The 144179-nt window shown below is 41.7% G+C and overlaps 1 protein-coding gene across 1 annotated transcript; it reads right to left on the bottom strand.

The window, feature by feature from the left end:
* Positions 1 to 44865: 44865 nt before the first annotated feature.
* Positions 44866 to 116896, bottom strand: USP31 (ubiquitin specific peptidase 31). Its single transcript, XM_041749153.1, has 16 exons — positions 116116 to 116896; positions 87108 to 87245; positions 85728 to 85816; positions 85544 to 85636; positions 84763 to 84898; positions 82106 to 82250; positions 74910 to 75087; positions 72005 to 72116; positions 71329 to 71423; positions 69650 to 69727; positions 68789 to 68918; positions 64632 to 64751; positions 62110 to 62335; positions 56770 to 56928; positions 55140 to 55292; positions 44866 to 53045 (listed from the first exon to the last, which is right to left on the bottom strand). Exons 1-16 carry the CDS (start codon positions 116767 to 116769, stop codon positions 51475 to 51477), a joined length of 4077 nt encoding a protein of 1358 aa, XP_041605087.1. The 5' UTR covers positions 116770 to 116896; the 3' UTR covers positions 44866 to 51474.
* Positions 116897 to 144179: the final 27283 nt, after the last annotated feature.

Below are 144179 nucleotides of genomic sequence, written 5' to 3'. Positions count from 1 at the left end.
ATTAAGTATAGCCCATACTCAAGAGAGAAGAGGTAACCAAGCTGCATATCCTGGCCAATGGTAGCTTTGAGCCCCCGGATTTCCCTATACCTGAAGCCATACACCCCTGGCCTTCTCAGTTATGTGAGTCAATATATTCTGGTATTGCTGGAACCAATCAGGGCTGATTTTCTGTCATCTGCAAGTGAATGACTTCTAACAGATGCCCCATATCCCTTCTTACCTTCTTCCAATCCACACAGAAGCCAGCTTGATTTTTTTTTTTTTAAGTGAACATATGATAAGTTCCCAGAACTACTACTAGGTCACAGCCTATTTGTACAGCCTGCATGATGAACATCCCTTGAGCTCCCGAACTGATGTAGCCCAGAGGCTTCAACCCCATCTGCCTCTGAGGGATAATATATTCCGTTGACCCAACCCTGTCAGGAAAGCAGTCTATTTAGACTTGCTGTTTTACCACATTTGGATAGCTCAAACATCCAGAAGTATTTATAGACATGATCTCTATCAAGGTGGGGGGAAGAGGGTGCTTTGTCAATCTCAGTGACCCAGATAGGAGGTTAATGATCTTGCTGGGGCTTTTAGTTCAGTCTTGGGAGTCTGTGCATTTCACAATAATGAGGGGAGCCCTGAAATACTGGAACATCCAGTTCTTTGACTCATTCTTTCATTCACTCAGTGAATATTCATTGAGTTTGTTATGTGTTGGGTACTGTGCCAGGCTCAGAAATACAATGGTGAACAAGACAACATCCTTACCATCATGGAGCTTATTTCTAGTGGGTAAACAGATGATAAAGAAGTAAATGAGGAAATGAACCAGGTAGTTTCAGATAACGAGTGCCTTGAGGGAAATAACAAACCTGGTAAGAAACTAACTGATAGGAGAGGAGAGAGAAGACTTTACATGGGGTTTTAAGGGAAGATATCTCTAAAAAAGCAAAAGGAGAAAAGGAACCAATCATGAGAAACACTAGGGGAAGATCTTTCCTGGCAGAGGGAACAGCAATGCAAAAAGCCAGAAGGCAAGAAAGAGCTTGGTGTGTTCCAAAAATGAGAGGAGAAGTCAGTATGACGACAGTGTGGGGAGTGGGCTGGAGAGCAACAAAAGATTACACTGAAGACGCAAGGGCCATCATGGAGGACCTTGGTAGCCATGGAAACGAGGACTTTAAGAAAGGGAGCAACATGCTCTGATTTATTTATGTTTTTTAAAGACTGCTTTGGCTGCTGAGTAGAAAATGGATTGCAAGGTGGCAGAATGGAAACAAGGATGACCAGTTAGCTATTACTGAAGTCTGAGCAGGGGTGGTGACTGATATCCAAGATGGTGGCTCTAGACTCCCAAGAGAAGGGGAGAGATTTTAGGTTCTTTTTGGATGACAGGATGTCCTGGTAAATTAGAAATGAGAGGGGATTAAATCCAACTCCTAGGTTTTGGGCTTGATGATGGCCCCATCACCTGAATTAAACAGGCTAGGAAGTATAGGGTTCCATCCAGACATGTTACACTTATGATGTCTGGTAGTGAATAATGAAGCAGGGCATCTGCTGAGAGGGAAAGGTGAGGGGAAGAAAAGAGGCTTGAGAAAAGGTGGAAACATTTGAAATGGTAGTCTCAGAGGCTGATTAAGCAAATTCAATGAGAATCATGTGATGAAGTTTCTGAGGCGTGCTGTGTGCTGATCTGAAATTTGTGGTCATGAAGCTAAGGTGAAACAAGGCAGCAGGCAACCCAGATGTGTGATTTTCCCCTGTGGTATTCAATTGCCTGGGTATAGACCGATGGTTTGGTCCAACCAATAATGAGGGTTTTTTTCTAGATGAATAGACAGACTAAGGCACATTATTTGAAATAGTGTGATGATAGTAATGTGACATGTAACTTACATAAGACATTCAAGAGGCTGGGTAAAAATTTAATTATGGCAGTGGACTAGAACTACTGCTTTATCTAACATGGTAGCCACTAGCCACATGTGGCTATTGAGCGCTTGAAATGTAGCTGAACTGAGATGCACTGTAAGTATAATGTACACACAGATTTCAAAAATTGTATGACCAACAGAGGATGTAAAGTCTCACTAAAAATGTTATATTGGCTACAATGGTAACATGATAATGCTTTGGATCTCTTGGGTTAAATTTAAAATGTTAAAATTAATCTTAACTGTTTCTTTTATACTTCTCAATGTGGCCAGTAGAAAAACATAAATAGCATATGTGACTTGCACTATGTTTCTGTTGAACAAGGCTGAACTGAGTTGGGAGAATGTGTGGGGTGGTGGTATTGGAATAAAAGAAGAAATACTGGTCAGAGACTGAGAGACTTGAAATTCAGTCTGAGGTTGTACAGTTACCATCAATGACAAGGCTACAGAAAAGCGTGAGGAGAGATGGAGAAACAGATGATGGGCATATAGGAAGACCAAGGAATGGAGAAGTCAAAGGGTTGGACGAGTTAGCTATGTAAATGTTGAAATGTGGAAATCACCAAGAATGATGAGGAGAATAGGATGGAAATGAAGAGTGACTAAGTGGGCACTGGAGTCTTTAATGAGTGAGGAGATGCTAAATGACCACGCTGAAGAGGAGCAACTGCTACCATAATCTGAGGATTCCACTTGAAAGATTCAGTGATTTTTTTTTTTTGAAAGAGGAAACGTTTTGGAAGTGGCAAATGGGTACGCTGAGGTACATAAGGTGACAGAAACAAGCAACCTCACTCAGGAAGGCTGCCTTGGAGGCTGGGGTACCTCTGAGTGTAAGCTTAGACAAGAAATGAAAGACAATGTCAGAGAAGAGGTTGAGAATATAGGAATGTCTTCTGGTTACAAATGGGAATTCCAGAGGGCACAGAGCGAATGTCTGTGGAGGGAAGAGGGGGATAAGGGAAACTGGTCCAATCAGGATGTAGAAAATACAATGGACTTTAGATTCTGGGTGACAACAGATGCCCTACAAGGCCTGGACTTCTGGGGCTGAGTGATGTCCCAGAAGCAAGTGATGATCAGCAGAAGCCACCGTCCTAAATACTTAGCTTAATGGTTTAGAAGCAAGGTGACTATCTTCAGGCATCTGACATCCTCACTGGTTCTGAGAGATGTTTTAAAGTCACAGTAATTAGTAATGATTAAAAAAAAGAATAATTAGTATAATGAGAGGTACCAGGAATAATTAGAACTTGCAGTGATGTTGGCTGTTGTGAAGACGAGTTAGAAAAGGCTTTTGATTAAACTAGATCAATGAGGAAAGATATTGGAAACAATGAGTGAGAATGTCAGCAAGTGTGTCAGTGGAGATGTAGTTGAAAAATGCTGCTGATGGAGAATTTAAGAATGCTTACCCAGGAAAATCTGCTCGCATGGAGCTTTATTTCTTTTTTAGTGTTTTAATGATACATGCAGATTAGTTTATGTACTGAAAGGAATGAGGAAGAATCTATACCAACTAGTAACTGAGGCCACTCATAGGAATTGAGTTTACATTATATATTTGTCTTGAGTCTTCATTACGTATTTGTGCAAAGTTCACATGTTTATAATGAGCATATATCATACAGAGAAATATACACAGATACTACATTTTGGAGCAGAAAGAATACCTATATATGTAAAATTTTAAATTCTAAATTGAAATCTGTTCAAAAGGATTTGAGGTCTCTGATATAAAGCAGGGATTGGCAAACTTTACCGATAGTATCTTCCCCTTTGTGGGCCACATGATCTATCACAACTATTCAACTTTGCCATGGTAACATTGAAATGGCCATAGACAATACATAAATTAAGAAGATGATTATATTCCAATAAAAGTTTATTTACAAAAAGAGGCAACAGTCCCTGATTTGGCCCAAAGACCAAAGTTTGCCAACATCTGAAATAATAAACACATAGAATAGTAGTGCACTTGAAGAAAGGCAAAAAGACATAAATATTATCTCATGTTTGCCAGGTAAGAATAATTTCAGAGGATCAAGGAGGGAATCAGGAAGGGGCAGAGTCAGAGACAAAAAGAATCCCAAGCAGACTCTGCACTGAGCATGAAACCCGACCCAGGGCTCAATCTCACAACCCTGAGATCATGACCTGAGCTGAAACCAAGAGTTAGACGCTTAACAGACTGAGCCACCCACGTGCCCCTGGGTAAGAATAATTTAATGTAATTCTGGGTGCAACTTGCACCATATGTTAAAAATTTTTAAAGAGAAAAAAGACAATATAAACCAAGGCAGAGGCAATGAGACATTTCACATGAACTGGACTGACAGATGCTACTGACTTACAACCGAGAAGTTACCTTGAGGCTTCTCAGAGGTCAAAGCAAAGAGTGAAACATGCAAGCTTCAAAACCTCCCATCAACAGACAAAATGAAACATCTCAGATTAGCAGGAGGAATGGGCTTTTTCAACTTTTTTGAGCTTTGAGAGAATCTTATTTTCCTTTGGGTCTTTAAGGGCAGAAGACCAACTCGTTCCAGTTTTCCTGGATTAAAAGTACTGCATCCCAAGAATTCTCTCAGTCTTGGGAAAATGAGGATGGTTGGTCACCTTAATTAATTAAGGGACATTGAGAGATGAGTTCTCAACAGCAGTTACACAAATTTCAGAGGGAAATTTGCACATGCCCATTTCTGGTATCAACCAAAAATAATGGTCAACATATCACTGGTCCAACACTCAAGTCATTGGTCCAACACTCAAGTATTTATTGAGTGCCTACCACGTGCCACACACTGCAGATACAGAGCTAAATAAAACACTTCCCTGCCAAAAGGCAGATAGTAAGTACTAAGAAATGGAACAGAAGCCTTTACAGCTGCTTAGCTGAGACTTTAAGGAGAAAGAGAAGACAAAATACTGGGTTCTGGAGATGGGATAAATAGAATTGAACACTGAGCACCTAACGCACATGGCAGAAAGGGCAACATGATCGTTCTCAAGGTCACGATTGAAGAGAAGAAAGCAAAGGGAATCCTGAGAAGGATATCTCAAAGGCATTTCTCACACGGAACTTCAGGCTGGGAACTCTGAGATGCAGAGGCCACATGCCTCCTCAGAACTGTTTCTCAGTTAAAGCTGATGACAGAGCATCCAAATTTGACTCAGTGAGGGCAACTTACTGAAAGTCACAAACAGAAGCCTGCAGGCTGGCCCTGGGCCACAAACACCCACACATGTGTCACCTCTCTGAAGATCCTTACATTTAAAAAAATACTTAAATTTTAAATTAGTTAAATTTTAAAATATTTTGGAATATTTTGCAAAATCATTTGAATTTAGTTAAAAATCAGAAGACCAGACGATCTGTCCCTGATGGTACAATCAGCTGGATTCCTCCCCCCCCCCCCCCCCCCGCCCAGATAGGTGTATCCATGCTCCACTGTGCAGAGATATCACTGCTCCCTGTTACCCCCTGACACTGAGGCCACAGGCCAGCCCCCCATTTGCCTTCATTCTTGCCTTATTCCTTATTTTACACTCAGGCTGCTTTGCTGATTTAGTCATTTCTACTCAAGTTGGTGACCCCCAAGCTAAGCTAATAAGCTAAGTCATAGAGTTTCTTGGTGAACCAGCAGAACCAAGGAGATCCCAGGATTCTCAGAAGACAGTGCTTTTAGTGTTTGAGCTCTAGCCTCACCAAGAAGATGGTGGCCTTCCCATTCCTCACATAAATTGTAAAATGTAACTTCAAACCTGTGTCAATCCCTGCTTTCTTCACTTTTAACTGCATGCTAGCCCCAGTTTCCCTTCCACTGACCCCTACAGTTCTCCTTGGGGAGCCCTCATCATCCTTAATACCTGCTATACCATTAGACCATCACTCCAGGAGGGGAGGGTTGCCCCATTCCATTGACTGCCAGATCAAGAGCACTAGAGCTAGAGGTTCTCAACAAATGTGGCTAGATGAGCAAATAAAATGGCTGCCTTTCATCCAAGATTAATTGTGCTTCTGGCTCTTAATCTCACTCCCTTCAAGAACCCTTGGACACGTTGACATAGTAGGGCTCTTTCCCTAAATCCAACACTAAGAAATCACCTTCCCTCCCCCTGAGGAAGGCCGAAGGTTAAACATTCTAAAATCTGAGGGACAGCACACATGGTGGGCAGAATTCTAAGATAGCTCCAAGGTTTCCTGCTGTAATGACCATGACTGTGAATATGACGCACAATCATGCCTGTGATCACACTACCTTACATGGCAAATGGGACTTTTGCAGATATAATCAAGGTTACTTATCAGTTGACTTTGAGTTTCATCAAAAAGGAGGCTATCTGGTGAGCCCCATAAAACATGGGAGCCCTTTAAAGCCTGAGAGTTTCCCAAGCTGATAGCAGACAAGTAAAGTCAGAGAGACTTTTGAAGGATGGGAAAGATTTAACATGCCATTGCTGGCTTTGGACGTAAAGGGGACCATGTGTAAGAACCAGATAATGGGACAGTCCCAGCAGGAATTGAATTCTTCCGACACTCTGAATGACCCTGAAAGTGGTTTTTTCCACCAGGGCCTCAAGATGACAGCCTAGCCCAGCTGACATCTTGGTTTCATCCTTGGAGAACCTGAAACTGAGAACCCAGCTGAGCCCACCCCAAGTCCTGACCCACAGAACTGTGAGGTAATAAATGGCTGTTATCTTAAGCTGCCAAGGTTATGGTAATTAGTTACACACCAATAGAAAACTAATACCACAAGTCACCACTACCTGTTCAATAGATAAGAAGGTACAGGATGACCAAAAGGTGGAATACTGCCCTCACCTGGACATAAAGATGAGAAGACACAAGCTAAGGCATGTTTGCTCTAGAATTACTACCTACCTGTTTACTGTACCGCCCAGTTCCCCAGTGCTGCCTGAGTATCCCTTTTAAAACCCTCTCCTCACAAGAAAGCCCAAGCCCAATGTACAGCCAAGCCTGGGAAGAGTGTGTTTGGAAGAAAGAACATGGAAACAGACAGCATTACAGGGAGGAGGACACGAGCTGAGAAGGGGGCCTCTGAGGTCTGTGACGAGTCAGAGAGGAGCCTGGGTCTCACTTGACTCCAGGTGTTCTGTAGTGCTCAGCACACCACACAGGAGAGTTATGCAACCTGAATGCCCCCAGGCCTCATCAGCCTTGGGGCACAAATGATTTATACTTGTAATTTGCTTGTTCAGATCCCTTCATTAGGGCACAGGATAAGTTGCTGGAGCAGAAAGACTTAAATACATAGTAGTTCAGGCAAAATAGAAGTTTATTTCTCCCCCATGAAACATCCCAGAGGTGGATAGTAGTCCTGGACAGGGAGTGACTGCTCTACAATGTCACTCAGGGTCCCAGTTTCCTTCTATCTTGTTCTCATCTAAGTCAAAACTCATCTACCACCAACAACAACATTCTAGCCCCCGCAAAGAAGAGAAGAGAAAGTAGAGGGCAAGCAATTTCCATTTCAGGAAGTGACACATCACTGCCTCTCACATTCCAATGGCAAGAACACGGCCATGCTGAGCTGCAAGGGAGGCTAAGAAATGTAGTTTCCACTGATCAGCCTACAGAGTCCTATAATTAAAAGAAGGGAAGAATACATTTTGGGGGACAATAAGGAGCCAACATGACGATACCACCTCAAGTTTTGCTGGGAGCCTTGGAAGACATTGCATGTGTGCTTGAACACCATCTAAGTCCCATCATTCCTGTATACTGGCCATGTCTGCTCTGTCAGTGCTCTGGGAATCAGCAGAGAAAACACTGTGCAGACCAGAGGGCAGTCCCCTTGAGCTCCCAGAACTGTGTGACTGTCTTAGTTTGGGATCCCTCAAAGCAGAGCCAGAGTCAAGGATTTGAGTGTCAACAGTTGATTTGGGAGGTGATCCCAAGAAGTATGAGAACAGAAGTAGGAAGAGTAATAGGGGAAAGAAGAAAAGTCAATAAATTGTGTGCTGTTCACCCGGTAACTGTTGCGGGTAAGACTCAGTCCTACCATGGAACCCTGAGGAATTGTCTCTCTGAAGGATAAGAGGCTGAGACATTTTATCCCTCCTCCCATATCCCATTGGTTGAGGTCTATCTCTGGGGGCATTATCTCCCCTGCCTCCCCAAGGGCTGAGCCAGCTCTCAGTGAGACAGAGAGGCAGAGAGAAGGTGGGCACTTGAGGTGGTATGCTATCTGCATGCAGGAGAACTGCCCACCACTGCTGCTGCTGCTGAAATCTGACAAGGGCCAAAAGGATGTGGTGTGGTCTGAGCTAAGTTGGGCTGAAGACATGCCATCTCTGAGCCTGGAAATGAATACTTACAATGTCCTCATCATAGTCCCCTTGCACTGATGTAACTCATCCATGTAAATAATGCCTGGGGTTCATAGGCTTCTGGTCCAGTCCCAGCTGAAGCACGGCCCTGAATACCACCCCCCAAAAGTTATCTGTTAACATACCTGTATTCTGGAGACTAAGGGAATTCATGAAAGTATTGCCTGACTTTCAATAAATATAGCTCCTATTATTATTACTATTAGCTTGCTGGTTTATGAACAATGCCTGGCTCCCATGAAGCAAGCTATATGTGATATAAATACTAACATTATTTTGGGCCAAGATCACACAGTTATTAAATGGTGGAGCCAAGATTCAATCCAGGCAGCCTGATTCCTGAGTCTTTGCTCCTAGCCACATTGTCCTGCCACCTCTCCAGGGGTAATCACTGGTGGCATTTATTATGTGATAATATCATTGTGACTCTAATGTATGGGCTACCTAGGAGAGCACTGAGAAGAATGCTCAGGGATGAGAAGGGGTGCCACAGGAATTCACAACCAAAGAGAGTGCTCCAGGGTAGCCTCATTCTGTTCCCACCCAAGCAGGGCCAGACACAAGGTACCAAAGAGACCAATCTCAGCGTTTATCACTGGGTCCTTCAACTGCTCCTAGCAGATGGGAAGGATGGGGAGGCAGTGATGAGGTTGGGACCTCAAGAACACTGGATAATGGTGCAGGAGTTTTGGAACCTTGGTATAAGCGATTTCAGCTTGGTTAGCTTTTTAGGACACTGCAAAGAAATTGGATGTGGAGGGGGCAGGTGCAGGGAGCAGCCACTGGGCTGGAAGGCTGCCATGCCACCTGCGATGGGAGAGAGCAGAGGAGGAAGCTCATTAACCGTCCCTGGATCATTAACTTTTGGTCCCCAGTGGCACAATCACTGACGCTGGATTTTTAGATGTGTCCATCTCTCTGCAGGGGTCTCTGGGGGCTCCAGCCTAGGCCAAGGCATTCAACTTGGAAAGAAAGTAGAATAAGCCACCATTCTGGACACAGGAATCTGATAACCATTGTTTGGACAGAATAACAAAGGTGACTATTTACTGAAAGCATCCTCTGCTCAGGTGGGGAAACTGAGGCTCAGAGAGGTTAATTAAGTTGCCCAGGATACACCATTTAAAAGGGGCAGAGCCAGAAGTCAAAGCAAGTCTATTTGGATCCCTATTTCATGTTTTTAATCATTACATTGCCCTGAGTCTTGCAGGATGGATGACAACAGTTCTCATGGCCAGTGAGGGCATCCAAGAATGTGCCACACCAGCTTGAACAGTAGGCAGAGGGGTGTGGGTAGGAAGAGAACTGGTCAGACATGTAGGTTGCTCAAGTACACACCAATTAATTATTCATCAGTCAATATTCATTGAGAGCCTCCTATTTGTCAGGCCCCAAGAATGGAGGAGTGAATAGAATAATCTGGGCCCCAGCTCTTGTAGAGAGACTGAGAGAGAGGAGACACCAGCACCCATCATCTCAGATGGTAGCAGTGATAGGAAGGAAATAAAGGATGAGACACAGAGTGACAGCACACAGGCTCACCCCTGGAAGTCCTCAGGAAAGAGAATGCAAGGGAAAGAAATAGCAAAAGCCCCACAGTGAATACAGACTTGGTAACTCTGAGACCTAGAAAGAAGCCTAGAGTCTGAGTGAGCGGGATGTGGGATAAGAGTAAGTCAAAGAGGTGGGCAGCCCCTGACCCCACCCCTATGCCCCTGCTCATTGCCTCACACTAAGATTCTAACTTTCTGTGTCAGGTTTGCTGACCAGTCTCTGACCTTCAGGTGCCTGGTACAAGTTTAGGCATGGAATCAGTGCTTAGCTGGGGTTCACTGAACAAATCAGACCTGACCCCACAAGGAGAAGGTGGTAATTGTCAGCAGAGGTTGGGTGACAGCTCCTGTGGCCACCAACACTGAGGAGCGGGTCCAATTCTGCTGTTATGAGAGGAGAGCAATAGTCTGGCATGGCTTCCCTCTGGATTAGGGGTCACTCAGGGCTTAGTACCTGAGGGTCAGAGTTCTGCATCTTGGCTGTTCCAGGATTAGGCGAAGCTCTGTTCCCTCTGCCCAGACTTGCCTTCTCCAGGACTCACTTGCTCACTTTGAGAAACCTTGCCTCTGGGAAGCCTTCCCTGATCACCTATCCTCCAACCTCCAGGACTTCTCTCTCTCTTTCCTGCCTTATTTTCCTCCTGAGCACTTATCACTCTTAACATGTCATATATTTTACATATTGACTATGTTTCAATATGTAAACATTGTAAACAATGTTTACAATATGTAAACAAGCAATATGTTTGCTTGTCTCACCAGCATTAGACTGTAAGCTCTGTAGAGGCAAAGATGTTTGCCTTTTGGTTAACTACTATACCAAGCTCAATACTCATCACATGAATGAATTAATGAATTAATGAATGTTACCAGAGCCAGATGATTCATGAGGCAGAACAAACATCACCATGGGACACCAGCCCCAAAATAAAACTGTTTCCATTTCAACAAATTAATTTAAACTTTTCCAATTAGCACATCTAGAAGGAAGCTATTTTAACACATACACTTTGTGTTTTGTGCTTTAGTATTGCCTTTATTCTAAATTAATGGTGGCAGACCTAGGGAACACCATAATATTTTCAATGCTTAAAGCTTTTAAACCCAGTCTTAAATTCTGCAGCCTTCTACCCTGCCAAAACTTATCTATAAAACAAAGCCACCTAGTGAGAAACTCAGCTTCTGTTACCTATATATATTTTTTAATCTTTCTCTAAAATTTGGAGTCCATATCAGTTAAATATCAGTCTTCTATTTGAGTTTTACCTGGCTAGAGTGTAGCTTAGTAAAATGCAGATTCTTGGGCCCAGTCAGGTAGAGCAGAACCTGGCCACAGACTCTGCCATAAGAAACATGGGTCTCACTGCTACAAGGGATTGATTTAATGTTGGCATCCATTGAGACACGAGGTTGGGGAAGGTAGACCCAAGCACGGCAGTGGTTAGAAGAAGCCTATATCCTCCAAATATTCTTAGTAGGTGTTAAAAAATCCTGAAGTGATGAAGAGTTTAGGATGAGAAGATGGGGACCTACCCAAGGCAGAGAAGAAAACTTTCCTCCTTTCTCCTAGAGGCACTTCTTCCCCCCAACCCCTGCATCCTGCCCAGCTACAAATGTGGCTGGTTATAATGCTGCACAGGAGAAGACTAAAAATTGGAAAATACTATTTATTCTTGCCCTAGGAGAAGATGTTTCCTATGGCCTATAAGTCTTGGGAAAAAATCATCCTCCCTGAGATAAACTTAGAGCAAGTAACTAGATACCTGAAAATAGTAAACTCTCTTAATTTACTGCCAGCCAGATGGGTCTTTGACATCTTTTCAACTTCCCCAGAAACCAAATGAGCCCAATATACTAAAAAATGAGGACCCAGCCAAGTCATTGGCCATGCATTTAAGCACTTTGCTTCTAAGACATTCACATCTCTTATTCACTGTCTCTTCCCCATAGGTGCCTTAGCTGGTGGTTCATCCAAAGTCAGCCAGCAGAGTGTGGAAGGAAGCTCCTCACAGCATCTGTGATCTAGCTCAGAGGAAGGGGACAGCCCCATCTCAGAGTGGGAGGACTTGTAGATGAAGGCAGACCCAGACTCACAGAGCAGGGGTCCCAATCTAGTGCCCACTGAGACCAGGTGGGGAACCTTGGAGTTTGAGGTGCGCTGAGCTGAAAACTACATCCCCCCTACTGGGGGCAGTACTACTCAGCTTTTTGCCATACGAGATCCTCTAGGTTTCTTAAGACAATCTGAAAGTCTAGATTGTGGAATGAATATCCTTATTTTTCAATGTTGTCAAAAGAATTTAATTTTGTAATAGTTGTGTGAGCCAAAGAAAACATACCTGTAGACCACCAGCTTGTAATTCCCTTTATGGAGGAGTTGGGAGTCTGTACAATACCTGTAGCAGGTACATGGGGGTGGGAAGCAGGCAAGAAGCCCAGAGGTAGAGAGGAGAGAGCTCAGGACTCCGGTCCGAGCCTTTCCATCAGATGGATGGAAAGATTCTAAAGACCAGCCTACCAGGCCCCTTTATCGATCACACCACTAAAGTCAGATGAAGAGAGGAAGGGGAAACTCCCAGAAGTAAAGGATATAACAGTTTCCTATCAGATGGGGAGACAGCACAGAAAGAAGACGGGAGCTTAAAGCTCTGGAGTCTAATTGCCTCATGTGTGAACTTGGGCAAGTGCCTTAACCTCTCCCCTCTGTGCTCTCTCTAGTTATTTCTCTCATTGACATTTTTTAAAGGTTTTATTTTAAGATACTGCAGATTCACATTCACTTTTAAGAAAAAGAAAGGACACAGGTCTTTTTACCCAATTTTCTCCATTGGTATCGCCTAGTATAAATATGATACAATATCACAGCCAGGAAGTTGACATTGATACAATCCACTGACCTTACTCATTTTCACCAGTTTTACATTCAGTTGTGTGTGTGTGTGTGTGTTTTTAGTTCCACGCAATTTGATCCCATATATAGATTTATGTGAACACCACCACTATCGAGATCCATGAGAGTCCCTTGTGCTGCCCTTTGATAGCCACAGCCACCTGCCTCCCTCCCGTCCTCTCTAATGCATGACAACCATTAATCTCCATTTCTAGAATTCCGCCATTCAAGAATATTATATAAATGAAATCTTATGGTTTATGATCACTTGGGAATGGCTTTTTTTCCCCCACTCAGCCGAATCCTCTAGAGACCCATCCAAGTTGTTGCATGTAACAGTAGCTTTGTTCCTTTTACTGCTGACTAGTAATTCATAGTATGGATGTTCCATGGCTTGCTTAAGTATTCACCTGTTGAAAGACATCTGGATTGTTTCCAATTATTAGCCATTATGAATGAAGCTGCTATGAACATTCATGCATGGGCTTTTGTGTGACCCTAGGTCTTCATGCTCTGGGACAAACACCCAAGAGTGCAATTGCTGAGTTGTACGGTAAGCACATGTTTAACTTCCTAAGAAACTGCCATACTCTTTTTGAGAGCACTTGCATCCCTTTACATCCCCACCAGCAATGAACAAGTGACCCAGATCCTCCACATCCTCACCAGCATTTGATGTTATCACTATTTTAAAAAACTGTAGCCATCCTATAGGTGATGAGGATTAATTAAGGAGGGCACTTGTGATGAGCACCAGGCACGGTACATAAGTGATGAGGCACTAAATTCTACACCTGAAATTAATATTACATCATATGCTAACAAATTGGAATTTAAATAAAATTTGAAATAGAAAAAAAGAGAAGTATTTGGGAAAAAAAATATTGTAACCATCCCAATCTCTATCGGGGCATCTCATTGTGATTTTAATTTGCATTTCCCTAACAGCTAATGATGTAGATGTCTTTTCACATGACACCCATTGACTTTTACAAGATCGGTCTTGACCTTGAGAAAGTTTACTTGCCTGATGAACAGAAATAATAATGGGAATAGTACTTACCACACAGAGATGCTGTGAAAGTTCTCACGAAGCACCTGAAGAGTGATTGGCATGGAAGTATTCAAAAAATGTTAGCTGTTAAAATTCCTGGAAGAGAAGAGTTAATAATATAAGCTTCAGAGTTAAACTGAATCTCTCTCTGATGTAGCTGACAATCCCATTCCTAAAACTCACCTTATTTCTCTATTAAATGGGAGGAATAACATCACTTCTTTATAGGGTTGCCACGAAACTCAAACAGATAATACACACAGGCACTTAGTATATTATCTAGCAAGTACTCAACTCTAGCTTTTCCCTCCAGCATTCAGTTTGAGGTCCCATGTAAGCCTTGTCTCCCTAATGGACTCTTCATGCCTCTTTCACCATTGTTTCCCCGGCCCTCCAGGGTCACTCTGCTGGGGCTGGGGTAGGGAGAATTCTAGATACAAACTCTCCCATTGAGATTATTACTACAGCAAGGCCCTCCACTGCTCCAGGAGAAGAAACAACAGATTTGGCTGGGGAGCTGGATGAGATCACATTTATCTAAGAAGCTTCCAAATGAAAACTAGCATTTGTACTTATTGCATTTCACCTCCAAATTTGATTACATTTCTCTCCCGCTGTAAATCTGCCTTTCCTTCTGCCAACTTATTATTAAAGCTAGGACTGAATTGGTGGAGTGATACGTAAAATTTCCATCTTGGCTTTGACATTCCAGGAAGTTACAAACCAATTACAGCTGCTGAGCCTCAGGCCCTCATGACTCACAGAGCACAGCAAGGGATGGAAGAGGCCGGAATGGGGACACGAGGGAGATAGTGAGTTGGAAATCAAAGGTCAATTAAAATAAAACAGTCAATTTTAATTTGAATGTCTTGCTTATATTCACATCCTTTTCCCATAAATGAGAAAGTAAATGAAGCTTGTTCATTTGTGTGGGTGTGGTGTGTATTTTTGAGGACAATGAGGGCTTTTGAAATGGTTTCAGAGTCTCAAAGATCTGAATTTTGAAATGTCCCAGGGAGAAAACATACAATCTGGTGACCTGCCCAAATGTCAGCAGCTCTTGGGTAGCTGCCTAACAAAGAGCCAGCGGCACTAGCCTTAGGGCACATGGGTCTAATGTCAGCAGTTCCAGCTTTGGGAATGGGCACCTCTGTGTCTGGGCCCTGACTCTACCACTTAATAGCTGCAGGAACTTGGTCAAAGTGTGAGCAACTTCTCTGGGCCTCTATTTTCCCATCAGTAAGATGAAGATAATAATTTCTATCCCTGCTGGGTATTTTAAAGATTAAGATAAATAATGTAGCCAAGGTGTCAAGCACAATGCCTGGCCATCTGTTCGTTATTTCCTTTCTCCTTGGTCAGTGGACCTGAAGCCCAACCAGACGACCTGAAATAATTACAGTTTAACTAGACCTTAATGTAGTGGTGTGCATCTTCCTGGTGAGGCTTAGTTAGGTTCCAGGACAGTTTTAATGTCCTTCATGTGGATTGTTTGATCTTTTTGTCTCCTAGAGGCACGTGCCTGGTGGGGTTCAGCACCATGGACAGCAGAGATGCCGCTAAAGGCCGTTACCAGGAAGCTCCGTTCACCTTTCACCACCCGCTGACCTTTAGCCCTTCCCTGTCTGCTTGCTGATGGCTCAAAGATGTGCTGCAAGCTGTACTGCTGATGCAGAGTTAGGCTGGATTCTTGTGGCTCTAGCCTTCATTTGCTTCCAAGTTCATATTTCTCTTCTCCTGTTCAGGGAAGGGATTCCCCTAGAAGAAATGCCCAGTCTTTTTCTTTTGAGGCTGTTCTGTCTACAGGCAGGGCGCTGGAACTGGAAGGATAAGAGAAAGGCAAGCAGGGGGAACTAAGAGTGGGATTCACCCCTGGTAACATAAGGCAGTGAAGCTTGGGTGGAGAACTAAAAGAATTTTTGAAAAGAGCCAAGTTGGTATGAATTGGAAGGATGAAGAACAGAGACAAGTGGGAGAATGTGTAACAAAATTCAATGGCCAGAAAAGTCAAGTCCAGAATGAAGTAATGTGTGATGAATGCATCAAAGAATAAGACCATGAGGGGATCCCTGGGTGGCTCAGCAGTTTAGTGCCTGCCTTCCACTCAGGGCATGATCCTGTAGTCCTGGGATCGAGTCCCACATCAGGCTCCCTGCATGGAGCCTGCTTCTCCCTCTATTGTGTCTCTGCACCTCTCTCTTTTTCTTTTTCTCTTTCTCTCTCTCTCTCTCTCACTCTCTTTCTCTCTCTCTCTCTCTCTCATAAATAAATAAAATCTTAAAAAAAAGAATAAGACAATGAATGGTAAGTCAGCACCAGAATGCCCTAAATGATGCACAGAACGTGCAGTAGAAGGAACAGCATTTTATTATTTTTTAAAATATTTTTATTTTTTATGAGAAAGAGAGAGAAAGAGTCCTAAGCAGATTCTTTAGTTTAGTGCAGAGCCTGACAGGGGGCTCAATTTCACCACCCTGAGATCATGACCTGAGCTGAAATCAAGAGTTGGATGCTTAACTGACTGAGCCACCCAAGTACCTCTGAAGGTATAGCATTTTAAAGGACCTGAACCAGTCTGGTGGAAACAAAAGATAGAACACAGAAAGAACAGAGACCAGCAATGGAGCAGAGCCCAGATGGGTGGGTGAGGAGCAGTGCAGTAGCAATGATTTATTTTCCTTTTCTCTCTTTCCATTGACCTTTCCTGGGACATTTGAGAAAAATTTTAGCAAGGGTTGTTGTGATGGGGATTGCAGGAGTATCCAAACAGGAGACAAGAAAGAGGGTGTTTCCCCACTCCTTCTCATTCTCTTCATCATGCCACAGTCATTGCCCTAGGCATGGAAGACAGTACAAAACTGTGTACCTAAGGAAAGCCCCAAATTAAGTCACAGTAAGCACATGGAGAGAGTTCAAGAGCATCCCTCTAGATGAGGGGATGAGGTGGTTGATGTCAGCCTGGAACTGAAAGAAGAAGGCAGAACAATATCCACACATAACACACCTCTGCCTGGCAGCAATCAGCACCTGTTAATTCATTTGCAAGGTTTGGTTCCAGAGAACACCTGCTCCTCTATTCCCTAAGCATCTGATGTTGTCCTTGAAACCAGAATGCCAGCTTCCCAGGGAGGAACAGAGACACCAACAAACACAGGTGGCAGAAGTCACCCAGCTGGCCCTCTCCTCCTCCCCACCCTGTACCTTTGCTAGCAAGGCCAACCCTCAATCTGCTCTTTTCCCTCTGCCCACAGCTGAGGAATCCCAGGCATTCTTGCTTCCTGTTTGCCAAGGATTTCACCAGGCTTATGCTCTGAGTGATCAGATGAGAACTTCGGGCCAGGGGAGGGGAAATCAGAGGGTACATCCCATCTCCCTCCTGGACCCCTGCCCATGCCGCCCTGTTTCTGATTGTGCTCCTCCCAGATTTAGACAAGGCCACACTTGAAACAGGTTTTCTCTTTTCTCTCTTTATCACTGGTTCTCAAAGTGTGGTCCTGGGACCAGGAGCATCACTTGGGAGCTTATCTGAAATTCACATTTTAGACTACTAAAACAACAACTCTGGGAATGAGTCTCAACAACCTGCTTAAACAAGACCTCCAGAAAATTCCGATGCACACTGACATTTGGAAACCCTAGTCTGTAGGAATCACAGGAAGAGGCTGTCTAAAATTCCACCATGTTCACTTTTTCTATTGTTCACCCCAGTTGGTGGAATCCTGCATTAGTTCCAAATTTCCCTTATAACAAGAAAAAAGTCCATATTGAACGTTATTTCATATACATCTTCATGGATTCATGCAAGTATTTCTGTAGGACCCATTCTTAAAAATGTATTTGCTAGGACAAAGGATGTACACCTTCAGATGCTGATAGATATGCCAAATGGACCTCCTAAAAGGTTGCACCAATTTGCATTCCCACCATGAAAAATGGAAGGACATGCATCCTCCACAGTCTCTCCAGCTTAAACTATGTGTTCTCAATGCTTTCATTTTTTTTTTTCCAAACTGAGAGGTGAGGGCAGTCTCGGTGGCGCACCGGTTTAGCGCCGCCTGCAGCCCATGGCGTGATCCTGGAGACCCTGGATCAAGTCCCACATTGGGCTCTCCACATGGAGCCTGCTTCTCCCTCTGCCTGTGTCTCTGCCTCTCATTCTCTCTCTGTGTCTCTATGAATAAATAAATAAAATCTTTTTTAAAAAAAACTGAGAGGTGAAAGTGATATCTTGTTTTGATTTGCATTTCTTTAAGAGTGAAAGTGAGCGTCTTTTCTTATGTTTATTAACCATTTTAGCATAGTACTTTTTTATTATCTCCATTTTCAGCCATCAACATGCATGACTTCTATAAGAAAAAACAAAAGAAAATGTTCCTCTTCTGCAAAGGGCTTTGAGATCTGCCTCCTGAAGGAGTCAGATGGTAGTTTTAGGGTTGAGTGTATGGTAATCAACTGCAGTGGTTGGTGGAGAGGTGTGAGATATTCCCAGGGTATAGGACTTTCAGTGCCAAAACCAGGAAAGCCCCCAGCAAAACAGACTGAATGAGGTGGTCATCTTGCTGAATGATTTGTTCAGGGCATCAATAGCAAATCACCAGCCAACCTGAGGCAAGGCTCCCAGACCCCTGACCTCCAGTTCAGGACTCCTCCTTCTCCCCTAAGTACCTCACATGGAGACACCAGAAATAGACACAAGGTAGTTGGCTGACAGGACTTGTCAGTCGCTCCTGACAGAAAGCTCCTTTTGCTCATTTACTTTGTAAATCCAGCATTAATCACAGAGCCTGGCAAATAGTTGGTAGCTAGAGTTACACTAACGCATTATCACAGGATTGAGAAGACCTCAACACTGCAGTATCCTGATCACACAAAATTTTAATCCATCCAATGATCTTTAAAGGAAATGTGGTTGAAAAACCATGGGCTTTACAGTGCACAGCCCTGGGTTCTAATCATCCCAATCCAATCACTTGCAAGCTTCATAGCCTTGGAAAAATCTCTCTGATCCTCAGTTTCCTCATCTCTAAAATGGGACCAATTGTACCCATATCATAACAGAATGGTTGAGACATGAGGAAGACATGAGAAAGAGAAGGCAAAAAGGATAGATTGTTCTTTTTCTTATTAAAAAACAAAGTTGAACTGAGTAGATTTTAAAGACCATATTTACTTTATTCCACAATTCATGAAGTGGACAACATCCAATCTAGCCGATAGAAAGGAGTTCTGAAGAGCTACACAAGGCAAGAGATTTTATAGGCAGGGGGGAGCAAAAAGAAGGAAGCAAAAAAAAAAAAAAAAGAGCCAAAACTCTAATTAAGGGAAGCCTTGGTTTGGTGAGGTGGGGCTTAGCATAAGTGACTCCATTTTGGTCCTGTTATCTCGTTTTTAATACTCTCAAGGTGGGAAGAACCAGCACCATGAGAGGCTCACCAGTTGCCACAAGAGAATGAGTGGCATCTACTTCAGGACTCTGCATTAAAGCACCTGGCTAAGAGGTTAAGTGGGGCCTGAAATAGTCCACACTCTCCTTACCAAAGCACACTCTCTGGCACAGGGCTGAATATGCCAGGGGAAAGAGGTACATTTTCTTCCTAGAAGGAGCCCTCCCTTTGCCAAGCTCTGTGGCCAGGGGGCTGTGTCTACCCAGAGAAGGTGCATCTTGCAAATTCACACAAAGGCATTGTATAAGCTAGCAGCAAGCCTGCACTGCATCACCCCTGCACTACCATGGCCCCTTGGATCTCTCTTACCTCTCAAAATATGGAGGTTAGATTCCTATGGACCCCAGCCCCGAGTTAGGCTGACCCTGACAGGTAATCTGAAGAGCAATCTTTTGCTCATTATGAATCACAGATCATCTGCAAAACAGGAAGCTGCCTAAATGCTGGCATGAAGTCTCTGTGAATTACCATATGAGGCAGATGGTTGCCAATTAAGGGAGGACTCGGCCATCATGGATTCAGTAGGGCTTCAAACAGGCATTCACATGCCGAGGTTCCAGCTCTAAATGCTGGAGCACCTTTGCCCTGGCCTGCCCTTGTTGTTTACAGAGCTGAGAGAAGCCCAGCTGTGGATATTCAGGGACATCTTTGAGCAGAATACCAAACCTCTCAGCAGTCAATCCCTGTTCAATTAAGAGAAGAAAAGATGACTTCCATCCTTATGAATATCCTACACAAGGGAGTGGATAATCTAATATATTCTGAGATTATTTAAACTCATTAAAATGAATGAATGAATGAATGAATTAAACAGGAATTTATTAATTCTGTGGCAAAGAGCTGTAGCAGGAACAGAGGTTTGATGACTCCACAGAACAAGCCAGAGATGTGGCTCAGAAAAGACAGGAAACCCACTCAGGTTATTTAAAGTACAACTACTCAACCAGCTAGCTAACCAACTAGTCAGGCAAACCAGAATCAGAGGATCAGTCCCAAACATCCTGCAAAACTAGGATGGATGTTTCTTAGTTCTGTTCTCGATGTTAAATCCAAATGAATTATCCTAGAGGAGGGAGAACTGTTATCAACTAAACAAATCATATGCTGATAAAAGAGCTGTGTGATGATGACAATTCATTCATTCATTCAGATGCTGCACACACGCTTCACACTCTCTGTTCAAGGCACAGGCTCCTCATCTGTCACAGCCACACAGACACGATGTGTGAACTCCCTCTGATGTCAGCAGACAGATACAAAGCTCCTCTCCCTGGGCACACACACCACTTACCGGGATACCACCTGAGGAAAGTGCCTTCACACACAGATCCCATGCATATATTCATCCATTCGCCTGCTTCAGAGTAACACGTACCAGTGGCCAACCTCCCCAACATCTACTAAGATGATGGGATATTCTGCAGCTCTAGGGGGTGAAGAGTCACTCTCCTCCTCAGGAAGGGGCTACCCCTTGTGGCCTTGTATGGCCCCTAGCTCAGGTCATGGTGCCACAAACATGTAAGGATCTTGCCAACCTGAGGCTCCAGGTTGGCCATCCACAAGTCAATACCTGTGATCTATCCTAGACTGCAAGGACCCAGGAAAGACCCACACCCACTTCTGTCCTCTGGGGAGTCCCGCTGCTCTGTGCTCTAAAATGGAGGTAATAAAAAAAATTAAAAATAAAAATAAAATAAATAAATAAAATGGAGGTTATAAATGCAGAAGGAACCAAGAGCCAGACTGAGGATATAAACAAGGGCAGCTGGCTGGGTGGATCCTAGTGAGTGGCAACCTAGGCCCCGCTTAAAGAAGGCAAATGCTGGGGGACTTGGGTGGTTCAGTGGTTGAGCATCTGCCTTTGGCTTAGGTTGTGATCCCAGATTCTTGGGATTGAGTCCTGCATCAGGCTTTCTGCATGGAGCCTGCTTCTCCCTCTGCCTGTGTCTCTGCCTCTGTGTGTCTCTCATGAATAAATAACCAAAATATTTTTTAAAAAATTAAGAAAGAAAGCAGATTCTACTCAAGCCCTAGATTTTCAAATGAATCCTCCTCATTTTAAAAATGCTATGAAATGCTTTAAAGCTCCCCTCTTCTGGGCAGCGCGGGTGGCTCAGCGGTTTAGCGCCACCTTCAGCCCAGGGCCTGATCTGTAGACATGGGATAGAGTCCCACGTCAGGCTCCCTGCATGGAGCCGACTTCTTCCTCTGCCTCTCTCTCTCTTATGATTAAATAAATAAAATCTTTAAAAAAGAAAGGGGGGGAAGCTCCCCTCTTCCAAGATAAAAACAAATCTATTTGCAACTTGGTCTGTTCTTTCCAATATCTGGTGAGTTACAGCTTTTGCCTGTACTCAAGGACACTACTTGGTTAATTTTCATCACCAACAGTCCCTCTGGTTATTACACAAATTCATAGCTACAATGATGTTTCTGAGGGGTGTTTTCCACACATAACAACTGTCTTGGATCTAAGCACAGAAATAAGATCCAGGTTAACCTGTACTCCTTCCAGATTTTTCTTTTCCTCTACCCCCATTAGATCTACTTGTACCATGGATTCATACAATGGCTTCAGCCTTCCTGTTGCTTGTAGACACAGATACCCTGAAGGGACTCTTTGCTACTTCAAAGCAGAATTTAAGACTAGTTGTCTGAATAACACTGATCCATATAGAAAAACTGCTCTTTGGGACGTCTGGGTGGCTCAGCAGTTGAGCATCTGCCTTCAGCTCCGATCATGATCCTGAGATCCGGGATCAAGTCCCACATTGGGCTACCCACAGGGAGCCTGCTTCTCCCTCTGTCTGTGTCTCTGCCCCTCTCTCTCTCTCTCTCTCTCTCTGTGTGTGTGTGTGTGTGTGTGTGTGTGTGTCTCATGAATAAATAAAATTGAAAGAAAAGAAAAAGATAGAAAGACAGCTCCTCTGGCCATATAAGCATAAAATTCTGTACTCCCAAAAGAGATGATATCCAAGCAGGGAAAAGAGCCAAAGCTTTGTGACAGCCCCACCTGGTTTTGAATCCTGGTTCAGCTATTTACCACCCATGCAACCTTGGGCAAGTTAATGTCTCTGAATCTTGAGACATTGAATTTTAGCCTCATTGGCTAAAATCAGGGTATTTCCGTTGATCTCATTGAATTACTGTGGGATAATTTATCCACTCTTTCCACAAATATTATTGAGGTCCTACTATGAGCCAGGCACTTTTCCAGAAACTGAGAATATAATGGCAAACTGCTATAAAGTTCTTACATTCTTGGGACTTATTGGCCAGTGGATTGGATAATATGTAAAGCACTGGTATAGTGCCTGGAATATAGCAAACATCCCATGGTTTTCTCTCCTGTTTCCTGATCACTCTCTCTCTCTTCCCCAGTTAAGACCTTGCACTGGGGCCGGAGCTATCCATCTCCTTAACCAGGCTTTGACCACCATTCCTTAACCGTCAGGTCACAGCTCCTTTGCTATATCCCTTTAAACATTTGTCTAGAGCCTGCAGTTTCTGCTGATCCTTTCTCACTGCATACATGAAGAATAAAAGACCTGAGTTAATTAGGATATCAATGCAGCTGTTTATAGGAGAGACATCCAAAATAATAGTGGCTTTAAAAGTTATAAATTAATTTCTCTGTCATTAAAAAGTCTAGGTAGCAGGCAGTCAGCGTTTGGTATGGTGTCTGCACAATCACCTAGATACGAGGATCCTTCTAACTTGTTTCTCTGCCTCCCTCATTGCATGGCTTCCATCTTATGGCCCAAGATGACTACTCTAATCATTACATCCATATCCCAGATAGTAGAAAAGGAAAAAGTGGGGGAGGTGTGCCCCTTTTTCTGTAAAAGCATAACTAAGAAGATACACCTATGGTTTATCCCCACATCCCACTGACTAGAACTTCAATCCATGGCCATGCTCAGCCAGCTGCAAGGAAGGCAGGGAAGTGCAGTCTTTGCCTGAAACCCACACGTCTTTCCGACCCACTGCAGGGGGTTTTGAATGCTGCTTATGGTTGCTAATCTTGGCATTGACCTCATGGTAAAATAGGTATTGGTGAATGATAGGGCCTTTTACATCATATAAGATTTGATGGCTGTTTTTCATCCAAACAACCTTCTCAAATATTTGTAACGTAGAAGGTCCAAAGAAGAGCTTACAAGTTAGGGGAGTTTCTAAGGAAGGTGGCCTTCTTGAGTTCCAAAAAAGCCTTAAAGGGTGGCATTTGCTTTGGTGGTCAGTCCAGTTCTGTTTTTAAGGCTGAAATGTTGTCCAGACTTTGCTAGTGGACCCATTTCTCCAAAGTGGACTTACCTGAAACAGAAGTTGGTACGTAAGGTGTAATTTCAAAATATTCATTTACAATGAGAAATATGGTTGTCCGGGGATCCCTGGGTGGTGCAGCGGTTTAGGGACTGCCTTTGGCCCAGGGCGCGATCCTGGAGTCCCGGGATCGAGTCCCACGTCGGGCTTCAGGCATAGAGCCTGCTTCTCCCTCCTCCTGTATCTCTGCCTCTCTGCCTCTCTCTCTCTCTCTCTCTCATAAATAAAAAAAATAAAATTAAAAAAAAAGAAATATGATTGTCCACTCAAGACCAATGGCCATCACAGTCTCTACTATAGAGAACGTCACATAGGAAGCCAAACTATCATCAAATGTTTGCCAGTGGGGGAAAAAAAACTGAGTTTGATTAATCACTCTCAAATGTGGTGGCCACGATGAGTTTGGCCAGAAGCCAGGGCCTTGGCTTCTTATTGCACTGATAAATGTCACCACAGGTTCTCAAGAGAAGGAATGCTATAGGCAAAATCACGCTTTGTACAAAAAGGCTTTTGTCCCAAAACTAAACTTTTTGGCCCGTTCTAAAGGTAGATCAAAGTCCTACTTTGGTGCAAGCGAGTCTTTCTCCCTGACCTCTTTCCCCACCTTTACTTCTTGATCTGGGGGCTTGTAGAAGACCCAGAGATACATCACTCAAGTCTCCCTTTGAGAGAAGCAAGCTGCCCAGTGGCAAGGACTATGAATAATTGACAGCCTCCATCTGGTAGCTCCTTCAGGGTCCTTACCTTTGAATCAAGGTAACACTCTTTGTGGGTTGGCCCCTGGCCAATGACTGAGCAAGGTGGTAGTACTAGGGCCTCATCATTTTTGCCCATGTGGGACTCCTCTGATAGGCAGCCTGGGCTCTAGCGCTCCCCCTGGATTGGGAGAAACCTTATGAGGTCTGCAATGTAGTCTCAGGGCTTCCCTGACCCCATCTTGCCTTCTCCCTTCTCTCCTTGCCTTTTCTTTTACAGTGCAAAAAACCTTTGCATTCTGTCTTCACTGTGGTGTTCCAAGGAGCCCAACCTGCAACAGTGCTCTGAATCAGAGGCCAGCAAATTATGGTCCATGACCTAATACTGGTCTGTGGCCTGCTTTTGTAAATAAAGTTTTATTGGCACACAGCCAAGCCTACTGCTTACTCTGTCTATGGCTGCTTTTGCACTACAGTGGCAGTGTTGAGTAGCTGCCACAGAGACCTGCAAAACCTAAGATATTTAATATCCAGGGGGCCTTTACAGAAAGTTTGCCAACCTCTGCTCTAGATATTACAGTTGATGACAACCCAAGTCATGCAATGAAAAAAGAGGGTCTTTTCTCAAGGCCTGGATCCATGAGCCTGAGACATTACTCTGTACCTCATTTTATGTGTGTTCTTCCCTGGCTCATGTCTTGAACAATATCCTAAAGTAGATAAATGAACTTCAAGTCAGAGTTTGGAGCGTGAAAGATATTGGAAGATCAAGGGAAGGGTCTCTGTCATCTCATGGGGTCCAAACTGTCTCCTCTTCCCAGCTGCTGCCTTTGTGATGAAGCTACAACAGCAATCCTACTATGCCCAATGTATCTAAGCTTAAATAGACTTACAAGTTTTTGTCATGACTGTGAAAAGCAGGAGGCAAGGATGTCGGGTAATCTCTTACTGCACCTAACCAACATCTACTTTTGGAAACTGTACGCTGATTTTCCTCTGGGAAGCTACCCTTCTCCCATTTATAATCATGTGATTAATGTAGGGGCTAATCCCCCCTCTGGATCCAGGGATGGGCATATGACCCTAGTCTGGTCAATCTGAGCGTTTCACTCTTCTGAGTACCATAATCAGATTGCAGATGGGCACATAATCAAAACTGGTTTTGACTAGAGGTATTAGAAGTCATTTCTCTACTGCCAAATTGCTGAAAAGACTGATATATAAACCTGGCGTTTCCAGAAGCTGTCTTGCTGTCACCCAGGGAATGCTTGTCTGTGAATGATGCCAACACCAAGGAAAGCAGAGTAAAGACTGAGGTGGATGCATTCCTGTGGGCTTCATTTCCACACCTGGATCCAGTCATGCCCAAGGCTAGATCCAGCCCCCAGAATTTTCAGTTATACAAGCCAACAGGTTCTCCATTGTGCCTAAACAAATTTGAGTGGGATATTCCATCACTTGCAATCCCGAAGACGTGACTCATCTTAGGACTACATGCACACCAGACCCTATGACACACTGGATATTCCAGAGAAGAGACGGGAACTCCTTGAGAGGAAAAAGACATTGAAAGGATACAAGGAAGAGGTGACCCAGACTTGCCTCTCTACATTCCCAGGAGGATGTGCAGGTGTCCTGGCTGCAGAGACTCAGACCGCAGTGATGGATGATATCTTTATTCCAAAGCCCTCTGCTGTGATTATGGTGCCCTGAGCAGATGGTTTTCCCAATGCAGTGAAGCAATCCCTTCAAGAAACAGTCTTAAGGTTATTTCCAAATCCTCAAAGGTGGGTAACCAGGGGGATTTTATTAGACGTATTTATTCTATAATCCAGCGTCTCACAAGACATCTAGAAGCTTCTTTTAAGCTGCCTCTCCTGCCTCCCAGCCATAATTCTCATGTTGCTTCTCAGACATTAAAAATAAAATGAAAAAGCCCCTGTTGTGCAGGATGAAACAGGCTTAGCTGAAAGGCTCTCACTTCCTCCCCCGCCAGCTGGTGGACATCCCTGCCTTCTACCTCCTTCCTGTCTGTGCTAAGTCTCCTTGTGTCTGGGAGCCTTCACCTGCCATGGTCAAACCGACTTTAGATCTGCAAGGCTGAGGCAATGGTTGAAATGCAACACAAAACTACCCTATTTATATTTTCATTTCTATTAGACCTTTATAATGATTCCTTATTGAACTGAAGCTTAAATGGCTAAAGACTGATCGTAATAGAACATTTAATTGTTTGCTTGTCTAACTCTCTCAGCCCTAATTAAATATTGTTTTTCATTGAGCAGCTTACACGGCGATGTTTTTTTCCTGTCACTGAAGAGAGCAAGGGGGCTGAGGCAGAATTCAGATGAGCCCATGCTCACTCAGTGTTCTCATCCTATTCGGTTTTCATCCAACAGTGGGGAACAGAGCCCTCTGGAGGGAGAATCAGAGTTCTAGGGAACAGCTTTCCAAGATGACCTCATGCAGGCCCTCAGAGGGGAAGGAGTTAAAAGATGAGGGATGAGAGCTCATGCTACCTTGCAGGGATTCCTACAGGAGGTGCAAGATCTGGGTGTGAAAAGCTGGCATTGGAGCTGTTGCTGTCACCTTTCTTCACACTCCCCTTCTCACCCACCTCCAGGCCGTCACCCTGACCCACACCACCATCACCTCTCACCAGATTATTACAGAAGCTTCTTGATTGGCCTCCTATGTTTATCCCAGCTTCACTACAGTATGTTTCCAGCACAGCAGCCAGAGTCCTTTCACGTCACTCCCCCTCCGAGGGTCCCCCAGTGGCTCCCAGCTGACTCAGAAGAAAGCCAGGGTTCTGACAATGGCCTCCACCCTGTTGTTCCCTCTGGCCTTGCCTCCTAGTACTCATCCCTTTGCTCATTCAGCTCCAGCACCACTGACCTCCCTGCTGTCTCCTCGGATCCTCTTCATAAGCTTCCTCTTTAGGGCTTTTCACTTGCCATTCCCTCTGCCTGGAATATGTCTCTCCTGGAAAGCTTCAGGGTTCACTCCCTCACACCTTTATCCAAATGTCACTTCTCAGTGGGGCCTCTACGCCTTACATACTCCCTATCCTCCACCTCCGTTTTATTTTCCTCCATAGATTTTACTACTGACATACACTTTAGTTCACCTACTTATTTTGTTTACTGTTTATCTGGCCTACTAGATGTTAGCTTTAGGAGGGCAAAGATTTTCCTCTGTTGGTTTCACTGCTGACTCTGGCACTGAATAGTTATGCAAATAAATATTGTTTTTGACTGACTGAAGTGAATGAATAAATGCAAACATGCATAAATGAATGAATTCATTTCTGGCCATGAATCCCAGTGGCCAGGGACTGACTACTCTAGGCCAGGAGCCTGGATGTATCTGCACTTTGCATTCCAGAATTCTGGGCATTAAAGAAATCTTCCCATGGGTGATGAAGGTGCTAAGGGCAGAGTAAAGTCCAGAGCTCAGGATGAGCCCCAGCCTTCTAACTATAAATGCTGATTAAAGCCTAGGGCAATACTGTGAAAGAGGAGGGGGACGTGAACGTGAGTTCGAAAAGGCCTTGGTTCATAGCATGAGAAGGGGCAAGTTGACTCAAGGAGATTCTCTGAAGGCATCAGGCAAGGACAGCTCTGTGAGTGAAGCCATTACTGTGAACACCCATGGAGACTGGGGAAGCTCTGGGAGCCTGGGGATGGTTTGTCTGTCAATTCAGAAAAAAATTTCCAGAAGGGAAGAAGGAAGTAAGATATCTAGGATCACCCCCTTTGTACAGGACTAATTCACAAGATCACGGGGCTAAGGACATATGGCCCGTCTCCAGGACCAAAATGATTGAGACACATCTTTCTCCAAAGGCTAATGGAGAAGGGGGTTACAGTTTATCCCTGTTCATCAAGTCTGGGCTTCCAAACGTCTTACAGAAAGGTAGTATTTTCCTATGAGACTTCAACATTTCAGAACCTCATTCAGTTCAACCCAACATTTATTCATTCATCAAGTTTTCAAGGTATGCACATTTTACATTTTGACAGTTGTGTCAATCCACCCACGAGAAATATTGTAGCAATTTATATTGTTCTTTTCTCATGCCTTACATTGAGTATCTATCTATATTTCTACCTGCTTTGAGGGAAATCACACTTCCCAGAAATTTGTCTATTTGATTTATCCTTTCAAAGTTCTGGTCCTTGATTTGATTAATCAATTCCACTGACTTTTTTGCTTTTGATTAATGTAGGCTCTTATCTTTATTAATTTCTTCCTCTCACTTTTATTTTGCTGTTCATTTTCTAGCTCCTTATTTTGAATTCTTAATCCAATTATTCTCATCTTCAGTGTTCAAGCATATTTATTTTAGTAATAACAGCTTTAGATTATGGATTTTACTAAGAATAACTTTAGTCACACCCCCGTATGTATTTTTATAGAGTGTCCTCATCATCTTAAATGTCTGTTTTTTCAGTATCGATTTACACTTTGACAGAAGGGCTATTTTTTATTTTGTCTCATTTCCAGATGGCTACCACTTATCTTAATTTAGGCATAGTCTTGCTATTAATGGGATCGGGAAATATAGTTTGTAAAATTTTAATTTGGGGATTTGTTGTACATTGCTTTGCCTGGGTACATACATTGTATCAGTCAGGATGGGTTAAGGTTAAGCTGCAGTAACAATCAAAAATTCTCAGTGACTTAAATAACATGGGTAAACTGGGTATTCTTCTCATCATGCTCACTCAGGGACATGAGCTGACAGAGGCTCCATTTTGACACATGCTTCCATGATCACAGGGGCAGAGAAAAGAGAGTCTGGCTCTTAAAGCCACTTCTGTGTCCATTTCATTGGCCAAAGAAAGTTTGGAGGCCTGAGTTCAACATAGCATGGCTGTCTTATCCTCTCAATGGAGGAGGGCTGAATATTTGTGAATAAATATTTTACCATATGCATTCAACAGATATTTATAAAGGATGATGCAGATACCTCCCACTATACATCAAAAACTGTTAGAGACATTGGGATCCTGGCAGATATTGTTGGTTGGTGTCCTGCCTCCTATTCTCATCCCTGACCCTCCTTTTCCCATCCACTTTCCAGCCAGAGGTGGCTATGTGACCCAGATGTAAGTGGAAGTTGGTGGGACTCCTGGGAAAGCTTTTTCTTCTTTTTTTTTAAACTTTTGCTTTTCTGATGTTAGTGCTGCCTTGTCTTCTTCCTCCTTCTTCCTGTCTTGACTGTTAATGTAGAGGCACACCAAGAGAATACCAGAAATATTTGCTTTGACATTGTTGAGCATCTATACCAATATCAGCAGCTGCCTACTTTCAGATTTCTCATATGAAGAAAAAAGTAGCCTCATGTTCGTATAAGCCACTGTGGTTGGGTTTCTTGTTACTTGCATCTGAAAGCATTTCTGAGTCATAAAAGAATTCAGCATGTAAAACAAAATAGACAATTCCCATCTTCAGTGAATAATAATTCTTTAAAAGTACTGTTATGAAATAATAGAAAAGAGATACATTGGTTTCTGCCCCTAGTTCCTGCACAGAACTCCTAAAACCCTTGTAATTTCCTAAGTGACCAGAGCACTGAAAACTTATTTTGTTCTAATATTTGACCCCAGTTCCTGACACAGAGTTCCTAAATGCCTTGGAATTTCCTAGGTGATAGTAGTGTCTTTTGGTCTAATGAAAGAACTCCGGGTGGGCTCCTGGGTGGCCCTTGGATGGAGGCTGGTCACCAGAAAGACCAAGATATGATTAGAAGCTTGGAATTTTCAGTCCCACCAACTCTCTCCTCCTCATTCCCCACAGAAGGAAAACGGGTGGAAATGGAGTCAATAACTGATCATGCTGACATGATGAAGCCTCCATAAAAATCTCAAAGTATGGGGTTTGCAGAACTTCCATGTGGGTGAACATATCCACATACCAGGAAGGTGATGTACCCCAATTCCACAGGGACAGAAGCTCCTGTGCTTGGGACCCTCCCAGACCTTGCTCTTTGTATCTCTTTATCTTTTCATATGTTGTCCCAGTAAGTGTAAAAAGTGTTTCTCTTAGTTCTATGAGCTGCTCTAGCAAATACTTGAATTCAAAGTAGGGAGGTGAAGGTAATCATGAAACCTCTGATTTGTAGCCAAGTCAACAGAAGTTGTGGATAACCTGTGACCTACCACTTGTGAATTGCATCTGAAGTGGGTGGGGGGGGGGGCAGTCTTGTGGGACTGGGCCCTTAACCTATGGGTTCTGTGCTACTCAAGTTAGTGTCAGAATTGAATTGACTATCCAGTAGGATACCCAGCTAGTATCATGGAGAATTGCTTTGTGTGGGAAAAACACCATACATCTGGTGTCCAAAGTGTTGTGAGTGTGGTAGTTGTGTGACAGTAAAGGAGAAAGACACAAGAGGAATGAGTTTTTCCTAGTCATCTGTGGACAGCTGAAAAGAATGCTAAATATGTATTCTAAATATGTAAAAGTTTATATAGTCCCAGATTATCATTGATCTTTAAAAATATGCTATGAGATGAAGTAAGACTGTCAAAATGTTGATAATTGTGGTACAAAGAATCTTCTTTTTCCCAATAAAATGTTTTTCTCAATTTTAATAGGCTTAACCACCACACTGTTACTTGGCCAACTCTAATTTTCACTGATATCAGTGATTCACCACTGTTAATTTTATAACAGCTTTATTGAAACTATAATTCACATACCATATAATTCACCAATTTTAAATGCACATGGTTTTCAGTATATTCAGAGTTGTGCAACCATCACCACAGTCTACTTTAAAATATTTTCATCACTCCAACAAGAAACTCCGTATCCCTTAGAAGTACTCCCTATTTCACCCAAACTCCCCCCACCCCCTCCACCCTTCCTCCATTCCACTTCCGCCCACAGCCTTAAGTAACTCTCATCTATTTTATGCTTCCATGGATTTGCCTATTCTCAACATTTCATATAAATGGATTCATATAAATGGAATGATACATTACGTGGTCTTTTAACATCAGCTTCTTCCACTTAGCATGTTTTCACAGTTCATCCATGTTGGCAGGTTATCAGTACTTTATTTCTTTTTGTTCCTGATTATTCCATTGTATGAGTATACCACATTTTTTCATCCATTCATTAATAGACATTTCAATTGTTTTCCTTTTTTAATATTGTGGATAATGTTGCTATAAATATTCATGTACAAGTTTTTGTTTGGACATCTTGTTTTTGATTCTTTGGGGTATATACCTGTGAGTGGAATTACTGAATTAACTTTTTGAGGAACTTCCTAGCTGTTTTCCAAAGTGGTTGTACCAGTTTACATTCCCACCAACAGTGGATGAGGGTTCCAATTTTTCCTCTCCTCTCCAACTCTTATCACATCTTTTGTATTTTAGCCATTCTTGTAAGTGGGAAATGCTATCTTATTGTAGGTTTGATTTGCATTTCCCTGATAACTAATAATGTTGACATCTTTTCACATGTTTACTGGTCATGTGTATATATATATACATATATATTTTTAAGATTTTATTTATTTATTCATGAGAGACACAGAGAGGTAGAGACATAGGCAGAGGGAGAAGCAGGCTCCCTGCAGGGAGCCTGATGCCAGACTCAGACTCGATCCAGATCACAACCTGAGCAAAGGCAGATGCTCAACCACTGAGCTACCCAGGCATCCCAATCATGTGTATATCTTCTTTAGGGAACTGTCTATTTTTTTTTTTTTTTGCCCATTCTTAAAAGGAGTTGTCTTTGCATTTTTTAGTTGTAAGAGCTCCTTATCTATATTAGTACAAGTTCCTTATCAGAAATATGATTTGCAAAATTTATCTCCCATTCTATGGGCTGTCTTTTCACTTTTCATTTATGTCCTGAGCATAAAAACTTTTAATTTTGATGATGTCAATTACTTTTTTCCTTCTGTTTGTGTTTTTGGTGTCAAGGTCACAAAGATTTATATCTGTTTTCTTCAAAGAATGTAAGAGTTTTAGTACTTAATATCTCAGTCTTCAAACCATTTTGAGTTAATTTTTCTGCATGGTGTGAGGTAGACATTCAACTTCATTCTTTTGCATGTGAGATCCAGTTATCCCTGCATTTGTTAAAAAGACTACTTTCGGGCAGCCCCAGTGGCGCAGCGGTTTAGCGCCACCTGCAGCCCAGGGCCTGATCCGTGATCCTGGAGACCCAGGATCCAGTCCCAGGTCAGGCTTCCTGCACAGAGCCTGCTTCTCCCTCTGCCTGTGTCTCTGCCTCTCTGTGTCTCTATGAATGAATGAATGAATGAATGAATGAATGAATGAATGAATAAATAAATAAATAAATAAACTTAAAAAAAAAAAGACTGTACTTTCTCCCACTGGGTTGTCTTGATGCCTTTTTTGAAAATCAATTGGCTGTAAATATGAGGATCTCTATCTAGATTTTCAATTCTATTCCATTGATCAACACATCTATCCTTATGGCAATACCACACTGTCTTGATCACTGTAGCTTTCTAGTAAGTTTTGCAATCAGGAAGTGTGAGTCCTTCAACTTTGTCCTTCTCTTTCAAGATCTGTTTTTATCTATTCTGGTTTCCATAAATTTCCATATGAATCTTAGCATAAGCCTGTTGATTTCTTCAAGAAGTCAGCTGTGATTTGGACAAAGATTTCATTGAATCTATAGATTAATTTAGGGAGTATTGCTATCTTAACAATACTGTCTTCCAATATAGAGCCTGTTTATTTAAATCTTGCTTAATATCTTTCAATGTTTTATAGTTGTAATGTAGAAGTTCTAAATCTCTTTTGTTAAGTGTATTATTATTTTTTGTGTTTTTTATTTTATTTTTTGATGCTGTTGGAAATGGTATTATTTTCTTCTTTTCATTTCCAATTTGTTCATTACTAGTATAGAAATACAATTGATGTTTGTATATTGACCTTATATACTGCAGCCTCACTGAATTCATTTATTAGTCCTAATCATTTTTAGTGGATTTTTTATGATTTCTACATACAAGACCATGTCATCTGCAATTAGAGATAATTTGACCTCTTTGTCCAATCTGGATGCCTTTTATTCCCTTTTATAGCTAATTGTCCTGGCTACAACCTCCAATACAATGTTGAATAGAAGTGGTGAGAGCAGACATCCTTCTTATTCCTGATCTTAGGGAGAAAGCATTCAGCTTTTCACAAGTATGATGGCAGCAAGTCACCTCAATAATATGAACTCAGATGTGGTTAAAGGGGCTTCATATGAATAACAAAAGACACTCCTTTCATATTTATCACTCTTCTCAGGAAATTCCAAAGGTTTTAGGAGCTCTGTGCCAGGAACCAGGATGAAGACCAAATATGCATTTCTTATTATCAATCACAATATTATAAATGTCCTCTTTTTCATTCTCAATTTTAATAATTTGAGGGTTTTTCTTAATCAGTCTAGCTAAAGATTTTCCAATTTTGTTGGCTCATTCAAAATATCAACTTTTGGCTTCGTTGATTTTTCTCTATTATTTTTCTAGTCTCTATTTTACAAATTTCCACTGTAATCTTTATGATCTCCTTCTCCTTGCTTTGGGTTTAGTTTGCTCTTCTCTTCCCCTAGCTAATTTTAGTATCTTCTTTTTATATTTAGAATTTATAAAAATCCACAAAACATCTCCAAGTGCAGAGCTTTTTTTTCAACTAATCCTAAGCATAAATCAGGAAACCTTTTGACACAAAAATTTAAGTATTCAGGTCAACCAAATTTCTTCTTTCCTTTGATTATTTCTTCCCCTCCATCTACTTCATTATGTATTTCTGGAACTCCTTTTTACATAAGTATTGAATAATTTGATCTAGTTTCATATCTTGTCTTTTATGATTTTTGTCTTTTTAAACCAAATTCTAGAGGAGTTCCTTGATAAAGCCTTTTAATTTATTCAGTTGATTATGCTATCCCATTTTTGAAATTATGCTTTGTATCTCCAAAATTTCTTTCGCTCCTCTGATGATACATTTCATAGGACCCTGCTTGTGCTTCTGTCATTACCACTGTAATCTTTATGTACTCCCCTATATCTCCTGGCAACAGTATGGCTTTCGCTTCACAGTGTATACCTTGTCCTGAGCCTTCTGGGTACTTTCCCCTCCTTCACTTTGATGAATTCTTTCATGTGTCCAGAGGTTTTTCTCAGAAATAGGTGAAGATAGTTCAGTGCCAGTAGCAGAGAGTGAGCTTCATTAATGACTCCTCTTGTGGATGGATCATGAGACCAGAAGAAGGAAATTCTGCTTTGTTTGATCATTAGGTTGTTTGTCTAACTGACCTCAATTGCAGAAAGTTGAGGTAAATATACTCTTTGGTTTATGGCATACTATCATATTCAGTCTGTGAAAAGCCTTCTTTTCATAAAAAATTGAAAGTTCTTGCTCTTATTTATGCATATATTTAGCTATTCCCCTCACCCCCCAATAACCCCCTCCCCAAGGGGCTAATCACACACAGTACAGGATAGGTACTAATCACACACTACAGGATAACCCCTACCCCTATAGGTTGTGAATGCCCGCTCCAAGATTGTACTGTAGAACCCCTACTCCCTAGAGCTCAGGACTTGTCCCTTGGATTGTCCTGTACTCAATGGTCCTTTTCTCTGTTGGGCTGGCTGAGAGACAGGGGCACCCAAAAGGGAGGACATCTCAATTTGGGTCAAAATGGCTGATCTTCCCACCAAGGCAACTGTGACCACCACATCATCTCCAGTAAATCAAAACCTAGTTGGGAAACTGAAACTTTCCATCTGGGACTTTCCAGCCAGGGTCCGCCCCCCCATCGTCTGTACTATCCCCACCCCCAGCCAACCACCTAGGGACACGGTGTTCCCTTGCCTAACTTGGCAAGGGACCCACCCGGATCCAGACCTGGAACCAATAAGGCTTAAAAACCCCCACACTCCCCAACCAGTGCGCAACTTCCCTGACTCGGGCCACCTCTACGAGTCACAGAACCTCACCTGGGAGCGCTCCCCATTAAAGCATTCTCGAACCTACTGCCTGGCTCTGTCGTTTTTTTTATTTCTCCACCATTCATTTAGAAAAGAACCTAACATTCTCTATCCTTTCACTGATTCCACAGATGCTATGGGAAATGTGCTGTAGAATGAACATGGAGGGAGCCATAAAAACATCCTGCTATCCCACCTTCACCTTAGACCAATCAGAATCTTTAGGTGAGGGTTCTAGACATCAGGGATTTTTTTTTTTAAATCCCTCCAGGGATTCTAATATGCGATGAGGGAAGAGATCCAGTACCTGAAGATTACTACTAAATTTCCAGAGGGCAGGAAAGCTATGCTCCTTTCTCTGTCATAAGAAGACAGTGCCTTGCTCAGCCCTGGTTTGGGTCAGAGTAGTTCACCTCATAAACCTAGAATCACATTTGTACTCATGCTTGGTGGGGAGGGGAGGCAAAAGGGACTTTTTTTTAAGTGAGTCAACCAGAGAAAAGAGTATGTATATTTTCCCAAGGCCATTCCGGAGGTGAGCAGGCTCCTAACTCTTGCTACACAGCTCTGACTGCAAGAACCTTTTTGATGTGCCTCAAGGCTAGATCACTGAGTTCCATGGCCTTCCTTGTCCACTCACTTTGGATGAAGGTCAGGGAAATAATAATCACTAACCCGAATAATGCCAAGCCAGACATTTTTCTAAATACATATGTGACACTGAGGCACAAAAATGCTAAAAAAATTTTACCCAAGGCCACGAAGCTAGGAAGCGGTAAAGCTGGGACTTGAACCCAGGCAGTCTGGTTCCAGAATCCATGATTTCAGAACTGCTCCATTAGGCCATCCCTGCTACAGGAAGTGCGTGGCTTTTCCTACCGCTAGCACCACAGGTCAGAAAGAAGCCAGCATGAGATTCTGACTGAGCAAATATTTGTGGAACATCTACATGTGCAGGAACAAATCCACATAGTCTCACGGAGGTTCTGAGGCATCAGACACTCAAACCCTCCTCCCTGTCCTTGTGCACACCTGTTCCCCTGGAGCTTCTCTGGCACATCTTTGCCCTACCTTGCTCTCTGAGAAACCTCTGGGTGGCTGCCTTCCTTCTGCTCCTCTGAGCTCAGGATGGCTCAGCAAAGACTGGGAAACTGGTCACCCAGCTCTGACCACTGCCACTTTTACCCTGGGAATAGCACATGTCAGACATGGGGCCAGAGCAACTGCACAGAGAAAGACTTTCTGTCCTGAGCTCCTACGGAGGGCCTGGCTGCTAAAGCCCCATTAGCCCAACCCACAGGCTTGGGGAGAAGGCATTCAGGGAACACGAGATTGGTTGTTAAGTAGAAAGTGCCACGCATGTTGCCCCTTTGTTATCCTCTTTCTGCACTGTCACTCTGACAAGCTCTGCCTGACACAGGGGCATTAATTTTTCATGCCACTCTGCTGCAGACACACAGATTTGTTTGGAGTGATGATAAATGAAATGCAAATGTGGCTGGGAGCCCAGTGCTGAGATGCTGAGACTACAGGTCACATCATGCTTCTGCCTCATCCTCCTGTCCCCATGACACCTCCAGCCGCTGCTTTACATCTGCTACATCCTGTGGCTCTGCAGAGCAAAAGGTGACTGCTGAGGAGAGGGAATACAATATTCTCGGCGGGTAGCAGCAAAGTTGATTAAGAAAAATTCACTCCCTCAATATGGTTTCTGATCTCATGTTTATCTTCATTTGAACCATCCTGGGTAGATGTGTTTTAATTGCAAGCAACAACCATTCCTTTTCCGGAAGCAGGCAGGGCATAAATTATAAAATAAATAAATGATTAAGAAACATCTAATTATTGTTATTAGTTTCTTACTTGAAGGTACTTCCAAGCCGCTTCTTATTAAAGTCATTCATCAAGGAGCCACCGTGCCCTTTCTGGAGGCGCTGCTCCCAGGACCAGTGCAGGACTCACTGTCTCATGCAGCACGCAGTGCTTAATAAACACGGGGAATATTGATGGCCGTGAATTCCTCCCTCAGCCTAAACTCCAGCATGATGGATTGATGCTTCCTAAACATGGCGAATATTCCTCTGGCCATTCATCAGCCCTACCACAAATACAGGTGTCAGCTGGAGCAGACGTCAGCCTCTAACTGCCTTCTCCAGAGCACACATACAGAGAAAAGCCCGCATTTCCCACACAGGGACCTCATCAATTTTGCATGTGCTGCAGTCCCTTGACTTATTAAATATTTATAACAATGTCATTATTTACCAAACAAGCTACCAGGCTGTGCCCACGGCCCCCAGAGCCATAAGCCTGAGTTTATGGAGCAGGGACCTCCTTTCAGGACCTCCCTGCCTCTAGAGAGCCTTTTGAGTAGAGGCAATTGGGTCTAGCAGATAGGGTTCTCTGCCTTCCTTCAAAAATGCATGTGAAGGTCTCTCCATGTTTTGGAGAAGGAACAACAGGGCCAGAGGTGCATCATCCTGGTGGAGATCAAAGCACAGTGAAGTTTAAGGGTGTCCAGAGCTGGGAGCTCTCCCACTGGGGACCCACATTTGCCATTCTGCCATCCTTGCCAAGATGTCCTCACTGTTCCCCTGATCCACTCTCTAAGTCACTCTCTTCTCTGATTCCACAATCCAGAGCTCTAATGCTTCCATGTAATGGCCAGTTATGTCTCTAGGCAAGAGACAAAGAACCTCATTCACTCCACAAAGATTTATTGAGATTTACAAAGATTGAATTGCAAGGCACTGCCTCAGGTGCTGGGCTGTCTCCCCAAACTCACTCCCCCAGGCTTCTTCTCTGCCAGAGCCCACCCTTCTACCCTCCCAAACACTGGTAGGAAATGCCAGACACTTCCTTCAATTTTCTTGCAACTTGGTCATAAGTAGATAACCAAGATCCTGGTCAACAAGAGGGAAGTATTTTTAGAGGAGGCTGGGGATGGTCTCTGGGAAATAGGCTCTTACTGGTCAAGAGACCTAGGCCATTATGTTTACACAACTGTGGCAGCCACAGAAGACCAAGTTTGGGGACAAAGGCTACCATTCTAAGAATGGCAGACAGAAGAACTATGGTTCTCAATGACACTGATGAGGTACTGATCCAACCCCTGCACCTGCTCTGCTTCTAGACTTCTTACAAAACTAGGTTCTTAAAATGTCTTTCTTTTGCTATAGTAATAAAAAATCTCGCAGGCAAGATCCACTGATGGATTCTAAAATTTGAGGAGTTGGCCAAAGTCTGAGATCTTTACATGCTAATAATATCTCTCCCAAGACATTTATTAAGTACAAAGGGGGAAATTAGTAATTTTACAGTAGAGAAACCCAAAAACATTACCTTAACCAAGTGACCAAGATTCTTATATCACCAGTAATATGACATAGCAATATCATATAGTGAGAAGGGGATATTGCTTCTGTGATATTCTTGCCAAGAAACACAAAACCCCAATCTAATTGTGACACTGCATGAGACAGACCCAAAGGGACATTCTACCCAACTGGCTGTGTTCTTCAAAATTGTCAAGGACATAAAAGACTACGAGTTGTCACAGATTGGAGGAACTGAGACAATTAAATGCATTGTGGGACCCAAGACTGGACAGGTGTGGAAAAACTTGTGAAATCCAGGTGCCTGAGTGGCTCAGTGGTTGAATATCTGCCTTTGGCTTAGGCCATTGTCCCAGGGTCCTAGGATCAAGTCCCACACTGGGTTCCCCACAGGGAGCCTGCTTCTCCCACTGCCTATGTCTCTGCCTCTCTCTGTGTGTCTCTTATGAATAAATAAAATCTTAAAAAAAAAAAAACACCAAAAAACTCCTGAAATCTGAATAAAGTCTGTGGTTTAGTTGATGTTGTTGCACCAGTGATATCAGTGATTCTGTTGCACCAGAAATATCAGTTTCTGATATTAAACGTTGTACTAGAGTTACACAATACTCTAACATCTGGGGAAGCTGGGTGAAGAGTATATGGGAATTCTCCAAACTATTTTAGCAACTTTTCTGTGTCTAAAGTCATTACTTCTTGTTTCAAAAAAAAATTGAGCCAAGGAGGTTCTCCTAAATTCTGTTACCAAAAAACAGAAATTTCCTCACTTCTTGAATTTGCCATAATAAAAATCACTCAGAGATTACAAAGAAAAGGACTTTATGCAATCCGGATTCTCCTTCTAGTAACTGCATGGCCAAATACAGTTCTATAGGTTGATTATTTAATTCCCTTTTTTTAGCATCATATAGGGAATTGGATGTAATAATGTGAAAAAAAACCACAAGCATTGTAGAATTAGGCCTAATTCACATCCAACACCTACTACTCATTATCTGTGTGATCTTAGGTTATTAACTCTCTCCAAGCCTCAGTCTTTATATGCATAAAATTGAAATAATGGAGCCCATGAAATTTAAATGGGGTAATGAGATAAAGAATGAATGCAGAGTGCGAGGACAGCATTGGATACATGGGTCTAAAGAGGACTTCCTAGGTAGGGTGCCACTGAGAGGAGAAAGGACTTGTATGAATACCTGGGGGATGAGCATTCCTGAGAGGAAGCACCAGGTGCCAAGACCCGCTTCAAGATACTAAGAAGTAGCTTCTGTGCCTGAAAGTGAAGAAAGGAGGATATAAAATGGGTTGGAAAAGAGGGCAGATTTAGGACATAGCTGTGGGAGTAGATCTGGACAGGGCTTGTGAATGGATCTGATGTAAGGATGGGGGTTGAAGGATGGATCCCTGGTCTGGCCTGAGTAGCTGGGGTGGACAGTAATACCATATACTAGGTCCTAGAATGCGCTGGGAAGATGGATCAGAAGCAACATTTAAAGAGATAATGGCTAGGGATTCCTGGGTGGCTCAGCAGTTTAGCACTTGCCTTTGGCCCGGGGCATGATCCTGGAGTCTTGGGATCGAGTCTCACATTAGGCTCCCTGCATGGAGCCTGCTTCTCCCTCTGCCTGTGTCTCTGCCTTTCTCTCTCTGTCTCTCTGTCTCTCTCTCTCTCTCTCTCTCTGTGTGTGTGTGTGTCTCATGAATAAATAAAATCTTAAAAAAAAAAATAAAGAGATAATAATGGCTAAAAAGTTTCCAGGCCTGATTCATAAAGTACAGGATAAAAAGACACTTAAGTGAAACTAATGGAAAACAAAGAGAAGCATCTTCAAAGAATTTAGAAAAAAAAAAACTTGCAACACATTTTCAAAGGAAAACCATGAGATGAATAATCAACTCACTTATCAACAGAAATAACAGCAGAGACCATGGACTGAAAAGGAAAGAAAATAACTTGCAACCTAGAATTCTATTCCCAGTGAAAATACCCTCCAAAAGTAAAGGCAAAATAAAGACCTTTCTAATCAAACAGAAGCTAAGAGAGTGCATCGTGAGCACAGGCTGGGGAGAAAAAAAGAAAGAAAAAAAAAAAAACACTAAAAGGAATTCTTCAGGCAGAAGGAAAACGATTGCAGGAAACACACTGGAAAACAGGAAGAGGGGGATAAGCAATGGAAGGTGAACGTACTGGTTCATCTAAATGAATGCTGGCTTTCAACATTTGTAATAATGTTAGTTACGTGTATTATGTATCTGTGCTTGATAAATACACATGGAATTGTAATGCATGGCAACCAGTAACAAATGGCAAAAAGGGTAAAATGGAATCAAAGTGTTCTGAGATCCTAAAGGGGCAAGACTTACTAAGTTTTCTTAGATTCTTCTCAATCAGGGATGCTGATACCACAAGGACAGCCACTAAAAAAAAAAAAAGAGTTAAGAGGATGAATAATAAGCTAACAGAGGTGAAAAACTGGAATTTAAAAACTGCTTGATTGGGGATCCCTGGGTGGCGCAGCGGTTTGGCGCCTGCCTTTGGCCCAGGGCGCGATCCTGGAGACCCGGGATCGAATCCCACATCGGGCTCCTGGTGCATGGAGCCTGCTTCTTCCTCTGCCTGTGTCTCTGCCTCTCTCTCTCTCTGTGACTATCATAAATAAAAATTTAAAAAAAAAAAATAAGTAAAAAAAAAAAAAACTGCTTGATTGATCTAAAAGAAAGGCAAGAAAGAAGAGAAAAAGAAACATAAAACAGGGATCCCTGGGTGGCGCAGCGGTTTGGCGCCTGCCTTTGGCCCAGGGCGCGATCCTGGAGACCCGGGATCGAGTCCCACATCAGGCTCCCGGTGCATGGAGCCTGCTTCTCCCTCCGCCTGTGTCTCTGCCTCTCTCTCTCTCTGTGACTATCATAAATAAATAAATAAATAAAAATTAAAAAAAACAAAAAAAGAAACATAAAACAGGTGGGACAAATATCAAAGGAATGGTAAGACAGGAGATAAAATCAAATACACTTGTAATTAATGTAATGTATTAAATGTAAATAAACCAACGATCTCAATTAAGGCTTCCAGTGAGCATGCAGACACTAATGGCCACATTTTACAGGTGAAGAATTTGAGGCACAGAGAGGTTAAGTAATCTGCCAAAGGCTGTCCAGCTAGGAGGTCATGATACCAGAACTGGAACTAGCAGCTTGCCTCTGGGACCTGAGCATGTCACCCCTCCAGGAGCAGCTCGTGCCTCTCTGCCCACCCACTATTTTAGGTCAGCATTTCACAGACTGCACCCAGATTCCTGCAACAAGCTTCTAACCCGGGCTCACAGGTGCCACATTGTTGCCATGGTGACCATGCCAAGGCACAAAATGGATCTCATCTCTCTCCTAAATTAAAATTTCTTCCTGGATACTCATTTACTTCAGGACAAACCTAAGTCATAATAGGTCTTTCTAGATGAGGCCTCTGCTGGCCTCCCTTCTCCCTCCATCTACGCTTCCTGCTTTCCTGCCCTACTTTCCTGGAATGTAGGAAAGCTGGATTCCTGGGGTCCCCAGTCAGTCTCTGTGCCAATGGCTCCTCCTCTATGAAGCTCCCATGAGGGTCGGCCCCTCTTCCCATGCCTAGTGTTATGATTATGAATGGCAGTATTCCCTGAGCACTTTCTTTATGCCAGGTACTGTGCTGGATGCTTTATGAGCATCCTTCCTATTGTAACCCTCACACCCCATGAACCCGCACAGTTTTTCCTCATCTTCTAGATAGGAAGGGGGCTCAGTATGGTTAAGTGAATTACTCAAGCAAACCCACTGATTCAGGTAGTTGATTTTTACTAAGTACTAATATGCCTGGCACTCTCTGAGGTACTGGGAAAAGAACAGCAGGTAAACAAGCTCTAGAGATGAGCATACCTACTATATATGTTTACAGACTCTATGTTGTATATCACATATAGACTATATGTTGCATATAGACTATATACTGCATATGTATTGCTTATAGACTGATACAGCATATATACTACTGCACATAGACCAAATATTACATATATGGCATATATTCTACATTGCATATATACTGCAGATAGACTGATGTTGCATACAGACTGCATATACACTGTGGTAGTTAGTGACAAGTTACATGAAGCAAATAAAGTAGGGAAGAGGGAGAGAACATGAAGTAGGTTGCAATGTTTTAAAAGGGTAGTCAGGGGAGGCCTTGCTGACCACTGACCTCCACTGACTTTACTTGATGACATCTGAGTAAAGACATGAAGAACATGACGCCATGGGCCATGTGGGTACCTGGAAGAGAAGCCTTCTAGGCAGAATTCCAGGAAGTGGGCTGGAAGAGGGATGGGAATGTGGTGATGCCTTGAGGGAAAAGCAAGGAGTAAAGAGCATGGCGGTAAGCACTGAAATGTTTATTATCAACCAACTTGACCAGGACTAGACCCTGAGCTCTTCAGGACATGGTCATCCCCAGCACGTAGACATACAGGAAGCACTACTAAATGAAGGAACTTGCACTTCAGTCTTGAGTGCAACAGTAAAGGGGCACTTTCCCCACCAGAGCATTCATGGACTGGGAACCCTGACGCTGGCGCCGCCCATCCTCAGCCACACTGTGCCGCATCCACACATGCCTTCCCTACCCCTCTCTGAAGGGACAATGAATCTGAGATGGCCTAGTATACTGTGGGCTTCTACGGATTCTTCTGAAAGGCACAGGAGAGCCTGCAGTGGTGGAGTGGCCGGATTTCTGACTACAACCCTGGTTTCACTCACAATTTCCACTTAAAGAAAAATCAAGCTATTATAAATACAGAGAACATGTCAGACTAACATCATAGCCTTGAACTCTGGAAAAAATGAGGTGCAAAGCCATCAGGCTATATGGCATGAGGCAAAAACCTATCACTTTGGGAGAGAGCCCCTGTTGTTTCTCTATGTAGGGAATGAGAAACATGGCTAAGACCAGACCAAATCAAGATTGAATTCCAGAGGGTTCTAGGTGAAGTAGACGCAACCCACCTAGAGAGGAAAGTTCTGCTAGATGAGATGACCTGTGCAGAGATACCTGAGACCAGAAGAAGGCTGCAAAAAAGAAAACCAAAACCACTACTGGGGAGAACACAGGAGCACGCCTCAGAAAGAGAAAGGGGACACTGAGGGTGGGGAACAGGCCTAAGCCCCATCCTGCAGAGCTAGTGGCCTAGAATCACTCCCTGGGCACACAGGAACATGTGGTCCAGGGCCAGTGGCTTTATCATGCCTTTGCTTTCTCCAGGAAGACTGACAGAGGATGGAAAGTGTACAGGGGGAGATACTGTTCATTTAGATATTTGAAAATAATCTTCCAATTTCTATGGAGACAGACAAAATGACTCTTAAATATCTGTGTAACTATTAAATGTGTGTACTTTATGACATGTACTTTTAGGCATAATGAAGCCTCTTGAGTAATTGGTGTACTACATGATTAAACTCTTTATGGATTCTAAAGCAAAATTTCACTACTTAAAATGAGAAAGGTTTGTAAGTGCTCTACCTTGGTTTTAGGGCATGTGGCTCATATCTGCCCTTGGTTAGGAACTGTTTCCCTGCCCCAACCCTAAACCATCATGCTGTGCTTTAGAAAACAAGCTCTTCTCTATGACCTGCATTTAAGATTCCAGGAAAAATGATGGCTTGGTGGCACTTATCTAAACTGAAACCCTTGCTCACTGAAAATGCACTCAACTCATAACAAACAAGCATTTCAACAGAGGTGAAGAACACAATAAGACTTTTAAACTACATTTGATGGTGGCGATCTTTGGTGCCCCCAAGTGGTCATAAGTAATGTGACATCTTCAACAGGGAGTCCTGTCCTGAGGGGAAGTTAAAAGACTGCCAGAAAAATTTTATCAGAACATGGTGGTTAAAAAGAGGTTATCTGGGGGCAAGAGAGAGCCCAGAAAAGAATGGCTCCTTCGTTAGAACTGAGCCAGACTGTGAGTTCCTGCCCAGCCCCATGGCCTAGGACACATTACCGCTTGGAGAAAGTGGGAATAATAATCCCTGATTGTGAAAATTAAAGCATAGTTGTATTATGATATCTTTAAAGTTTTACATATAGAGTATCTGTCAATATTCTTCTGTAACTTGTTTTTTTTTCACTTAACACTATGGCTTTAAAGCATTTTGTAGAGATAAGTGTGGTACAAAGATAATTTCTGCTTAATTTCCAAGGCTAGTCAACACCAAAAAGATACAGGTTGGCAAGGGGAGAAAGAGGAATATGGCTTAAAGAGGGCATCATGTAATAAATTTATTATATTTTGTTACATTTTCCACTTTTCTCTTAATTCCAACTGTATACTATATAATCAACTGCTGTTCCAGAAATAAAACGTTTTAAACATAAAAATATAAATTTTGCTTCTTAAAAGTGCATACACCTTGAATAATAAAACATACAAATAAATAACAGAAATCAGTGACATATCTCATGCACTTGTTCTAAAATAATTTAAAATGTATGATACACTTTTCTTCCAGCCTCAAGGAAATATATCTGCGTTCCGTACTACTGTACAACTAAAGAAGAAAATTATACAGAAATCACTATGAATGGTGCATGAACAATATCAAAGCATTTTGTGTACAGTGACAGGACATGCAGCTTTTAAGACAACTACAGAAATTCCAGTGTAAAACTAAATAGTTTGCTAAAGAAACTATTTTTATAATGGGGCTTGAATTCGATTTTAACCAGTGGTGAGAGGCACAATTGGTGAGCAAACCAATACGGAACATAAATACATGTTTGAAAGGCCTACAAAGATAATGTGAGCTTCAGAAAACATAGGAACTGCCTTCCCATTTGGTACTATACCGTGCCACTTAGAATAGCACCTAGGCAACTTCACACCTCATTTTCACCACCACAACAGGCCACTCTGCTTCAAGGAGGATTTCCAACTTGGATTTTTACTTAGATTTCATTCCTTGAAATGTTGAAAATACCAGGTAAATTGTTTTTTTTTTTTTTTTTTTTTTTTTGTAGGCAGCATAATGCTCAACAGGATGAAACCACCTGAGAAGCACAGCAGACTACTTTGAAGATGTTTTAAGTGCACTCAGCTCACCACAGATTAAAACTAAATTTCATTTGCCTCCATAGGTAACATACACTGCCAAATGTTTGGATATTATTTTAATTACTTGAAAAAACACAGAGGGTTACCAAAACAAAGACTCCCAAATAAAATGCTTCACATTTGTTTTTAAACTAAAAGTCAACTCCTAAAACGACACTGTGGATAAGTAGAGAATGAGCTAACTAGGAAATTAGATGGCAGCCTCGAGTTTGCTATTGTAATTACTATGGAGACATTCTATCAAAATCAGGAACAGGTTTTCCAAGGCCATGAAGGTTTTACTTCAGCATTTTTTAACTCAGAGTGACTTCCCAACTCCCCTGTGGGTCTGGCCCTGTGGTGGTAGCCAGAGAAAAGGCTCTGGGAAGGATGCATACCCTACAGGGGACTCATGACTGCTCCAGCAAACTGAAGAGCACCAGATCCCACGAGACTGGCAAGTGCTCCAAGCACCCAAAGAGGGCCTCAAATCAGAAAGGCTCCCTTATTTCAAACAGAATATTAGTATCCGTAGTTCTCAATCTTTTACTTCCTCTCCAATGAAACAGGAGTCTGAGTCACTCCTGAGTGCTTCACATGGCAGTGATTCTCACCATAGGGACAGTGTAGCACAGTGGCTCTCAATTCTGACTGAAATTAGAAACCCCCAAGAGCTTTAAAATATACGGCAATTCCTGGGACTTGCCCCTACACTAATTAGATCAAAAGCTTGGGAGTGGGACCCAGGCATTTTTAAAAGTTCTCTAGATGATTCTAGTGAATGCTGAGTATCAGAATCTCAGACAAATCATTCAGAAGAGGCCTAACAGAATCCTGTGGAGAGTATGTGTATGAGACTTGGAAAAGCCTCCTAAGCCTGCAGTGGATCTCCTTTCCCTCCAAAATTGGGAAATACCAGTTTTAAATGCATGTGAAATAGATCTATAACCTAATCCACTGTAGAATGCTACCATAAATTCCATGAGCTTAGTCTTAATTGTGACCAGTGATTGGGAAGCTCCAAAGCTTTCCAAAACACCTTTAAGTCTCTACAAAAGCATTTTAAAATTGTTAGCACTATTAGAAGCCACATTCTCTTCTTGTGACCACGATAGAACCCTAGAAGATATAAAAAATTAAAATCTATAAAAAATGGCAGGTTGTTTTTAGAACAAAATACTTTAGGAAAGTCTTCAGGCTAAATACAGTATATAAACCCGTGTGTGTTCAACATATCCAATTCCACTCCTGCTTGCAAAATACTTATTTTACATACAATCTTGCCAACAATCAAAAAAAAAATCAGCAAAGAGAAACATGTGCAAAGCAAAACAAGAAAACACATTCATGCTTTTCGGTACTGATGATTAAGCCACATGTAAAAAATTACAAATTCAAAAATAGAGCTCCATAATCCAAGAATTGCCTTTTTAAAAATTTACATTTAGCGTATTCTTTATTAGTTGTTTGCATAGGTCGTAAGAACATGCTTTCTGGGTTAGACGGAGGCCATGCAAAATTGTTTTCATTACTTGGGGGAAAAAATGACTGGTCATGCTCAAATTGCGGCTGCAAAACAAACACTATGAAAGTTGATTAAAAGGCAGTGTGAAATACTAAGTGTTCATTTAAAGAAAGCATAGGATTTCCCTCCCAAAAATGTAGTGAAGTTTAACAATAATGTACCCTTTATGAAAGTAAAGATGACCAGTCTGCACAGTAACAGCTACTTTATGTTTATGATATAGGCACTGATTTGTCAGCAAATTTTGCTCTTCTTACTTCCAAATAATACAAGTTCAACACACCTCACAGAATATGTTTTATTGAAACTGTGCTTATGATTTCTGTAACTATCTCAAAAATCCAACCCAGAAACACTAATTATCTTGACACTCAATAATTCTGATAACCTATGTAGGAAACAACAACTTTAGCTGTTAGGTAATTTGTCAGAATGAAATGTAACATCATATGTCAATCTATTTTTAAAAACACATTTATTTGAAATAAATGAGCTCTGCTCACAGCTCTTCTCTGTTCCATTTTTCCTCAAGGCTGCCACTGCTGCTTCCTTTACATACTGTCCCTAGTTTTTTCCATGATAGTTTCTTTAGAGGGATGGCAATTTGTCCCCCGCGCCCCCATCCCCATATCTGTTTCATACAAACATGGATGACCAAATTCTAATGGAAAGTGACTTTGTAATGGATTTTCAACCCCTAAGTAGCAGAGACAGCTCAGTCTGAAAAAGTAGATGTAAGAGTAAAATGTCTCCAAAGATGAAGAAGGGCACTTTTGGTTTCCGGAACAGGAGAGACTTGTTCAAGAGGACCACAGGCCTTGGCCGATTCACCAGAATCCACTTGCTCTCTTTGTTCGGGGGTCGGGGACCGTCACTCCATTTGGGGTATCACAGGCATCCCTTGGCTCATCAGCTGCGCTCCCAGGGCTCCTCGGCTACAGCAAATTCCTGACGCTTTCTGCTCGCCTTTACGAACAAAGCAGGCCCTCAACGAACGTTTGCAGAATGAATGAATGAATGAATGAATGAATGAATGAGGAAAGAATGATTACAAGGGTTGAGGGCAGCCTCATATCAAATTACAATATTTTACCAGACCACAAATATTCCCACGCCCGTTTCTATTGGTCCAGCAAGGTATTCTTTTCAGTTAGGCTGCTTTTAGGATGGGAAACCATAAGGGCTGGGAGGTGATCTTGAGATGAAGTGAGCTTAACGGTTTCTTTGTGCTTCCACATTATATAAGGGATTACAGAGGCAAGGTGCAGGGCTGTCTAAAGGAATGACATAGTCTCAGTGCACTGGATGTTCACAGGAGAAGAAATCAAAAATAAAAAGTTTTTTAAAAGCAAAAAACATTACAGAACAACACTATTGTCAGGGATTATTCTGTGCCTACCAGGAAATGACTGCTCTACTCAGACCCACCTAGTTCACCTAGTTGTCAACCAGAAACCCAGGCCCACCATCCTTAGCAGATAATTTTTAACCTCAAAGCATAGATATGCTCAATGTGCCAAACATCACTGGGAAAATAATAAACAAAGCAAATACCAAGTCCCTACCAAACAACTAACTTGCCTACCAAACAACTGAATTGAACCAAGTAATAATTTTCCAATAAGATCTTCCATACCTCAAAGAGCATCTCCAAACTTTTGGGCAAATATCCTTTTCTGTGGCTTAAAGGTTGTACCTGTAGCTAGGGATATGATTTTCATTATTTACCAAGCCCAGAAATGAAACAGCTTAAAGATGCCTAGACAATGCCACACTTCCTGATTTTTTTTCATTTATATCCAAAAAAGGGGACTAAACTCCATAGACATATAGTTTACAGATGCTTAAATTGTTATTTCTAGATCCCATGGAAAATTAAAGACATTTGGAGAATTGTTTTTTGCTTAAAACACTAGATATAATGGAAAATCCATTCCTGGAGGACTCGAGAATAAAAATATTTGCCACTATGAAAATTAAACTACATTCTACTAATGCTTAACTGATAGTAACCCTAGAGAAAGGTGTTACTAAAATCCTTTTTGTAGTCAAACTCAATTCCAAGGCTATTGCAGAGCTTCAGATAGATTTCACAGGATATTCACTTATTTCAAAGAAAGACAAGAAGCTCCAATCATACAAACATTCGATTCCTGGTACTGACGATCCCATACTTGGTGTATCCTTTCCAGGAAATAAAAGTGACACTGAAAAACTAGCAGTGGCCAAACACTGATGGGGCTGTCAGTGTGCCCGCAGAGGCAGGAACAACACTGATGACAACCGGTCTTACACAGTCACACTACAGCAGAGGAGAGGAATGCTGCTTTGGGAAACGAGACGCCTGTGCAGTGAAACAGGGACACCTAGTGAAGGGGTGAGTATAGGACCAAGCGCATAGGGCAACAGGCTCACGTTCAATGAACTTCATGGAGCACTATGGTAGCTTTCACAAGGCTGAGGAGCTAAGTCTTAAATATTGCAAGGGTCTAAAATTCTAGCTATCCTCAACGTAAATGGCCTCCAGACTTGCAAGTAACCTGCTAATGCTCAAAATAGCAGCAAAATAAAGTTAGAAACCTATGGGAAATACTTCCCAAGAGGTACTGGCCGGGGGGGGGCGGGGCGGGGGGGAGGCAGTGGAGAATTCATAACTATTCATGTGCATGTGTTTTAACTACTTCACACACAGCAATACTGAAAAGGAAGGTTATAAATGGATCTGTGCACCAAGAGTTCAGGAAGAATTGGAAGGCTTTAATTTTTTTTAAAAAGTTAATATTTAAAAGCATATAAACTTAGCATGCTATACTTCATGGCAAAGTGACAAATGCAATTCAAAGAGAATCAGGACCATGACTCTCGACATTTTAAAAAAATATAAAAATGGGAAAAAAAGGCTATAAATAGCCAGGATCCCTCCAGAAAGCTTGAAAAACTACGTATCTTGCTTATCTGTGAGATTCTGTGAGGTTCCCTTGTTTTCTAAACAAGAAATGTAATTTGCACTGACAATGCCAGATGGAACATGCCCCACTCCTACTTTTGAGTTCTGGTTAAGAGATGAAATCTTAAGCACAAAGAAAAAAATGACTTTCTGAAAAGCAATCTACAACTTTGACTGACAGGCAGGCAGGATCAGAAGTGCACACGTAATACTGTGTCACACATTGCTTCAACACACCATCAACTAACTGACTTTTGGCATTAGGCAACTTCTTTCTTCTCCAAGTTACAAGAAACACAGGCATGTGCACGCAAGGCAGCATGGAGCTTTCAGCCTCTAACACAGAAAAAGGCAACACCAGAGAAGGAAAATGGTACAGATTCATGCATCCAGTTCAGAATCCATTTTTTTCCAGGAATCTTTCAAATGTGATAACTGCTCTACTGCATTTCAAAATCCCAAAGGCCTTAGCGTAGCAAATTTAGAAGAAAAACAAAATGAACTAGTGACTGGCTCTCTGGCTGTCCAAATGTGCCACCTCTTAGGACATATCCTAAGAATCAAGACAGCTTATGATACATACATCTGTGCAGACATGAAGGTATGAAAGACTTCTTTCCTACCTCTAGAAATTTCTATCTGTGGCAGTCAGAGAAATGAGTCACCCCACAGGCCACCTCCTTCATTAACCCTTTTACTGATGCGCATCCACTCTAGACTAGCTGAGTATATACCTGAGAAACATTAGTGTTAAAATATTGCCCTTTACAGAGACTGGTAGATGGGGCCAAAGTGCAGAAAGCAAAGTCTTCTCTCGGTTTGTTGGTTTCACTGTTAGTGTCACAGTTTTTAGAGCTCCTGGTGCCACACGACAATCAGCTGTGAGGACAAATCCTGCTCAGATGAAACCCAAGTCAAATAACCCAATCCTTCTACAGCACACACTAATGACAGCTTAACTGGTTCACAGATTTCCAAACCCTAGTGTCCAACAAAAGTCATTAGAGTTCTCTAGAAAGAAGTATGTACAATTGCTAAAGGGACCGCCCAGGGTCTCATCTACATTATTCCAGTTAGCTTGTATCAATGCTTTGCCTATGGCTGTTATTTGGTTCAATGGCAGAATAAGGCGACGCTTTTAACAATCTGCAGTTGAATTCTACACACACATACACTCGCGCACGCGCACACACGCACACCAGGCACGTGACCCAAAACATACAAAACAAAAGCATAGAGGGCTTTGGTGGGAGGGAAAGGGTTCTAAATAAATAAACATCTTTACAGATAAAACACTTGGATTGCAGAAACATCACTGAGGTTTTTGAGAAGGCCGTGCAGAGGTTTGCATGCTAGAAGATAACTTTTTTGAGGATTTCTCAGCAGACTGCCTGCCACCAGGAGACGAGGGCACTCCAGAATCTAGCTGGGAAGACTTGGATTTACGAGCAGACAGCAGGGAATGTTTAGCAGAAGCAGGGTCCTTAGAGACAAACTGCTCTTTTCCAACTGTACTTGCATTTGGCTGCTGGGCACCTGGAGACTGGTAGCCTTTCTCTGCCTTGTCGTCCATGCCACTCTTACCAGCCAGCTTGACAGAGCTCCCAGCAACCTTCTTGGACAGCAAGGTTGTTTTGCCAAGGTCAGTTGACCGCCGGGTTTCCTTCTGTCTCAAGGCTGACTTGAAGAAAGACAGCCCCTTGTCCTCCGACTTGCTGTCCCTCTTGAGACCAGCTTTCATGCTTGTGCTGGGGGAACGCAGGCTGGCCATGGAGGAGCTCCTGACATGCTTTCCATCCCCGCGGCCCTCCCCTGCCCTGGCCTGGCTCACCCGGGGGGAGTTGGGTTTAGAGCTGGAGGTAACGCTGGCTCTATCCGAAGCAAGGCTTTGCCTGGAGCCCTCTCTACTCAAGCTCCGGTCTGAAGTCCTGCTCTTCCCAGGAGGGAAGGGGCCCCTTGCAGGAGGGCCCGAAGCTTTTTTGGCAGATGTAGAGGAAGCGGTGTAGGTGAGGGAGGAAGAGGACTTTTGCCGCTGGGGCGAAGGAGATGACACGGAGTCCTGGGGATTGGGGGAGGACTCCTTTCTGGACTGGCCAGGGGCAGGGGAGGAATGCCGTCCACTGGCCCTGGAAGAAGAATCTGCTTTGCTTCGGGAGCGGGAGGGCTTTACAGAAACTTTTACAGGAACAGGAGAAGAAGGGGATGTACTTGAAAGAGATGATTCCTGGCTTGCCAAGACTGGTCTCCCCTTCCGCAAGCTTCTATCTGGTTCAGAAGCGCCTTTGGAACTGGGGGATCTCTTGGCTGTGCTGTCTGGTTTCTTTGTGAGGGAGCCCGGGTGGCTTGTGGGTTTCACCTCTTTGACTGGAGAGCTGTCTACAGAATCGCTCTGATCCACATAAGCAATCTGGTTATTGTTATCAAATGGATCGGAGATGGGGGGCACACGATCCCCTTGTGCTGAGTTTTTGCTCTGTGTGTCTACAACACTGGAGTTCAATTTGCGGGTGTCTGATTCATCTCTGAACACACCTTCCATGACAGCCAGAGGGGCCCGACCCACAGCCTTGTGCTCACGTCGGCTGTGACTATCACTTGGTTCCTGGTAACTGCTGGAAAGGTTCCGCAAGCTGCCAAAGCAGGAGATGGAGACTTTGTCATCCACTGCCTCCCCAATCTTCTCCAAGGTGGAAGCAGAGGTGTGGATCGGAGAGTCCCCTGAGAACCGGGAGGGAGAATTGGAGCGCATCTGCAGCTTAGCGGACAGGGACCAAGAAGGTCTAATGCAATTGTCATTAACGGCCAAGGGGCTAGTGACAGAAGATCTGGATGACAAGCTCTGACGCTGGACACTTCTCACGAATGGCCGAGTGGAGAAACCTCCTGAATGTAGCAGAGAAAATAGCATTAAGTTAAACTGAAAACATGTCCCAGCAACATCTTAAGATAACTGAAGAAGGGAGGAAGGCAAGCCTGGAATGACAGGAGCATGACCTTCAGAGCCAGCACATCTGGAGTCAAGGAGCAGCCACATGACTTCAACTTTTCTGAACCCAGTTCCCCTATCTATAAAATAGGGACATTCTAACTCAGGGATCGGCAAACGATCCCTTTACCTTCTTGCTGTACATCAGGGATCGGGAGACTTCAGGGCCCAGACAGTTAATACTCTAGGCTTCGTGGACCAACCACTCAACTCTGTCACTGCAGCATGAAGTGACACCACAGAAGACACATACACAAATGGGTGTATGTCGTTGTGTTCTAATAAAACCTTATTTACAAATAAAGGTGGGGGCCAAATTTGGCGCATAGGCTGTCATTTGCTGATCCTTGCTCTAATTTACAGGGCTGCTCTAAGAACTAAATAAAGTCCTAAAAGTCCTGTGCCCACCTGGCACTTCACAGACGCTCAGTAAATGTGAGCTACTGATCTGGCTTCTTCAACTAAGAACCAGCAGGGCCCATGGAAGTCAAGTCGTGGGCTCGAGATTACACAAAATCAGAGGCAGAGTTAATACCAGAACCACAAACTCTTGTCCTTGACTCAATGCCACATGCAGGTTGGCCTGTAATTACTGACTATAACAGCAGACTGGTGGAAAGAACCAGAGATGATACACTCTTATCCTGAGTGATTTCAAACTTCTGAAGAAAAAGTTCATAATTAGAACTACATACTTCTATTTTGAGTAGCTTAAAACTTCCTTCCAAAGAAAATATTCTAAATTCAATTCCATACATACTTGGCCCTGTAGCTGTGGTATTTATAAAACTGTCCAGATAAGATCCTCAGAGACAGACTCTATTCTGTGGGCACCACCCAGTACCACTGTGATGATGATGCTTAAGAGGATCCTGGTTTCACCAACTACTCTGTCTAAAAACAGACCGAGGACAAACCAGCTTACTGTTAACACAACAGTGAATTCTAAATTTAAAGGCTGCATTGAGAAAAAACCTCTACTTAAACAAGCAAAGATTCACTGGCCAGTTTTCCATAAAATGCCAGGAGCTTAGCAATTCCAGCTAAGTACTCTTGTTAACTTACAAATGCAGAGGCAACAAGCCAGAAGCGAGAGCAGGAGTGGAGCTGCAAGGACACAGACCTCCAGGGCCAGGTGGCCCCTTCCAGGCTCCTGCTGTTTCCCTCCACTTCGAGTTCTTACAATCAACCGTCACCAGACGCAAATTACAGCAACTGACATGTTAGCCACAGAAGGAGACTTGTTGGGAGATGAGTCACCGTTCTCATTAGAGAAGCTGAGCTCACTCTCACCTACTCCCTGCCTCACTGCCTGGACTGCCTGATCCTTCCAGCACCACCTGGGGTTCCTGTCAGAACCGTGGGTTCTGCTGCTATTACTCATGTGGTAAGGAAAGGTAAAAAACACAACAAAAACACAGTTCTATTTGTACCATATTTCCCAAGTTTTTGCCATGTGACAATCTTCAGAATTCTTAAAAACTATCTTTATGCAGAGGCAAGAGTTTTTTTTCTAGGTGCTTCTGTACTCAAAAGAACACGATACAAATTCCTCTAAAGGAAACCACGGTGGAAAGGAGAGACGAGTCAGGAAGCCCCAAAGGAGAGTGGAGCCAACACAGTGACTCCTCCTTGCCAGGTGGCCCTGAGCAAATCACCACCTTGCAGAGTCCCCTTACAGATTTTAGTGACTCTGAAAAGCACTTTCAAAGAAACGTATACACATTTTTGCACAGAGTTAAAGCCCCAGCCTCCACACTAGACCTTAGAAATGGAAAATAATGAAGTAGGAGAAAGTCTTCCTAGAGGTCACAGAGGAAAAGCGAATAACCCCGTTTATAGAAAATGGCACTTATGATTGTAATGCACAGCTACGCAGCTCTTTTACCTTCTCCCGCAGTCTTCTTGGGGCTTAGTTTCTAAGTACGAGGGACCCTGTGCCAGGTCTGTGAGACACCATTTTGGAAATGTGTTACAAAACCCATACCCACCATCATCTTCACTCCTCTCCCCGGCCATCTCCACCGACTCAGACAATGAGGCCAGGGAGGTGCGTCTGGAGGAAGCTGCGGAGGTCACACTGGCTTGCTTGCTCCCCGGGAGTCGGCTCACCCAATGTTCACACAAGGAGGAACTCGTGGAGCCTGTAGGAAAAGGAAGCGGGCACTGAGGTCAGGCCAGAATCCTGGGCCAGCTGCTTGGCACACACCCTCAGGAAAGTGCTGCTACCAAGCTGGGAGGTGGCCAATGTCAGTTTAACTCCTAGACCCCACGCTGTGCCTGCTTGAATATCCCATTCAGATGAAAAGTCTGCCCTCCGGCAGACTCTCACACATGTTTATAGTAACAAAATCCAAGTATAGGCATGGACACTTCATAATGCAAAGTGCAAGTCTTAAAGTGATGACAACAGAATCATTCATACTAGTTATACAAATATTTATTAAACACCTACTGCCGGGCACTGCTCTAAGCACACACAGGAAAAATTCTGACACAGAGCAAACAAAAGCAGCAGTGCTCCGTTATCTTCTTAGTCTCACTGCTTTGTGGAATCATTAAGTCATTTTCACAATATTAATATACAAAATACATGCACACACCCAGGCTATCTGCCAACCTGTAAGTCCATTCCAGGGATGCCCTGAAATATATTCTGGAGCAACAGAAAATGCTCTTGAAATGGAGAACACGACTCAAGTAGACCTCAAGAGGGTGTAGTTTCCAAGCATATCTCAGGCTCTCGAAAGCACTGGGGGAAAGCACAGAGCACTGGAGTGCCCACTCTCTTAACGGAGTGAGTGGCTATAGAAAGGCAGGTATACTGAGTGGGGCTTGACTCCAGTAGGGGGTCACACTGCTTCAGCAGTGCTTCCTTTTCAGTAGCTTCAAACCCACTCCTCACAAGCTTCTAGGGGATCCAAGGTAAATACTCTCTAATGTGATCCCACATTACCATATCCCTGTCCTCAGCCACAGTCTCTTAAATTCTGCATTAAGAAGCATGCATCGCCTTGTCTGGACTGTCTGTGGCTACATTGAGACTAGACCCCATCCAGCTACCCAGCCCATCTAATAGGACTATAGCCTTCAACCCTTGTAACAAAACAGTCCGACTTCACAGGGGGAAAAAAAAAACATTTCTAATGGTGCCATACCTTTTCTAAAAGGCTCTAACATACACTGACCTAATCTGATGCACAGAATGACCCCATAAGGCAGGTATTATTAGTACTCCAACATTATAGATGATTAAATATGTGGCTTGGATGGGCCGTGCTCCCAGATGATCCAACCAAAACATGGCAAAGCCAAGTTTCATTCCTTCTTGCTTTTAGAATAGCATGCTATACTGCTTTTTTTCATTCACTCATTCCACAAGCAAACACGGCAACCTCATTTTGAGACAGGCTCTACCGGCTTCCATGGGAACTCTGCTGGTTTGTGGATTCCACTCCTATTTCCTTGACTACAATCATTTTGGTTTCTAGATTAAATGCAAATATGAGTATTTATCTGATCAACCCAAAAGAGTAATGAGACCTTGTGGAGAAGTTCTCTGGACCATTAATTATAATCTTCTGTTCTAGAAAAAACTGCCAAAGAAGAAGTTGGCCTTACCTGCCACTGAGCTATTGGCTGACCATGACGGAATAGCTGTCCGCCTCTGGTAGAAAAGGATGTATGCTGTCTGTGTGCAAACCTCATCTTCTGATAGCTGTTGCACATCACTGTCATCGAAGCAGTACCAGAGGCCATCCACAGAGTTCTTACAGTACGCTGCCAAAAAAAGAGTCTGTCATGAGGACCAGGGACGGTGGACACCAGCCACTCCACTCTGTCCAAACCAGTGCTTTGGCTTATATAATTAATTCAAGAGCTTTTTAAGGTTGTACATAATAATGCACAAAGTGGTAAAAAAAAAAAAATCCAAATGGCCTATCATGCTCAGGCAAAATTTTCTGAGAAATTCTAAACTATTCCAAATGGACAAAATTCTATTTAATCTTAGAAAACACAATATACTCATTTATTTAAACCAGTGGGTCTCAACCTGGGACAATTTTGCCCCTCTAGGGACATCTAGCAATGAATGGAGACATTTTTGACTGTCACACTAGAGGGTAGGGTGCTACTGGCATTGAGCGGGTAATCAAGGATGCTGCTAAACATTCTACAATGTGCAGGACAGTCCCCATGGCAAGAATTATCCAGCCAAGCTGTCAAGAGTGCTGAGGCTGGGAAACCCTGATTTAAGAATGTTGTCACATTTTAGCATTTATTAGAGATAGAAAATTGAACTAGAAATGATGATACTAATACTAAAAGCAGCTACTATTTGTTTAGCATATATTATGTGCCAAACCTCTCAGTTAATCCTATGAGATTTGCTCTACTATTATTCCCATTTTACAGAGGCTCAAAAAGATTAACCAGTTTCCCCAAAGTCAAGCAGCTGGTGAAGGGCAGGGCCCAGCTCAATTCAGGTGTATCTGGCCTCTGAGCTAACACTTAAACTACCTCACCCTGCTTCCCTGAAGGGTAGCACAAAAAATGCATCCATGGAAGTTCCCTGGCAAACTAACATTTGAGCTCATAAATGCATGCATGTTTCTCTTCAGTTCAAATTCTAAGCCCTGAGAAAGAAAGACCACTCAAGTACCAGCAAAAGCAGACAAGAACTCAGTGTTCCTGGAAACCACATGATCTTGTAAGGGATCTTCAAAGGATGTGATAAGCTTGATCCAGAGGGATACAATTCTTATCACATTTTCTAAAAATACCCATTTATTGGAGTAAGAATAAATGAGTGCTAGAATATTTAGCTGAACACTCCAGGGACAGGGCATATAGGGTTCTGAGAGGCACCCAGGCAAGGAGGGCTACACCAGATAGGTCCCCAAAAAGAGCAGAATAAGAATCTTTTGATCATGGGGAGGGAAATCATGTACAGCTATGGACCCCTAAGACCAGAAGGGGAGAGAAGCAGCAATAGAGGCAGCTGATTAAACAGCAACTTGTCGTTGGTGTCAGGCCAGGTGTGAAATAGAAATGACCCGGCTGGTGAGGTGGCTGCTATTCTGGAGTGGGACATGCCTAAAAGAAGGAGACAGAGCAGCCCAGCACTAGCACCAATCTATTCCTCTTCAGGGTGGTCTATTCTCAGTCACATCATGGCAACTAAGGCAGCACAGTAAATCATTAATGGTTTAACAGTGTTTTTACAAAATAATTCTACTTGCTTTTCTTCCTGGCACTAGCTTCTCAAATGTTTTCTAGACAAGTGTTATTTAAATGGTGGTTTGCAGACTGGTCCTGGTCCACAGCAAGATAAGCACCCAAACTGAGATAAGCATTTAAAAACTTTTATAGCAATCTGACACTGTTATGATATTTTTACAAAGGTACTGATTCATTAAAAATTGGAAATTAAAAAAAAAAAAAAAGGCAGGCTCTTCATCATAGAAGTTTAAACTAGAATCCGTACACAAGTTAGCCATAGGGCAGCCCGGGTGGTGCAGTGGTTTAGCACTGCCTTAGGCCCAGGGTGTGATCCTGGAGACCTGGGATTGAGTCCCACATCAGGTTCCCAGCATGGAGCCTGCTTCTCCCTCTGCCTGTGCCTCTGCCTCTCTCTCTCTCTCTCTGTGCCTCTCATGAGTAAATAAATAAAATCCTAAAAAAGATTAAAAAAAAAAAAACCCACAAGTTAGACAACACGTAACCATGTGATTAACAGCCTGAACCAGTGCAAAATAAAATTCCAAATGAAAACTTAAAAACTCATCTTTAATTCAACAAGTGAAGGCATTTAAAATGTTGTCTAAACTAAAACCCTACACTTTTATATATCAGAAAAGCAGTGGTATGGCCTAGGCATCGAAAAGGGGAAATAATTCAGACAGTGCCTAAGCTCTTCCTAGGGAATAACAGGTCCTGAATGGCAGGCCCAAGCACTTCTAGATCACCAGTGTAGTCACCAAGTTCATATAAGGTCACCTGCTGTAGGTCACAGAGCATGGATGAGGTGTCTAGCTTCTAGCCCATGCTCCTATCTCCAAACTGTGCTATCTCCAAAGTACCTGTAGGTTTTCTGGCATTTTCTCAAGTCCATTCTATACAAAGAGTAACATGATAGGTTAGAATCCAGTACTGTCCTATTTTTCTCAATACTCTCTTGCTAGAAAGTGCATTATTTTCCCAAGAAACAATATCAAAGGAAGACACATTCTTTACCAAAGCTGAAGCTAGGTGAACACTACCCAGGCAAAGGTGCTACTATACCTGCTACTACCCAGTGAAATTAAATAATCTCTAAATCCTTTCCATCTGAAGAGTCTAAGAGTATATAATTCTATGACTCAGTATCCAAGAAAAGACATGACTGGTAATGCCACAAAGGCAAATACCCAATCAGATACATGACATTTATTATACAAGTGGGCCCCATAAAATATAAACACAAAATCTACAAGACATAAAGTCTTATCAGATTTTAAATTTGATTTAAACCAAAATACAAAGTAAACTGTATCTAAAAGTTTAATTAACATTTAACTTTTGTCTTCTATGGACTTCAACTTCTCTCATTTTTCTCCCTGAGTGTGTTTCCCAGGGCAGGCAGAGGCAAAACAAACCATTCCACTATGAGATAATACTTGGAATTGGTATAATTCCTCTCACAAATAACTGTTGCCTACAGCATCTAAGTACTGCAAGAACTAAAAGGTTTCAAGAATAAAAGATTACTGTATGCAGTCATTGGTGGAGGGGTTCAGGAGCCCAACAGGCTTCTTCAGCCTGCTGAGTGGGGGTTTTGGAGCTAGCTGCTAATGGAAGTGTCTCACAGAATTTGAAATACTAACTGGTGAAGCCCAACCTCCTCCTCCTCCCCTGACCTTTATGAGTCAATGGTACCCTGAATCTTGTTGCGTGAAGCACTGAGTTCAGGAAGAAAGGAAGTCCCTGGAAGTACCTATGTGAAATGCGTTGAGTCTGAAGGAAGCAAAAATCCAAGTCCTGGCCACTCACCCATACAGATTGCCAAATTAACAGCAGTGCTCTGTGGACTCCCCCACACACATAAATGTCCAAGGAAGAGTCCCCACACCTGCCTGCTCCCCTGAGGTTCACACATGTCCTTAAGCCAGTAATTCCAGCTCTGAGACTCAGTCTCAAGGAAATACAAAACTGGAATATAAACTAAAAGATATGCATCAGTGTTACAGTTAAACACCAGGGTAGCCCACGTGGCTCAGTGGTTTAGCGCCGCCTTCAGCCCAGGGCATGATCCCGGAGACCCGGGATAGAGTCCCACATCAAGCTCCCTGCATGAAGCCTGCTTCTCCCTCTGCCTGTGTCTCTGCCTCTCTCTCTCTTTCTCTCTCCCTCCCTTTCTCTCTCTCTTTCTGTCTCTCATGAATAAATAAATAAAATCTTAAAAAAAAAAAAAAAAGTTAAACACCAGAGACAATAGACATGTTCAACAATGGGGAACACCTATATAAAACTAGAGTTCCACCAACAGAATGTTCTGTGGTCATGAAAAACAGTGTTTATAAAAATTAAGCACCAACATCCAAATACTTCTGTTATAATGATAAGCATGAAGACTGGGATACAGGGAATGCATGGAGCACTTGCACTTCATTGCGCTTCTGATTCTGATACTTTTACTGTCTATCTCCCTGTCAGCCCATACAGTCCTGAAGTGCAAACAGCAGATTACCATCCCCATGGCTTCTCCTGTGCCTCCGATACACTCTGATCAGGCTCCCACAGGCCCTTGCTCTACTGCCCAAGCACATTTCCACCACAGAACGTATTACACATTACCGATCTTACATATTATCTGGTCCCCTACTTGAGTACACTCCTGGAAGACAGAGGTTGAGGCCTATTTGTTTCTGATGTGCTTCTGACAGCCCAGGGCAAGCTAAGTAGGACATGTTCCATGAATGTTCACCTAAACAGAACCTACCAGTACAATCATGACTGTGTAAATTAATGGCCAAAACTTCTAAAAAAACACCAGAAGAAATGTTACCTACATACAATGGTATATTATTCAGCCTTAAAAAAAAGGAATTCTGACACATGCTAGAACATGGGTGAATCTTACAGACATGCTATGTGAACTAAGCCAGACACAAAAGGACAGATACTATATGGTTCCACTTATAGAAGATTCCAGGTATAATCAGATTCGTAGAGACAGGAAGACTAGTGGTAACCAGGAGATTGGGGAGAAGAGGAGAAAAGGAAGTTGCTGTTTAATGTTTCAGTTTGGGAAGAAGAATAACATTCTGGAGAAGGATGGTGGTGAGGGCCTCAGAACAACATGAACGTACTTAATGCCACTGAACTGCACACTTCAAACCTGGTTCAAATGGTAAATTTTGGTATGTTTGTTAATCACAATTTTTTTTAAAAAGTTACCAATCATTATTTTTGAGTGATGAGCCTAAGGATGATGGTACTGTTCTCTCTCTTGTCTACAAATTTTAGATAATGAACATAATAACTTTTAAAAATGAAAAATAAATTTAGCCCTAAAACAAAGAGAAAACTCTTTGAAGTCACTTTCAAGACAGTATAAAACTAGTTCATATAATCACTCAAGGGAGAAGCTGGAATTTCAAGGAGGTAGAGTGAAACCTCAAGAGTGGAGTGCAGGGGAGGTAACCAAAGTGAGCCCTCAATGGCCCAGACAGTGCTGTCTGCATGCACCCCTCCTCAGTCAGTTCAGACAGCTACTGGATGATCCAACTCAAGAAAAGAAGGAAGAATTTTCATTTTTTGTTCGTGGACAGAGATCCTGAGGATGAGAACTGCTCTCAAAGTTGGCACAGTGCCTACTAGAAGAGAAAGGGAGATTCTAAAGCAAAAGTAACCCTGTCACAAGCAAAACATGTGTGAAGGAAGGGTCAGCATAGACACCCGGCCCCTCGCACTGCAGACCTGTGTAGTGCCCCCCTTGCATGGTGCCATGATGATTGCACACAGCATACAGGTCATAGACGTAGTCCTCAGGGTCCCTCCCGAGTCCATAGGGCCGTCTCCACGGAGACCAATGGGATGGCAAGCTCCAGCTGCTCTGACTTCTCTTAACCACATGAGGTGTCATGTCCAGGCCAGTCAAGGGGAACTTGACCATGTTCTGAAGTTTCATACGCCTGTCTCCTTCCTGTTGCAAGAAGAAAAACAAGTTCTGATGATATTTTCATGCAAGTGGATGGCAGATCAGTTGTGTGTGGAATGTGGACCCTATCAGCAAGAGTGGTTTTAGTTACCGATCTGAGGTTTCCCAAGATACATACAAAATAGGGAAACACATTAAAAGCTTTAACTCTCTGGAGGAACAGGTTGTAACAGCACTAAAAATAGAACAAGCAATGACCTACATGTAAGGGGTGATGAACTTCTTTGAGTCTCCTTATCTGATAGAGGAGTTTTAGGTTTTTGACATACGAAATCGTCAGTATCAGGCAGTTCATCCTAATACCTCTCTGTCACAGAGGCATGAAAAGTAATGGAGTAATCATGTATGTGAGAGATGAAGCACACTGCTGGCATAGAGTAGCCACTGGATAAGCACTGCACTCCTTTCCTCTCCATCTCTTCCAACAAGCATATTAATGCTTAAACTGACTTAATATATTTATTTAGCTGATAATCTTGGGTAATCTGTATTTTCCATTAAGGCCACCGGGAAATCCTCTGAAATCCGTCAGCTCAATAGCTGTCTTCTGAATGCTTCCTGTGTCTGCGGAAGCTTTAAGAAATTAACCAGGCATGGATAAACACCCACCTCAAGAGCTGTGAATCTATTAAAAGAAGGAAAATGTTTTTAAAAGAAAGGCAGGATGAGCCCTGGACTGTCATGAAGGTCAGACTAAAGAATCTGGACCTTACTTTGCAGTCAAGTGCTGAGGCTTGAGGGAGGGGACGTCATTAGGGCTGTGTAAGCAGTGTGCAGGGCATGACACTAAGGGAGGAGCAGCTTAGGTTAAGAAATCAAGTAGAAGACAATGCAACTGCAACCAGCTGGAAAGTATCACAAATCTGAAGTGGCAGACTGGCAGCAAGAATGGGGAGAAGGGGGCACACTCAGAAGGCACTGCAGAGGCACAACTGAACTGAAGAGGTAATTGGCTATAGGGGAGGGACAAGAGAGAAGTCAAAAGTGATGCTTCCTTCGAAAAAAACAGAAAGCAAAGGAAGTTAGTGTGCGTGTGTTGAAGGGGCCAGAGAAGGCTGAAGGCAGGGCTCTGAACCTCACCAGCTCTCTACCTGCAGATCCCAAGGGATGCATGCAGTTGGGATACTCTACCATTATAGAAGCCAGACCCCCAAACCTTTGAGTGAAAGCCCAGCCCTAGGGATCCTGGGCATGTCATCCCAGATACCTCCACTTCATCAGCAAGTCCTAAACATTGCTCAATCTATTCGGGTCTTATCTACTGCCACAGCTTCATACAAGCCATCAGCATCCTCCCCTGGATGGTTGCCATGGCTGCCTTCAGATCTCCCTAGCTTCATTTGTGCAGCCTCACATTTTCCATACAGCAGCCAGAATGGTCTCTTCAAATAAAAAATTTGGTCATGTTGCTTCTCTGCTTGTAATCCTTTATCAGAATCCCACTCTGCCCAAAAGGTTCTGCTTGGACAGCCAGTCCCTAAGCAGCCCTTCTACCTTAACTCACACCTTCCCCACCCTCCAGAAGTCTAGCCAAACTGGCCTGCTCAGTCTTTGGCACATGCTATCTCCTTGCACACATCGCTCCCTCTGCCACTGTGTACATGACCCTGCGTCCAACTCACCTGGGATATGCCCAATCCTAATCTTTCAGATACAAACCTAAAAGCCAGGCCTCAGACTTCTTAAACATTTACCTCCTATTTACCTCTCTTACAATGGGGCCTGCCCAGGACAATCCTAACTCTAGGGAATAGACAGCCTTTTTGGGAAAAACTGACTCAAGAGTAATACAACTCAAAGCAGATTTTCTTTGTATACATTTATGACTCATCTTCCCAACTACATGACAGCTCCTGGGGAGCAGGATGACACCCATTATTACTTTAGGTACAAAGAGAATTCTACCCACCCCCAGAAAGGAGCTCTACGTTTGTATGCTTGTTTTTTTAAATCCCAAAGTACACTTAGCAAAATTTAAAGCATAACATTTGTAAATCTAAAACACAACATTTATAAATCTAAAGCAAGTCCTCAAGAACACAGTAAAATATCTGCAGGATGAACTAAAATGTTTAGAATTTAAAAGGTCACAGAATGTTCACATTTTGCTCTGGGTAAGAACAAAACATGTCTCCAAACACTGAGACAGATGTGTCTGTAACAACATGAACAGGACCACCAGACCAAAGAGGGACAGCCAAAGAATCCCTATGCAGTCCACTGGTAGGGGCGTAAGAAACTTGGTCACAGCTTTTCTCGCCATGACAGAGGGTTTACCTACCTGTCGAAATCTCTTTAGATGTATAATAAGCACATCAGGCAGAGTCCAGAGGCTTAACGTAATGCTCCCCTGCTGCAGCTGCTTACAGTGTGGGCAACGCCAGGCATCATCTGGGGCAAGCTGAAAACAAGGAGCATGAAATGACTTCCGTTAAGCTCCACTTAAGGCAAGACTTTTTATAGGAGACCGCGGCACTCATTTCTTGCTCAGGGCATGGTACAACTCAGAATCTCTCTGGAAACCACATTTGATGGGGGAGTCAATGGAAAAACACAATCACAAGAGGCACTTAGCCAGAGCTGAATAAATTCTCCCTCAAAAAGGGATGACTAACAGGCCAATATTATACAGAGGATGTTCAATGTTACAGAAGAACCTCAAATTCCACAAACTCCTGAACTGAACCTGTTGCCTTTCCATCAATATACTTCCTCTTCCTCTTCTTCTTCTATGTCCTACATCTGCAACCACCTCTCCCACCCACTAAAAGCAGCACCAGCGGCAGGGGCAGAGGGCGGTTATTGCAAACCCTCAAACCCTTCCCTCTTCCTCCTGCCCCACATCTACCCAAAGTAATTGTCTCTGCCATGTCTCACACCTGTCTCCTCTACTCCATTCCCACTAACATGGCCTTCACTCAAAGTCCTCACCCAGGCTCTTACCTGGACTTCTGCGAGTCTCCTAACTGATCTCTCTCTCCCAAGCACTGAACGACTCCAATCAATCCTCCCTACTCCTGCTATCAATAAGGTCTTTCTGAACATTAACCTGAGGCTTCAGGTCCACATGTCATCTCTTCAGGATGGGGACATATTCAGTTAAAGGTGCCCATGAGGCATGTCTGGTGAGAGATTTAAATCTCCTCTGGAGTTTAGAAGAGGTATCAGATCTGGGACGATGAACATGATGAAGTAAGGAAACCATGGTATGGATGACAATCAATGCCCACTGAGATGGAACAGACAGAAGTCAAGAACAGAATCTTGAGGAATGCCTCTTTCTAAAAGAAACACTAAAGCTGAGAAACCACCAGAGTCTAAGGATGCATAGTCAGAAAAACAGGCAAACCAGAAGCATTCCCTTTTTTTTTTTTTTTAATTTTTATTCATTCACGATAGTCAGAGAGAGAGAGAGAGAGAGAGAGAGAGAGAGGCAGAGACACAGGCGGAGGGAGAAGCAGGCTCCATGCACTGGGAGCCCGACATGGGACTTGATCCCGGGTCTCCAGGATCGCGCCCTGAGCCAAAGGCAGGCGCCAAACCACTGCGCCACCCAGGGATCCCGGAAGCATTCCCTTTTATGCACACCAAGGAGAGACAATGGCAAGATCCTAGAGAGGTCAAATGGAGACGGAGCAAAGGCCACGGAAGCGAGCAAACCAGGGGCCACCAAGAATTTCAGAGAGTAGTGTCAGAAGTGCAAGTGAGATGGTGGGAAGGAAGGAGCTGAAACCCCTAAAGGGGAATGAGGCAGAAAGGAGGAGAAAGGCAGGCATGGCTCACTGGAAAGGGAAACAGAACTGAGGGGATTTTTTTTCATACAGGGAGATCCAATCATGTTTTAAGAAATATGGGGAGAAAAACAAGTTTGGGTGGGTGGAAATGACTCAGACACTTAGACTGGCAGGGACCTACACTGTTACCTACATTGTTACGCTGCACCTCTGGGTGACATATTTATAGTCTCCATATGTGGCCATGCAGCCCAGGGCTTGTGGTAAAGGGCCAGGTTGTTATTTGTTTTAATTTCCAATACAGATACTTTTATAAGATACAATGAGAATGTCCTGACAATGTCTAACAGCTACAGCAGTTTTTAAAACATCTCTCATTTCTGTATTATCACACTGTAAGGTGCTACAAAGAGCTCCTAGACCTGCAGACCATACTCGGAGCATCACTGGTCCAGCTAACTGCCTAGCAAATGAAAGGCGGCTGTCTCAGTAGACAGCTATTTCGTTTTCAGAAGGTTTGTCAGAGTTCTTCCTCATATTAAGACAAATTCATTCTCCCTGTAATTTTCAATCCTTAAGTTCTGCTTTTTAGATAGAATTAAGTCCAATCCCTCATCCACAGACAGTCCTTAAAGTGACTAAAAATAACTGTCAGATCTCCACTTAAGGCCTCCTCTGTCAATTCAGCATGTTATGGTTTCCAGATGCACCATCCCCTAGCCACTGTCTCATGCCCCAGTTTGTCAGTCTCTTAACCATGAACACTTAGGTAATGAAAAGAGCAGTGCTATCACCATCTGAATTCTGGACCTGTTTTAAAGCATCCTTAAGACAGCAGCTGATAGTGGCTGACACATGACACTGCAGATCAATACTGAGCTTGCAGATAACTAAACTCAAAGTTAACCATCTTATGGTCTGCGGCTAAATCCCTAACTCTCTAAATCCCTCCTCCATACCTCTACTACCCAAGTAATACTCATTAATTCATTCATTCTAATATGTACTTACTGAATGCTTTCTCTGTGCCAGGCACTGCTTATAGATGCTAGGGTTATTTTATGACCAGGACAGACTGTCACAACTCTCTCCCTTATCCCTGTGTTCCAGCCACATTGGCCTCACTCCTGTTTCTCAACCACAGTAGGTTCCTTCCTTGATTTACTTATTTATCCCCACTAGACTATAATCAGCCCAAAGGCAGAAACACTACCTGGCTTGGTCCCTGTTATATCTGCAGTACCATGGGTAGCACCTAGCGCATAGTATATACTCAATGAACATTTACTGAATGAATGAATCCCTACTAAAATATATCTTGCCAGCTTGAACTCATCCTTCTAAATCAGTGAGATGTTTTGTGGAATACAAATATTGTCATCTAGTAGATCTGCTCAGTTTTAAGCTTTGTAACATTCTCAAACATCCCCTCCTCAACCAAAAAAAAAAAAAAAAGCCCCAAATAGGACAAGGTACCACACAGAGTCTGCCATCAACCTGTTTTAAAGTCAACTATTTTATAATTAGGCCCCAAACTGGGGGAAAAAAAAAAAAAGATATTATGAAAAACTATTATTAAAGGAACTAGCTATGAACAGCTTGGGGGAAAAGGACTCTATTAAAATATTAAAAGTATTTCAAATATTTAAAGGGTAGACAAGTGGAAGACAATTAAAATTTTTGTCCTCAAAAAAAAAAGACTAGTCCTCAAGAATCCTTAACGAACTCAGGAGAGAACACCTGTTGGTTGTAGTAGCCTCGGGCATATTTCACGAAGGGCAGCTTCAGTGACCATTAGAGATATCCAGAGATGAAATGGTGTGTCTCGAATAGAGACTAATGCCTCATAACTAAGGTATTCAAACAGTGGCTGGACAATCACCTATTTGGAATCTGACAGAAGAACTCAACCATTAGAAAAAAGGAGTTTTAAAGTCCCCTCCAACCCTGAAATTGCAGGGTTCACTACATACAAGTGTGCACAGTAACAATTAGTGGTCAAAATTATGATCCTAAACATCAACTCAAGATTAACTGAACACCTAAGTGCTCTAGTCAAGGCTGCTCAAGGTGTATAAACTTGGAAAGTTTTAAAAACTACAGAGGCCTTGATCCCATCCACAAAGACTTATTCATCCGTGTATCTGTCCATTCTTCCATTCAAATACTTACGGAGTCCCTACTATCTGCAAAGCACTGTGCTAAGTGGTCCAAACCATGCTGTCTGATAGAATTTTCTATGTATACCTGCACTGAGTACTCCAAATGTGACTAAAGCAGCTAAGGAACTGAACTTTTAATTTTAATTAATTTAATTAATTTAAGTTTAAATTTAAATAGGTCCTGGTACTTATGTTCTTAGTACCAAAAAATTAAGAATCACTACTCTGGTTACTAAGGCAAATGATTTCAAATCTCCAAATCGAAACAACAACAAAAAAAGCGTTGTTAAAAAGAAAAGAAAAAATTAACTACAAAGGTTCACTTCTAGAGCATTTCAATCAAGGTTTTCTAATAATCTAAATGACTTTATGTTAAAGTCCTAAAAGGGACAGCACTTAGATGCCCATTATGTGTGCAGAACTTACAGGAGTGTAGTACGTCTGGGGACTTTTCTGGGGCATAATTTGCTTCTCTGGTATCATCCTACCACAGTTCCCTCCCTGCTACCCTCACCACCCAAAAAGTGCTGCCGGGCTCTTACCCGCTCCTCTTTGGTGTAGAGCTGGAAACACTGGGATAAAGTGCAAGTCTGAGGCTGATGATGACGCTCCCTCTGCAGACGGACACTTTCTGCATCAGGAATATACTCATCTTCAGTATTTACAAATAAGCTGCAATGGGGGGAAGGCAGGTATTCATCAGAGAATGTCTTGCAAAACTGACCCAAAAACTGCAGCTTTACAATGTGACTATAAATTTATAAACCAAAAAAACCCAATGTGTAATGACACCAACAGGTTATTCAGCTGGTCATGCAACTATTCTGTGTTCCAAAATATGCTTGAAAAGTTCTGTATCTGTAAAGTTATTTTCAAGAAATAACTTTATTATTTCTTTCATGGGCTTGGCCATGAACTGTTAATTCATAGATCCTTGTCCTTTGTATATAAGGGTATATGCATTTGGTGTAATTTACTAGAGTTAATAGGCCTACAATAAAAATCAAAGGGGTGCCTGGGTGGCTCAGTTGGTTAAGCATCCAACTCTTGATTTCAGTTTAGGTCATGATCTTGAGTCATGAGATCAAGCCCTCCACCCAGTGTGGAGCCTGCTTAAGATTCTCTCTCTCTCCCTCTCTCCCAGATCCCTCTCTAAAAAAAAGGTAATTGGCCCTGTACAGGGATAAATAAATAGCTCTGTCTGATAGCAGCAAACAAATGTTTTGAGGCTTTGAGATCCGGACAACAGAATGTATAGGAAAGAAATACCAGTTAAATAAAAGATTAGCAACTCATTTGGATACTTAAAGAGAGATTTGTTTCAGCTAATCTGAAAGATCAAAGGGATACTATTAAAATGATAATTAAAACAATGATTCTATAAGCACTAAATAAATACTCACAAGTCTTTTGTTTCCTTGTCCCATTCTACCACTAACTTCACATGTGCAGTGCCACCTGGTCCACAAGATTTTAATGCCCTAGAGGATGGAGAGGGAAGTGACATATTATGTTCTAAATAAATTTTACTTATGTGATTACCTGCAATTTGATATCATAACAGGATTACTGAAAATCTTCATCATCGTTCCTCATCAGGAAAGGTTTCTGGAGAGACCATAATGATCTCAAATTTAGAATAACTAGGTTACAATTGGACAAAAAAATCCTTAAATTAAAATGGCCGGTATAGAAATAAATAGATTAGAAGAAATCAGCCACATGTTATAAGGCTGTGCACAATCACTTTTAGATGTTCTTTATGACCTTTCCAACTTTTTGTCTCATTTCTCACCAACCCAAATAGAAACCGGATGATAGTTCCTCTGGGAACAAAGTCTGCTCCTGCATTTCTCCTCTCCTGTAAACCATGCCTGGCCCTTGGACTGTGCCCACGCCAATCTAAACTGACCTTCCTGTAAGGTACCTCTTAAGTTCCATCTCTGTCCTTTATAAAGCTCTCCCCCTAAGCTCCCTGTCTTATTGCCATCTTCTGAGAAACTCTTCAGCATTACTAGTCAATATTAATTACCCATCTAGGATTTGTTATGCTTTGCAGTATTCTGGATAACCTAATCTCTTAACTCTTGTGTCGGGTAGCCCTGGTAGCTCAGTGGTTTAGTGCCGTCTTCAGCCCAGGGCCTGATCCTGGAGACCCAGGATCGAGTCTCACATCAGGCTCCCTGCATGGAGCCTGCTTCTCCCTCTGCCTGTGTCTCTGCCTCTCCCTCTGTGTGTGTCTCTCATGAATAAATAAATAAAATCTTAAAACAAAAAACAAAAAACTCGTCTCTGAAACCAAACATAAACTGCTTTCAAACAGAACCAGGTTATATGTGTATGTACGTATATATATATTGGAATCCTAAAATGAAGAAACTATAATATTTGTTACAAATTATAATAAAAACAACGTGAGCTTTTGTATTTATGTATCCATATACGTATTGTGTATATATACACACACATTTGTATTGTTTTATTAATACAGTAGGGTGTCAGAAGCATGTAGAAAGCACAGAGGTAGCAGAGTGAAGTGACTATCTACTGAGGGACAGGAGGGACAGAATGATCAACAAATGACACCACATGTGCAAAGGCACACACAAAGCTATGCCACACATTCCAACAATCCTCATGCTCTGATGCTGCTGAAGGTTTAGAGAAGAAGAGCGGGACCTGACAAATGGGAAGCAAGCAGGGTTCAAACCGTGTAGAGCTTCATAGACCGTGAAGTCTGGGTTTTATCTTTTAGGCCACAGGTTACCATTTAAGATTTCCAGGAGGAAAGTTGCATGATGAGAACTCTACTTTGGAAAACTTCCATCTTGATTAAATATGGAAGTGTAATTTATCTGTAGTCCTGGGACATGCATTAATTTGCTTTCCTGACAGGAGTACTCCAGGCTTTTCTGATTTTAAAAAAAGATCGTACATAGCATATTCAAATATGAATGAAAAGTAAAATAAGTACATCTAAACAAGCCTAAGGAGCCTACCACACTTAGGTGAAAATTATACATCACTAGAAAATACACAGGAGCATAAATAAAATTCTGGAAGGTGAGTTACTGATTTTTACCTTTCTACTGTTGGGTGGCACAGCGGTTGCTCCTCCTGGGGCAGCAAGTATGTTATCCCCACAACACTGACAACACGCAAACTGAATGGACACACCTGCAATCAAACAATAAAGGAAAATGTGGCTGAGTTTCTCTTCAAGGCCATGTGCGTCACAGTGGCTTTTCCAAAACAGATTAGAAGGACAGCAAATGGTTTTGCAAAACTTCTGATGTTCTGTTACATTGCTGAGCCACTATTATATACTTTAAAGATGATTTACCTAAGTGCAACTCACATATCAAATATGTTATGCAGGACAAGTAATACGCTGCTTTAGGCTGAACATTAACTTAATATAAGTCTTCACGGATACCTTAATATAGTAATCCTAATTTTGAAAATACACAGCTAATCATGTACTAATCTTTAACAATAAATATGTATTATAAAGAAATACCTAGCAGTTCAAGGAAATTCTTGCAATGGCCAGAAAATGAGGAATTAAGTCCTTAGTCTTGAAAATCTGAACACAGCTGATTTTATCAAACAGCTTTCCACCAGGGCTCCTCAACATCCCAAATCTGTGCCTAGTCTTCCCTAAGCACAGGGGTCCAAAATTCAAATTTCATCACAGTGACTGTTCCTTCACTGGGTATGCACCCATGCTATGCTAGAGTGTCAAAACGCTTACCCACCTGAATGCAAACTGTGGGCCTCAAGAAATACTTCATCTTCTCCAAGATTTCCTTCTGCAGAAGGTCCCATGCTATTGTCTTCTCTAAGTGCAGAACAAAAGGCAGTCCAAACCTAACACAGATAAATATTGCAATCACCTTAAAAGTACGGCCATCCCTTTAATGCTGTAATTTTTTATTTATGATTTCTTAAAATGGAACAACTACATTATTGGGTTTAGGATGGTTCTCAAAATAGGAAATTTAATAGTTATTTTCATAAGTGGATGAAAAAGTCAGAAGAGAAGCTTAGATTGCCAAATGAAATTTAATAGTTCATGTGCTAAAATGGCGACTAGGGGATACTACATAGCAAGAGGACAGGATCAATGAATACAGTGAGGAAAGAAGACGGAAGTGGACATAGTTTAGCAAACAGCATGGGTCTACAAAGAACGGGTTGGGTGCTAGAGGAATAGACAGGGCTGGAAGGTCTGACATGCAAGACAGCATTACCCTGGTAGTCTGACAAGGAAGGCACTGGCAAGCAAGTCACAGTAAAAGTCAGCTGCCAGCCTAGGGTAGAAGCCATGAGGCTCCTGCCCATGCTGGGCCCCCAGGAGTTAGAGAATCAGAGGCAGGGCCACAGTTCTCTGCTCTGGCTGTACACTAAGATCACCAAGGCATCTTTAAAACACCAAGATGTCCAAGGGCACCTGGGTGGCTCAGTGGTTGAGTGCCTGCCTTTGGTTCAGGGCATGATCCCAGGGGCCCAGAATTGAGTCCCGCATTGGGTTCCCCACAGGAAGCCTGCTTCTCCCTCTGCTTATGTCTCTGCCTCTCTCTCTGTGTGTCTCTCATGAATAAATAAATACAATCTTAAAACAACAACAAAAACCATGACGCCCAAGTGCAGCCCTCCAAGATTCTGTTGTAATCACAGTGGTATGTGGCGGGAGCACTGAGATTTGCTGAGGAACCCCACCATCAGAAGTGGTTGTGATATGCAGCCAGACTGTTCAGACCTACTCTTTGTGCCTTACACGTGTCCTACCCACTCTCCGTGCAGCCAACTCCCTAGGCTTTAGGACACCCCTCCCGCCCTGCCTCTAGGCTATCTCCCCTTCACCACATCAAGACCCTGCGGAGGGATTCTTCTCCAGGAAGCACCCTATTGATTTGTTCCCTGGGCTATCTGGGCCATGGTGCTACAAGTACCCTCTATCTTCCTGCCTCCACCAGTAAACAGAGTTATCTGATAACAGGAACTGTGATTTATTTATCACAGTAACCCAAAGAGCCAATGCCTAGAAATCAATAAATGCTTAATGAATGAATGAATGAACAAGCCGAGTTTAAAACCCTGACTCAGGCTGAAACAGAGGCTCTCAGACCAGGAGAGCTGTTTCTAACAGCCTCCGTACACACAACAGTCCTCCATACATGGCAGGTCTTCCACACATAGCAATCCTCCACACATGGCAGGCCCTCCACATACAGTACTGTGATGTAAAAGAAATTACAAGTGTGTATAAATCAGCCACTCTTGTTTTTCACACGGTCATGTCTTCACTTGTAAGAGAAGGGCATCACAAAAGGGACTCCACAAATGCTTTAGTTTGTTTTTTTAAAGATTTTATTTATTTATTCATAGAGACAGAGAGAGAGGGAGGCAGAGACACAGGCAGAGAAAGAAGCAGGCTTCATACAGAGAGCCCGACATGGGACTCGATCCAGGGTCTCCAGGATCACGCCCTGGGCTGCAGGCGGCGCTAAACCACTGCGCCACCGGGGCTGCCCAGTTCTTTAGTTTTTATCAATGTGCTGAGCTGCCTTTCTTTCTGCCCCTTTTAAACATGCCAAGCTCCTCTTAGTCTTAGGGTCTTTGTACTCATGTTGTCTCAGTACAGATCCTTTTCCCCAGAGGTTCCCATCACTCACACTGTCTCCTCAGCGGTATGCTATTTCCTCAGGCGGATTTCCCCATCCCCCTCTTTGGTGCAGCCTGGCTACACCCCTGACCAGCACACTCTATCACACCAGCCTAGTAAAGACACTTGTATACGGCCAGTCTGTCTAAGCTCCACAAGAACACGGCCTGTCTCCTTCACAGCTCTATCCCCAGTGTTGGAATAGTGCCTGACGCTATAAACACCTAAGTATTGGTTAACAAATATCATAAATATACAAATCAACACATTTTGCACTTATGTTATTTAACCATTATTAAATGAGGAAGTTATCTCAAATCAACATTTGAAAAGGATAATAAAATGTTACCCTGACAAACAGGAGAAACAGAGTCCTTTGTCCCTGAAACATACCCATATCTCGTGATTACTCAGGTTACATTACTATTGTGATAGGGCTGCTTTAAAACACAGTCTAAAAGTCCCAACAATTCTTAGCAGGAAACAGACTTGAGAGAGATATGCGACTCCCGAATTTCTGACTTAAGCAGCTGAATGAATAGTGGTGCCATTTGCTGAGAGAGGAAATACTGGAAGACCAGATTTATAGGGAATGAGAGTCTGTTCAGTTTGGAACATAAGACTGAGGTGCATGTACCATCCAACAAGATATGTTAAGAATTTAAAAAAAAAAAAAAAAGCTGTTAAGAAAGTAGCTGGATATAGGCCTGAAGGCCCCACGAGGAACCTGAACTAAAAAACTAAAAATAAATACATCCATCGAGCCTTTAACAACTAGATGAGCTTGAAAAGCCTTTCTAATTCAGATTCTATCATTCTAATTTTATATTCTCCCCTTCTCAACTCCTCAAATCAGGTCAACTTATACGTATATTTTTTCTAAATATCAGAATCAAAAATTAATAAAAGTAAGGAGTTTTCATGCCCACATTTTTAAATGTTTGAAAATATTAGACTTTTACAGTTTCAGCACTTATTGGTAATCTGGTTTTTACCTCTTCCCTTGCTGCCCAGTGCAGGCTCGGTTACACACTAATAGAACAATCTTGTCGCCTCCTGCTCTTGCTGGGGGCAAGTCTGTTTTCCCTTGCTTTGCTGATGCTTGTGTAGAAGACAGTCGATGATGATCCAATCCAAATTTCAAGTGGTTTAGATTGTTGTTTAAGTGGATTCCTGGAAAAATAAAAAAATAAAAAACAATTTATTCAAGAGTTCAAAATTCTTTTTTTCATTCATTAAAAAGAAATTTACCCAAAAGAGAAATTAAGAAGTTGCATCATGTAATTTAAACTATAATCAAAAAAAGAAACCAAATGATCTACTTTGAGATAATGCATCTAGCCATTAAAACAACTTTTTTTAAATTTCATTTTCAAGTAGACTCCACATCCAGCGTGGAGCCCAAGTGGGGCCTAAACTCACAACCCTGAGATCAAGACCTAAGCTGAGATCAAGAGTCAGAGGCTTAACCAACTGAGCCACCCAGGCACCCACCATTAAAATAATTTAAGCATCATCATTTCCTTTAAATTAGCTTTAGGTCTTGAAAACTGAAATTTAAAACCGTTCACTTGAGGGCACTGAGGTGGCTCAATTGAGCATATGACTCTTGATTCCAGTTCAGGTCATAATCTCGGGGTCCTGGGATCCACACTTGGTGGGGAGTCTGCTTGAGGATTCTCGGTCTGTCTCCCTCTGCCTCTTTCCCGTACTCACACACTCTCTCTCTCTCAAATAAATAAATCTTAAAAAAAAAAAAAAACAAAACTCTTCACTTGAGTGAATACTGGATACAGTTTTAGAAGAGCAAGTTTGCAGAGATGATTCACCAAGACAAATTTAGGGTGAGACCATACAACCAGCAACTAAATAAATTTAAAAAAAAATAAGACTAGTAAATGTGGAATGATCTTCAATATTCTAACTGTAGTTTTTTCTCCCTAAAGAGCCATACTTATTAGAAACAAAAGATAAACCACACTTACTAGATTCATAGTCATTATAGGGCATGTCACCCTTAATAAAATCAACCACACTGGATGGACCTACATTTAAGTGAACAAAAATATATGATTGGTGGGCATGAAACAGGTTGTTGAAAATCAGGTCTTCAGAAATGCCTGAAAGCAGTGCTGTCAATCAGAGCTACTCAGCAATTCAGCACCTAGTACAATGACCTGTACTTAGTAGAAACTCAGTGTTTTATTATACAATTGTTCATTTCGATAGAATACTATTCAGCCATAAAAAAAAGAATGAAATCTTGCCATTTGCAACAACATGGATGGACCCTGAGGGCCTTATGCTAAGTGAAAGAATTCAGACAGAGAAAGACAAATACTGTCTCACTTATATGTGAAATTTAAGAACAAAACCAAGCTCACAGAAAACAGATTAGTGGTTGCAGGAAGGTAGAGTGTCAGCAAAATCAATGAAAGGGGATCAAAAAGTTTGAACTTTCAGCTATAAAATAAGTAATGAGATGTAATGCACAACATAGTGACTATAGTTATTAATAATACTGTATTATATATTTGAATGTTGCTAAGAAAGCAGATCTTAAAGTCCTTATAATAAAAAAATGTTTGTAACTATACGGAGATAGATGTTAACTAGACTTCCCATGATGATCATTTTGCAGCATATATAAAAACTGAATCATTATGTGGTATCCCTGAAACTAACATGTTATATGTCAATTACATTTCAATAAAAAATAATAAAATTAAATTAAAATACTTGTTCACTTCTTTAATCCTCTGCAAGTACAGCCTAAGGAAATCATACCCCAACTTATAAATAGAAGACAGCCCTCCAGAAATATCAGGGAGGGAGACAGAACATGAGAGACTCCTAACTCTGGGAAACAAACTAGGGGTGGTGGAAGGGGAGGTGGGTGGGGGGTGAGGGTGACTAGGTGACAGGCACTGAGGGGGGCACTTGATGGGATGAGCACTGGGTATTATTCTATATGTTGGCAAATTGAACACCAATAAAAAATAAATTTATATATAAAAAAAAAGAAGATAGCCCTCCAGTACACCTAGGTGGCTCAGTCAGTTAAGCATCCAGCTTAATATAACTTAATATAACTTGCAGCTATATTGTCTTGGGGTCCATGATCTTGGGGTCCTGGGATGGAACCCCACATCAGGCTCCCTGCTTAGCAGGGAAGAAGAAGAAGAAGAAAAAGCCCTCCACTGCCACCATCACCACACACGCACAAAAAATAAGCACAACACACAAATAAGAACAACAATAAGAAAAGAAGAATAAAATAAAAAGTGGCTTGTACAAAAACAAAAGTATTCATAGCAGTATTTGGCAATAAACTAAAAATCCATCAATATGAGATTTGCCAAACCTATTAAGGACATCAGCATTACAGCAATTTAAAATGACCAGTATGTGATTAATATAAAAATAAATTTCAGAAGAATTCGAGTTTTAAAAAAAAAAGTAGGGATCCCTGGGTGGCACAGCGGTTCGGCGCCTGCCTTTGGCCCAGGGCGCGATCCTGGAGACCCGGGATCGAATCCCACATCGGGCTCCCGGTGCATGGAGCCTGCTTCTGCCTCTGCCTGTGTCTCTGCCTCTCTCTCTCTCTCTCTGTGACTATCATAAATAAATAATAATAAAAAAATTTTTAAAAAAAATTTAAAAATTTTTTAAAAAAGTATATAGAAACTAGAAAAAAGAAAAAATGGAATCTTCATCAGGCTATTAGAGAGAAGAAAAAAATTTAAACTAAAACACCAAAAACAAATTACAAAAGGAAGAACAGATTTTACTTCACAGTCACTTTAAACTTTGGTATGAGAAAATAAAAATAAGAGGATTTTGAATTTGAGACAATGAACGACCTGACTTCATTTCCTAGCTCGTGATGAGGGTCCCTAATGAGAAGAGGGGGTACCACTCAACTGCACAGAAACCAAGCTCTGTGTTCAAAAAGCACACCCGCTTACTACCAGCTGCATGACTGGGATGGTTACTCAACTTCCCCAAGTCTTAGCTCCCTCATGTGTAAAGTGGGGAAGGCAGCAGCATCATAAATCTCAAGTGGGGAAGGCAGCAGCATCATAAATCTCAAGTAATTCATTTACAAGGCTTAGAACAGAGGCTAATACTTAGTAAGTGGTATGGTCAGTATTCTGACAGGGGCATTCTCTGGTTGGTAGATGACAACCTTGGACCTCACCAAATTCATTTAAAAACAGAAACTTAGGGCAACCCAGGTGGTTCAGCAGTTTAGCACCGCCTTTAGCCCAGGGCATGACCCTGGAGGAGACCCAGGATCAAGTCTGACCTCGGGCTCCCTGAATGGAGCTTGCTTCTCCCTCTGCCTTTGTCTCTGCCTTTCTCATGAATAAATAAAATCTTAAAAAAAAAAAAAAAGAGCTCAAATTCTTTAAAAAACAAAAACAAAAACAGAAAGTGTTAACTCTTCACACTAACAGGGGTGCACAAAGGGTTTTGGGCAAATTTTCAGTTGAATGGACATTAATTGGGCTCTTATTGTGCATTAGGAACTATACTGAACTGCTGGGGTATAAAAGATAAAACAAAACATAGCCCCAACCGCAAAGAATTTCACAGTGTAGGGATCCCTGGGTGGCGCAGCGGTTTAGCGCCTGCCTTTGGCCCAGGGCGCGATCCTGGAGACCCGGGATCGAATCCCACATCGGGCTCCCGGTGCATGGAGCCTGCTTCTCCCTCTGCCTGTGTCTCTGCCTCTCTCTCTCTCTCTGTGACTATCATAAATAAATAAATAAAGATTAAAAAAAGAAAAAGAAAAGATATGTACTCCCAATTTAAAAAAAAAAAAAAGAATTTCACAGTGTAGTGGAAGGACAAGAGAAGTACACACAATGTGCTGCTGTCAGAGATTAGCAGAAGACATGACTGGAACAAGAGGAAGGCAGCTAGCCTGACATGGGGGAAGTGAGGAAGAGCTTGCTGGAGAAGGTGATAATGGAGTTTTTTACTGTAATGTAATTAAAAGTAGAAAACAATTTCAGCAAACAAAGCACGCACATGAAAACGCAACTGGAAAAAAAAAAGAGCTGCTAGGTCAAAAAAAATTAAAGCTGAAATAACAAACTACCTAGAAAATAGTAATGTAAATGTGGATATACCAGAGATAACTGAATCTTAGTCTGGCAGTGGAGAAAGCTGACCAACCCAACATAAAGAATTACCCGGGCGGCTCAGCGGTTTAGCGTCGCCCTCAGCCCAGGGCCTGATCCTGGAGATCTGGGATCGAGTCGCACGTCGGGCTCCCTGCATGGAGCCTGCTTCTCCCTCTGCCTGTGTCTCTGCCTCTCTCTCTCTCTCTCTCTGTCTCTCATGAATAAATAAATAAAATATTAAAAAAAAAAAAAAAGAATTACCAAAAAGTTCAGAAACTGGGGCATCTCCGGAAGTAGGTGGTGGAGGAAAGGAGGAACTAAATTAAGGACTTACAAAATAAGGGCACCAAGATCATTCAAAGCAGAAAGAATGGTCTCTCCAGCAAAAGGTGCTAGGAGTACTATTTACATACAACAAAAAAATGCAGGTAGACCACCACCTCAAACCATATACAAAAATTAACTCAAAATGGTGCAAAGATCTAAATGTAAGAGCTAAAGCTTCAAAACTCTTAGAAGTAAACACAGGGGTAAGCTTCATGGTCCTGGATTAAAGGATGAAATCTCAGATATGACACCAAAAGCATAAGCAACAAAAAATCAGACTTCAAAACTAAGAACTTTAAAAAAATAATAATAAATAAAAAAATAAGAACTTTTGTGCATCAGAAGTCACTATCAAGAAAGTGAAAAGGCAATCTACAGAATAGGAGAAAAATATTTGCAAGTCAGATATCTGATAAGGGTCTAGAATCAGTCTATCATATATAAAGAGTTCTTACAACTCAATAACAAGAAAAAATTTTTAATTTAAAAATGGGGAAAAAATTTGAATAGATATTTCTCCATAGAGGATAAACAAATTTCCAACAAGCACATGAAAAGATGATCCAACATCATTTATCATCCAAACACAATGCATGAATAAATGCAAATACAAGAACAATAACACATCACTTCACACCCACTAGGATGGCTATAATCAAAAAGATGGAAAATAATAAACATTAGCAAGAATGTGGAAAAATTATAATCCACATATATTGGCGGGATAAAAAATTATTCACCTATTGTAGAAAACAGTTTAACAATTCCTCAAAAGATTAAACACAGAATTACCATGACCTAGTGTTTCCACTCATAGATGTGTGTGTATCCCAAAAGAACTGAAAACAGGTATTCAAACAAACACAAATAGTCATATCAGCACTATTCCATAATGGGGAAATAACCCAAATGTCCATCAACAGATAAATTGATAAACGAAACATGGTGTATAGATACAATGAAATACTATTCAGCCATAAAAAGGACTGCAGGACTAATACACACTACAACAGGGATGAACCCTGAAACATTATGCTAAGTGAAAGAAGCAAGTCACAAGAGGCCATATATTATACAATTCTGTTCACATGAAAGTCTAGACTAGTCTACAGAGATGGAGAGAAGAAGAGTGGTTGTTTAGAACTGGGTGGGATGGGGAGACTACAGGAAGGTGTGTGTAGAGGAGACAAAGTAGGAGCTGAGAAAGGAACTGGAGAAATGAATTCTCAACAGAGCAAACCAAATGTATAAAAGTACATGGCATTCGAGACATACAGAGTAACCGAGATGGGATATTGGAGAAGGAGACAGAATATAGTAAAGAGACTAGAAAGAAAGGTAAAGACCAACCATGGCAGAACATACATTCTTCTAAGGTGCTGAGATATAATCTCAGACAAAGGGGGAAACACTGGCAATTCGATAAGCATGTAATACAATCAGAATATATATCCAAGTAAGTCTGGCGGCACCATTATTTCACCAAAAATAACTGAACAGAAGAAAGCTTACGGGTAAAGCTATTACTACAGAAGTTACTAGAAAAGCCCAGTTGAGGCTGGTCTGAGCTGTATCAGTGGCAAGAGGACGAGGAGGAAAACTGTATAGTGTTTAATAAGTTCTACGTGAATTTTTAGGGAGAAGTGCTTGGGTTCACCTTGGGTGAAGAGAAGGATGGTGGCATCATGATTCCAGAGAAGAAACACAGAAGGATTGGGTCTAAGAAATGCTGGGTATTAAGATATGTTAAGTATTAAGATGATGCAGGACTTGTAAGCAGATTTCAACAGACAGTTAAAAGTCAGGGAATGGAAGCATAAGAAAAGACAGAATGAGCAGGGAGGTTTCAGTTCTAAAAATCATGGCAGTAGAAAGACATTGTTGAGCCTGGGTTCTCAGTTCAGCAGTTCTTGAACTTTGGTGTGCATTAGAATCACCTGTGAAAAACAGCATGCTGGGCCCCATCCCCGAGCCACTCGTTCAGTGGGCCTGGAGTGGGGTCCAGGAATCTGCATTTCTAATCAGTTCCCAGGTGCCTCTCATGCTTTAATAACTATTGGAGTAGAGAAAAAGAACAGAGGCCCCAGAACCATGAAGAACACTAAGGCCAGGAACAAAGCTGGAGTTGCCTAGCAACTTTCAAAATCAGAAATAGCCCCCAGATCCTCCAAGCACAGTAGAGAGAGAGATAGGCTAAGTTCCAAATCACAGCCCAAACCACAGGAAAAGAGGAAAAGGAACAGAGTCCTTACTCTCTTTTGCTGCCTTGATGCAAATTCCTTAAAAGCAAGGTATCAAAAAACATTCTATAGCAAAGAGTTAGAGTTTAAAAATTAAGCATCAGAGCAGATAACAAAATGCAAAAAAGAAAAAAAAAGAAAAGAAAAAATGAAAAGAAAAAAGCCACTATGGCATCATGCATCCTCCCAAATACTGTTAAAAGATGCTTAAGAAGCCACTTAAGGAAGGATTCAATCAGGTTTGAGTCTCAGACAGGGGCTGCTCCAACTGTGGGCAGGAAAGATTAGAAACTAAGGAAATATCCTTGACTAAAACAGTGAGAACTGCCTTCTTCCAGAGAATGTTACCATAAAATTTATGCCATCACAAAAATAAGTATTATGTGTATTTTACCATAATTTTTAAAAAACTATGCCATCATATAATAGACATCTCAAAGGGCAGACAGTTGTGAAACCTGAAAACCCTTATGGAAACAGATGCTCATTTACCTCTTTGACTGAGAATTCCTTCAGGCCTAAATATTTCTGGAGTCTCAAAGGCAAAAATGCAGTCGCTTTCATGGACTGTTTCCAGGTCGTCTGTGTCACAAAAGGAACGATGGAACCCATCATAGTACATTTCCGTTAACACAATCTAAAAATAGGAAAAATGTAAACAGTTGGATAACTGGAAAGTCAATACAAATTGATCTCCCGATTCTACCGTGAACTTCTCCAGCCCATCAAGGCTTACGGCGATGAGAGGGCTCTGAAGCACATCACAGAGACCATACTATCCACTTTCAGTAAGAGAATCTTAGAAGCAGATAACTTCTATACGTGTATAATATACTCTCATTTCAGAATGCTATGGCACTGAATCCAGAGTTCCTCTAAGTTTTCGTGAAGAAGAGCCCAGGAAATGATAAAGTCTAACCCCCTTGTCTCATAAGGGGAAGAAATTGAAGAGAGGTAGGAGACTTGCCAAAAAGTATCAGATTATTCAGTCTCTTGCAGCAAGAAGAGTCCACATCTGATTCCAAGACTTTCTCCTACATCATTAACTTTTCTTCATTTCAGATTTAAAAAATGTCATACAACCATGGATTTTGTATTAGGAAAAAAAATGAAATAAATTCAAATATCTAATAGGAACTAGTTAAATATGTTATAGTCCTACTGTAATTATAAAGCTATTACAAAAAAAAATGAGCCACATATATTTGCACTAACATGGAAAGATCTCCTAGTAAGTAACATAAAGAGTAATGTGTGTAAATGATTCCATTTTTTATAAAATAACAAATGTAGTAAATGCACAGGATAAAATAGGAGTGAATACACAGCACAGTATTAGAGTTAGTAACACTTAGTTCTAAGATACTTAAGACACTTCCACTTTCTAAGTCCTATTTCTGAAATGGTTGAATATTTCACAATAAGACAGAAAAACAAAAGATGAAAAAAAAAAGAAAAAGAAAAACAAAAGATGGGAGAAAAAACAATGGAAACATTTAGATGCTCATTACATGCTCAGTACCACTGTCTAGAGAAAAAGCACTGGATTGGGCATGAAGAGGTTCCAGTCTCAGCCTGCCACCAACCAGCCCTATGTTCTTGAACAAGCTACACGGTTTCTCTGGGCTTCCTTCAAATGAGGGGGTTGGAACGGACTCATAAGATCCCCTCTTCTAATGCAAACAACACTACAAATCTGTGAGGTGAAAGAGGCACATTCCACAAATAGTCCAAGAAAAATATTCCTGGCACATTCTTCCTCTAATGATTATAATGACCACATTGTTTTTCTGCAGGTGAACATTCAAGTGTAATTTACTTTCTCTAGCAAGCTAAGGTCAAAAACAAACTTGTAATTCTATCAGGCATTTAAACCACATGCAAAAAGAGCCAGAAAACACTGGAAGCTTTAAACATACAACCAGATCTGCCCTCAACACAACCCCTCAGCCTGCTTCCCTCTTTCAAAAGTCTTTCCTCCCATCCTGAAGGGAAAAAAAGAATCCATAAACACTTAAGAGTAAGCAAGGACATGAACATTTTATTAACATGCCAGTACTTGGCCTATGAAAATGTGAGATACTCACTATATTAGAGCAACACCACTGGTTGCATTTGTTTTACTGTAGTATCTTCCCAAGTGAAGCCACATGAGGCCAAAGTACAAAACACTTCTATTAATCACATGATTCCATAGCAGCTTCCTGAAGCTATCTAGGGAAAAGTTATTCTACCACAGAATCATCTTTCTTAGTAACTCTAAAATAGGAAATGTTTTTCTAAATAAAATCATAATAGTGAATGGAGTAAAAACTGTGGCAAAAATGTCAAGTCACAAACAGGTCAAAAATACTTTGGGTCAAATCTTTAAAAAAAAAAATCTTTAAATATGGGGATCCCTGGGTGGCTCAGCGGTTTAGCACCTGCCTTTGGCCCAGGGCGTGGTCCTGGAGTCCCAGGATCAAGTCCCACATCGGGCTCCCTGCGTGGAGCCTGCTTCTCCCTCTACCTGTGTCTCTGCCTCTCTCTGTCTCTCATGAATAAATAAAATCTTTTTTTAAAAAAATCTTTAAATATAACTACTTATCAAAAATTTACCCCAAAAAAGGCAGAAGAGGTACAACGTTCCTTTCTCTCATCTAAACAAAGTGTGTCTCTAACCCAGCTTTAAGCAGAAAGTGAACCATACTGAGCATCTATATGTACTATACCAGCAAGCAGATATCCATTCTTATCACCATACTGGAAAGGATCAACTTTTCTAAGCCTCTCTGACCTTCAAATACCAGAGGGATGCTCTACCTATTGCCCACAGAAAAATCCCTAAGAATGGCTTAAGAGAGGCTGAGTAATTATAAATGAAGCTAAAAGGAAGGTCTTGGTGTAAAATCATAGCTTTCCTTTTAAATATATATATATACAATTAAATGAAGCATGAAAATTTTAATGTACATTTTCATCCTTTGGGCCTTAATTTTTCTTTCCTCCACACAGACACAATTGGTTTTACATTTCTACCTAACCATACTTGGCAGGGGACTGTTAAAAAATTCCAGAAGAGAAAGCAACATTTTCTTTTTGTTTTGTTTTTTTTTTAGAAAGCAACATTTTTATGGCTCATGTGTAATTGGCCTGAGCAGGCTTATTACCTGATCAGTGGGGATCTTTGTTTCCATAGACACTGCTTCCCGAAGCCTGGCGACAGTCCCAGACAGAGGCACAGCCACACCAATCCTCATGCAGTGAGAACATTTCCCCTGATACACTACGGTAACATAGAGAGGCCTGTGCAGATCAAAGTCAGATCTTCTCATTAGGCACTTATTTCAACTAAAATACAGAAGCAAAACAAACCTGATCTGAAATTAACAAAAAACAGAAGCTAACCCACATCTCTATCTGGAAGCCAAAGGGAAAAAAATCTCATCTGGACCTAAGCAGAACCAGAAAACAAAAACCAAGGCATCTTTGGAGAAGGCAGCCAAACAAAATATAATATATCAACACCTGACTCTGTGCATTATACGTTCTTTACAATTCTCAGAAATTTCGAAAAACAGTTCAAATAAAGCAACTAAAAGTGCAAAATAAAGTCTCTGGAAAATCTAGAAGACACTCAACAACCCTCCCCCTGCCCGACACTATCAATGGATGAGCAACTGAAGAGACTACAACCACAGGGACTGAAAAGACTTACTTGTCCCGTATGCCTGCTCACCCTGCAAATTCAGACAGGGTGGATTTGTGTCTTATTTATCTTTGTGTCCTAATGCCCTTGGCAAACCTCAAGGTTTTAATAATGCCTGTATTCAATTTATCACTAATTCCATTACTTGTCTAAATAAGTAAGAAGGAAGGACTAACAGGAGCCTACAGAAGAAAGGAATACACAGGAATGTACAGTGTTAATTTTATTAAATCTGTTCTTACCTTGTGTGGGGTAGAGGAATTGGCAAAGAAATGCAGAGGAACGGGTCAAAAGTGTTGCTCTGTTTCTGACAGTGAGGACATGTCAAAGAAGATCTTCAAAAACAAAAATGAAAGACATGCACAGTAGGATCATCTAGAGCAATGTCAAGCAGAGCACATATGAGACAATCTGATACGTTCTTACCTGTACTGGGCTTGAAAAAGTTCTTGTACAAAAGTGCTACAGACAGGAAAAGATGGTCCCTCGGGCATCATATCAGTCTCTGATGGTGGCTAAAAAATGGAAAGCACAATTTCACAGATTAGAAGTACCAATTCTTGATGGAACCTGAAACAGTCACAAATGTCCCTGAATTCCTCTACAAACTGTGCATCAGGTCCAGATGTTCCAGTGAAAAGGATGTGCTAATGGCATCGGAACGCAGTGGCCAAGGCGGCGGTCACAAGGACTCATCTCACAGGCTGTCCCACAGACCATGCCTGTGCTGATCTCTCCATCCCCAATCCACCCAAACAGTCAGGGAGTACTCCTACAGAGTGCTCCCACCTCCCTCCAGTGCAAAGTCTCCCTCTTTAGGACTCCCTCCCTCTCTCAAAGTCTCTTCCAGGAAATAACCCCAACCACTGTGCCCACCCACTCAAGGCCCTGCCAGCTGCGCTGCTCGCTTTACTGCCCAGCCACTCTACTGCATACTTAGTTAGCCCTTTTCATGTCCATCCATCTGACAGTCACTGAACACTTGCTACCACGTGCAAAGAGCCCTGAAAAGGGCATTAGGACACAAAGGTAAATAAGACACAATGCCTGACCTTGAGTACATCCCAATCTGGTGGGAGAGCCAGAAGTACATGGCCATATAATAGTAGAGTGTACAGGCACAGAAGGACCTTGAATCAGAATTACTTAACACCTTACCAAAATCAAAGAATGAAATTTTGAGTACAGTGCAGAATTATCAAAAACTTTTAAAGTGGCAAGAGAATCGCAACTCTTTGGTCTTAATTATTTCCATTACATAAATCATTTTACCAATCGTATTAAGGCTGCATGAATAAAATTGAGGATGAATCACTGTTTCTTAGTAAGAATATTCTAGGGGTTCAGTTCCTACACTCAAATCCAATTGTAACAGCAAAGACACCCATTCATTTCCTTTATGAGTATGTATTCATTTCAGTGAGCTATAAGGCTATGGGTCTCAATGGAAAAGAAAAAATTTCTGCTTTAAAAACAGCTTAGTGAACTGGAATCACTTGACTGTAATCTAAAGCTAGCCATACATGCAAATATGTCCCCTCTCCCTAGACTCTTAAGTTCTTTAGACACAGCATTTCTCTTATGCTGCCAGCAAGCAGTAAACATGGGGAAAATCCTCTAAGTATCGCTGAATTTTATACTCACCCAGAGCTTACTTGATTTCACTGTATTAACCAAATGCAAACTGCAACAACTCCTCAGTGGAAGTTTAAGAGAAGAAACTATACTCACTCCATTCGATTAAGCCACCACGGAGCACCCTGTTCACTTGCTTCCTGGCTGCCCCAGCAGGGTGCGCACCCTCACCTTCACAGGAGGCTGGCCACTTTGCTTCACAGCATGATTGAGGTCTTCATGAACTCGGTCCAGAAGCCACAGCAGAAACTCCTGGGCGTCATGCTGGGAATTTCCCCGATATTGCAGTGCATTCTTTGACACAATACTCTACACAGGCAAATGAATCAGCATGAACAGTGGTGAGTTCCTGGCTTTAAAGATAAACGATTTATAATCTCAAAGAGGGATGCAAAACCTCAAGAGTGTTAGAGCACTTCCTAGAAAGACAGTAATATAAAAACAGATGTTTAATGTAAAAATGCCACTCCTGAGAAACAGGTACAGAAAACTTCAATGTACCTACCCAACAATCCTACTTTGAGGAATATATCTAAAAGAAACCATCAAAACAGCATGCCGAGACTTCTAAGAAAATATTCATTCATCAGGTTTTATAACAGCAAAAAACTGGTAATAACTTGAACATTTTTAAAATGAGAGCTCATTAAATAAATAACATAGAATTGAATTATAAACCCAAATATAAAATAAACACATCTACAATATATAAATGATTGAGTAAATAAACAAGGGGAAGAGATAAATCTTTCTTACAGAATTCCAAATAATTAACATCATTAGTTCCCTCACAGGAGTTAGACCTTAACCTCCTACCTTGAATAGTGACTTGCTTCCAAAGACTAGAATATGGAGAGAAGGGTAGCCAGTGAAAGGTTCTTGGTGAGCTAGTTAACTAAGTCCATGGCTCTGAAGCATACGGCCTGGGTTCAAATTTCTATCTCACCACTTGTATTTGTGAGACCTGGGCCTACCCTCTTCCAAAGCAAAAGGGAGAATAGTGATTTAATGTGATGGTTAAGTGAGAATGAATGCACAGTATTTCACATGTATAATAAGCACTCAAATTTCAGCTCTGAGTATGGGATTTGGAAGCAGGGAGGAAGAAGGGGAGATGACTGCACAAAGGGAGGACAGTTAGGAGACAAAGCTGATAAGGCAAGAAATAATAAGCGTCCAAGCTAAGGCAGTGAGGACAGAAACATGAAGGCAGGCCTGAGAAATTTAGGAACTCAGGCAGTAGACTCAATAGGATTTGTGACCTAATGAATGGGGACAGTGAGAGAGGAGGCATTAATGTTCCCAAGGTGTCATATCTGGATGATGGGCTACTGATGGTACCCTTCATCGAGGCAAAATGAAAAAGGAAGATGTCTGGGAAGATGATGGTAAGTCCACTTTTGGATCCATTTAAAGTTCTGTGGAATCTCCAAGTAGAAATACCTGGTACACAACTAAAGAACCCAGTTCTGGGGCTCAGTGGAAGAGTGTGTGCTAAGGACAAAGATTTGGGAATCAATAGATGGGTGGTAATTGAAATCATAAGTATAGCTGAGATTGCTCAAACATGGTCATGAGAGATCAAGCCAGAGGACAGAACCCAGAGGACACTATTATTTGGGAGCCCTAAAAGGAGACTAAGAAAAGGCCACCAAAGACATGGCAAGAAAAGCAGAACTGTCTGTAATCTAAAGCTAGTCATACACGCAAATATGTCCCCTCTCCCTAGTCTCAAGAGTCCAGAGAAGAGAGTTATGAAGGAGTGATCAACAGCATTAAGAATGATAAAATAGGACAAAGAACTAAAAACTGTCCACTGTATTTTCCAATTAAGATGGTTATAGGGGAGTGCATGGCTGGCTCAGTCAGTGGAATGTGCAACTCCTGATCACAGGGTTGTGGGTCTGAGTCCCATGTTGAGTATTGAGATTACTTAAAAATGAAATATTAAGGGGTGCCTCAGTGGCTCAGTTGGTTAACCTCCAGGTCTTGGTTTTGGCTCAGGCCATGATCTCATGGGTAGAGGGATTGAGTCCTGCATCAGACTCCAAACTCGACGCAGAGTGTGCCTGAAGATTATCTCCCTCTGCCCCTCTCTGCACTCACTCTCACACACAGTTTCTCTCTAAAATAAATAAATAAATAAATAAATCTTTAAATATGTTTTTTAAAAAAAGGGACAGATTTACAATTTGATTATGAAGAAGAACCATCATAATCTGATAATCAATTAGATGTGAATAACAAAAAGATGATTTACAAAGATTGATATTCAAGGAGAAAAAAATCAAAGGGACACAAATGAGAGAGAATATACTGAAGTGTCAACTGGCAAAATTTACTAACTGGATAAAGTGGGCAAAGGAGAGGAAGGACACTAATAACAAAGTTTCAGTGACTAGAAGGATACCACTTGAATGCTATCTCAGACAAAGGTAGGCAAAAGGTGAAATAAGTGTGGGGAGTCTTCACCATACTACAAAACTTCTCCCAGAGTCAGACACCACCTGAATCACCAAATCCAGTGTTTTCTTTCTTGGTCCTCACCTTCCTCAATCTCCCTGTAGCATTTTCTCCTTGACACCTTACTTCATCTTGAAATAGTTTGGCTTCTGGCCTTATGCACTCATTTAAGGGAATCAAAGCCAGAGCCATTGGTGTGGACAGTGGGAAAATGTGAGCTAGAGAAGAAAGAGAAGATTTTCCAGTAAAGAAAAAAGACCAATAAAAGACATCAGCACTAGCAAAACCGCTGATGGTATGGCCAATTCAGGATGGAAGAGAAGCACGTGACTGGTGATACTATATTAAGGGATACAGAGAAGAAATGAGAGAGGACACCAAGGTTTTTAGTATCTGATTTAGATGGATAATAAAATCAGGAACAGAGGAAGAGACTGGGGGACAGCAGAGCTTTGAACATGCTGAATTTGAGGTATCTAGAGGATCTCCAGTGAGGTGAAGTCTGATGCTCAGGAAAGAGATCTGAGCTGGAAAGTTAAATCAGAGCAGCACTCTCTTACCATATGAACAGAGAGGAAAAAACACAGGCAGCATCTAATGAGAAAAGGAGGCAGGTAGATTCTTGAAGAATGCTGGCACAGAAGGGACAAGTCACAATAAAGAAGTTAAATAAGATAAAAGCAGCCAGGCGAGCCAGAGAGAAGGAACAGCGATGTAAACTACTGCAGAAAAGCCAAGACAGGCACTGAGACAGATCTTTGGAATGGCCAATTAAGAAGCTGATGGTGCAATTTCAGTGAAGCAGAATACTGACCAGAGAAGGTGAGAGAGAAGAAAAGGTAAGGAAATTGAATGATTCCAAGAAGCCCACCCTTTATATGCAAGAGGCTCAGTTATAAAAGGAAGGAAGGAGGAAAGATGCTGTGCCTGGTAGGGGACTCCCAGGAAGACGAACTTACATACTGAGGGGAAGAACTAACAGGAGATGCCTACAGAAAGAGGATTCTTCAGTGAGAGGCAAAGGAGGGATTCAGAAAAGAAGTAGTGAAGTGCCTTAAACAGGAGGTGGGAGAGACAGCAGAGAAGGAGGTAAGGAGGAACACCTGGGTAGCTCAGTGGTTGAGCATCTCCCTTTGGCTCAGGTCGTGATCCTGGGGTCCTGAGATCAAGTCCCACCTCAGGCTCCCCATGGGGAGCCTGCTTCTCCCTCTGCCTGTGTTTCTGCCTCTCTCTCTTTTAAAAAAAAAAAAAAAAAAAAAAGATAGAGAGAGAGAGAGGAGGAGGAGGAGGAGGTAAGGATAGTTATGGATTCAGAGGTTAGAGACAGGAAGGCAGGGAACCTTTGTTTTTGTCAGTTGTTTTGGGTTGTTCCTTTTGGGGAAGCACAGGACAGCTGCCAAAAGGAAGTCTCAGTGTGGCAAGGCTAACAACAAATCTTATGGCACATGGCTGGGGCACACAAGCTGCCTGAACATGGCATGGGTCTGGTTTAAAACCCTCTCTTGTGTTTACTTCCAGTGGCAGTGGGGAAGTTCTCAGCATACACAGGTTCTTAAGAAGTTAGCCAAAATCAAGCTCTTCACTATGTATCACGGCGGGTAATTCATGCACAGTGTTCATCAAATTTCAGAGTGGAGACAATACACAATTCTTTATCAGGACTGCATTAAATCTGATTTATGATTCCTGCCACTATCACTTCAACTCATCTACCACTTATCCCCCGATTGCTGTGTACAAAGTGCTGTGCAGAGGCTGCTCAACCAGATTTTTGTTGGGCACGACTTAACAGGCAACAGGACTTCTACAACCTCTGTAACTAGGGCAAAAAATGCTCTAGGTCAACCCCACCCTAAATCACTACATCACAAAGTAAAGGACATTTTACAGGAAACCTCCCTGAACACACACAAACACAAAGGCTCCTTTTTTCAACCCCTTTACCTACTTCACAATGATGACCTCTTCCCACTGCAGAGACCCAGGGGACTATTTATTTTACTTCTTACCAAGACAAAACAAAACACACAATAATCTAATAACCATCCTTTAGTATATGTTACAGAAGAAAGAAAATAGTTGTAGTCAAGAAGGAAAAATAGCGGAAATCAAGAAACGTAGGCCCAATCTCTGGCTCTGCTACAAACCACTGGTTATCTTGGGGTGGTAACTCAGGGAACTAGTGATTTCTGGTTTATAAAGGGAAGCAGTTGAGTTGGCCATTGATGACACCCCTGTATCCCAAATCTCCCCTAAACTCTTCCCCTACAGTTCTAACAAGTGATCTGATTTTTCCTTTGGGCCTCATCTGATGTTGCTTTGGTTTGCCTTTTATAATTTTTTGCATAATTAAACCTTAGTTTATTTTTGTTTATGTCCTAAAATCAATCCTTCTGCAGTTTTAAAAAAAAGTTAACACTAGAATATGTCATCTATAAATAGGAGCCTCGCTACAATCTGAGAAATTATTTACATTTGTCAACTTCTATGAAAAATAGAATATGTGCCTTCTTAAAATTAACCTTGCATATTTATGTCTATTTTATAGAATGTGAGTATAGTGCTTGTTTGGAAAAAGATGAACTAACCTATTGGTTTAAAAAAGGAGTTGGAAGCATGACCCAGAGAAGAAAAAGAATGAAGTCTATCCAATTGGCATGGTAAAATTAGACATGAGGTTCTTTTGTTCTAGGGTGCTACTCTAATATAGAAGCAACAGAATACTAGGCTCCAGAGTAAAGACAGAATCGTTCAAGATACACTTTACAACCCTAAGAAAAAGACAACAAAGCAATGGCTATTGATGATCTCCACTTAAGGTGAATGGACATGATGGTATTGATTTGATCAGGAGGTGGGTTATTCCTCTTTCAGGGAAAAGGTAGCTTGCCAGAACTCACCAAACCAAATTATCACCCATTCTCCTTGATTCTATGCCAGAAGAAATGTAGAATTTATTTCCAGTGATGCTGGGTAAAAAGCAGATCTTGAGAGGACAACAGTATTTACATTTAAAGAAAAAACTGAAATGTGAACAGCTGAGTTCATAGATAGCATCTAAAAGTGTAATTTGGCTTCTGGACTGTATTGGAAAGAATGGAGTAATAACACTTGTCTTGAGAAGTCTCATCTTTTGAATTTGACTTTATGGACAACTACTGAGTTGATGAAGAATACTTAACTAAAACATAAGGGATGAGACTGGGGATGAATACTGTAAGACCAGATATGATCCACGAAAAACAGTAATAGAGAATGAGTCCATTCAACAGTGTTCCATACCATTCAACAGTGTCCCATACAATGCAGCCATGTCAAAAAGCGTTCTCTGACTCCTTCATTCATTCTTTCCTCCTTGTCTTCACCTCTGTGGGGGAAGTCTTTTCACATAACACAAGTTAGGCTGAGAGGCCCTTGGTATTAGCCAGCTGTGGCAACAATGGGACCTTGAAAAAGACTGTAAGGCCTCCAGACTTTCACACATACTTGCCCTATGACAGGAATGCCCTCCACTCCCATCCCTCAAATGCATTCCTTCACTCTCTCCTTCCTTGGTAGGATGGAGCTGGGAGCTCTGTAGAAGAGGAGAGAAAGAAGACAACAGGAAAGGAGCTTCAATCCAAGATGGAATGACAACTCAATGATAATAGTAGAGAGTGCCACATAGAACCTGATTATGTATTTGAGTTTGGCCAGAGGGGAAAGGGAGTTAATTCCAGTACAGACGGGCCTAACTGAGTAACTTGAGTCTAGGTGTCCCTTGTACCCAAGTTCTCATGATCCAAACTAAACACATTTGGATAGCAAGGGATATTTGCATTGTTAGAAGAGTAGATTTGGCTATTAAACACACTTGCAAGTACCACAAAGACTTGGCAACAGGGATTCATTGCTGCAATATAAACTAGGAAAAGTTTATACATCTTGTCTAAAAGAAAAAGCTATGAGTGTTGAGAAATAGTTACTGCTATTTCAAAAATTACAACTAAGGTGGAAATAGAGCTGGGATGAAAGGAAGAAATACAAAAAGGAACATACCCCAAGTGTGTTCAAGTGGTTCAAGTGAACCAAGTGGTTCAGCCACATGAACAATGAGCAAAGATTTCACAACAGATCATAAAGCTATACAGGTAGAAAATACAGCAGCAAGAGAAGACCCCCCCCCACCCCAGTACACAAACAGTGGTTGGAAGTCTCCACTAGAAATGCAATAGAAACAGAAAAATTGGGGATCGCTGGGTGGCGCAGCGGTTTGGCGCCTGCCTTTGGCCCAGGGTGGCCTGGATCCTGGAGACCCGGGATCGAATCCCACATCAGGCTCCCAGTGCATGGAGCCTGCTTCTCCCTCTGCCTGTGTCTCTGCCTCTCTCTCTCTCTCTCTGTGTGACTATCATAAGTAAATAAAAATTTAAAAAAAAAATTAAAAAAAAAAAACAGAAAAACTGGATTCCAAATACCTGGGTTCAAATCCTCTTTCCTCCACCTTTTACCTCATATGTGTTTTGAGAATACTTTTCTAAAAGAATTGCTGTGAAATTTTAATGAGATTTATTTTACAAACTATATAAAATGATTTTCACAACAGTTTTATAAAAGCATTTTATAAACTCTAAAATTCTACACAGCTTCTATTATTCAAGTTTCAAAAATCAAGAAAAAAAGAAATGAACTATCCTATATAATCCTGGAAAATATCAAAGAAAAAGAAAAAAATATCTAAAGCACTGGCTCTTAACACTTGGCTGTACATTAGAATCATCTAGGGAAATTAAAAAAAAAAAAAAAACTGGGAGCAACTCAGAGATGCTGATTTAATTATTTACAGTGTGACCTGATCATTGTTAACCTTTTTCAAGTGTGGTTTAAAAAAAAAAGAAAGAAAATTCTATTTCTCATGTGAAGCCAAGACAGAAAGAGCACAGCCACAGTGGAAAAGTTCTAAAGTTTCACTTCCAAAAGTACTAAAACTTATGGGAGGCTCTTCTGTCATAACTGTATTATATCATTTATTAGACTGTATTTTATTCATATGACCAAAACACATAACCTCATATCTGCCTCCACCATTAGACAGTGATCTGGAATGTCTTATTTATTTTTTTTTTTAATTTTTATTTATTTATGATAGTCACACACACACAGAGAGAGAGAGGCAGAGACACAGGCAGAGGGAGAAGCAGGCTCCACGCACCGGGAGCCCGACGTGGGACTCGATCCCGGGTCTCCAGGATCACGCCCTGGGCCAAAGGCAGGTGCCAAACCGCTGCGCCACCAGGGATCCCTGGAATGTCTTATTTAATATTATTTTCCCAACACCTAGCAAATTCAATACTTGAAACAAACAATAACAATTAATTATTGAGTGCTTATACTGTATCAGGCATTATACCAATTGTTTACAGGTATTATTTCCTATAAAATTAGCCCTCAGAAATTCCCTATTTTGTTAAAATACTGTTATCATTATTTATAGACAAAGAAACTTGGGATCAGAAAAGTGAAAAACTTGCCCAAAGTTACCACTATTATTCAAACTCCTCTGATTAAAACAGCCTTAATACGTTTTTGTTCATAATCCTTCAATAAATGATTTTTTTCCTTACATGACTCAGAATCATACAGGGCTTGATCATTCTGAATGTCATTTCTTAATATGGACATAAAACATATGTTAGAGACTGAACTACAGCTGTACCAAGCCTGTGGCTTCTGGGAGCTTATTTGCTTTTAATAAATCCTTGTTAATCACTGTTTGTTTTGTCGTAATTTGCATTTTTCCTATGACTGATATATATTTCCTATGACTGATTTGGCCCAGAAACAAAAAATGGAGTTTATCTAATTGAGATGTTATTACTTGAGAAGTAAGAAGGAATTTGGACTATGTCAGAAGATCAAGTTGCAGTCTGTGAAGGAGAACTACATCGTGTCCCACGATGCTGGAGAAAGCAAACAACAGAGACAACAATCTGGCTCTAAAGAACTACATCTGTCTCTCATCAGCAAATGTAAAGGAAGGTGTTCTTTACCTTACTTTCAATGCTCAAGCTGCTCTGCTGGTGGCACTGAATTCTGATCCTGTCCATCCTTCCCAGCACACCCTATGTGGTCAAGCCTAGGTGACTCCAAGGTTAAAGTCAACTCAGGTCATCAAAAGTGTTTAAGTAAGTCAAGAATATCTTCTTTTCGGTCTTTCTGTCTTTATCCAATACAGTCTAAGATTCTTCCTAACTACAATAAAATAAGCATTTTTAAAAGCTTTTTTTTTAAAGGAGGAAGGAGAAAATTTTGACTAACAACACAGTCAAAAAAGCAAATGTCCAGTCCTGATTTAGCTAAAAGGCTATCTTATGGGAATGTAATAATCTTTAACAGTTAAAAATCAAAACAAGAGATCTTGGAGCCCTCTCTACTTGCTAAATGGGATGCTGCTTGACTCATGAATTATTTATCTAATATAGATCTTTAAATTTTTATAAAAGTCAAAACAGAAAAGCCAAAAGTCATTGAAATATCTAAGAAATTACTGTACATTCCTACAGTATTTGGAACTTTGCAAATGCTTACATTTTAGGAAACATGTAAAATTAATACATAATACATAATACATTAAGCTTTGGAAAGAAGATGCAAAACTACATGTGAACATAATTTCAAATTTCTAAAATACATTTTTAAAGACTTTTTTTTGTCTTTTAGCCTTCTAAAATATACACCAAAACATTAACAGTCATTGCCTGAGTGGAAAGTTTTAGCTGATTTATCCCTTTCTCTCTTTATACATTTCCATATTTCCCACATTTTCTAAAGTGAATTTGTTGGTAACAATGAATAGGTGGCACTTAAGGAGATCTTATGACAGCACACCCTGGTATACTGGCTAGGGAACTCAAATCTGCACGAAAGATGGCTGGCAAAACAAAGTACCTTATTTGTAGTTGAGGCTTTGGCCCCATACCAGTGAGTTGGACTGCACTACACCGAGAAGGTCTTTTTTCTCTGCTAGACAGACCTAAGGAACTCAAACCAAAGTTTTATGCCTATAGTAATGCTAAGCCCAAATATATACAAAAATTTGGATCTTATCACTGGAGAAAAAAAAGGGACAGTGGCTAGCATTAAAGAAAAATGGGAGAAAGAAAGAAAAAAACAATTTATGTCTACAGACACCCACCAAGGGACTTAAAAAAAAAAAAAGATTTCATTTATTTATTTTAAAGAGAGAGAGAGAGAAGAACAGGAGCAGGGCAAAGGGCAGAGGGAGAAGCAGACTCCCTGCTGAGCAGGGAGCCTGTCCTGGGTCTTGAACCCAGGACCCTGAGATCATGACCTGAGCTGAAGGCAGCAGCTGCTTAACCCACCGAGCCCAAGTGCCCCTCACCAGGGGCCTTTTTAAGCCGCCCTGGCTTGCCAGGTCGGACATAAAGGCTTAGTCTTAGGAAGAGAAAAAAGAGAACCCAGGGTCAGCTTCCTGATCAAATAGAAGCAGAGAAAGAACAGAGGATTGGTTTATAAACTCATTATGTGGCACTACTCACTGTAACGGGGGGCCAAAGTTCTTGGTTGAGTGGCACTGCTCTTTGGGATGGAAGTGAAGTGACTATATACACCCTTGGAGGTGGAATAGGGTGAGAAAGACAATCAGTGGGGGGATGCATAAGGTCAAGTCTTTCAACTCTCCCAAACCCAAATCTGTAATCTGTGTGTGATTATACACAAAGAGACAAAGTATGCATCTTCTTGATTCTGAATATATTGATGGTAAACAGATCTAAAATGTTTTTGACAAACAGCCAATTTTATAAAGGGATCCAAAATATTCTGGAAATAATCTTGCTTTGAAGCATTACTGTTACTGCATCTTGATAACTGAAACATCAACTAGTAGTAACCAAGAGGCATCATTCATAAGCAGATCCACGAAGTTTCACTACAAATTATGAGTTCATATTGGCATAAACCTGGAGTGCCATAAGCCCAATAAATCTTAGCTGGCTAAAGATCTTTCAAGTCACGGCCTGCCATATTACTTCTCCACATCCAACACTGTGTGCCTGACAGTCAAGTTGGGCTGACTCCTGAGCCACACACAGGTATAGCCTCCAAATCAATCCTGGCCTCTTCCAGTTCTTTCAACCCTCACATGAAAATCAGATTGCATAAAAACCAGCACAAGGTGCTCATCCTGGCTCCAGGCTTTTCCTAGCAAAGTACAACTTCGAACCTTTCTGCCTCAGCCTGGTCTGGCCTGACCAATTCTAGTTGGTTCAGGCCTTGGTCATCTCCTGTAGAAGGTGAAAGCTAAATGGAAGAATGTGTGAATACAAAGAACAAAGAGAATCTGTGAAATTAATACATGGTAACTCCTTAAGTTGTCAAACTGTTACTATCATATAGGTATGCTTCCACTTTAAAGAATAGATGAAGCTATCCTACCACACTAGTAATGAAAGACATGCAAATTAAAATAAAATGCTATTTTCCATTTATGGACATAAAGACTTCTATTCTGCAGCAGCAGGGTACAAAAGACATTCTTACATACTGCTAATGTATCCAATCCTGTAAAATAAGGTTAAGGACCTTCAAAACAGATAGCTACTGACCCAGGAATTTCATTTCTATATATCCTAAAGAAATAATCAAAAGTAACTATAGTTTTCTTACTGATTTTAAGAACTAATATATGTTATGAATAACAATAATTTTCTGCTTATAAAAAGAAAAAGCTAAAGATATATATAAAAAATACTCATCACAACCCATCCCAAATAGGTTATCACATATCTTCATACAACGATCTGAAGAGTTTTTGTGACAAAAATTAATAATACAATATGAAATGAAAATCACATAATGCAAAACTGTATATACAGTTTGATACCAGTTATATTAAAACACACCCAGAATGGAGAAAAAAACAAGAAAGTAATAGCCCAATAATTTCTATACATTTTCAATTTTCCTCTATTTTTACATATTTTCTTTTTTTTTTAATTTACTTATGATAGGCACACAGTGAGAGAGAGAGAGAGGCAGAGACAGAGGCAGAGGGAGAAGCAGGCTCCACGCACCGGGAGCCCAACGTGGGATTTGATCCCGGATCTCCACGATCGCGCCCTGGGCCAAAGGCAGGCGCCAAACCGCTGCGCCACCCAGGGATCCCTATTTTTACATATTTTCTAAGTCTTCCACAATAACTTAGATAATATTCTTATCAAAATAGATTTTATCTCATAATGAACTTTTAGCAAAAGAAATCAAACACAAAAAAATATATACTTTTTTAAATTTTTTTTTTAATTTTTATTTTATTTATGATAGTCACAGAGAGAGAGAGAGAGAGAGAGAGAGAGAGAGAGAGAGGCAGAGACACAGGCAGAGGGAGAAGCAGGCTCCATGCACCGGGAGCCTGACGTGGGATTCGATCCCGGGTCTCCAGGATCGCACCCTGGGCCAAAGGCAGGCGCCAAACCGCTGTGCCACCCAGGGATCCCAAGAATATATACTTAATGTAAATCAAAACCCCAACAAGGAGCGCATAACTGGCTCAGTCAGTGGAGCATGCAACTCTTAATCTCAAGGGTTGTGATTTCAAGGCCCATGTCAGGTGTAGTTTCCATAAAAGAATGATGTCACTTAAAGAAAAAAAAAATGAAAAAAAAAAAAAAGAAAAAGAAAAAAAAAATGAGATACCACTTCACACCCGCTAGGATGGCTTTAAAGACAGAAAATACACAAGTGTTGGTGAGGATGTGGAGAAACTGGAACTCTCAAGCACTGCTAAAGGGAATATAAAATGCAGCCACTGTGCAAAAATAGTTGGGCAACTGCTCAAAAAGTTAAACACAGAGTCACACTATGACCCAGCAATTCCACTCCTAAGCACACACCCAAAAGAAACGAAAACATATATCCACACAAAAATGTGTGCATGAATGTTCACAGCAACATTATTCATAAGAGCCAAAAAGTAGAAACAAACCAAATATTCATTAATGGGTGAATGGATAAACAAACTGTGGTTTATTTATGTAATGGAGTATTTTTCAACCATAAAAAGGAATGAAGTATAATGATGAACCTTGAAAACACATGCTAAGTGAAAAGAAGCCAGGTGCAAAAAACCACGTTGCAGAACTCCATTTATATGAGAGGCAAATCTATAGAACAGAAAGTAGATTAGTAGACACCCAGGGCTGGGAGGTTAGGGGGAAATGAGGAGTGACTGAAATTAGGAATGGGGTTTCTTTGGGGGGATAATAAAAATGTTTTAAAGTTGATTATGATTATAGATGCACAATTCTGTGAATATACTAAAAACCACTGAGTTGTACGCTTTAAATGGGTGATTATATGATATGTAAGTTTTATCTCAATAAAGCTGGGTTGTTGTTTTTTTAATTTTAAGTAGGATCCATGCTCAACATGGGGCTCAAACTCTTGACACGGAGATCAAGAGTCACATGCTCTACTAAATGAGTCAGCCAAGTGCTCCAATAAAGGTGTTTTTAAAAAGAATACATACTTTATTATTTCACTCATAATAAAACTCAAGAACAGGCAAAGCCTATTAGAGGTGTTAGAGGCCAGAAGAATGGTTCCTTTGGGGAGGAGGGAGAGGGTGGAGCTTGGTAGGGAGCTATCAAAGTAGTTTCTAGAGTGCTGGTAAAGTTCCAATTCTTGTGGATTATTATCACTTTAAGATAATTCATCAAGCTGTACACTACTGATGTATGCATTTTTCTATATATATGCCATATTTCATTAAAAAGTTAAAAAAAATTAGTGGTGCCTAGGGAGCTCAGTTGGTTGAGGGTCTGCCTTTGGCTCAGGTCATGATCTCAGGGTCCTGAGATTGAGCCCTGCATCAGCGGGGAGTCTACTTGTGCCCCTGCCCCTGCTGGTATTCTCATACACTCTCTCTCTCCTCTCAAATAAATAAAGTCTTAAAAAAAAAAAAAAAAGTTTAAAAAATTAGTTGACTTCAAAAAAGGAAAAACACTAAAGTTTCTTATTTTAGCCAGACTCTCAGGCCCTAACTCAGTTTATTTAGTCTTATTTAGAGCTGACTGTATTTACCGGGTTACGTAACTAGAAGCAGATTAAAAATTGCAAAAGATGGGAATGAAGAAGCAGGAAGTATAGATTCCCAGGATAAAGTAAAACACAATAAAGCAAAAGAAATTAAGGACCATGAAGGAAGATGGTAGGAAGTGAGAGAGAGAGAATTACAAAAAAGCAGAATTAAGAATTCAAACAATACAGCAATCCAAAACCATTCCTAACATCCCACAGGACTTTACAGCTCCACTAGCCCCAAAGAAACCTCCATTATACGGAGGAACACAAGAGATGATGCTCCTAATACTCTAAAAATCACCAAGGACAGAGTAAAGGATGTCCAGAATTCTCTCTCTGGGAAAGTAAGTATGTAAAATACTCTATCAAGTCATCTATCAAATAATAAAGTTAAAATTTAAAGACCTGATGTTCAAACAAGTAATTATGTAGAAAATAACTTACACAAAAGACTTATTCCCCCAAAGGGCCAGATGAACGGGTTAATATTATGTCATTCAAAAAGATCATAAAATGAAAAAATAAAAATAAAAATAAAATAAAGGGATCCCTGGGTGGCGCAGCGGTTTAGCGCCTGCCTTTGGCCGGGGGCGCGATCCTGGAGACCCGGGATCGAGTCCCACCCACGTCGGCTCCCGTTGCATGGAGCCTGCTTCTCCCTCTGCCTGTGTCTCTGCCTCTCTCTCTCTCTGTGTGTGACTATCATAAATGAATATAAATAAATTAAATAAATAAATAAATATCATAAAATGACAACACAATGGCACAGAATACACCATCCCCCAAAGTACCCTCTAGGGACAGATACCTCAGTTGACCCGGGTAACTCTGTAACACTGGAGATTTAAATACCACTCCTTCAAAAATAACCTATAATTCAAGGAGTCAAAGGCTAGAGCACACATGCATCAAAGGTAAGCTACAAAACAATTAGAGTTGCAAGGCCAGACCAGAGAACATTCTGATGTAGAACACATTTCTCTTTAACACTTAACTACAGTGGACTTTTATGAGATCCTCCATGTTTTCTTCCTACCAAGGTCCCTTTCCTTTGTCCCAGGCTTGCTCTTATAGGCTGGGGTGGTGGATGTGTGAGATGGCTGGTTGGTTTTTCCTCCTAAAATGTTCCCATCACTCAGGTGTAAAGGAATCAATAGTTGTCAAACATTGCAACCTGGGAAGCTGGTATCATACGGCAATAAAAAGGAAAATAAGGAAACTGAGGCTCAGTGACCAGCTCACTTAACCCAAAACTCATGGGTTCATATTTCCAAAAGTAAGGAGCAGAACTGCACCACGTTGCCCTCACCCTCCTTCTGGCACGATCCTCTAATGCTGACCGACAGCCTGAAGCCTGAGATATAATCAGGTATCATCAGGAAGCGGGTGTGGGCAATTATAACAGCCTACTCAGCTGCCTGGCATCACAACAGAGCCTCAAAGGGTAACAACCAGCAGGTCTCCAACCTAACCAACCCTTCCTCCCGCTGGATAGGTAACAAGCTGCCAATGCTCCTCTCTCTCACCCAGCTGCAGGGAAATGAAGTTACTCTCCTCTTTCCTTCCTTCCTGTCACTATTAAAATTCTGATATCATTAACTAGTAGCTATTTCCCATGAGCTACTGCTTTTAAAGGAGTATGTCTTTTCTTTAGCATTTCTAGTTTATTCTAACTTTCATGGAGATTTGCCAAGTTGTCACTACACTATTAAAAAGGTACTCTTGGGGTGCATGGGTGGCTCAGTGGGTTACGTATCTGCCTTTGGCTTGGGTCATGATCCCAGGGTCCTGGGATAGAACCCAGAGCCCCACTTTGGGCTCTTTCTGCTCGTTGAGGAGCCTGCTTCTCCCTCTCCCTCTGCCTGCCACTCCCCATGCTTGTGCTCTTTGTCAAATAAGTAAATAAAAAAATATTTTTTTAAATAAAAAGATAAAAAGGGACTCTTATTTTAGGGTAAGATTAAAGTATATTCCAAGTTAATGTATCTTTATAATTACTGGGAGCACCTCTGGTCAGAAAAGTTCTACTATTCTTCTCCACCTATAGAGAGCTCTGGATCTCAAAGAACAGGCTGAGTCTCCTTCCCTAGTTTAAACACAAGCCTTTCGGGACACATGGGTGGTTCAGCGGCTGAGCGTCTGCCTTTGGCTCAGAGCGTGATCCCGGGGTCCCTGGATTAAGTCCCAACACCGGGCTTCCCGCATGAAGCCTGCTTCTCCCTCTGCCTACGTCTCTGCCTCTCTCTGTGTCTCTTATGAATAAATAAAATCTTTAAAATAAATAAACACAAGCCTTTCTCTGCCTCCCTCATTGTTCAAAGTACAGCATATACATAAGTTCTTGGCCCATTAATTCACTCATAAACATGCATACAAAGGACAGGACCAATTGTTACGGGAAATTTAGAGAGTCACAGAATTAAAAGTCTGTAGAAATGTCTCTGTTTCTTCATCTGTAAGACAGAAAATAATTTATGTATCCACTTTACACTGTTATAAGAAATAAAATAAACCACTGTGCAGGGCATATGGTAAGCACCCATATGTTAGCTACGGGAAAAAACAAAATGGAGAAAATTCCATACACCGTGCTACCATTTATCTAAATAAGAGAAAATATGAATACACACATATATACACACACAAAAGCTAGAGAAAATTAATGATTACATACACAATACACACATATATATGCACACACACAAAGCAAGAGAAAATTAGTTTTTATATTAAAACAATGAAAGAATAAATCATAAAATTTAGGGAGAAAGAGACCAGGGTGTCAGGATCAAAGACAAACTAGACTTCTTTGAATAGATCTTATGTTGGACACTTGACTTCAGGCTATGTATTTTATACATAATTATACAACAAAATTAAATTTTAAAAAGCAATGCTCAAAATCAAAAGCAAAAAGAAACAAATGAATTTAATAAGAATCCAGCTGGTGACAAAGTCACACTGAGAACTATTCCAAGTAATTTTAAGACATAGTAATTTGACTCTATAGGCTTAGTAAGCCATGTCCTATTGAGGGGGGAGGGAAGGGGACCATGAAAATAAATCAGATATTTTTCAAATTCTCATAGATGGTGGAAGTATTGAAATTATTATCCCGAGACTTATGAGTGCATTGTGGGATAATGCAAATGAGAATTTACATCGATGCTAGGAACAGGGTTCAGCATGGGAGAAAGGAGAAACAGATGCAAGATCAAGGAGTTAAATAAAAAGCCTCAAATCCGGGATCCCTGGGTGGCGCAGCGGTTTGGCGCCTGCCTTTGGCCCAGGGCGCGATCCTGGAGACCCGGGATCGAATCCCACGTCGGGCTCCCGGTGCATGGAGCCTGCTTCTCCCTCTGCCTGTGTCTCTGCCTCTCTCTCTCTCACTGTGTGCCTATCATAAATAAATAAAAATTTTAAAAAAATATATTTAAAAAAAAAAAAGCCTCAAATCCTGAATGGGAATTATCAATATGAATTCTTGATTTAGTATGTCTTTAAAAGAAGTTACATACTTCCTAGCTCTGTGTACTTAGAAGACATAGGGATCCCTGGGTGTCTTGGTGGCTAAAGCACCTGCCTTCAGCTCACGATCCTGGAGTCCTGGGATCGAGTCCCACAACAGACTCCCTGCATTGGAGCCTGCTTCTCCCTCTGCCTATGTCTCTGCCTCTCTCTGTGTGTCTCTCATGAACAAATAAATACAATCTTAAAAAAGAAAAAGAAAAAAAGAAAAAAAAGAAGACACAGACACCACATGCACCCCTAGTGCCCAGACTGTGACCTCTCAGTGCCATTTGCCAATAAAAGACAACCAGGGCTCCTTAAAGAAATGACTGATCCCAGATCTAGGGTAGAAAATGTGCAAGTTGAGCCTGGAAATCTTCCCTGGATTTGGTCTGACATCACAGACTACTAGTACCATGTCAAAAAGATTTAAGAGCTCACTTCTACTGGCCAAAAATGGCACAATTTGAGCATCAATAAGGTTAATAACTGTAATTGAGCCACATCAGATACACATTTAAATCCATGAGTTCGTACGGTTGCAAACAAAAAACTCACTGACCGTATCTGGATATTAATAAATTAGAGACACCTGGGTAGCTCAGCAATTAAGCGTCTGCCTTAGGCTCAGGGTCCTGGGATCGTGTCCCACATCAGGCTCTCTGCAGGGAGCCTGCTTCTCTCTCTGCCTCTCTCTCTCTCTCGGTGTGTCTTTCATTAATAAATAAATCTTATAAAAAAATTACTTTGAGCCTCGGTGTCCATTGAAAGATGAATGGATAAAGAAGATGTGGTTTATGTATACAATGGAATATTACTCAGCAATTAGAAACGACAAATACCCACCATTTGCTTCAATGTGGATGGAACTGGAGGATATTATGCTGAGTGAAATAAGTCAATCGGAGAAGGACAAACAGTGTATGTTCTCATTCATTTGGGGAATATAAATAATAGTGAAAGGGAATATAAAGGAAGGGAAAAGAAATGTTGGGAAATATCAGGAAGGGAGACAGAACATAAAGACTCCTAACTCGGGGAAACGAACTAGGGGTGGTGGAAGGGGAGGGGGGCGGGTGTTGGAGGGGAATGGGTGACGGGCACTGAGGTGGACACTTGACGGGATGAGCACTGGGTGTTTTTCTGTATGTTGGTAAATTGAACACCAATAAAAATTAATAAAAAATAAATAAATAAAAATTAAAAAAAAATTACTTTGAAAACGAAAAATTAGAAAAAAACTTCAAGCATTTGTATTGCCTTTCTTCTCTAAATTTACTTTGCAGTACATAAATAATTGATGAGGGCAAGAGTCTCTACAGAAGTGTTCTAACTAATAAGAATGTCAAAGTTATAATATCACCATTTTCGACCCTTAATGAACTAATGGATCAAGGAATAATCATCAATGTCTACTACCATAGTAAGACATAGAACCAGACATTACAAGCTTCCTGATCAAAGTTTATAACACCACCAAAAAAAGAAAGGGGGAGGGGTTTAAAAAAAAAAGCCTTAATCTCATTAAGAACATTTTAATTGAAACTACAGGAATATAACAGGCAAAATCAGACTTTGGGAAGCTCTATCGCAATACTCTTCAAACTGTGACCCACGGACAGGTGCCCGTCCATCTATGAACTTTTTGTCACCAGTATATGACTAGGTAAGTACAGAAATTGAAAGCAGGCATCTATTTAGAAACACTTAGAGCAAACTAACAGAAGTTTTATGTCTATAGAGTCTAAATTTTTTCAGTGGGGCTGGTTTTATGTATGCTTTTTATTTCATTTTCTGGAAAAGCTTAAATGCCGAGCTAAGAAATGTATACTGTATTTTGCATATAAAAGAAGTAAAAGCAATTTTTGAGAAGAAATAATGTAATTACAGGTAAACTTTAAAATTAATTTGGCAACAATAAAAACTGTCCAGGGGAAGAGATAGAATTTAGAAATGAGGAAGGGTACTTGAAGGCCACAGACTTAGAATGACTGCCTTCATTAACACCACTTGCTATTTATTGAATAATTACTATGTGTAAGTTTCAATACTAAACACTTATTTGTACCTTCTTACTTAATTCTCATAAAAACCAGGCAAGGTTCTGCTTACTATCACTGAACCCAATATCCTAATTTCAAAAAGGGAATAATCCCTCTTTCACAGGGCTGTAGTGAAAATTTGATGGAAAAATTGTATGAATGTACAGTTGATCCTTGAATAATGTGGGAGTTAGGGGCACTGACCTCCATACAGTCAAAAATCCGTGTAACTTTGGACTCCTCAAAAACTTAACTAATAGTGAGAACCACAAGTGATCACTTTTTATTGCAATATACAACTTACTGGACAGACTAACTGCTCACACAGAGATAATAAGCATCACTTGGCATTTTAAGTGGATGCTTGCAACATTCAAGCTCACCGCCAAGAGCAACAGGAGGGAGTCATGAAAATATTACAGTAGTATAGTATTTTAATATTTAATATTTTATGCAGTTATAATTTAATACTGCTTCCTACACTTGTTTACATTTGATTGTAAATGTGCCATGTACAGTCTGTGTGTGCTTAAGTTTTGATAAATTTTAACTTTTGTAATAGGTTTGTGTATATTTTATGGTAGTAAATATTAACATAAACTACGATCTAATTTCATGCATTTGTGACATACATTAACTTCCACTTAATTTTTTTGTTATTTCTAGGCTATGCAGTTCATTTGCCAGTTTAATTGCCACAAATCTCCAAAAAATTCATATATATATACATATACATATATATATATACATACACACACAATTTTTTTTTTCAATTCTGCAAACAGGAAGACCCACACAGTTCAAACCAGTGTTGTTCAAGAATCAAATGGACTCTGCAAATGATCTGGCTCCACACAAATAAATGGTATTTTCATTATTATGATTATTGTTTCTTAAATCTCCTGAGAATCAGATAGCTCTCCCTTGCTTTTAAAGATCAGAATACCAGGGGCACCCAGCTGGTCAGTTAGAACACATGACTCTTGATCTCAAGGTCATGAGTTCAAACCCCAGGTTGAGTGTAGAGATTACTAAAAAATAAACAAACAAACTTTAGAAGGAAGAAAGAAAGAAGGATTGATTAGAATACCAAGAATTAAAGAATTTACTGAGCTGGTGATGCGCTTACGAAGATTTCTTACAATAGAAGCAACAAAGGCATTTCCTGACCAGTCCCATGAAATCTTCTAATGCGTGAACTGTTTGTTTGCGGACGCTTGTTTGCTACCATCCAAGCTCAACAACCGGAGGGAAGAAGCAACAGATGTTCAGTGACTGGCCAATTCCTCTAGGAACTGCCACAGTCCATGGCATCAAACAATGATTTCTAAATGGAGAAAGACTACAGTCAGATGAAAGACAAGATATCTTGATGTGCTCAACTGCAAAAATGTTGTTTGTTAAACATAAAAGGTCATTTGAGGAACAGCCAACAAACGATTAATTAGCAGTGCAAACAAGAATATTTTTGAGGGAAAAAGCTACACAGGACAGAACTTTAAATTACTCAGCTTTCAATGATTTCTTTTCCACTATTATATATAAAAGGTTTTTTTGTGGAAACCATGAGGTCATTGTTTTGCAGTCTTTACTATAGGAAACAGCTGTGGAGAACTACACAAACAGTGAACACTGCCCTATTTAGTAGCCCCTTATTGTGACAAGTGCATAGACGGGGACAGGAAAAATCCATCAAACCACACTCTAATAACAAAACAAAAGAGGCAGAATCAAACAAAAAACTTTAGGCCACACAAAGGGAGACATAAAACAACTAATTCAGGATAAGCATCTGTAAGTTAGGACAAACATCTATTATTATATCTATATCTTGACTTAAGAGCTAATTCCAAGAACAGCTCCTTTCTACATGGGTTACCAAAATCTCAAATGATTCACTTCACACAGTACCTGATATATGACAGACATACAACAAATGTAATTTTAAAAAGAGGAGAAGGAGTTGTTCTCCTAGACTCTTATGTTCAAATACTACATGACCTATCTGAAACTGAACTTACCCACCCACCTCCAGAATTGTTTTCCATTCTGTGCTTCCAGACTTGAACAGTGCCATCCCAAGACACCCTGTTTCAATACCTGCAAGTTACGTTCATTTCCTCCTTCTTATTCATTCTTCACACACCCATAAAGCTGCCAAACACTGTCAACTCTGCTTCAAATATACATTTTATATATGCTCAAAGGTCAGAGGAAAGGGACAAAAGACAAGGAAAAGGAAATAAATTAACTGAATCCACTCCAATCCACTACAGGTTATGTGACTCCCTTTACAATACCACCCAAGACTCTACTTAAACTTGTTCAGTGATAAAAAGACAATTATGTGAGACAGTTCACATAACATGCAGCTGAATCTAACTCTACACAGCTAGTTGTAGATTGCACCATAGCTCCTCTATCAAGACTCTTTCTTAAATATCTCATGACCCCTGACTCCACATTTCAATTTAAATGCATGATCTTTTCTGCCCCTTGTGCTCCACAATCCACTTCCCCTCTCCAACTGCTCTATCAGATAATCCCCATTATTTTCTCCATCCCTCAGGTCTGAAACCTTAGTGTCTACTATTCCATCCCTTGGACTCTCCCTGAAAACGTCGTGATGTGCTCCAAAATGTCCCTTGGACTCACTCTTTCCTCCTCCTTTTCCTCGATTTATACCTATGATTGCCCTCTTCCTGCATTTACTTTCTCCTCCATCTGATTCATTTGTGCTTACCATCAAATCAACTTTTCAAAAACATTTTTTTCATCAAATTAGTGTCTGCACAGCTCAAGAAGCCTATTTTTTTTCAAGAAGTCTATATTGAAACACTACTGATTGCTGCCTCAAGGCTAAGCTGTTGTGACAGACTTTCAAGGCCACCCACAATCTGCCTCCTCTCAGCTCATTCATCTGTACTTATTTCCCCTTCTCTCCAAATCAGTGGTTCTCAACTGAGGCAGTTTTGCTCCCCAGCAGACATCAGGCAATGTTTGTAGACATTTCTGATTGTCATGACCAGGGTTAGGAAAGGGATACTACCAGCATCTAGTGGGTAGAGAACAGGGATACCGCTAACCATCCTGATATGCCAAGACAGTCCCCGACAAAACAAACAAAACTGACCCTGTGAAAGAAAATAATTTTAAGTTTAAAAAATGATGAACAAGGGCAGTCACTGATAGGAGGAAGCACATGTCAGGGCAAGTAGGCCCTAGCATGCACTGTGGATGAGTCAGAGAATCCTGTCCTCTACAGCTCTTTGCTGGGCAATCTGGTAAGGTGTAGCCACATTTTAAATGCACCTTCCCTTTGACTCAACAGAGCCACTGCTAAGACTCAGTCTTTAGGAAATGAGACTCAATATTTGTTGAAGGACTGGCTATCATGATTAAAAACTTTATACAACCTAAATGTCCATTATTGGGCTTCTATACAACTGTTAAAAAGAATGAGATGGGCTTGGATGTATCAATAACAAAAACAAACAACAGAAAAACAAACAAACAAAGAAAGCCATGCTACCCCCGGGGGGGGGGGGGGGGGAGCAAGTTCCCTACAGAACTATATGCAGAGCATGAACCCATCAGTGTAAAAGATGCATGCATGTTTATATATGCATTTAAGTGGTCTGAAAGGATTATTTTTAAGGCAGACTTCCAAAAGCACCTAACTGTGAGAAGCAATGGCATATATATAAAGCTAGCTCAGTTGACCTTATGTTCACTAAGATTCAGCACCACAGTCTTAGAGGAAAAAAACACTACACATTTCAGGACAGCCCCCACCCCCCACCTCTTTATGTTTTATGCCGAGAACTGCCATTTCAAAAGTTGCAAAGATAAGGCAACCATAGGCACAGGACTCAGTGTGTGCCTCAGCAATAAGGGGGTGACAAAGAGTGAAGTCAGAATTCTGGTTTTGCTCCCGTGGTCTCTAGCCAGCAAGTGAACCTCAGTTCCTTCACCTAGAAAGGCTAAGGTCACATTTGCCCCACATCTCCTTCTTAGTCTAAAATGTGAGGACTCTGGGGATCCCTGGGTGGCTCAGCGGTTTAGCGCCTGCCTTTGGCCCAGGGCGCGATCCCGGAGTCCCAGGATCGAGTCCCATGTCCGGCTCCCAGCATGGAGCCTGCTTCTCCCTCCTCCTGTGTCTCTGCCTCTCTCTCTCTCTCTATGTCTCATAAATAAATAAATAAATCTTTTAAAAAAATAAAATAAAATGTGAGGACTCTGTTATCTCCTTTCTCTGCAGAGATGTGGAACTTCACTAAAACAAAAGTGACAATGTTTGACAGACACAGGAACTGACCAGGAAGAGACATACTGTCTATTCTATAGTCGGCCACAAAGCTAAAGGTGACCTTTACAACTTTTTTTCTAGTTTTCAAGTGAACTCAAGGAGCATCTTGAAATCTGAGTACTCCCTGGGAACCACCGTGAAATATCAATATATTCAACATCTTCTCACAAACCAGGAAAACTTAGACCATAGGTCTGCAACATAAAATCAGAGCCCCCAACATGAGTATGAAAAAGTAAGGCGTGAAAGGTAGCCAGTAAAACCCTGATTGCTAGCTTGTCTACCACTACTCATTTATACATTTATTCCCTTTGTAACTTGAGAACTTTCACCTAGTAAGTACCACCAGGTACCACAGTTCAAGGGAAAAAATATGGAAAAGAAATTTTTTTTTTTTTAAGATTTTATTTTTTTCATGAGAGGGAGGGGGAGATAGAGAGAAAGAGAGAGAGAGAGAGAGACAGAGACATACACTGAGGGAGAAGCAGTCTCCATGCAGGGAGCCCGAATGTGGGACTCATTCCCAGGACCTCAGGATCACGCCCTGAGCCTAAGGCAGACACTCAACCGCTGAGCCACCCAGGCATCCCAGAAGATAAATTTCTATTCATCAATTATTTTTTGTTTTACTGCAAATTTGGAAGGATTCCTCATAGCTCTTTTATCAGATCACTCTGTTCTAGTTGTTCTTTGGGAGCACAGTTTGAAAACCGCTGCTGCTATAAGATGTATCTTTGTTACTTGAGAGATTACCATTCATCTTTTTACTGACTGCAAAAGAGCAGAGCACTAGAAATCAGCATCAATAGGAACCTGCTAGTAACCTATAGGTTAGACAATAAACTCATTTCCTCTAAAAACAGCATATTGAGTATTTGAGTTTCAGAATGATTTCTTTTCTCCCATTGTTTTACTAAGACAGTGATCCAAGGATCCTGCCAATGAAGTCCAAATTTTCTTCTAATGCTGCTGCAAACACACTAAGAGGACAAAAAGTAACAAAGCAACCTTCTAAAGGCTGAGTTAGTAAAAAAAACACCCAAAGGAGACTCAAAACATTCCTCCAATGAGATGTTTCTCAATCTTAGCCTTACCCACATTTTGGGCTAGATAACCCCTCAATGAGGGAAGCAAAGCCCAAAGTACCCTCACCCCAGTTCAGTCAACTAAGTATGTCTCCAGAGAGGCCAAATGTACCCAGGAATGAAGGGCTTGGGGAAGGCAAAAGAGCCCTGGCTGAGAACCCTGTTCTACAAGGAGAAAAATACCTGCTTAAAAAAGTGACAGGGGGATCCCTGGGTGGCTCAGCAGTTTGGTGCCTGCCTTCAGTCCAGGGCGTGATCCTGGAGTCCCAGATCAAGTCCCACATTGCGCTCCTTGCATGGAGCCTGCTTCTCCCTCTGCCTATGTCCCTGCCCCTCTCTCTCTGTCTCTGTCTCTCTCTCTGTGTCTCTCATGAATAAATGAATAAAATCTTAAAAAAAAAGAGAGAGAGAGAGAGAGAGAGAGAGAGAGAGAGAGAGAGAGAGATGACAGAAATTTCTTAAAGTATACCAAGACTGGGCCAGTCAATCAATTTCATTCTGGGAAATCAAAGTCCTACCTTAACAACCATCTAGCTCACCAAAACCAAAAATCCATTTACCTGGCAAGCTCCTAAAGCTCAAATAAATCAATGTGGTTAGAAATCAAGAAAGAATTCTTGATTGGAAAACTTACAAAGAAAATAATTAGTGACTTAAGGAAATTTTAAGACGATAAAAGCACAAAGACATACTAAGTGCTTTTTCGAGACCTCAAGGCAAACTCTCAAGATGGCAAATTGGTTTTATCTTCTCTGCCAACTCCAATCAACTGGTAGTGGCTGCCTGGAGCTCAGAATAGAGCAGGATTCTGAGGCTGAATGTGAGCTCAAGGAAAGAGTATTTGTATCAAACATTAACATGTGCAGGTAAGGAGCCATGGTAACATGGATGCCTAGCATCTACCTTCTCAGTGTTCCACTCAACTTCCTTTGTGCTCAAAATAATGCCAATCAAATTTGGGGGGGGGGGGGGAGTAATCCTCCACAGTGCCAACAGGCTTACCTAATTCTGGGGGGGGGGGGGGGGGGAGGAGGAGGAGGAGGAGGAGGAGGAAGAAGAAGAAGAAGAAGAAGAAGAAGAAGAAAGAGAAAGAAGAAGAAGAACAAAGAAGGAAGCAGAAGAAGAAAGAAGAAAAGAAGAAAGAAGAAGAAGAAGAATTAGAAGAAGAAGAAATAATCTGATTCTATCACTCTACTGCTTAAAAATCAGCCCTGGATTCTCAGCTTCCCGAGGAAAATGTCCAAACCAGCACAGCCTACAAAGCCACTCACAATCCACTTACAACACACTTCTTCCAAACTTTCTGCACCTCCATTGCTTTCCATGGTATAACCAGCCACCAAATGTCTCATGGTTCCCCCAAAACCACATGCCCTTTCATGCCACCCCCACCCCTTCTCTGCCTAATTTCTGTTCATCCTGCAGACCACAGCTCTGTGATACTTTACTTGTTCCCTGAACCTACAACATCAGCATCACCTGGGAGCTTGCTAGAAATGCAGAATCTCAGACCCCACCCCAGTTCTGCCAAATCCACATCATCTTTGTAACAAGATGACCACCTGAATTATGTGCACATTAAAGAGTAAGAAGTGATGTCTTGGGAAATGTACCAGGCCTCACTAGACTCAGTTCTTCACAGGCATGTACAGTGTCTTCCCAAAATCAAAAGTGCCTCACACTCTAGCAGGCTGCCTCTGAGGCAAATCCCTCCTTACTCACCTCCTCTATTAAGGCAAGAAAACCTAAATATCCACCTTCCAGCCTCCATGGCAGCCAGAGATGGCCAACTGACATGGTTGTAAGTCAATGAAATGTAGCAGAAGCCTGCTGGGGGGCTGCTTCTAGAAGGACTTTTATTTTCCCAGTGACTTCCTGCCTTGACAAACAGTAAGGATTAAAAGCCAAAAATGTAACAGGGACAAAATAGTCAATGACAACAAAGAGGAAACAGAAATGATCTGGGTCCCCGTTGGAGTCCCCGTTGGGCCCTTCAAGCCACTGTACCACATTAGTACATCTACCTCCAGGCTTACTGTGGGAGCCAATTCAACATCTTTACTGCTTAAGACATCATCATTAGGGCTTCCTCTTTCTTGTGCTAAATGCATTCCTATCTGATAGAGTAAACTCTCAATAAATGGGAAGCGAATGAGTGAATGCAATGTGGAATCTACTAGAGATTTAGAAGATTATATATTTTAAAAACAGGATCTCTAAGAATCTGTTCAACTTTGCCAAAGCATGCTTATAAATTAGCTTCCACATTTCTAGAATTATTGACCCATTTCTGTTCACAGCTTTTTAATGGATCCAAAAAAAAAAAAAGACAACCTCTTAAAATGCAATGCAATGGAAATGTTCACATACAAAAAGGCTGCAGAAATTGATTTTTACATTTTGGAAGGAGTAGAAAACCAAACTTAAAACACTGGGCTATGACCTTGAAAAGTTTGCAATTGCTGTAGCTACTTACAACTATAAGCAAAGAGGGGAAAAAGAGAAGAAAAAAAGACCTAAAATAACTGGTTGGTTGCCATTCTCTCCCACTTTCTCATTTTGAGATCTCTGACATGGATCTCATTTTTTTCCAGTCCCTATCCCAGTCAAATATTTTCATTTAAATTCCCAAGATCAAACAGCAATCATTTTTTTTATTTTTGAGAAAAACGGAACATTAATAAATATAAATAAAATGTATTAAAAAGGGGATGGGCGTGCTCTGACAGTATTACTGTTCCTCAACCAGGATGGTCCTCAACAAAGTGCTAAATCCTCAGATTACCATTTTGTATTTTAGTAAAATCATTTATTTTTACTTAAATTTTAGAAAGAAACTTCACAGCATCAATGGAAAGGCATTTGCCACAAATAGAAGACAAATGAAAAACAAACACAATGAAAGCACCACCTTATTAAATCCTAGCTACTCCCATCTGCTGAGGCCTTTAAACTTAAAGCTTGGGGTTTTTTTGTTTTGGTTTGGTTTGTTTGTTTGTTTGTTTTAAGGAAAAGTTAAAAAAGGAAAGGTTGGGGGAGTGAGTGTGAGATGTTTAAGTCAGGCTATCACCAACCTGAGACCTTTTCTTGGGCATAATCAGGACAGACAGAACAGAGAAGGAATTAACTTTCTCACTGTGTGATTTCATTCTATTTAACATCATATCCATGTCCCACTTCAAAGTATCCCTCATACAATCTCAAATCATCTTCCCCTTTTTTGCTCAGAACAAGAGCCCATTTCCTTAGTGCAGCCTAAACAGCCCTACACAATGCAGCCCAGCCCACGATCATCTGAGAGCTCACTACACCTCCCACAGCACCAGCAGACAAGGACCCGAGGGCCCTTTCTAACCCACTGCCTGTTTTTGTATGGCCTCTGAGCTAAGAACGGTTTGTAGAGATAAATATTGGTAATCAATTTGATGACAGGGAACATTAAATTTTGAACTCCAATTAAGCTAAACGTTATCCCTTCCAAAAAAAAAAAAGAATCCCGTTCTTCTCATTAGACCTGTATTACAAAGTTTTATATTCATATTTTTATCAATGAAAAATGTGTGGAAATTATATTAACTACCTACATAACAGCCTCAAGTATGCAACCTGACCTTTTACTATATGGCCCTTTCCGAAGAACAGAGTCTGTGGATCCCAGAGCTACAATGTTCCTCAAGTGGGCTTTAAGGCTCACTGGGCTCTTAGGCTTTCACTTTTCTTACACCTGGGAAGTGATTCCTCCTGACCTCCTCAAGGCTGGCTCTCCCTGGTTACTCCAGTCTCAGTTCAAATGTCCCCTCTTCCTAAAGGTCAGCCTTCCCCTGCCCCCTCCTCATTCAAAGTAGCCGGCCAGCACATCAAATCAGGTCACCCACCAGTTTTACTCTCTTCCAACCATTATCGGATATCACCTTCTTTACCTTACTGAAATCTTAATAATAAAAACAATAAACCGGGCAAATGCACATGGTGCTATGCACCATGGAAACGATTTACCTACCAGGCTGAACCCTTTAAAAGTGCCAACCTGGGGCAGCCCAGGTGGCCCAGTGGTTTAGCACCTGCCTTCGGCCCAGGGCCTGATCCTGGAAACCAGGGATCGAGTCCCATGTGGGGCTGCCTGCATGGAGCCTGCTTCTCCCTCTGCCTGTGCCTCTGCCTCTCTCTGTGTCTCTCATAAATAAATAAAAAAGTCAAAAACGGTCACAAATGGGTAATCTCCTAGAGTTCAAGCTAACATATCCACCTGTCTGCCGCTCACAACCACCTATGATGTAGGTACCGGATGAGGAGAGTGGCACAGAGAGATTGAGTAAGCTGCCCGAGGTCACACTGCCTGTAAGTGGCAGGACGAGGATCTGAAGCCAGGCTCAACACTCCCATACCCAAGAATGTAAGTTCCATGCAGGCAGCCGGTCTTACTCCTCCGCCATATCCCTCCAGGGCCCATCAGCGGGCCAGGCGTGTAGTAAGCCCTTCCCAAACACACGATGGATGGATGGATGGATGGATGGATGGATGGATGAATGAATGCGTGCGCCTCCCTCAGGGTCAGGGGAACCGTCCTAGACTCGGAGCCCACACCTCTTCGGCCCGTGCGCTCCTTAGCGCCCGCCGCGCCGGCGCACGACCTGGGGGCCCCAGCGGCTCGGGGCGCGGGGTGCAGGGCCCGCCCCGGCGGGGCTCACCTTGAAGTCGCGGCTGTGCTGCGGGGTGTACTCCAGGGTCCAGAGGGCCCGCACCAGGTGCGCCAGCTGCTCCGTGACCTCGCCCTGGCCCTGCGTGCCGCGGCCCACAGGCTGCTCGGGGTCAGGCGAGGGCTCGGGCCGCCCCGCCCGGTACTGGCCGAGCGCCAGGTACTCGGCGAAGAGCTCGGTGTTGCTGAGACACTGCAGCGTGGCGTTCATGAAGCACGTGTTGCCGTGGTTCCGGAGCCCCGCCACCCCGGGCACCGGCTCGGCGGCGCTGGCGGGCGGCGCGGGCGCGGCGGGCGGCGGCGGGCACGGCGGCGGCGTGGGCGCGGCGGCCGGCCCGGGCGGGAAGCAGCTGCGGAGGCCGCCGCGGTCCGGGGCGGCGCCCTCGGAGCTGAGGTGCGAGAGCGTGGACAGCGTCTTGAGGACGCGGCTCATGAAGCTGCCCACCGAGCGCGCCGACGAGGGCGAGGCGGGCGCGGCCGGCCCGGGCCCCGCGGGCCCCGCCGCGCCGCCGCTGCCGCCGCCCGCGCGGCCGCTCCGGAACAGCCGCTTGCTGAAGGAGCGCTTCTCCTTCCCGCCCGCCGCCGCCGCCGCCGCCGCCGCCGCCGCCGCCGGCGGCCCGGGCCCGGGCGCCGTTACCTTGGACATGGCGGCGACCGCCGACGCTCATCACCGAGCCCTCCCGCCCGGCCCGCGGCCCCGCCACGGCCGCCGCCGCATCCCGCCGCACCGCGCCTCGCCGGGCCGGGGGGCTCGCCGCCCCACACACCTCAGAGCGCCGCCGAGCGAGCGAGCCAGCAAGCTAGCGGCGGCCGGCTGGGCGGGCGGGCGCGCGCGCGCGCGGTCCGCCCAGCTGGGCCGCTCACGTGACCCGCCCCTCGGCGCCGCCCGCCGGGCGCTGAAGCCGCCGCGGCTGCCATGTTGACTGTGGGAATGGACGTCCCCCTCCAGCCAGACGAGACGGCTCTCGGGCCCGGGGCGGTCCCGCTCTGTGAAGCCCGAGAGAGGCCATGTCTAGTGTGGGCATGCTCCGGGCGAGGTGGACAGCGCTGGGCTCGTGCCCGGGGATGGACCCCAGGGGTGGGTCTCTCCGTCTTCTGATCTGAAGGCGGAGGCCTTGAGAAAGTGCGGAAATCAGGTTGCCGCCCCTGACCAGCCCCTGGAAGCAGTGATGGACCGTGGCCCTGACCCAGTCCTGCCTGAGCCAGCCGGCCCTGCCCCGCTCCCGGCGGACCCGGACAGCCTGCGCGCATACCGGGACGCCATCACAGAATCTGGCACGTCCCAACAGGCTTGTCTTCCAGGTGGCACCTTGGGCTTGCAGTGAAACAGTATGATCCGAATCACCTTGCTCCTCAGACTTACCTTTGAATCCCCGCTAAGCTCTACCATCATTCATTCATTCATTCAACAGTTTCTCCTGCATGCCAACCACAGCTAGGAGCTGGGAATATGACAAAGTATGGAATTAACACGGTTTTGCCGGCCCTCTTGGCATTTTTCCACTGGCGAATGCTGATAATAGCTGCTATGTTTCAAGCATTGTGCTAAGCATGCAAAGTTTCCCATAATTTTCAGTTCAGTGTCTTTGAGATTGCTACGATGTATCCATCTCAAACCCAAGTTTGTTTCAAAGCCCCTAGACTTGACCTCTAAACGAAAGGTCACAGACCCACAAATGTCACAGGGACCAAGATAGGTCATATCAGTGAGTTAAAAGATCATGGTGTTTTAGTCATCATTTTGACCAGTTAATACTTCAGGTGACTTGACTCTCAGTGTTTCGGAGAATGTAAGGAATGATGGGAACCACGGCAAACTGCAAATCAACTTCTTTCTAAAGCCACTGATTATGCTATATGTTGGCAATTGAACTCCAATAAAAATAAGATAAAATAAAATAAAATAAAATAAAGCCACTGAGCTCCATCCAATTATTCCAAGCAAAAAATGAGGGCTCAGATCATCTGCCTTTTTATTTTATTGTTTTGTTTTGTTTTGTTTTGTTTCATCTGACTTTTTAAAGAGAAGTTGGGAATCCTGTTTTTAAATGTTGGTTCAACTAAAAAAAAAAAAAAAAAAAAAGTACATCTTTGGGCTACCTTCAGCTCAAAATCAATTGGTTTATGACCTCTCTGTAGATTCTCCTTTGCCAACCTTTAACCTGAGTCCTGGTTAGAGAGAAATCAGAAGGGAGAGCCCTTCAACTTTTTAAAACATAAGTCTCACCTTATACCACATTTCACAGTAAATAGCTTTTGCCAGAGCTTTCCATCCCAAGTAAACAGGGTCTTTATGGTGATACCCCAACCCCAGGGTGCTCTGCACTAGCCTTCAAATCACCTACATTCCTACCTCCTACTCAAAATATCTATTCTTCACTTCATCTTGAGCTTGTCTGGACACCACGAAGAAAGCCGTCTGATCATTCATACTTCAGTGTGGATGCAATGGCCTTCAACCTTTGCAGACATATTTGAGGGTTTTTTTTCATGTATGAAAATCATGGGTGACAGAAGGACAAAAGAAAGGAATAGCTTTTAGTGGAATTTCAAGCACTTTGACAACACTTTATCGTGATTCACAGCCATTGTGTTAAAAGTTTGCTTCCTTGCTTGTTTGCTTGTCTTTAGGTGATGGGAAGGGTCTTGGGGCTGTGGTCTCCCTAAATATCAAATGGACTTAAAAGTTAGCCTTTAGGGACACCTGGGTGGCTCAGCGGTTGAGCGCCTGCCTTCGGCCCAGGGTGTGATCCTAGAGTCCGGGGATCGGGCTCTTGGCATGGAGCCTGCTTCTCTCTGCCTGTGTCTCTGTCTCTGTCTCTCTCTCTCTCTCTGTCTCTCACGAATAAATAAATAAATAATTTTTTTTTTTTAAGTTAGCTTTTAAGTAGTTATCCCATGCTGCTTCATTTTTTTTTCTCCATTTTGGACCTACATGTTCATTAGCACCTTTCTGCTTGCTCAATATCTGCAAAAGACTATCAGTACTTAAGGCAGAGACTAGATCTGTTTTGTTGACTATAGACGCCCAGCATTGGACCAGGGTTCTAATAAATGTTTGGTTCAATGAATAACTGCACTAGAAAGAAATGGAGCATAGCAAAAGCTTTTCACTACCCATGTTTTATGCCCTGAATCCATCTCCAATTTCAGCCACCTCTATAAACTGTGTAAGCCATTGCATTGTGAGAGTCCCCCACTTCAAATGCCTGCTGTGTACCTCTTTGCTTTTCTGCCTCAGGGTTTTCTCCAAAGCCCTCACCAGAGGGGAGTTTGAATTAACAACTCCTTCTCCCCCAACAGGGGTAACCTTCAACCAGTAGGAAATACCAGCCACTGGGTAAACCCCCAGGCCTTGCATCCTTTGGAGAAACAACTCTTTCAGATGCACCTAATGGAGTTCTTCAGTGTTTCCCGAGGAATGGAGCCCCATTTGCCCTCTATAACCTGTTGAATAATGCACCCTTTTCTGAACTACTCTACTTCCCCGTCCTCCTCTTCCTACTCTACTTCCTCACTCCTACTTTCAGGATCACTTCCCAAATATATTACCTTCATCCAAGTCTTTGTCTGAGTCTCTGGTCTACGGACAACACAAACTAAGACACAGAGCCACTTTAATTAGGGCTAGGTATTTAACCCAAGACAGACCTGGAATTGGTCAAGATCAGGTTTTCTCCTATCTGCTGGAAATAATCTTTCATCTTATCTACCAAGAAGACTTGTCCATGTGACTGTCCTGCTGACTGCTTTCTAGAACATCATTCTTTCCTTTTACAGTCATTCATGGCTGCCAGACAGCAGGTGCTAACAAATCCTACTTTTTAAAATTTATTAAACTGAAAGTGAAAAACCAGTGGGAAGTTTTATCATGCTGCTTCTCTTTATACTAGAGTCTTAGCCTGAATATGACCCTAATGCCCAAGCCCTCCTCTCCAGTCCAAGCAAGCCACATGGAATCCAATTTCATCATGCTCTTCAAAGAAATTAGGGCTGCGCCCATCACCAGATGTGACTTCCTTGACTTGACACAGGGGCAAGCTCAGGCTCACCCTGATTGAACATTGCCCCACTGCAACTCCAGTGCTCAGCACTATGGAACATCTTGGTCTTAACCTCCACACCTTCAGGCAATTTGATCTATACACGTGGGCCTTTGCTCAAGCTGTTTCCTCTATCCCAAACGCCTTTCCTTGAGCCTTTTCACTTAGCTAACCTCTCCTTGTCCTTTCTGCAGGCTCTCTCAGCACCTCTTAGTCCTGACACTAATGTTACCACAGTAGAAGTCTGCTTACAACCTGTCACCTGCCCTGAAGTATAGGCTTCCATACAGCAGAGGCTCCTCTTATTTATTATTGGATACCTAGTAAGGTAGCCATTGTTACAGCATATTGATTATTTGGCAGCAATATATCTAAACAGCATGGGACCACCTTAGAGGGACACATGACCCCCTTCCCAATCAAGCCCTTCCCACCATTCCAGGTTTATCGGTCCCCATAGGGTCCCAAAGCCAACCTACCCCAGCTTGGCCAGAAGAGGATTAGAAAAGAATTCCTAATTGGAGCACACAGATGGGGTTTTTTTTTTTTAAAGACCTATTGCAAACAACATTCTGTAGTAAATCTTCCACCGTCCCTCTCTACCCCTTACCCATGCAAGGGAAACACAAATTAGAAGGAGTGGTGAAGTGAATAATCATCATGATCCAATCTTGGTCCATTCCTGCAACTATCTCCTTAAATTGACACCTCTGGTCAAAGGTATCCTCATTTCATATTTTGATACCTATTGTCACGCTGACCTCCAGAAAGGCTTTATCCTGCCATCAATGAATGGGAAGTGTGCATTTTCCAATCCCAAGACAGTGTTGAGTTTTTCAGTTGGTAGGAATGAAGTTGAACATCATGTGCTGTTTCTTCAGCTATCTAGCATCTAAACAGACTTTGGAAAGGATCCTGAATGAGCCAGGACAGCTCAAGCTCCCACTGTGAAAAATGAGCAGGAACTGGAGAACAGATATTCCCTTCCAACCCCAGGATGCCAGAGCCCAGGAAGGTGACCGAAGCGAGGGCAATCAGATGCTCCCACCTGGGCCTTGGCTCTGGAAGTATTGATACAAGGTTAACTGGACACATCACAGCAAATTAGTGAATCTAGGGGCTCTATATTCAGCACAGGTGAAGTAGTGGTGGCAGTGCCAGCAATGGTGGCAGTGAGGGTCCAGCTGGCTGCTCTAGTGGCAAGTTCTTACCAGTATCTGCCTTCCTGGGTTTCTGCCCAAGCCTGTTTCTCTGGCTCTGTTTGTTGTGTGAGCTAGCCTGATAGGCTTCCTATAAATTCCTTACTGCTGAAACTAACCCGTGTCAGTTTCTGTTGTTTGCAATAAAGAAAATACCTTTTTTTTTTTTTAAAACCAGTTTGTATTTTTACTGGTGTGATTTACTGTCCACATCATTTGCCCATTTTTTCTTTGATTCTTTCCTTTAATAAATGTCTGCTAATAAAAGCACTTTGTATACGAATTACATTACTCATTGGTGTATACCATTTGATTATTTACATTTCACTGTACTTACAATGTTTTGATATTAAATAGAAAATTTTAGTTATTTTATATGGTCAGGTTGATTAGTTTTTCATAAAGGTTTCTGATTTTTTTAAATAAACATGGTTAAGAAAATAGCCCTTCCCCACTCCAGAATCATAAGAATACTTACTCTATTTCCATTTAGTGCTATTATGTTTCCTTTTTTTTTTTTCTTTTGCCTATTTTTAATGTTGCCTTCATCTGGAATTTGTTTTTGTGTGAGAAACGAAGCAGGGATCTTGCCTTTTATCTACCTACATGGCTAGCCAGCTGTCTCAGCACCATTAAAAAAAAAATTACCTAACTTCTTCCCACTGCTTTATAATGTCACTTTTTATCGCATATAGACTCCATATACAGCCTGGTTGACTCAGTCAGTTAAGTGTCTGCCTTCAGCTGAGGTCATGATCCCAGGGTCTTGGGATCGAGTCCCACATTGGGCTCCCTGTTCAGTGGGGAGCCTGCTTCTCCCTTGCTGCTCTGCTTGTGCTCTCTCTGTCTCTCTCTGTCAAATAAATTAAATATTTTTAAAAATAAAAATAAGCTCCACATACATTTAGAGTTCTTAAAAATTCTGTTCTATCTCATTAATGTGTCTTTATATTCCCTGATAATATAAGTTTAGAATATGTTGCAATGTTTGGTAGGCCAATACCTATTAGTATTTGATTAGTTGGCTCCTTTTTCTCTCAAATGAATTTAATCATTTGGGGGAATTAATTTATACAGATTAATTTAGGGAAAATTCACATCATCACAATATTTTCTTATCTGAGAGTAAAGTATGGCTTTTAAAGATTACATAAGGACTTTTTTAAATATTTATTTATTTATTTATTTGAGAGAGAGAGAGCACACGTAGGGGGAGAGACAGAGAAAGAAGGTGAAGCAGACTCCCCACTGAGCAGGTAGCTCCAATCTGGGACTCAATCTCAGGATCCTGGGATCATGACCTGAGCCAAAGGTAGATGGTCAACCAACTGAGCCACCCGGGCACCTCTACCCAAGGACTTTTAATGTCTCTCAAAACACAGCAATTTCCTTCCATAGGTCTCTGTAACATCAATGAGTTTATTCTTCTCTGCTGCTATTATGAATAGGATATTTTTATGCCATTGTATTTTCTGTTGTTTGCCCCTAGGACAAAATTATTTTTGTAACCAGCCACCTTGATATATTTTAGTTCTTTCTCATAATTTTCCGTTGATTATCTTGGGTTTTTCAGGAACTCATATCAATGCATGAGGTAATAACTTGGCCTCTTCCTTTATAATATTTGTACCTTGTCATTATATTTTTCTTATCTAATTGCCCATCCAGAATTCTATTAAGTAATATTAATGAGAGTGGGAAAGCCTGCATCATTCCTGACATTAACAGCAATGCTTCCAGTGCTTCACCATTAAGCATGATGCTTGCTTTTGGTTTGAGATATATATTATTTATTGCATTAAAGTGGTGTCCATTTATTCCTCCTTCAGAAAGGGTTATTATCAGAAATGGATCTTGAATTTTATCAAATGCCCTCTGGGCATCGACAGTGATGAGCATATGCCTTTTTAATTTTTATTTATTTATTTATTTATTTATTTATTACCTTTGATCTGTATACCTATCATAGGTTTTGGGTAACAAATAACATAAACTATTTTTAGCTAACTTAAGCAGAAAAGGAGCTTATTGGAAGGGTGGGTATAGAGCAGCTCACAGAACTATCAGAAAAGCCTCAGAATCAAACTTGGAAAACCAGAGGAGAAGGTACACGGCCAAGCACGTGTTTTGGATAATGCTGCTTAAGATGGCACCATCGGTGAAGTTGCCACCAAGACTGGCGCCATCATTTGACAGTGGCAGCCACACTGCTGAACTTTTGGTTCTGCCGTAGCCACTCTGAATAATCTTGAATAATTTCTGATTGTCTTTGAGCTTTTGCTGTCACACCTTCAAAATCTTAAGTCAAAGTGGAGGCACTCATTGTGGTTGAGCTAGATCCTAGTTCTGGTCATAAGCTGCTAGGTTGTAGGGACAGAACCATATCTCCCTACAGCTTCTCTCATAGTAGATAGAACTACCTCTCATCTATCTTGAGACTCTCTCTGAAAGGAGGACCACTGAATGCTAGGCAGAGAAATGATAAATGTCCACTGTAACCCATTCATGTGGTACACCATATTGATAGCATCAAGCTTATTGCTTTGTCTGCCTGTAAACGTTTCATATAGAATTTTATAACTATTTTTATAAGAAAGCTAGCTTGCAGGCTGTGTGTGTGTGCTCAGTATTCTTGTCAGGTTCCAGTTTTACTAGCTTTTTGTTTTTAATTTTTTTAAGATTTTATTTATTTCCTTGAGAGAGAGAGAAAGCACAAGCAGGGAGAGCTGCAGGCAGAGAGAAAAGTAGAAGCAGATCCCCACTGAGAAGGGAGCCCAATTGGGCTTCCATTCCAGGACCCCAGAATTGTGACCTGAGCTGAAGGCAGACACTTAACTGACTGAGCCACCCAGGAGCTCCACCAGCTTTTTAAAAAACAACTGTGAAGTGTCCCTATTTTCTTTAGATCTGGAACAGTTTAAATGATGTGTTTTCAAAGGTTATAAAATTCATCCAATTTACTCTCTAGATCTTGTAGAGCTGGCAGTTTTTTGAAATACTTCATAATTTTCATCCATTAAAATTGATTGGTCTGTCTAAATTTTCTTTCTCCTCTTGAATTAATTTCCGCCATTTTATCTCATTAGAAAATCACCCATGTTTTCCAGTTTGCTAGAGAAATCTTACAAAGAATTATCTTAAGGTTTTATTTTAATTTTTAACTCAAGGTCACGGATGTAAGCTAAATCTCCTCAATTTGCACCTCTGTTGTCATCGGTGTGGTGATGGCTTCCCCTGTTCCCGAGTCATATTTTCCCTGCTTCCAATCATGACAAATTGTGAGGTGTAACACTCCAGAGCTCCCTGCAGGCTTAGGCTAAAGATACTCTTTCTGGGCCTTGCCCCTCATCCCATCCTTGCTTGACTTCTTCCTTTTCCATGACCTGCTCCTCTTACCTCTTAGGAGTTTCTTCTAAGAGCTCTTCCTTTTTTTAAAATTATTATTATTTTTTTTTATTGGAGTTCAATTTGCCAACATATAGCATATCACCCAGTGCTAAAAGCTCTTCCTGATTGAATCACTTCACATGAATTCTCATCTGAGTCTGGCACTGGGGAACTGGCCTAGGACAAAGATGTTTTAACTCATTCCCAGCCCAGGAAGACTGGTAAAGAAATGCTGTAAAACACTGTCCTTAGAGACACAAATGAGATCCTGTGAGATTAGAGAAGTTGAAGTTAACAATTCAGTTGGGAAGAGGTAGGAAAGACTTCATTTAGAAAGTGTTAGTCAATCTGGGTTTTCAAGGATGACTAGGAGTTGGCCAGCTAGGAAATATTGTGTGGGGTGGGATGTTGCAAGAAGAGGTAAAATGGTCAAAAATTTCTAGTTACAAATAACATGCGGTTCCTATGCTTTAGGGATTCAAAATGTAGTGAGTGAACATGGGAAGCCAAACAGGTCTCAGAGAAATTATAATGCAAGGAATATATAAGGACTAGAATACACAGGATACTGTTGTTCTTGCCTCAGAGAATGAGCTGGGTTTGGAAGAGTGAAAATGAGTTTTCTAGACAGAGAAGGGAGTAAGGGAAACTGAAAAAGAATCGCATGTGTAATGATGCAGGGACATGAAAAGGTCTGGATGTCAAGGAGGCTCAAGTTCAAAGTAGCTCTACAGACTCAGAAATACAGGATAAGAAAAATATGTCCTTCCCATTCATTTCCTTTTAAAAGACAAAGTCTCAGCATGGGGCTAGACTGCTTTGTAAACTGCTCCAACACTTGCTAATCTTTCTCTCTCTTCTTAAACACCAATGGAGCAGGCTCCCATTCAGAGCCTTCAGTAGACAACACTATTGGGATAGTTTGTAGCTTACATCCCACTGCTCTTTGAAAACCTTGGCACTCCCCAGTGAGAGGTAGAGTCTATGGCCCCCTACTTTGGAAACTGGTAGGCTTTTAGGGCAGTGTTGACTAGCAGAAGTGACTATGTCACTTCTGAGGCCAGATCATAAAACACGATGTATCTTTCATTTGTCTCCCTTGCTCTGTCTTAGGATGCTTACCCTGGGAACTCATGCTGTAAGGAAGCCCAGGCCACATCGAGAGGCTCATCTAGAACCAAGCCCAGAGTCCTGAGCCCCAGGCCTTGGCTGAGCTCCTGCTGACAACCAGCACCAACCTGCCAGCCATGTGAGGGAGCTACCCTGGAAGTGGGTCAATCCATCCAGTGATGCCCATACGTCAAATAGTGTATGATGCAGGCTCCCCTGCCAAGCCCTACCCTGGTTGCAGACTCATGGGCAAAATAAATTATTGTGTTGTTTTAATCCATTGTGTTGTGGGATAGTTTGTTACTTACAACTGGATAACCAAGAAAGTATCTAGATAGATTTTAATTACATTGTTTTGTTTTTCTATATTCATTTTTACAGTTGCCCTCTATTTATAGTAACACTGATAATCCTCTTACTGCAGTGATATGATAAAATACATTTATTCATTGACTGTGGACTTGGTGACTCACTTCCAAAGAACAAAGTGTGGGAAGGGAAAAATAGTAACTTTGCAATGGAGAGACCTAGCAGCCACTAACTTAACCAAGTGATCAAGTTAACATCACACACAGACAAGTCAGGTTGATATTAAGTAACCCCTTGTCATAACCAGAGTTCTCCAGAGAAACAGAACTAATAGGGCATGTGTGTGTATATACATACAGAGAGAGAGAGAGAGAGAGAGAGAGAGAGAGCGCGCGCGCAAGAGATGGCATGGGGCAGAGATGAATGGGGGAAAGACAGAAAGAGAGATATATTATAAGGAATTGGCTCACATAATTATGGGGGTTGACAAGTCCCAAGATTTGCAGTCATCAAGCTGGAAATTTAAGAGCACCAATGATCTACTTCTAGTCCAAAGGCCAGCAGGAAAAGCCAATGCTTCAGTCCCAGCCCAAAAGCAGGAAAGAAGAAAAAATAATGACCTAGTTCATTCAGTCAGGCAGAAAGAATTCCCTCTTAACTGGTGGAGGGTTGGCCTTTTCGTTCTATTCAGGCCTTCAACTGATTGGATGAGGCCCACCCAAATTGGGGAGAGCAATTTGTTTCACTCAGGCTAACAATTTAAATGTTACTTTCATCAAAAAACACCCAGAATGATGTTTGATCAAATATTTGGTTGCCCCATGATCCTGTCAAGTTTACATATAAAATTAAACATCAAACCCCAATACACAATGTGATGAAGAAGACATTTCACCTCTATGGTATTCTTCACCAAAACCCATAACTCTGGCAGAATCAAAAGGAAACACTTAATATAAAACCAAATTTAGGGGCATTCTACAAAATTACTGACCAGTACTCTTCAAAAAGCCAGAGTCAGGAAAATCAAAGACTGAGAAACTGTCAGAGACCAAAGGAGACTAACAAGATATGATGCCTAAATGAAATGAGGTATTTGGGATTGGATCCTGGAACATGAAAAAGATTTTCATGGAAAGGCTGATGAAATCCAAGTAAAAGCTGGACTTGAGCTACACCAATGCTAATTTCCTAGTTTTAATTGTACCATGGTTGCATGAGCTGTCAACCTTGGAGGGCACTGGGTAATTTTATATAGGAACTCTGTCCTCTCTTTGCAACCCTCTGTACATCTAAAATTATTCCAACATTAAAAAAGTGTATTAAAACATATTTAAAAAAAACATATTTTAGTTTAAAAATGAGGGTAGATTTAAAAAATAATATTGAATAATCAATATTTTTTGTAAGGAAGACTTGAGCATGGTAGAAGAAATAAGAATCCCTTTGTGGGAGAGTTTGCATCTGGGCATCTTGAGAGACAACTGATGCACTTGCTTGGTATAAGGGGCTCCCACAGGGGCTGTCAGCTTCCAGAACAGGCACTTCCAAATGGAGGGGGAGTCTGACCCTTACTCACATTAACAGAGGCCAAAGACCAGAAATCCTTCCAGGAATTGTAAAACGATCATAGACAGGAGTCAGGAATAGGGAATGGAGACTCTGGACGAGTTGTAGACACCTGAGTGACACCAGAATGCCATGGAAAAGAAAAAAAAAACCTCTAACTTGTTTGCCCAAATCAGAGAATTGTGTGGTCCATTCCAATGTAAACACTCAACAAATATTGGAATGGGGCACCTGGGTGGCTCAGTCAGGTAAGCATCCAACTCTTGATTTCAGCTCAGGTTATGATCTCAGGGTTGTGGGATCGATCCCCGAGTGGGCTCTGCACTCAGCACATGGTCTGCTTGGGATTTTTTTCTCTCTCCCTCTGCCCCTCCCCCCACTCACATACATGGGCTCTCTCTCAAATAAATAAATGCAATATTTTTTAAAATATTGGAGTGCTTTCTATGTGGTAAGCACCTGTTCAAGATCTGGGGATGTAGCAGTGAAAATACAAAATGCTTTCCATTCCAGATGGAAAATAAGCAAATAAACAAATATATTATGTAATCTCAGCTGTTGATAATCATTTTGAAGGAAACTAAAACTCAGGAAGGAAATGGGGAGTAAGGGAAGAGACTCTTTAACATAAAACTTTGAAAGCCTCTCTGTGGAAGGACATTAGAACAGAGAAGTGAACTAAGGACAAATCTGGAAAAGACTGTTCCAGATGGAAGGAAGGGATAGTGCAAAAACTCTGAGTTGAGAATGAGTTTGGCATGTTCAAAGAAAAGCAGGAGGTCAGGGTGGCTTCAACAAATTGAGCAAAGCAGAAACTGGCCAAAGATGCGGTTGAGGTGATGAGCAAGAGGTCAGATAATGTAGGATCTTGTGGCCATGAGGAGGAGTGCTAAAGATTTAAATTTGCACAAAAATGGAGAAGGTACTATCAGTTATAATTCTGTGTGATGCAATGGGTGATGAGTAATTGTTCAATTGCTTCAAAACTTTGGGAATTTGAGGATAGAGGGATTTCTTGAAAAATGTGCAGATTAAACATATAAATTTTCCTCTGCTCTATACCAAAACATTTCTCTCATGAGAGTCAAAGAATAAAACATGTAAATCCACAAAAGAGATAAGTGAAAAAAAGTGAATACACTTGATGAAAGAGTGTATGAATTAAGTTTCCATTGGTAGAAGAGAAGCCACTCTGTATTTTGGGTAGGAAGGGGAATGTTGAGACTTACTCCACTATTGGAAGGCTGGGAAATGCAGGGCAAGCAAACCACTGTCACCAATCTCAGCCTGCAGCAGCCAAGTGAATGAATCCCAGGAGCAACCTGGAGCCCTGTGCTTCCTCAAGGGCAAGGCCAGGGTAAGGGTAAGGCAAGCAAGGCAGTCTCCTTGGACACAAACTTTAAGAGAACACCAAAACACTATGTATTAGGGTTCTCCAGAGAAACAAACCAATGGAATAGACATAAAGATAGAGATAGATATAGATGATATAGATATAAAGATATATAGATAAAGTATAGATATGAAAGGAGATTTATTCTAGGAATTGGCTCATGTGGTCATGGAGGCTGAGAAATCCCACAATCTGCTATCTGCAAGCTAGAGAATCAGAAAAGCTGGTGATATAACTCAGTCCAAAGGCCTCAGAATCATAGGGCCAATGGTGTGACTTCCAGTCTGAGTCTGAAAGACTAAGAACCAAGAGTGCCAATGTCCAGGGCCAGGAGAAGATGAATGTCCTAGCTCAAGTTAAAAAATAAATAAATAAAATTTTTCCTTCCTCTGCATTTTCTATTTCTTTTCTTTTCTCTCTCTCTCTCTTTACAATTTTATTTATTTATTTGACACACATACACACACAGAGAGAGAGAGAGAGAGAGAGAGAGAGAGAGAGAACAAGCAGGGGGAGGAGCAGAGGGAGAAGCAGGATCCCTCAACACAGGGCTCAATTCCAGTACCCCAGGATCAATGACCTAAGAGGAAGGCAGACACTTAACTGAATGAGCCACCCAGGCGCCCCCTCTTCTGCATTTTCATTCTCTTGGGGCCCTCAGTGGATTGGATGATGCGCAGCTGCATCGGTGAGGGTGATCATCTTTATTTAGTCCACTGATTCAAATCTCTTCCAGAAACACCCTCATAGACACATCCAGAAAATAATGTTTTACCAGCTATCTGGGCATCCTGGAGCCCATAAACCAACCCAATTCACTTATCCAAATAAAGAACATTTTAATGCAATATTTAGGGAAAAAAACTAACGTACAGGAAAAATTCCATGATGAATAAAATGTCAAAATTGTAAATAAAAACAGACACTGATCCTGCTCTTGCATGACCCTGCCTCACTTACCCTAAATCCCAGCTCTGCTCAAGAGCTCTGGGAGCCTCAATGTCTTCTCATCTCCCCACAGTATTAAAAGACGTGACTTGTAGTAGCACGCCTGGAAGCTAATGAGAACTTCAGGTCCTGCTGCTTGCTCCTGTGTCTGCCCACAACTGAAACCTGAAAATAACAATGTCTCTTTTATCTTCCAAATTCTTTATGGGTACCTCACATTAGCAAACACTAAGAAAAGATTCTTAGAAGTGTAATTCTAGGCTTCCTTCCTGTGATGCCAGGGAAACTACAGAAGAGGGAGGTAAGGCTGTCAAGTTAGTTACGGCTAATCCAGCAGAGAGATGTCAAGAAATTTCAAAAAGCTGGAATCAGATAAAGATAGTAACAGAACTGAGAAATATCGTATCAAATATTTTCAGAGAGGAAGAAAACAACAAGCAACAATTTGTAGCAACTTGAATGGGCTACAAATAACATATAACAGCGTTATGGGCTGGATTTCATTCCCGCACAAAATTAATGTTAAAGTCCTAAGCCTCAGTTCGTCAGAATGTGACTGTATTTGGAGGTAGTCTTTTTTTTTCTTTTTTAAAGATTTTATTTATTTATTTATTTGGTAGAGGGAGAGAGATCACAAGCATGGTGAGCTACAGGCTGAGAGGGATAAGCAGGCTCCCTGCTGAGCTAGATCCCAGGACCTTGAAATCAGGACCTGAGCTGAAGGCAGATGCTTAACCGTTAATTGACTGAGCCACCCAGGTATCCCTGGAGGTAGTCTTTATTATTTTTTTTAAAGATTTATTTATTTATTCATGAGAGACACACAGAGAGAGGCAGAGACACAGGCAGAGGGAGAAGCAGGCTCCATGCAGGGAGCCTGATGTGGGACTCCATCCTGGGTTTCCAGGATCAGGCCCTGGGCTGAAGGGGGCGCTAAACCACTGAGCCACCTGGGCTGCCCTGGAGGTAGTCTTTAAAGAGGTGATTCAGGGTGGCTCAGTTCTGGGTGGCTCAGTTGGTTATATATCTGATTTTTGAATTGGGCTCAGGTCAAGATCTCACAGTTCTAGGCTCCAGCTGAGGACATCATCCTCCCTGTTCAGCAGGGAGTCTGCTTTAGGATTCGCTCTCCCTCTGCCCTGCTCCCCACCCCCATCCCAGCTTGATCTTTCAAATAAATATATCTTAAAAATATATATTTTTTATTCATTTTTTCATGAGAAACACAGAGAGAATGTCAGAGACATAGGCAGAGAAAGAAGCAGGCTCTCTGTGGGGAGCCCGATGTGGAACTCAATCCCAGGACCCCAGGATCACAACCTGAATCAAAGGCAGTTGCTCAACCATTGAGACACCCAGGAGCCCCAAATAAATACATCTTTAAAAAATAAAATAAAATAAAATAAAATAAAATAAAATAAAATAAATAAAGAAGTGGATCAGTTTAAATGAAGTCATTTACAGTGGGCCTTAATCCCAAAGGTTGATGTCCTTATACAAAGAGATTAGGACGTAAATGCACACAGAGAAGGAAGATCACCTGGAGACACAGGGAAAAGATGACCATTTACACTCAAGGAGAGAGGATTCAGAGGAAACCAACCCTGCTAACATTTGATCTTGAACTTTGAGCCTCCAAAACTGTGAGAACACAAATTTCTGTTGTTTAAACCATCAGTCTCATTAGTTATTGCAGTCCCAGCAAACTAACATAGTCAGAAATTAGGGGCGTTAGCTCCAGCAAAAGATGATGTAAGGCATAGGGCTCAACATAGGGAACCCACTCAAAAGTCTATACAGTTGACCCTTGAACAATGTACAGTTGAACTGCTTGGGTCCACTTATATGTGGATTTCTTTCTTTCTTTCTTTCTTTCTTTCTTTCTTTCTTTCTTTCTTCCTCTCTACGAATGTAGTACAGTACTGTAAAGCATATTTTCTCTTATACTTTTCTCTTTTTTTTTTAAGATTTATTTATTTATTCATGAGAGACACAGAGAGAGAGAGAGGCAGAGACACAGGCAGAGGGAGAAGCAGGCTCCATGCAGGGAGCCCAACGTGGGACTCAATCCCAGGTCTCCAGGATCAGGCCCTGGGCTGAAGGCGGCGGTAAACCGCTGAGCCACCCAGGCTGCCCTTCCCTTATGCTTTTCTTAATAACATTTCCTTTTCTCTAGCTTGATGTATTATAAGAATATGGTATATGATACATATACATACAAAATATGTGCTTATTGACTGTTTTTATTATTGGTAAGGCTTCTAGTAAACAGTAGGCTATTAGTAGTTACTCTTTTTTTTTGTTTGTTTGAACTTTAAGGAGTGGCCATTTATTGAATTTATTTAATTGCTCTTGATGGACAGAACTTTAGGTAAAGAATTGAGCCTCTATATTTACCTGTCAGTAGATACCTTTGTGAGAAGTCAAAAGTTACATGTAGATTTTCAACTTGTGGGAGTTAGAGCCATTAACCCCTGCATTGTTCAGCTGTTCTGAACTATTCTGAAACCTTGTAAACCAAGTAAAAGATTACCACCTAAAGACTGAGACATCATCTCCAACCTAGCCCATTTTTGCCATTTGGTCCCAGACTGATGTAGATGACAGTAGGTGGGAAATTTGTGTTCTTTTCTAGAGAAATAGACAGGGCTCTGATCAAAGTCTCTACACAGTGACACTTGGGGTCTGACACAAATGGCTGATTTCCTTCTGAACATCTTACATTGAAGCCTTCTGAGTTGAAAAGTCATGCCTCATATCCATAGCTTTTTAATACCTCACTTTTAAAGATGAATGGTCAGCTCAGAATCATCAGACACTCGAGGAAACCCCTCAACTTTGAAAAACAGACAAAGCAAGCAATCAGAAAAAGAAAAAGAAGCTTGAAGGACATTGAGACAAAGCAGAGAGATGAAGAAAATTTATCAAAAATTATGTGTAGCACGTTCGAAGGGATAAGAAAGTATATTGCATCTATAAAACAATGACATGATTTTTAAATAGATAAATAAATATAAATATAAATATATATAAATGGCTTTTGGAAATTAAAGTTGCAGTAGAAGAAATTTGAAATTTAAAGTTGGAAGATAAAGTTGCAGAAGCCTCCTAAAAAGTAGATTTTTAAAAAGCTAATGAAATTAGAGAATTAATTCATTGATACTCAATAATCACCTGGCCCGGAGTTCTAAAGAAAGCATGAATTTCCACCAGGAAGTAATAGAAGAAAATGTCCAGGACTTAAGAACATAAGCATTTAGATTAAAAGTACCCAGCATGGGGCAGCCCAGGTGGCTCAGTGGTTTAGCACCACCTTCAGCCCAGGGCCTGATCCTGGAGACTCGGGATCGAGTCCCATGTCTGGCTCCCTGCATGGAGCCTGCTTCTCCCTCTGCCTCTCTCTGTCTCTCTTTCTTTCTCTCTCTGTCTCTCATAAATAAATAAATAAATCTTAAAAAAAAAAAAAGAACTTTGTTAAGAAAAAGGCACCCAGCACAATGTATTTGAAAAAAATCCCCACCAAGGCATGTAATTGGGAAATTTTAGAACACCAAGAACAAAAATATCTTAGAAACTTTCATGCCAGAAAAAACAGGATGCAGTGTCACAAGAAAAGAAAGAAAGAAAGAAAGAAAAAGAAAGAAAGAAAGAAAGAAAGAAAGAAAGAAAAGGAAGAGAGGGAAAAAGAAAAGAAGTGGAAATCAGAATATTATTAGACTTTTAGAAGCAGCACAAGAAGCCAAACATGATGAAGTAATGCCTTCAAAATAATGAGGGATAATTATTACCAACGTAGAATTCTATTCCCAGAAAAATTATGCCAATTAAGAGCAAGAATGGAATAAAGTTGTTTCTATCCAGTGTTGTTTTTTTTGTTGTTGTTGTTATTCATGAGAGACACACAGAGAGGGAGAGACACAGGCAGAGACACAGGCAGAGAGAGAAGCAGGCTCCATGCAGGGAGACCGATGCAGGACTCAGTCCCAGGTCTCCAGGATCATGCCCTGGGCCGAAGGTAGCCCTAAACTGCTGAGCCACCTGGGCTGCCCTCTATCCAGTGTTTTAAAAGATGTACTTCCCATGACTTCTTTGCAGGAGACTATTCGAAAATATAGTCCACCAAAATGAAAGATTAAGCCATAAGAACTGATTAGGCAACCTGGACACCGGGAGAGATGAAAGAAAATTTCAGAATGCTTAGAGGAAGAAAGTCTTACTCAATTCAGACTGAATAAGATTGCAGAAAGCGCTAGGAAAGAAGTATCTAACGGTAGAAAAAAGGGAAACCATGTGTCTGACCACAAGAAAAAACAAAACATTTTCTTTTTTAGTGAGGTTTTGCAATTCTGTTGGAGAGTTTAGGAAAAGTAAGAGATGGTGACACAGAAAACTAAGCAAACAAAAACAAGAAGCCACAACAACTCCAAGGAAAACACAAAAGTTGACCAAGAGAGGAAATGTAATCATAGCACACCACACAGATCAGTATGAAATAATATTTACATAACCAAAATAACATAAAACACTAAATTAAATAAAAACTGTGCCTTAACCATATTGGGAGGGTACAAGGAGTATGTGGTGCTATGAAAGTATAAATCTTTTTCCGCATTGTGGCTGTCACTGTTAGCTGCCCACCTAATATTTATTCTCCTCTGGATTTACCAGTAGAACTCTGATTTTGTTTGGGAAGTGAGGCATCCAGCTTAAAAGTTCCATTTTCACCTCCCCTGAATCAAGAAGTAACTAGACCCAGTTCTAAGGGCTGAAATGGAACAGGAATCTGTAGAGATTCCCGGAAAACTTTTTCTTTCCTGATCTAAGCACTTTCCTGATCCCTTCACTTGCTCCTTCTTCCCCCCAGGAAAGCAGATTCCAGACCTGGGGATGTGGGAACCATTGTGTGACTCTGACATGCTATAGATGATGAAGCCAAAGAAAACATGGGACTGACATCCTTGAACAGTTGCACTAGCTTCTGGACACTAGCAGAAAACATGAGCAGAAAATGAAACTAAACACAAAACGATTTGTAACAACACCCAAAACCATCACATATCTGGGAATAAATCTGACAAGAAACATAAGACCTTTACACTGAATACTACAAAATATTGCTGAAAGAAATTTTAAAAATCTAAATAAATGAAATCCTAATAAATAATAAATAAATGTTCAAGGTTAGAAGATTAATATTACATTATTATATTCTCAAAACTTCCAAGGAGTTGCAACACTAGTACTAGAGTTCCTTAAACCCCTCACCCAGCTTCTACCTTTGAGGACATCTCAAATAACTGAGGTACAATATCAAAACCAGGAAACTGATATTAGCATAGCATAATGGCTAGACTACAGACCTTATTGGTTTTCATCACTTTTTTTTAAAGATTTTATTTATTCATTCATAGAGACACAGAGAGAGAGGCAGAGACACAGGCAGAGGGAGAAGCAGGCTCCACGCAGGGAGCCCGACGCGGGACTCGATCCTAGGTCTCCAAGATCAGACCCCGGGCTGCAGGCGGCGCTAAACCGCTGCTGCACCGGGGCTGCCCTCATCACTTTTAATATATACTTATTTGTGAGTATGGGGGGGGGGGAGTTCTATGTGGTTTGATCCCAGGTAAATTCATGTAATTGCACACCATCAAGATATAGAATTGGATACACAAGATACACAAAGGAACTCCTCCCTGCTACCCCTCTATATTCCCACTCATCCTCTCATATCCCAATCCCCATCCCTTAGCAACCATCAATCTAGTCTCCATTTCCTCTCATACTTTTGTCAATTTGAAAATGTTATATAAATGGAATCATGTAGTATGTGATATTTTGAAATTACCTTTTTTTTTTTTTTAATTAAAAAATGTTGGGAGCACCTGGGTGGCTCAGTCGGTAAAGCGGCCAACTCTTGATTTCAGCCCAGGTACACTGATCTCAGGGTCATGAGTCAGGCCCCATGTTGGGCTCCCTGCTGGATGTGGAGTTTACTTAAAATTTTTTTTCTTTTAAATTTGAGTATAGTTGACACGCAATGTTACACGAAATTAACTTTTCCCCCTAAGCACAATGCCCTTGAGATCCAGCCAAGTTGTTACATTTACCAATATTCATTCATTTTTATTGCTGAGTAGCATTTCATTGTATGTATGTATCAGAGTTTGTTTAACCCTTCAGCTACTGAAAACCTTTGGGATTATTCTCAGTTTTTGGTTTTACTAATAAAGCTGATATAAACATTCACTTCTTTGGAAAAAATGCCTCAGGATGCAATTACTAGGCTTTACAGTAAGTGTATGTGTGGTTTTATAAGAAGCTGCCAAACTATTTTCCAGAGTACCAGTTTACATTTCCACCAGTCATATATAAGAGATCCAGTTTCTCTGCATCCTTGTCAATAAATATTCTTTTTAAATATATGCATTAGGGTTATAATTTTCTACCTGAACATTGCTTTAGTTGCATCCTCTAGACTCCTTTGTTTAAGCCATGTTAATCAGGGTTTCTGATACTCAGAACAGAATGAAATCTTAATTAGTTGTGCCCCCACACAACTCCAGTGGGGCACCATTGACATCATGGTCTAGAGTTTTGAAAACAAAATTTGAAAGCTTCTATTTGGGTATCTTGAATTCAGGTAGGGGCAATATTCCTGACTGGGATAGTCTGGAGAATACCTACTATCTCTTCAAATATATTTTTTAACTTTAGAGATGTTTTTCAATTTTTGATTACTTGCAACATATTTTAATAACAACTTTCTGGCTAAATGGGATAAGGAAAAATATCTATAGACCAAGAAGTATACTATATTAATAATGAGGTGAGACTTTTCTGAGATAAGTGGCTATTAAGCATGATATTCATTTTTTTCTGTATTGCTTAATATCTTTACAATATTATCAAATAAATTTAAGTATATGTCAATTTTTAAAAAGATTTTAATTATTTATTCATGAGAGACACAGAGAGAGAGGCAGAGACATAGGTAGAGGGAGAAGCTGGCTCCCTGTGGTGAGCCCGTTATGGGACTTGATCCCAGGACCCCAGGATCATGACCTGAGCCAAAGGCAGATGTTCAACCACTGAGCTACCCAGGTGCCCCTATTCCAATTATTTTAAGAAAAGAGATATCTAAGAACACATTAACAGCCATTGAAAAAGCAAGCTCCCTCTTGAAAATCTAAATGAATTATTTGCGAAGAGATACATGACAACATTGTGATTATCAATCAATTGTTAAGTAAGCTATTGATCAAATCATGAAGCAACAGATCATCAATTTCTTTCTTTACTTTTCTTTTTTTTTTTTTTTAGTGGGGCTTGGAGCCCATCATGGGGCCTGAACCCGCAACCCTAAGATCAAGACCTAACGGTCTCTTGCTGGCTCATTCAACCCTCCAGCCTGCAGTTATCTGGGCATTTCTCCTGCCTGAGACAACCCTGCTCTCCCCAGGCATCCCCTTCCAGAGCCATGGGAGCCAACAATAACCCAAATTAGAACTGATTCTATTATTTTACTCACTCATTTATTCCGAAAATACATATTGTGCTTCTACTATGTGTCAGGCACTATTCTATACACTGGAGATAAAACAATAAATAAATCAAGCAAAAATACCTGCTCTCAGGAGCTTACATTCTAGTGGAGACAAACGCAAACAAATAACATATACGTCGGAACCAATGAAAATTGATGCTATGGAGAAAAACAAAGCAGGAAAGGGGGAACATAATTACCCCTGCAATTTAAATCAAGTGATGATCAAAGTCTTGCCGGGAAGGTGAATTTTGGGCAAAGACCTGAAGGAGGTGAAATAGTGAGCCAGGCAAAAATTAGGAAAAAGGATGTTCTAGGCAGAGGGAATCATAGTGCAAAGACCTTGAGACAAGAACATGCCTGGCTGTGTTTGAGAAACAGCAAGGAGGGCAGCATGGAGTGAATTAATGAGAAGCAAGAATGGGATATGAGGGTTAGAGTGGTAACTGGTTTAGGGGCACTCAATCATGTAGGGCCTCAGGACAGACCACATGGTAGGGCATAAAACAATTCCTAGTATATTTAAAGGATTGAAATTATACAGTATACGTTCTCTGACCACAGCTGAGTGAAATCAGAAATCAGTAACAAAAGAAATGTGGGAAAGTAACCAATATGTGGAAATTAAGTAAGATACTCATAACTACCCAAAGGCTAAAGAATAAACCCCAAGGGAAATTAGAAAATACTTTGAAATTTTTAAAAAAGCAAAGAAAATACTTTGTGATGAGTGGAAATGAAGATACAGCACATAAAAATTTATGGGATGTAGCTCAAGGAGTTTTTAGAAAGAAATATATAGCTGAAAATAACTATATTAAGAAAGAAGAGAGGTGCCTGAGAGGCTCAGTTAGGCGTCTGACTCTTGATTTCAGCTCAGGTCTCAATCTCTCAGGGTCATGACTTTGAGCCCCACATTGGGCTCTATGCTGGATGTGGAACCTCCTTAAAAATTAAAAATTAAGAAAATCTAAAATTTTTTTAAAAAGAAAGAAAAAAGTTCTCAAGTCAATAATCGAATTATCCACCCTAAGACACAAGAAAAGGAATAGCACATTGTATTATGTAGGACCATATGGGATTTGGCTTCTATAACCTCTGAGGATCTTTTGGAATGATGGTTACTTTTATGTGTCAACTTGTTTGGGGTAAGGGATGCCCACACATCTAGTAAAACATTATTTCTGAGTACTTCTGTGAAAGTGTTTCTGGAAGAGATTAGCATTTGAATTGGAATGAATAAAGATCATTTTCACCAATGTGGGCAGGCATCATCCAATCTATTGAGAACCAGAATAGAAGAAAAAGGCAGAGAAAGGGCACATTTTCTCTTTCCTCTTGAACTGGAATGTCCATCTTCTCTGCCTGCTTGTTTGAGCTCCCATGCTATAAACAAGTGTCATTTTGCAGCTTATTTAGTGCCCTGTTTTTCACATTTTCATGCTTTTTGTTGGTGATGTTGCTGTTTAAATCAGCACCCCAGTGTAGTGCTGACATGCTATCCAGTATTTGTAATCACCAAAAAGCTGTGATACGCCTTTCAGAGAAAATATATGTGTTAGATAAGTTTCATTTATGCATGAGTTACAGTGCCATTGGCCATGAGTTCAATGTTGATGTTTCAATCATATATATTAAATAAGGTATCTTTATTTAAAAATATTTTTTAATGTTTATTTTATTATTTTTTTTAGAGAGAGCATGCAAGTGCTTATGAGCAGGGGGAGGGGCAGAGGGAGAAGGAGAGAGAGAATCCTAGTCAGGCTCATACTCAGAGAGGAGACCCGCCATGGGGCTCTATCCCACAACCCTGAGATCATGACTGAGCCCAAATCAAGAGTCAGATGCTCGACTGACTGAACCACCCAGACGGCCCTACCTATGGTATCTTTAAACAGAAACACACGTTTAAAATAATTATGTATTGATCAGTTGATGACTATGTTATGATCAGAAACATGCAAGAATCTAACTCTATATTTGGCATAGAAGTGATAGTTCAGTAGCTGTTAATTCAATGTTAGTGGCAATTTTATAGAGCATAACTATCACAGGGACGAACATCAAGAATTGACTATACATTTCTAGTTTTATTTTTTTAAAGATTTTATTTATTTATTCATGAGAGAGAGGGAGGGAGGGAGAGAGAGAGAGAGAGAGAGAGAGAGAGACAGACAGGCTCCATGCAGGGAGCCTGACGTGGGACTCAATCCCAAGACTCCAGGATCATGCCCTGGGCCGAAGGCAGACGCCAAATGGCTGAGCCACCCAGGGACCCCTACGTTTCTAGTTTTAAAGGCAATCTATGACATCTCTTATCCATACCAACTAAATAACCTGGTTGAAGGAGGTCACTTTCACTATTTCATTCTTCTTACTTTATCTATCTCGAAGCTGCAAGTGATATTTAGTAGAGCAACTCCCAGTGGAGACCTCCTGCATAAAGGGAGAGCCCACAAGTGCTGCTGTCCACGGTGCTGATCACACAGAGGCAGCTTCCTGCAAGACTTTTCATCTGTTAGCCAAATGCTGGCTAAACTCACTCCAAGGGAAGATTTTCATTGGCTGGCTTGGGAAGTATGTCCTTCCCTGAACCAAATGTGGCCAGAGACAGAAATGTTATGATTGGTGTTGAGGTTAGGGTTCCCACTAGCGCCACATAGGCTAAGGCAGGAATTGATGTTTCCCCAAAAGAAAATATAGGATCTGTTGCCAGTAGAAGGTGGAAAGGATTCCACATTGGCAAGAGAAACAGATTGCATCAAGAACTCCACTGTGATACTCATCTTCTGTGTGCTTTCAACACACCTCCCTCATCATTATAGGTAATCAGTGTATGTCTCTTGATCTTTAAAGAATCTGATTAATGAAAGAATGTTTTTTTACACTAGGAAAATGATGCTAACTTTTGTCAGAAGCAGGAAGAAAGTTAGGGGTTTCTTTGGAGAAAGAAATTGTCCTAGAAAATGGATGTAACCATATTTGCATTTCTTAATATTTCATCAATTGATGTTATTGCCCCTAAGGCAGCTTGCAGCTGCCTAGCTAAGGTTACACACAGAAATATTATCTTGATCATTGGAAACTAGAGTCTGATTAATAAATAAGAATGATCCTTTATTATGCTACCACTCCTCATTAGCCCACCGAGGTGTAGAAGTCCCAGAATCCTACCATCATGTACATATAATACGTAACAATCCTACCATGGTATACATATGAGACTGGAAGTTTACATACTACTGTTCCTACACCTGATTCACATCATGCTGTAGGTTCTGTGGAGATAATTTGGTGAACTTTAGGGCTTACTGAGATAGCTAAACAGGTCTGGGATCAAGGAAAGTCTATTTTCCTGTTAGAATTCTAATTCCCTTTTTCCCTTTCCATAGCATAAAGTTCTCACTAGTGTCGTCTAGCATAGGAAAATGTACCCCAGAAGATTTGTAGATTCTTCATCTGAGACTGAATATAGAATACACTCACTTTGAAAAACAAAAATGGCAGGGCACCAGGGTGGCTCAGTTGGTTGAGCATCTGACTCTTGATTTTTGGCTCAGGTCATGATCTTAGGGTTGTGAGATCAACCTCAACCCTCAGTGTTGTGACACTCTGCAGGTTGCGCAGAGTGTCAGGCTCTGCACTTAGCAGGGAGTCTGCTTCTCACCTTCTCCCTCTGCCCCTCCCCCACTCACATGCTCACTCTGTCTCTAAAATAAATCTTTAAAAAAGAAAAAGAAATAAAAATGGCATCACTCCACTCAAATGGGAAATAGGACTTTTATCCTCTATATTATTTAGGAGTCTTTTAGCTTCTAGTGAAAGAAATTGAATTCAAAATGTCATAAGCACAATAGCAAATTTATTAGCCCAAATGACTAAAATGTCTGGGACATAGACCCAGCTTAAGGTAGTGCTGGGTCCAGAGACTTATTATCGTTAGGACTGGAACCCTTTCCATCTCTTAGCATTGTTTTCCTTTGTGTTGACTTCATTTCCAAGCCCCATGTGATACTCCCCACAGCTCTTGAATCACATAGTCCTTTCTGCTAGTAGCCCTGCCACCAAAAGAGCCCTGGTGGCTCAGCGGTTTAGAGCCACCTTCAGCCCAGGGCGTGATTCTGGAGACCCGGGATCGAGTCCCACATCGGGCTTCTGGCATGGAGCCTGCTTCTCCCTCTGCCTGTGTCTCCACCTCTCTCTCTCTCTCTCTCTCTCTCTCTCTCTCTCTCTCATAAATAAAATAAAATAAAATAAAATCTCAGAAAACAACCTGGGTAGGCCTGACTTTTGTTGGATTTAATTGGGGCCCATACCTACTCCTGAACAAAACACTAAGACCTAAGTGATAAGATAAGCTGATTAGATAGACCTAAAGCCAGAAGTGGGATCAATCCAACTCAAATCAAACCACATGGACTGAAAAAGGGTGATGAATGGTTCTCCAAAGGAAACTCAGAGATGTCTCCAAAAAAAATGGAATAGATGCTGATGGAAAAAGAAAATAAAAGAAAACATGACCGCTATACTACTGCTTTTGGCAAAAAGTCTATGTACTTAGGGGATAGGGTAAGTCTCATCTCATATTGATTTTTCCTAAGTGGCCTAGAAGTGCTACTATTGACAACAAAGGGATGTGTTGGTTCCTTTTAAGGTTCCTCTCTCACTCACTCTCACCACATTCTCAGAGAGATGCCCATCCACCTATAATGGTAGACTTCTATGGCCATATTCGTTTATGCACTACTATCCTCATGGTGCTAGTTGAATGCACCAGGGATGAAGACACCTGACTCAAAGAAGCTAGTTATTGCCAAGCTGGTGGCCAATCAAATTCTTTCTGGGGACCCACTAAGGCTGAGAGGGGTTTTAATTTTGCTTACATTAATTTGAGTTGGTTTCTGTTACTTGAACCCAAATGACATCACCAATACTTATTCCAGTCACAGGATTCCAGCAGCATTGAGAAAAGAACAGCTGATGTTGAATGCAAGTGATTTTACTGTTCTCTGAACCAGCCCCTGGTGGTTGCATTTCCTAGGGTCTGAGCTCTTCTATCAGCAGCTTGTTGCTGAACCTGTCATTAGTCCCAATAGCCTTGAAATGCAGAGTCTTTCAAGGTTTCTTTTTGAGTGAGGCTGTATCAGTTTTCAATTGCCACAGCAAATGCATGACTCAGGTGTCTGGAATGGTGGGGGGAGCTGGCTAGGCAATTCTGCTTATCTTTATTGGTCTTGCTATACAGAAAAATAACATAGAAGGAATTATTTGGATGGATAGGAAGTACTGGGAATGTGAGAAACATTGAGCTTTTAGATAGGGTAGCCAGGGAAGTTCTAACTGATAGAATAAGAATAGAGCATAGACTGAAGGAGGCAAGGGGGTGATTTTCATGATTATCTGGGTGCATGTGTGGACACGTGTGCGTATGCATGTGTGGATGTGTGTGTGTGTGTGTGTGTGTGTGTGTGTGTGTGAAGAGTTGGTGCTGGTAGAGTGAACAGCAGTAACAAATCCTGAGGCAGGAGTATGTCATCATATCCAAGGAACAACACAGAGGCCAATGAGAAAGAAGTAGAATGAAAAAAAAAAAAAGAAGAAGAAGCAGAATGAGTCAGAGTGGTAGGAGATGAGGAAGGGTGATAACAGGGGTCAGACACAGAGAACCTTGTAGATGACCCTAGGGCTTTGGCTTTTGCTCTGGATGAAGTAAAAAAACAAAACAAAACAAAACAAAACAAAAAAACAAAACAACTATCGAATAGGTTTAAACAGAAAGATATGTTTGACTCTAATTTAATAGTATCCCTTGGCTAGTACTTTGACCATAGGCTGTAGAGGGGTTAATTAGGAGAATATGGCAACGATGCTGGTGAGATATGGTGACAGCCCAGCAAGAGACATCACCTAGAAAATTAGAAATGCAGATTCTCAAGCCCCACCCCACACCGACTGAGGTAGAATCTGCATTTTGACATGATGCACAGTGATTATATGCATGTTAGTCTGAAGTTCTGCGTGAGAACAGGCCACTTCCTCTCTCTGGGCCTGTTTCTTCCCTACTGGAAGGGGCTGTGACCGAGAGGTATCTCCATGGTTCCTTCCAGTTGCAATTTTCTAAGCTCCTTTCTTACAGCTATCTGTGTGAGTCGCTATAAAAAGGCAACTGAGGGCAGCCGGGGTGGCTCAGCGGTTTAGCGCCGCCTTCAGCCCAGAACGTGATCCTGGAGACCCGGGGTCGAGTCCCACGTTGGGCTCCCTGCATGGAGCCTGCTTCTCCCTCTGCCTCTGCCTCTGCCTGTGCCTCTGCCTCTCTCTCTTTCTCTGTCTCTCATGAATAGATAAATAAAATATTAAAAAAAAAAAAAAAAGGCGACTGAGGAGACCAAAGGATAAGCAGCCTGGCTGCAAGGCCCCTGCTGCCCACAGCCAGGCGCAGGTGGGCCCTGGAGCGGCTTCATGACCCAGGTCTGGAGGCAGCCCGGCGGCGTCAGAGGCTGCCTGGGATTTCTCCTGGCGCTGGGGCGCAAGGTCGCCCACCTGGAGCAGTGCGGG

This window comes from Vulpes lagopus, chromosome 3, assembly GCF_018345385.1.
Source record: "Vulpes lagopus strain Blue_001 chromosome 3, ASM1834538v1, whole genome shotgun sequence".
Classification (NCBI taxonomy): Eukaryota; Metazoa; Chordata; class Mammalia; order Carnivora; family Canidae; genus Vulpes; species Vulpes lagopus.
The sequence above is the reverse complement of the archived record's forward strand: the minus strand, read 5'-3'. Positions and strand labels throughout refer to the sequence as shown.

Coding starts and splice junctions, on each gene's coding strand:
- USP31 (XM_041749153.1), bottom strand. CDS start 116,769: ATGTCCAAGGTAACGGCGCCCGGGCCCGGGCCGCCGGCGGCGGCGGCG. Junction 82,251..84,762: donor CAAAGATCCCCACTGATCAG/GTAATAAGCCTG, acceptor TCCTATTTTTAG/ATTGTGTTAACGGAAATGTA. Junction 56,929..62,109: donor GCAAGGGGGGCACTACACAG/GTCTGCAGTGCG, acceptor TTTTTTTGGCAG/CGTACTGTAAGAACTCTGTG.